General features: G+C 42.8%; 1 protein-coding gene and 1 pseudogene across 2 annotated transcripts; one reads left to right on the forward strand and one right to left on the reverse strand.

Moving 5' to 3' along the window:
- The first annotated feature begins 6506 nt into the window (after window positions 1-6506).
- Window positions 6507-55876, forward strand: SFXN3 (sideroflexin 3). Of its 2 annotated transcripts, none has more exons than XM_040361910.1 (11): window positions 6507-6729; window positions 16433-16599; window positions 17859-18029; window positions 20460-20558; window positions 23905-23980; window positions 24911-24996; window positions 37627-37754; window positions 42311-42360; window positions 45586-45635; window positions 53206-53253; window positions 55486-55876. In XM_040361910.1, the coding sequence occupies exons 2-11, from the start codon at window positions 16436-16438 to the stop codon at window positions 55580-55582; spliced, it is 969 nt and encodes a 322-aa protein (XP_040217844.1). In that variant the 5' UTR covers window positions 6507-6729; window positions 16433-16435; the 3' UTR covers window positions 55583-55876. The 2 variants fall into 2 exon arrangements, with proteins under 2 accessions (XP_040217844.1, XP_040217843.1); XM_040361909.1 differs by lacking the exon at window positions 6507-6729 and adding an exon at window positions 10035-10133.
- On the reverse strand, window positions 22943-23119 carry LOC120912491 (annotated as a pseudogene).
- Window positions 55877-144179: the final 88303 nt, after the last annotated feature.

Raw genomic sequence — 144179 nt, forward strand, 5'->3', positions numbered from 1 at the left:
CCCAGAACGCATGAAAAACATGCACATGCGGCTTCATTAATGACACCCCAAATGTGGCAAGCAAACATGCATTTTGCCATGCACAAAATACACACAAGCATACAGCAGCCCAGTGAAATCAATGGGCTGCCTTAGGTTTGTTATGTGAACAATGTATGTTTAAATTCGCTAGCTGTAAATGGTGTCCAAGACATTGAATACCCTTTTGTCCTGATGCACCTGGAATGTAGGTTGGGCTTTAATGGTTTGCCACCTGCCCGCCATCAAATAACTGGGGGATAGTGCGGCTCTCGTTCTGGGTGGGCGTCATATGACGTTGCCCCAGAATGGCCCCTCAGGCACGCAAAGCGGCGATAGCTGCCGCGCCGTGTTGCTATGACACGGCGCGACCCCAATCCCTGTAAAGAGCCGATCGCGCAGCTCTTTAACCATGTGATCGGCTGTGTCCAATTACAGCTGGTCACATGTAAACACGTAAGTGCCAGTGATCGTCTCTCATCGCCTAACAATAACATGACTATGGTATAACAGATGTGCAATTAAACCGTATTATTACCCCTACTACCCAAAACCAACCTTCTTCCCATTAAATGGAGACCACACCAGTTGTTGGGTAAAATAATAGGCCGTAGCAGCCTTATTTTTATTAAAGATAATAATTTAACAATTTTAACGTAAACAACACACCTGTCCTATAACTAACTGACGTTGGTCTCTGCAGGCGAAAGCCTGTAACTGTAACACTATAAATATATATAAACATATATATACACAAACTCAAACCCTGTATATATATATAAACATATATATACAAGTAACTCCTCAATTGCACTGCGGTCTCTCGTGCCCTTCTGTCAGGCCTCAAGCCGATGCGTGCTCAGAGACCCTCCCGACCGCAGTGCACCATACCGTTCCCTCCAGGTAACCTCCGTTATCTGGGCACCATCCTTTTTCCTGTCACCGACAGGTCTTAACTCCCTTATTTTCCGGCTCCTCCTTCACCCGCAGAGACCAAAACCACGCCACAGCACCCAAGGGTAAAACCTTATCCTTGGGTGCCCCTCCACACCCTAATGGCCCTCTGAATCCCGTCTTGCAAGCCCAAGAACCACATGTCTATCCCAACTGACGTGAGATGCACCCCATCCCCTCGTAAATACCTCCATGTTTCTTCCTCCAGCTCCATGTGGCGCACCACCAGCCCCCCGTTCCGAGCCATGAACCTGCCCACATCCCGGTTGATCTTCCTTCGGGCCCGGTTGATCCTGCTTACTGACCTTGCTAACCTCCAGGCGGTCCGAGCAACAATGTCAGACCAAACTATAACCGTACCCGGAAACTCCGTCCTCAACCTTAGGATATCAAACTTAATATCCCTGGTGACATCGAGCATCGATCTGACCCCCAGGTCGTTACCTCCGACATGTAACAATAGTACATCGGGAGGCCGGTCCAGCCGTGCAAAACGATGCACTTCAGGAACCATTCTGCCCCAAAGCATCCCCGGGACCCCCAGCCAGCGCACACAGGCTTCCTCCCTTGGGAAGCCCAGTTGCCGACCATCCGGCCTAACATCAGCCCGCCTTGCTCCCCATACTACATATGAGTGGCCCAGGATCCACACCAAGGCCAGGGTACCATCTGAAAGAAAGATATACAAGAAAGAACCGGGTAACTACAGCACACCAACACACTGACCCCCAAATTTCAAACATGATACACACCATGCACTTGTCCCCCTCCCTATCAGGGATTAACTATCCAACAGATGAGGGCGGACGTAGCTCCTAAATCTCCTAGATTCCCACCTGCCGATTTGCTTCACCACCTCTACTCCCAAACCGCATCTATGTGCTTCAGTTGCCGCACCAATGCGGAAGGAGTGAGAAGAAAAAAACTTTTCTCATCCACTCCCCCCGCACGGAGCCCGTTTTTAAAAATGGTAACAAATTGGTACCTGGAAAGGGGGGACCCATCACCATGTATCAAAAAGTAACCCTCTGCCCCCGGGCGCATGTCAAGAAACGCCCGAACCGCCCCCACCAGGCACAGCGTAGACCCCGGCAGGGCAAATAGTAGAACCTCTCGTCCCTTTCCCATCTGATCCGTTTTTGACTTGCGCAGCCAAAGCGACACCCTGTCTCGCCCACAACTTACCTCTTGATAACTCAGGCCGCTGGGCCTCTTCTTCGATGGGCTCACCAACTCCCCTATCCTGAAGGCCCCAAAGAACGCCAATATGAACGCCACCTTAAATAACGCTGACTCGTACTCCGAGGAACAAATACCCGGCAACTGCCCCACCAAACCTTGCAGCACCGAGAACGAAACCGGGCGCCTAACATCCCGGGTCATACAAGCTTTCCTATACCCCTTGAGCGCCTGCCTAACCCAAAAATCCTTGGTGAAATCTTGGCAACCCCGCAACTTGAACAGGAACGCCAAACCCGCCATCTTCTGATTTAGTACCGATACTGACACCCCATCCTCCATGCATCTAGCCACCCAATAAAATAACAAACCTCGCACGTCCGGCCCACAAGGATCAATCGCCGCCCCGGTAGCCAAAGACTCCCACTCTTGCCATACCTTACTGTACGCCACCCATGTGGCTTCACTCACTGACTTTCTGAGCCAACCAGAGATCACGCCAACACAATCCTCCACAGCTCCTCTGGACAAGGCACTCCGTGTTGTTCCGATCCCGGCACCAACTCTCGGAACCTGTCCCACTGAAAACGAGATAAGGCGTCAGCAAGGACGTTCTCCACTCCCAGTATATGAACTGCATGAATAAATACATTCCTTTGCAGACATCTCAGCACCAGGTGTTGCAGCAATCGCACCACCGGTGGCGAGGATGCCGACACCCGGTTAATCGCCTGCACCACTCCCAGGTTGTCACAGTGAAATCTCACCTTTTTATCCCTAAACTCTGCCCCCCACAGTTCCACCGCCAGAACTACTGGAAACAATTCCAGCAGGACCAGGTTCCTTGTAAACCCTGCTTCCACCCAGCTGACCGGCCACGGGCCCGCGCTCCACCTGCCCCGGAAAAAAGCTCCGAAGCCTGTGGACCCCGCAGCATCCGTGTATAACTCCAAGTCAAAATTGCTGACAGGGCCCGTCATCCATAAAGCCCTCCCGTTAAACTCCTCCAAAAATGAATGCCATACCCGTAGGTCCTCTCTGTGTATTTTTTGTAAGCTAACGAAATGTGTAGGAGCCACCACCCCCGCTGTGCTAGCCGACAAAAAACCCGCCCCATTGGCAAAATGCGGCACGCAAAGTTCAGCTTCCCCAGCAATGACTGGAGCTCCTTAAGTCGAACTTTGCGCACCCCTACCATGCCCTTTACTTCAGCCTTAAGCGCCACTACCTTATCTTCTGGCAACCTGCATTCCATGACTTCGGAATCCAAAGTGATCCCTAGAAAAGTCATGACCGTGCGCGGCCCCTCTGTCTTCTCAGGGGCCAGCGGAACCCCAAAACTCTCCGCCACGTGTTCCAGGGTGGCCAGGAGCACCGACGCCACCCTGGAAGAAGCCGGCCCTACGCACAGAAAGTCATCCAGATAATGGATAACCGAATTCATTCCCGACACGTCCCGCACCACCCATTCCAAAAAAGAGCTAAACGTTTCAAAGAACGCACAGGAGATAGAACACCCCATGGGAAGGCACCGGTCAACGTAGAACTGTCCTTCCCAGTGGCATCCCAACAGCCTAAAGCTGTCCGGGTGAACCGGCAGCAGCCGAAATGCCGCCTCCACATCCGTCTTTGCCATTAACGCCCCTTGCCCATATCGCCTAACCCAGTGCACCGCCGCATCACACGATGTGTAACTGACCGAACAAGCCTCCGGATCAATGGCATCATTGACCGACCCACCCTTCGGAAACGACAGATGGTGTATTAGCCTGAACTTGTTAGGTTCTTTTTTTTTTTGGGCACCACCCCCAACGGAGAGACCACCAAGTCCGCCAAAGGTGCTACCCCAAAAGGACCTGCCATGCGCCCCAGAGCCACCTCCTTTCTCAGTTTCTCCGAAACCACGTCCGGATGAAGTAACGCAGACCGTAAATTTCGTGGCACCGGGGGAACAACCCCCAGCTCACACGGAATCAAAAACCCCACTGAAAAACCCCTCTCCAACATAGCCGCCGCCCTTCTATCCGGATATCTGCCAAGAAACGGCCGCATCTTTTCCACCTTCACCGGCGTCGTCCCTCTTGTGAGCAAACTCCCCGGTACGGCCCCTGCTCTGCTTAAAACACTTGGACTGCGGGTGGGAGCCACCGCAGCCCAAACACTCGTGTTTGTACCGACCCCCGAACTTGCAAGAGCCCGCATTAAATTGCCAACACACCCCTTTTGCTCTGCCGGCCGGTTGCCCCTGGGAACTGGAACCCCCGGCCCCCCCTGGAAATAACTGCCCTGGAGCCCTGGCCGCTGTCATCAAGCATAACCACAAGTTCATGTCTTTTTGATTCCAACGCAGGTCAGGCCGGACCGCCGACAGAAATACACCGGGCACCCCTACCCCCCCACTGCCACTCTGCCCCCCCACATTCAAATGCACAGCAGGAGAATAAGGTGAATTTGACTTACCCGGCTGCCTAGGGTTAGAACCACTAGCCGACCCGATCACCTCCACCGCAGCTGCCCCCCGCCGGGGGGGTGGTTCCTCATCAGACTCCGAAAGCTCCCCTTCGGACCGGAGCGTAGCAGGCTCATCCGACACTTCCGACAACTCACCAGGGGAAGGATCCCTGGCGGCCGCAGGCCTGGCGTCCGACCGCCCGCCAGACCCGTTGGCCGTTTTCGCCGTCGCCTTCCGTGGGCCAGGGGGTGGGACCCCAGCCCCGTCGACCGCTACCACGCAGTTCACTGCCGCCACCGCCACATCTGGAGACAGGCCGCCGGCTGCGGAGGTGTCTGGCCTGGCGGTCGTGCTCCTAGGTCTCCCCCGCAGAGGCGCCGACCCCCGCGTAACAACGCGAGGGGCGGGGCCCGCAACTTCAGACTCCACTCGCCGCGCGGGTGCCGCGGCCGCCCCAGGACTGGCGGAGCGGCTGCCCGCAGAACCCCGTCCGCGCTGGGGATTCCTCCCGGACCCCCCCCCAGAATTCTTGGCCGAACGCTTCGCGGGGGGGCCCGGAGGGGCCCGAGGATCGGGATTCCCAAAGTGACGCTGGGCTCTTGGGGACGAATCCGGAGAAAAGCGCTCCGGAGGCCTAGACCTGCGAGCTCGTGCCGACGCGCTTCCCCCCTCGTTCGCTGGTGCGGGAGCAACCCCCAGTATGGGCCGCAGTTGATCCTGCAGCCAGTCAGGTCCATGGGCAGCTGCTTCATCCTGCAGCTGGGCCCAAATAGCAGCAAGGTCAGACATACCTGTTGCTCTGAACTTTTCAGCTCGCTGTGCTTGCCCAGGGGCGGGAACAGCCCCTTTTATGACCTCCTCTCTCCTCCCCCTCAACCCCTCACAGCCAATGGTTAATTTTCACTGATAACCCAGTCATGGGGGCCCTACTCTGAGTCACTGCGCTCCTGGATCCGGGCCTGCTGCGTGTGTGGCGAGGAGAGACGATCAGTGGCATCTCCTCGCAGGGAACAGCTGGACATGTAATCAGGGTACTGATCATCAGTGCCCTGATTACAGTAAAGCCCCCCAATGCCACTAATCAGCGCCCATTAGTGATGCCAGTCACTGCTGCCTTTGTGTCCATCAGTAGTGCCCATCAGTGCCACCTATCAGTGCCCACCAGTGCTGCCCATCAGTGCAGCATATTAGTGACTCCTAATCAGTGCCCATGAGTGCCACCTCATCAGTGCAGCCTATCAGTGCCCATCAGTGCCACATCAACAGCGCCCATCAGTGAAGGAGAAAAATTACGTATTTCCTAATTTATTGACAGAAACTGAGATACCTTTCTTTTTTTTTTTCAAAATGTTTGCAATTTTTTATTATTAAAAACCCAGCAGTGATTAAATACCACCAAAAGAAAGCTCTATTTGTGTGACGAAAATTATAAAAAAATGAATTTGGGAACAACGTTGCATGACCGCGCAATTGTCATTCAAAGTGTGGCAGCGCTGAAAGCTGAAAATTGTCATGGGCAGGAAGGGGGTGAAAGTGCCCAGTATTTAGGTGGTTAAATATCGGTCACAGATCCATTGTGTTTCCTGTAGCCCTGGATGCCCAGAGTCCTCAAAGCCTGCAGCAAGGAGCTACAAATGCTGTTTTATTTCTCTGACTACAGTCCTTGTACCGACAGACGTGTACACTTCTTCCAGTTAAACTCATATCGCCGTCCAACAATAATCTGCATTGAAATAAGATATTCTGCATCTTTTCACGTGATCCGCAGAGCTCTGTATGTGCCATCAGGCAGCAGCTGGTCCCAGCCAGCCTCCCTCCCTCCCTTCCTTCCTCCCCCTATATGAGCCAGTTATTCTTAGACAGCCAACCCATGTGCTCACTCCCCACTCCCACTGACTCCAGTGTGGTTCCCACTGACAGCAAACTGGTTCAGCCAGTCACAGGCAATCCTTCTGTTTATCTCTGCTTTATTACTAATGCATTGGCTGTCAGAAAGGCAGGGCGGCTTTGCAAGTTAGGTTGTCCTCCCCTCCATGTACAGTACAAGTCGGTGATGTCATTGAGAGGTCACTGCTGTCACTGGACGCGGTGTAGAATTTGACTTCTGAGCAAGGACGTAGAGAAGCGTAAGTGTTTCCTCTATAATTCTATACAATGGCTGTGTTGTGCCTGGCTCTATGCACCGCGCTCCAGTTTTTTGCACTCATGTGTATTAGACTTGTCGGTTGTGATACATTCCTGCTTGAGTACAGCACTGATGGGGTTAATGCATAAGTAACGCAGGAGAGGGATTAGTAATAGAGGTCTACGATAATGACTGGGGCTTTTAATTGTTCTATATTTGGAAGAACGCCGCTATCCTTTTATTTTGCCTTCAAGCGTTTTAATTCCTTGGGCTGGTTTTAGTAAAAGGGATTACACAGTGCTTAGTCGCCCAAGGCGTGAATATTCAGACAGTTGGGGATCAGCTGACATAACTCTTTTATGTACCACGTGATGGGACATAGTTTGCTGAACAGATCTGAAGATTGCATGGGGAATGTGTAGGCTTATTCCACTTTTTGCCCAAAAATAATAAATGTGCTCTTATTTGCAAAAAAAAATAAAAAATGTGCATTTATAATAATAATAATAATAAAAAAAGTCTGCACCCTGCAGACGTTGGTCCATGCCGATGTACAGACCAATGGTTACAGGGCTAGAGGAAGTGTCGTGATGACTGTAATGTGTTCAAGTGATAACTACAACCATCAGGCTGAGTAATATGAGTGCAACATGGTAAGAAAGGTGGTATTAGCATTTAAAGTGAGTATAAACCTTTATATTTTTAAATTATAATAAAAAAAAGAGGTTTATACTTCCCTGCTCTGTGCAATGGTCTTGCACAGAGCAGCCCGAGCTCTCTGTTCCTCCATCTCTCTGCGTGCCCCCATAGCAAGCCACTTGCTATGGGGGCACTTCTGCAGGTGTTCTTCTGACCTGGGCTATGTGTGTCCATAGACACAAACAGCATGGCCTGGCCATCAGCTCCCGCCTGACAGGATCTCATTAACGCTAGCAGCCGCTGCTGTCAGAATCTCTTATAAATAAAGGGCAGGGGAGTAGACCTACTGCAGACAGGAAAGTGCTGATTGAGAAGATTCTGTTGAGTGTTTTAAGGGGGAGCTGCTATTGAAAGGTCTTTTTACCTTAAGGCATAGTAAGTGCATGTAGATTAGGGGCCAGGCACACAGATTAGGGGGGTGGCTACCCTACACCCCTAATGGACGGGCCACCATTGTCTCAATCCTATCTTGATCCAGCGCTGTGCACATCTGCAACTGCGCTGGTCTCTCCCTCTCTCCTCACAGGCTCAGACAGCAGTAGGAGCTTTTGACTCCCGCTGCTGTCAATCAAATCTTGTGAGGTGGGAGCGGGGAACGGGGCCAAGCCTCACTGTTTCTATGGACACACACAGCCTAGCTTTGAGTGCACCCGCAGGTTTGCCCCCATAGCAAGCTGCTTCCTATGGTGGCACATAGAGAAAAAAAGGAGCCAAGAGAGCCCCAGAAATGGAGGCTCCGAGCCGCGGGAGCTGAGTCCTGCTGTCCGTGTCAATAAACGCATTAGCAGGACACAAGAGCATGTCCGTACAAGTGCCTCGAAGGGCAGCGCTTCTCCAACAGGGCACCCGAGAAGAGGAGCGCCGCTGAGGGACCCCAGAAGAGAGAGAGAGAGATCGGGGGCCACTCTGTGCAAAATCAGCTACATAGAGGAGGTAAGTATGACATGTTTGTTTGTTTGTTTGTTTTTTGTTTTTTTTAATCCACAAACCTTTACATATCCTTAAAGGGGTTGTAAAGGTAATTTTTTCCCCTAAATAGCTTCCTTTACCTTAGTGCAGTCCTCCTTCACTTACCTCATCCTTCCATTTTGCTTTTAAATGTCCTTATTTCTTCTGAGAAATCCTCACTTCCTGTTCTTCTGTCTGTAACTCCACACAGTAATGCAAGGCTTTCTCCCTGGTGTGGAGTGTCGTGCTCGCCCCCTCCCTTGGACTGCAGGAGAGTCTGGACACTCTCTACGTTGCAGATAGAGAAAGGAGCTGTGTGTTAGTGGGCGTCCTGACTCCCCTGTAGTCCAAGGGAGGGGGCGAGCACGACACTCCACACCAGGGAGAACGCCTTGCATTACTGTGTGGAGTAACAGATAGAAGAACAGGAAGTGAGGATTTCTCAGAAGAAATAAGGACATTTAAAAGCAAAATGGAAGGATGAGGTAAGTGAAGGAGGACTGCACTAAGGTAAAGGAAGCTACTTAGGGGGAAAAAAAAATTGTACTTTTACAACCTTTAAGGTAAAAAAAAAAATTGCCACTTTAGGCATATCCGATTAGCCCAGAGGCACCTTTGCAGTATATAGGACTTTTATATGCAATTTAGCAAGCAACAAAATAGCATAGAATGTGGAATTAGCTTTACATGCACCACACAATATTGTTATGCTTTTTGGGGAGTGTTGCAAGCCAACTGAATACAGCGTTCAATAGGGACAAAAGAGTTTGGCTTTGGGGGGGTATGATAATAATTTACTAACTAAAAAGATTGTACAAACTTTTCAGGCACAAGAAGCCAATCTGTTTTATAAGCTTGCACTGCATTTTTTTAAGTGGAATTGAACTAAAAAAAATAAAATAAATGCTGACAGGAAAGTTTTTTTTTTAATCAGAAGAGACCATATTATGCCGCGTACACACCATCACTTTATGTGATGAATTTTTTTTTTTCAAAGACGAAGTTGCCTACACACCATCGTTTTTCTCACAATGTTCTAGCAAAGCGAGGTTACGTTCACCACGTTTTTCCATTGAAGCTCGCTTCATAACTAGCTTCTGGGCATGCGCGGGTGTAAAAACGTCTTTTTAAACGACGTTTTTTGCTACACACGGTCAATTTCTGTGAAGTAAAAAACAACGTTTTGAAAAACGACACATAAAATTGAAGCATGCTTCAATTTTTTTTGGTCATTTTTTAGAAGACATAAAACAACGTTTTCCCCCACACACGGTCAATTAAAGTGACGTTTTTAAAAACGTCATTTTTTTTCATCACATAAAGTGATGGTGTGTACGCGGCATTAGTCTCTTCTGCCATAAATGCTTTTCCGTGCCTGTCAGCTGATGGCTAATGCAGTGCTGTGGCTGCTGCTAGATGGTTTATATTCATGCATTATTTTATATGTGAGTGTTCTTAATTAAGATATAAAAAAAAAAAAAATGTAAATAAAATAAAACACTGGCATCAATACCATCGATTGCATTACATTCGACCCCCCAGGAATGGAAATGCAGATATATTATAAGATTGGTACAACAACAGAGAAAAAGTCAGAGAGTTTGTGGAGCCATTTGCAGGCAGATTATTTCCACATTCTAGTATACTGGCAGTTAGGGTGGGGTCTTGGCACGGGGAACTGACAAAAAAAAACATGTTATTCATACAAATTCTGCTCAATAGGATGTTAACAGCTCCATGCCCATCCACCACTCACAGGTCAGTCTACAAAGGTTCCATGTATGTTATATGTAGTCGTATTTATAGGATAGCTGCTGTTATTATAAGTCTGTGTATTCTACGGGAAGCAATATTATACTTTATACTAAATGTTTCCTTATCCAGGACACTGAAATGCTAGAGAAGACGACTATTTTGCAACGTTCCTCATAATGGAACACGTACAAACAAAGGAATTTTTCCTATTACTAAACCTGACACCACCCTCCTTGGGAGAGTCGGGAAGCTCAGGCTCCATTTTATAGTTGTCATGGAAACAGAACACAAATGGATCACAAAGCAACACAATAGATTTGGTGGCAATTATATGACAAAGATGCTTACCGTCCTTTTCTATGCGGGGACTGGTTGAGATTTTGGAGATCTTGGGGCAGATCCACAAAGAAAGTACGCCGGCGTATCTAGTGATACGCCGGCGTACTTTCAAAATTCTCACGTCGTATCTTTGTTTTGAATCCTCAAAACAAGATACGACGGCATCTGGGTTAGATCCGACAGGCGTACGTCTTCGTACGCTTTCGGATCTTAGATGCAATTCTTCGGCGTCCGCTGGGTGGCGTTCCCGTCGAGTATGCAAATTAGCTATTTCCGACAATCCACGAACGTACGAGCGGCCGTCGTATTCTTTTACGTCATTTCCGTTCAGCTTTTTTCGGCTTATAGTTAAAGCTGCTATCTGGTGGCGTACGCAATGTTAATTATGGCCGTCGTTCCCGCGTCGAATTTGAATATTTTTATTTTGTTTGCGTAAGTCGTCCGTGAATGGGGCTGGACGCCATTTACGTTCACGTCAAAACCAATGACGTCCTTGCGCCGTCATTTGGAGCAATGCACCCTGGGAGTTTTGACGGACAGGGCATGCGCAGTTCGTTCGGCGCGGGGACGCGCTTCATTTAAACGAAACACGCCCCCTACTCGCCGCATTTGAATTCCGCCGCGAGAAATACACTACGCCGCCGTAACTTACGGCGCAAATTCTTTCAGGATTCAAACCAAAGCCAGGTAAGTTACGGCGGCGTAGCACATCTCAGATCTTTGTGAATCTGCCCCCTTATCTTTTTTTTTTTTTATGCCAATCAATTTAAAACTGAACTTTAGTAATCATTTGTATTGCATATTTACATTGATCTTGTTTAGCACACATGCATTCATCATACCTGATGGGCAGCTGGAGAAGCTAACAATTGCTGTAGTAGTCAGTGCTACTACAATAATAGCCCTTTTTGGGGCGTGCTTGGGTTCCACAGGGGGTCACTCAGCACTGAAATCATACAATGCCTTGTATTTTTTTAAATAAATACAAGCCATTCTTTGATTGGACGAGATGGGGAGGAGAGGCGGTGACATCAAAAAGCATGGCAATGGTGCCAAGCAAGCGACCCCCTGTGGTCAGTGTGTAGTGAGTCAGCGCTGGCATAGAACCTGAGCAGGAGCAGCTTGACTCAATGTATTGTACGTATCCATATCTGATATCTGGAGGGCTGCTGCAGATTCTGTAAATTATTTAAAAATGTACTGTAGACGGCACTACATACATTAATAGCTTAGATCTTTGGGGTTCTGTGCGAGCGGCCGGCTTCCCCTCTGCACACTGACCACAGAGGTTTGGCCATTTGGCACTGATGCCATTCATAAAATACCTTGTCATTTTTTCAATAAAAACAAGCCGTTTTCTGATTGGATGAGGGTAGATTGAGACTTTACAGCTCCTCCTCCTCACCTAGTTCCCCTGTTTTCCCCATTGAGTCCCACCCCCACCCTTCTGTTATTAGCTGCGGTTCTCTGGGCTCCCATACACTGCTCCCTGCCACCGAATGCGGTTTTCTACCCCCGTACACATTTTTGACCCCCCATACACAGCTTAACGCTCTTTGTAAACGCTTCATTGTCCCCCACATATCTCTCATTGCCTTCTATACAATAAAATGCTCATCATCCCCATGCACTCCTCAGTACCCCTATACATAGGCGTCCGCTGAATTTTTTTCAGGGGGGCGCTTCGCTAGCGGTCAAATAGCGTAGCTAAAACGATGGTAAAGCCCAGATTTTTAGCGGCGCTTTACCGATAACGCTGCAGTGTGAAATAGCTCTTGAGATAATTCAGCTTCACTCCAAGCCCATATAAATATAGCCTAGAGAATGTACAGACCCCCCTTCAGAACAGATGGACCCCCCCTTCAGCACAGACCTGTCCATTCAGCACAGATGGACCCCCCCATTCTGCACAGACCCCTTCATTCAGCACAGATAGACCGCTCCTTTAGCACAGACCCCACTTTCAGCACAGACCCCCTTCAGCACATATGGACCCCCTTTAAGCACAGACCCCCCCTTCAGCACAGATGAACCCCTCCTTCAGCACATACCCCCCTTCAGTACAGACCCCCCCTTCAGCACAGATGGACCCCCCATTCAGCACAAACCCCCCCTTGAGCACAGACGGACCCCCCTCCCCCATCTCATTCAGTACCTCAGATCGGCCATCAGCGTGGCACAGGCACAGCAGGTGGGGGAGGCGGCTTCACCCTGCTCGCTGTGTCTGTGTGACATCCGGCCCGTCTCGATTTTTCCAGGGGGGGGTCAATTGCCCCCCCTTGCCCTATGTAGCGGACGCCCATGCCCCTATACATTGCTGACTTCCACCCTGTACACTGCTCACTGTCCAAGTAGGTGGAGGCTCCATCAGGAAGTTTGTATAGACCCCAGGATTTCTAAATGGTGGCCCTGACCCCGATAATGATATTGTAGGCTTGTAGGACTGATGAATTGAACATGACTGGCCAGCAACATTTTTACACCCCACTGGTAATAAGTTTCACAGAAGCATGGCACAGCAGACATTATGTGCAGTTCTCTGCATACATGCCATGTTATCTTGGGCAAACTTTAGGAATTTGGGTCACTGCAGGTAGGAAGGAGCCTACTTTGGATGCTACAAAACATGTGCAGGTTTTTCCATGCTTTATTTAACCACTTGCCGACCGCTGCACAAACTTATATGTCGACAGAATGGCACGGCTGGGCAAATGGGTGTATATATACGTCCCCTTTAATTTGCTGCCATGTGGTCGCACGCCACCGGCGGTGCGTTTGCGGCCCTGTCGCAAACTCCGTGCCCGCGGGACCCGAGGACTCTGTCCGCCAGTGTCCCGCGATTGGGTCCCAGAGCTGAAGAACAGGGAGATGTCAGTGTAAACACAACATCTCCCCGTTCTTCCTAGTGACATGTCACTGATCACCGGTTCCATGTCATCGGGAACAGCGATCAGTGACGTGTCACGGCAAGCCACGCCCCCTAACAGTTAGAAGCACTCCCTAGGTCACACTTAACTCCTTCAGCGCCCCCTACAGGTTAACCTCTTCACTGCCAGTGTAATGTTTACAGTAATCAGTGCATTTTTAAAGCACTGATCGCTGTATAAATGACAATGGTCCCAAAATGGTGTCAAAAGTGTTCGCCATAATGTCGCAGTCACAATAAAAAAACTATTTTGTAGACGCTATAACTTTTGCGCAAACCATTTAGTAAACGCATATTGCCATTTTTTTTACAAAAAATATGTAGAAGAATACGTATCAGTCTAAATCGAGGGGAAAAAAATGCTTTTATATATTTTTTGAGGATATTTATTATAGCAAAAAGTTAAAAATATAGATTTTTTTTTAAATTGTCACTGTATTTTTGTTTATAGTGCAAAAAATAAAAACCGCAGAGGTCATCAAATACCACCAAAAGAAAGCTCTATTTGTGGTGAAAAAAGGGACATCAATTTTGTTTGGGATCTACGTCACACAACCACGCATTTGTCAGTTAAAGCGACGCAGTGCCGTATCGCAAAAAGTGGCCTGGTCTTTGGCTAGCCAAATAGTTCGGAGCATAAGTGGTTAAATAACTTCCATTAATAAGATTTCATTTCACACTGGAAACGCCTATAGCAGAGCGTTAAAATAGCGGTAAAACACCGCTATTTTACCGTGTTTTTAATTCATTTCAATGGAGGGGGCGTTTTTGGAGCGTTTTATGAGCGTTTTAATAGTGCTATTTTTACCGCAAAAACGCACCAGTGCGAAAGGGCTCTTAGAGGGGGACTTTTTTTTCTTTTAACAAAATGGCAAGGAGGATTGTGACCATGATCATGAGAAAAATGATCAACTGATATAATGGTTATAAACCATATTCATTTATGACTAATAGATATCTTAGGTTGCAATTATTATTATTATACAGGATTTATATAGCGCCAGCAGTTTGCGCAGCGCTTTGTGCTTCACCTAGACTTTTCAGCAGCAAAAGGGTTACTGAGGCCACAGTTCTGGGAAAACTGAAATTGATTTTATTTGCGGGATAAAAAGTCTTGGAATGGAAAGTCTTTGTAAAATGATCTGGGCATGCTTTCAACAAACTAGTTTTGGCACACTATATAGGTCTGGAAAAAATGAGGAGCTTAGCTATGTGTGTAGGAGTATCAGATCTTTCTCTGTAGAAAAAGCTAAAGGCTGCAGTTTATACAGCGCTTTGGGGAGTGTGAGGCCGCTAGAGCTTTAATGGGGGGCAAGGAGATTTTAATAATGGAACTAATAAACAGGGCAGTCTTTAAATGGGATGCCATAGCTCCCAACTGTCCCTGATTTGGAGCAATGTCCCTCTGTCCCTCATTCCTCTTCATTTTTTCCCTCATTTTGGCCCGATCAATAGAGATGTATATAAGATGCACTTTTTATCTATCAAAAAGTGTTTTCCTCCATCTGATTTCTAAATTGCTGCACTTGTAAATTCCAAAGGCCAATATAAAGGAATAGTAGTAAAAAAAGCACTTGTGTGTTACCCAATCTTATTTTTTTGTACAATTCTCCTTTTAAGGGGGCATGGCAAGATTTGGCCTTTACACAAATCGGAGAAAGAAGCATAATTTTGCTCAGTTTGCTTGACCTGCTTAAAGTGAATCTGTCAGAAATTTTAACCACTTAAGGACTGCCTCCTGCACATATACGTCGGCAGAATGGCACGGCTGGGCACAAGCACTTACAGGTACGTCCTCTTTAAGTGCCCAGCCGTGGGTTGCGGGCGCGACGCCGCGACCCGGTCCGAAGCTCCGTGACCGCGGGACCAGATTGCCGCTGGAGTCCCGCGATCGGTCCCCGGAGCTGAAGAACGGGGAGAGCTGTGTGTAAACACAGCTTCCCCGTTCTTCACTGTGGGGCCATCATCGATCGTGTGTTCCCTTATATAGGGAATCACAATCAATGACATCACACCTACAGCCACACCCCCCTACAGTTAAAAACACAGATGAGGTCATACATAACCCCTTCAGCACCCCCTTGTGGTTAACTCCCAAACTGCAATTGTCATTTTCACAGTAAACAATGCATTTTAAATGCATTTTTTGCTGTGAAAATGACAATGGGCCCAAAAATGTGTCAAAATTGTTCGAAGTGTCCGCCATAATGTCACAGTCACGAAAAAAAAAAAAATCGCTGATTACCGCCATTAGTAGTTAAAAAAAAAAAAATGAATAAAAATGCAATGAAACTATCCCCTATTTTGTAAACGCTATAAATTTTGCGCAAACCAACCGATAAACGCTTATTGCGATTTTTTTTTTTAACCAAAAATAGGTAGAAGAATACGTATCGGCCTAAACTGAGGACATTTTTTTTTTTTTATATTTTTTGGGGATATTTATTATAGCAAAAAGTAAAAAATATTGTTTTTTTTTCTAAATTGTCGCTCTATTTTTGTTTATAGCGCAAAAAATAAAAACAGCAGAGGTGATCAAATACCCCCAAAAGAAAGCTCTATTTGTGGGAAAAAAAGGACGCCAATTGTTTGGGAGCCGTGTAGCCCGACCGCGCAGTGCCGAATCGCAAAAACTGGACGGGTCCTTTAGCTGCCTAAAGGTCCGGGTCTTAAGTGGTTAAACCAGTAAAAGGAAAACGGATGCCAACAGCTGAAAACACCAGTTATATGCATTTACTTTAATAGCCATAAAATTGCTAATGTATGGTTGCACAAGCATAACCATATGTGCAAACCTCAACAGTGCAAGGAGCAGTAACCTATATTAACCAGTCATATTTCCACTTCTGGAGTTAAGACAGTAAATGATAAACTCTGAATTGCTGTGGGTTAGGAAACATACATTTCCTTACTAAGCAAGCTCAGAAGTCAGCACAAACCACAGTCTTGACCTCATAGTTACCTGGTAATTACATTGCCACAACCTGAGAATGAACTCGCTTGACTTGTTTCTTATTAGTCTTTTTCTTTGTTCCAGAAAATGCCTGAAGACCTTCCTTTCAATATCAAAATAAAGGAACCAAGATGGGACCAGAGCACTTTTGAAGGCAGAGCCCGGCATTTCTTTATGGTGACAGATCCTCGCAACGTTCTACTTGGGCCGAAAGTACTAGAGGAAGCAAAGAACATTATAGAAAATTACAGGTTAATTTACTGATTGTTAAACCTTTTTTTATCTTTTAGAATTGGGCATATACTCTTCAAAAAGCAAACTGACCTAAAAACATTGGGTTGCAAAAACACTATACATTTTGCGCTTATTTCAAGTGAGCAAGCCCTGCTGAGGTTCACATTTGGATGTAGCATGGAAGGGATATAGTTACATAGTAGGTGAGGTTGAAAAAAAAGACACAAATCCATCAAGTCCAACCTATGTGTGTGATTATATATGTCAGTATTACCTTGTATATTCCTGTATGTTGTGGTCGTTCAGGTGGTTATCTAATAGTTTCTTGAAACCATCGATGCCCCCCGCCGAGACCACCACCTGTGGAAGGGAATTCCACATCCTTTCCGCTCTAACAGTAAAGAACCCGATACGCAGTTTAAGGTTAAACCTCTTTTCTTATTTTAATGAGTGACCACATGTTTTGTTAAACTCCCTTCCGCGAAAAAGTTTTATCCCTATTGTGGGGTCACCAGTATGGTATTTGTAAATTTAAATCTTATCCCCTCTTAAGCGTCTCTTCTCCAAAGAGGATAGGTTCAGTGCTCACAACCTTTCCTCATAACTAGAATCCTCCAGGCCCTTTATTAGCTTTGTTGCCCTTATTTGCACTCTCCCCATTTCCAGTACATCCTTCCTGAGGATTGGTGCCCAGAACTGGACAGCATACTCCAGGTGCGGCCGGACCAGAGTCTTGTAGAGCAGGAGAATTGTCGTTTTTATCTCTGAAGTTAATCCCCTTTTTAATGCATGACAATATTCTGTTTGCTTTGTTAGCAGCAGCTTTATCATCCTAGATTCCACCAGAGGTTCTCCCCCCCAGTGTATGAATTGCATTTGTATTTTTGCCACCCAAATGCAATATTTTACATTGAACCTAGTTGCCCACACCATTAATTTGTTTGGATCTTTTTGCAAGGTTTCCACATCCTGCGGAGAAGTTATTGCCCTGCTTAGCTTAGTATGCTGTTAACCATATTGCCTGCAATAAGGGAAGTATAGCTGCCCATCATTTCTGAATGTATGGTGAGTTCCAGTGACCCATGGTTATAAAGAGGATCAACGTCTATCTAAGCATGACAATACTGACAGTGACAACAGTGTGCCCCTTGGTATGGGTTGTAAAGGAACACTGGAACACGTAGTTACACTTGTAGTTCAAAATAGGCTGTTTTTTTATTTTCATCTTCGTGGCTGATTGGATTGAATTTGCATGTTATAAATCTTTGATATGCAGAAACAGAATACCAACACCAGGACTAACTGAAGACCAACTATGGAGAGCCAAATACATCTACGACTCTGCTTTCCATCCAGACACAGGCGAGAAGATGGTCTTGATAGGAAGGATGTCTGCACAGGTCCCAATGAACATGACCATAACTGGTTGCATGCTGACATTTTACAGGTATGTCCCCAGACATCCATGAAGTCAGGAAAGGTTAAAAATTAAGTAGCCAAAGGTTTCATTTACAAAAACTAAAAGAGGAAAGTGTTGTGTCATTTGGGAATGTGCTGCACTGGGAAAAAAAAGAATTTGGTCATTATATGCAATGCTTTCTCCATTGAACTCTTCTATTCTGTTCTATTTGTACCCATCCTGGCTAGAAAAACAGAGTCACAATGGTGGAGAGATCACGGATAACCGTTTGGTAAAATCTTTTCTGTAGTATTACAAGTTTAAAAATTCTTGACATAATCCTGTATTGAAAAGATAAAGAACTGACCTCTCCCTCTGAAAATGCTAGTTTCTATGCTTGTGCATTTCATGACTATGGTATTAACTACGGCTACTGCTATTAAACACTGACCCCATCCCTTCCCCTAATAACCACACAAGACTTGAATGGGGTAAATTGGCCAAAACTGACATTTTTATTAACAAAAATATATATGACTCTCAATAATTAACATAAAAACACATTAACCTTTTATTTATAACTTCCACTAGTTTATATCACCCTGGGGCACAAGGTCCAATCGGCATAACTCCTCACTGTACCTGCTAGTCACTTCTAGGCCTCCAACCGCTAAAACCTCAGACTCAGAGACAACTAGCAGGTACCCATATACTAACTGGGAGCCGTACCTCAGACGGGCCCTAACCATGCCTTCTAGGTGCCCATCTGACCTAGCAAGGACCTTGCACCCCGCCACCACTCGCGGCCATCCAAAAAAAACCCCTTACCTGTAAAAAAAATTAAAATAAAAAAATGATCCCTTAAAAAACAGGGCGGGAGGGTGGGAAGCTTCTTACCCCCTGCGCTCCTCGTGGCGACTGGTCCCTCCCCTTCCTTTTCCTATCCATGGGCTGACTTCCTCCTCCCCTCTGACACCCCACGCTGCCCCCTACGTCCTAGAGGCTCTGCCCCGTTAACCCATGTCATGCCGGCCCTCCACCTACAGCGCTGCTCCGTGCCTCTCTGTAAATACTTTCTGAGGTTTCACGCACACAGATTATTTGTAGGCATTTTTATGCCTATTGTAAATCTCGCAACACTTTCCTGCGCCTGGGTAGTTGCACATGCTGCATTCATTCTATCATATAAGTAAATGGTTGTAAATGACAATACCCTTGTTAAAGGCTGATGCTTCTTGGCACCTGTGTTTACACAACCATTGTATTTTCCAAATGTGAAATTTCTGCATTAGGTAAATGCATTGGACGCACATGTGGGAGTAAATGCTGATGCAGAGAAGCATCAGTGTTTACAAGAGTATGACAACATACAGCCATTCACTTGTATAGCAGGCTTTATGTAGCATGCGTGTTTCCATAGGCAAAGTAAAGTGCCAGGGAATTTATACTAGGCAAAATACTGTGCAGAGTATGTGTGCCTTGAGTTATTAATGCCAGCACAAGCATTATGACTTTTCTCTGTACTATATTTGCTGTATGCCTGTTCCAGGTCTTTGACTCAGAAGCATTGAATCCACCACATAGCTAGTCAACTAGCAATTTCAGGAGGCCAACATAGACAGCTGTAGTTATAAAGAGTAACTGCACATTTGTTTTTTAAAAAAAAATTCTCCCCCTTCTGGGTGATCTATGCACATTGCAAGGATTTTAACAAACTTTGTTGCAGATTCCTACCCTTTATTATTCTGAAGAAATCCCTGTGTGTTTTTCTATGTCCATGTCGTAAATGAATCTAAATGGGAGTGGTTTCATAATTATCAACCAGCAGGGCTCTAATGAGGAAAATGGCATGGTCTGTATCCCGTAATGCAGACTTCTGGGAAAACCAGCGAGCTAATCACACAAGCAGGAATCTATGTTTCTGGGGGGGGGGGGGGGGGGGTGTGTTCTGAACACCTCCAGGTAGCCATATTGCATTGTATTTTACAGAGAATTCCAGAGCTGCAGATTTAAAAAGAAAGGTCATTTTTAATAACATTCAATTACAATATGACTTGAATCGCAATTGTATATGCTATATTATTATTATTTTTCGATTTGCTTTTTTTTCCCCAATAAAAGTGGAGTTACCCTTTAAGCAGGGTATACATGTATCAAAATTCAGCGAGGTTCAGCAGGAACCTGCTGAATTTCGATGTGTGTGTTCCCCTTTCTTTTAAACAGGAGTTGGCTTCTGTCAATTGGTCTTGCTGGAAACTTAACTGTATATTCTGACAGGGGGGGGGAGTCCCCCCTGTCAGAATACAATAGCACAGTGGGGAAGTCCCTGCATCCACATTACTTGCATGGGTGCAGAGAACTGTGAGACTTTACAAAAGATACAGCAAGTGTTATCCACCAAGACAGTAGTGTGAAGTAAAATGCTCTACTCATATTTCTGGATAGTTCAAATAAACTAATAAACTATTTTATCCGCAGAACAACCCCAGCAGTCATATTTTGGCAGTGGGTGAATCAGTCCTTTAATGCCGTAGTGAACTACACCAACAGAAGTGGAGACGCACCAATTACAAACAGGTAAACTAATGTGCAAACCTCAGCTTTTTAGTACATGGCTGCACTACATTTAACTGTATTAATACATTGCATAGATACACAGTGATGGCTTAACATGGCTACTGTATGAACTACAGTATGCAACCAAAATCCATTCCAACTAGACATAAAAGAACAAAAAAATAAATTATCTGCTGGAAGCTGGTGTGTATCCTTTAATGCAGGTTCTGATTTAGATCTATGCATGTGCAAAGAGGTGTGTGTGTTTTTTTTGTAGCATTGGGCAGGAGCATTTCCTTTGTGCTTTGACATTTGGAGTGGATAGAGTTAACAGCCATTGACCCAGGTTCGCTAACACATCAAAATGTATGTTACATGTATTTTGAATATTGCTATTGACTTCGTTGAGGCCGTCAATGCACTAAAACACAGAAAGTAATGTGCATTTGTTTTCGTCCGAATTTCGGGTATTTATTGTTTTAACAAACGAAAACAAACGCGCAGAATCCGAAATCTGAAAGATCTGACATAAAAAAATGCTTTATTTTCGCTGCTACAACAGTTCGATATAGATAGGAGATTCCACATGACGCTGACAATAGCAATCTGTGTCTATCGAACCTGTGGTCGAATGTGCCTAACCTTAACTCTATTACACCAAGATTATTCTACATAGAGAGAAAAGATTCCACATTATAGAGACAGTGTTGGGGTAGACCATTCGACATGAACGACGAAGATTCGACAAAGCATTGAAAACATACAAACGTTGAATCTGTCATTGAAGGCTTATGGTGTCTGTCGAAAGTTCTAAGAAGATTCGACAAGCAGCTAAACTGTACAACGCCGCAATCATTCATTTCCAGTCAAATTCTTGGCCCATAAGCTATAGAAGAATTTGAATGTTGGTTGACTAGTAATAATAATTTATAAATATAATTATTACTAGTGTCATACAACATTAAAATTCTTCTATAGCTTGTAGGCGGAACATTCAACCGGAAATGTACGATTGCGGCTCTGTCAAATCTTCTTAGAACATTCGACAGACACCATAAGTCTTTAATGACACATTCGACCTTAATTAATACGGATTTTCGAAAGAAGGCATTTTTTAACGAAACAAAATAAATAAAAACGAATTTCGGTAGTAACTAAATAAATACATTTTGCGGACGAAGACAAAATATTTCAGTGTGCACTGTAGCCCTGAGATGGGAATAGACACTATTTAGCACATCAGATTTTTTTTTTTTTTTTTTTAAAGTTGGGTGTGAACACACCCAAAAACTCCACCCGGTGCAGAAAAAATGTGCACACACATAAAGAGTGTTCACAAAAACGTGCAGACGGGTGCAACGTCAAGTGGTCCTCCTGTGAAGAAGGACCCAAACCCTGATCCCCCGGGGCGTTAGGCTCCAGACGGGGACTGAGGTACTGTGGTCCGAGCAACCGAAGCCGACACGGACCCAACTTCCTCGGAGGGACTGCCGAAACAGAACCCTCCCAGTACTAGGTGGGGCTCCCCCGAAGGGAGACCCCATGAGAGCAGGCAGACTAAGCCAGAAGGCCATGTCCACCCACTCCCAAGACGTTCAGGGCTGGCCCGAGGACCCGCACCCTACTAATCACACAGTGACACAAAACGTGCACAACAAAAGAAGACAAAAACGTGACAAACATAGGCTTAAATTAAATAAAGTGGGGGGGAAAGGGATAGTGAAGAGGAGAGTGAAAGAAGTGGTCATTGTGTTCAACAATGACCAGGCCCTCCGGCCAGGAATAAAAAATAAATAAAAAATTCCTCCGGTCCTAGCCAAAAGGCCCGGCCCAGGGGGTAGGTGCTAAAAAAGCGTGTATCTGGTGCAGTGACCGTGGTATCTTAAATCAATGTGTCCCTCACACACAGTGATCTTCAGATACCCCTGGACTGCCACTCCAGGGGCACATGCACCATAGGCTTTTCCTTTCAAATCTAGCCCCCCGACCAGCCAGTGCAGCCCTCCACCCCTGCCAGCTAGAGAGCCCTTCAAGGTTTTCTTGGGGAGAACTGCCGCTCCAGTTAGCAGCCTCCGCCAATACTAGCCCATCCAGACCCTCCGTCAACCCGGCGGATTTGCATGGCCTTACCCCGCCTACTCTCAGGGCAGTACCAGCTCCTCCTACCGGATCGCTGACAGAGATAGCACTTACACCAGCCAGCCAGAAGGCCAGACTAGAACTCGGCAAAAAGACCAAGACCAAGCGCAGCACCCATCCTCACCAGGAGCACCCTTCCAGATGGCTCAGACTCAACCATTGGCCGCCCCCCAGTAACTGTCGGGCAGCACGGCGTAGTCCCTGCTGAAACCATCCTTCCAGGTACAATGACGTCTTTGGATTGCATCCACCCTCCCCATGTAGGAGGTGCTTCAGCGCTCCGCAGACAACTGATAAGAACAGATACCACACTCGATCCTTGCCAAAAGGCCGAGAAGCGGCAGGGAAGACACCACGATCAGCACGGCCGGAGTGCAATGGCCGAGCCTCGCCCTGGGAGAACCACCTTCATGATCATGGTGTCTCCCCTGCCAGCACATCAGATGGCATGCATTAAAATGCAATAGTGTAAATTGGCTTCTAGGGTTAATAGAATATATACTGTGTATTAGGATGCAAATGTGGCGTGCTTACCTTATGGCTAAAGGAGTTGAGTGGACTGGATAATTGACTTTATTGTGTGAACATTCTCAACACCTTTAGTAATTCAGTCCATGTGTGCATACCACTCAACTTTTTGAGATGGGAACGGGGGCACCCCAATTAGCAAAAGTATGTAGGCATCTCCTGCCACTCCCCCTTAAAGGATAATTATACAAAAAGATAAGTTAAACCCCCAAGTGCTTTTTTTTTACTCCAATTGGTTGAAAGGTTTAGCACTGGAAAAAACTTTTTGAAAGATAAAAAGACGCTTTTATATACAACTATATAAATTGGACCAAAATGAGGGACAAATGAGGAGAAAAGAGGGACTGAGGGACTTTCTTCCAAATCAGGGATAGTCCCTCGTAATCAGGGACAGTTGGGAGCTATGTGTGTTTTCAAGCATTTACCGTACCTTCACTATGTAATATAAGAAGAAATAAGAGTAAAGGAAAAAGTGATCTTGAAAACCCATATACAGTATTCCCTACCCCTGAATCTCTGCTGCTATTAACTGCAGCACTGCCCTTTAAATACATTCTAACAATAGGATATGCTTCCATTGGTAGTGCTGATAGAAACGGATATGTCTCATAAGTCAGATTGTATGCATGCATCATTCACTAAGCATACCGTACACACACCAGTATAGTATATATAATAATTGTCTTATTTTTCCTTGCAGCCAACTAGCGACAGCTTATGTGAGTGCTACTACAGGGGCTGTGGTGACAGCACTGGGCCTGAAGTCACTAACCAAGGTAAACATGTATGTTTTGTATAACACACATTACTGCTTACCCCACAGCTGACCTTTAGCCCTGGTTCACACTGCCTTGACTTGTCATGCCACTTGGGAGTTCAAAGTTGGACGACACGTCACACCCCATTAATGGCAATGGAGCCGTTCTAAGTCACTGCCACTTAAAAAAAGGTCCCTGCACTACTTTGGTGCAACTTTAACACAACTTTGACGTCCGGTAAAGAAGTTGTATGCAAGCCGCAGGTATGTCGGATTCAAAGTCGTGCGACTCTGAGGCCACAGCAGTGTGAACAAGGGCTCAGGTCTCATGCATACAGCCGTATCTGGCTATATAGAGTACATTTCAGCAAACTTCCCCACCAGGAAGTCTACCGGTGTTGCGGAAAGCCCACTATAATGCCTAGTACACACAATCGGTTTTCCCGGCAGTCAAAAGTCCGCCGGGAAAACCGAGAACCTGCTTTTCCCCGTGTACACACGGCCGGTTTTCCCGACAGGAAAACTGCCATGACAGCTTTGGTCGAGAAAACCGGCCGTGTGTATGCTCCACTGCAGTGTTCCCATAAGAAAACTACCGAGCAAAAAAACGCAGAGAATCGCGAAGGGAAAAAAGAGAACAAGGTTTTCATTTTTTTTGCTCGCAGTTTCCCTGTCGGGAAAACTGCTATGGAGCATACACACAGCCGGTTTTCCCGACCAAAAGCAAACATGGCAGTTTTCCCGTCGGGAAAACCGGTCGTGTGTACGAGGCATATGAGCCAATAGCTCGACGCGACTATACCTAGTTTTCACTACTTGTGCATCATTCTTAGTAAAGCAAGCAATGCCGTGACATTTGCTGTAGGCCTTATGAGCTTCTTAATGTTACATCTTCTCAGGTAATATATTTTCAGCATATTAAAAATCCTTTTTCATTGTTTATTTGCAGCATCTGCCATCCCTGGTTGGTCGTTTTGTGCCTTTCGCTGCTGTAGCAGCTGCCAACTGCATCAATATCCCCTTTATGAGACAACGGTAAGGTCATTTCCTTATGTTGTGTATATACATGATTGCTTACCACTGAAGGAAAAAAAGTGTCAATCGTGCACACTAGAAGTCTGTTTAATAAATTCTGATACTTGAGGAGGACTTTGACGTTTTTGAAATTTCACAAACCTGCTTTGACAGCTCACACAAGTAGCTTTTTACTATCAAAGGGTAGTCCCTGTATTGCAGGAATATGATAGGTGGAAGAGGCAGAGGGGTGTGACTGTATGTCAAGGGTGATTTGATAGTGAATATGAGGGGTGATATTGGTAACGGGGCTAGTGAGAAGGTGTAATCTTTGTGGCTGAGGTATGAAATAAATGTTCAATTAATTGTGGGTGTATGCTCTGGGCCCCCTAAGACCCCATACACACTGTTAGATTTTCTGCAGATTTCTGTCTTCAGATTTGCCAAAACCATATAATATGAGGTCAAACCTTAAGGCTCTGTTCACATATGAGCCGCATCCATCGCACAGCAGGGGTCCGATGCGTGCTGGTTCACCATTTCAGGTCCGATTTCAACCCGAATTTTAGGCTGAATTCAGACCTCAAACAGACCAAAAAAGGCATGTGTTTTTGCTGCAAAACGCACCGGACCTGCTGTGGAAATATGTGAACCGGCTCCATAGAAAGCCAGTCACATTCTCCTGCTATGCGAATTGGATGCAGGGAAACCAGCATCCAAATTGCATAGGTGTGAACCCAACCTTAGAGTTTCAATTTGTATGCAATCAGGCAGGCCCTTGCACTATATGGTTTTGGTAAAGCTGAAGACAAAAATCTGCAGAAAATCTAATAATGTGTATGGGGTCTAACCTTAGGGAGGATAAGGAGACTTATAGATCTCTGTTCACAGTTTGAAACAGGTGGGAGGCAGGGCAATGTTTTAATCATGGGGGGCTTCAATTATCCTGATATTGACTGGGCAGACTGAACTGCACATTCAACTAAGGGCTCTTTCACACGTCCGTTCAGTTTTTCAGATCAGTTTTTTTTTCATCAGTTGATCCGTTTTTCCATCAGTTTTTCATCCGTTTTTCCATCCGTTTTTCCATCCGTTTTTTCATCCGTTTTTTTTTTTCTTTTTTTGGGCTTTTTACATAGAAAAACGGATGTTAGCGGAACGGATGATAAAAAACGGATCATCCGTTAATGTCCGTTTTTCGTCCGTTCCGTTTTTTAGACGGAAGAAAAATAGGGTTTTCTTCCGTCCAAAAAAACGGAACTGAACGCAGACGGATGCTAACGGACGTTAGCGGATGCTCATCCGCTAACGGACGCTAGCCCATAGGGAAGCATTGCGGTCCGTTAACGGACGTCCAAAAAACGGACAAACGGAACGGACGTGTGAAAGAGCCCTAAGGGTCATCGTTTCTTGAACATAATTCAGGACAATTTGTCAAATAATGGAAGCCCCAACTAGAAAAAATGCTCTATGGGACCCTTTGATTACAAATACCACACGGCTGATTACAGATGTGGAAGTAACAGATAATTTAGACAATAGCGACTGCAGAGTAATTATATTTGCTATAAATTATAGGAAAGGCTAACACGGGTGAAGAATAAGTACTGTACACTTCATTTCAAAAGAACCAACCTTACTAAGCTGCGCTCCATGTTACATGACACTAAATAGGATTAAATTCTTGCAATTAAGAACACTGAAGAAAAGTGGGAGTGTTTTAGGAACATATTAAACAACTTTTGTCAGTGCATTCCACTGGGAAAAAATATAAAAGAAGAAAAGTTAAACATGGGTGGCTATGAATAAGGTAATAGGGCATATTAATAAGGCCAAAGGGTCACCATCCGCATTCTAAAACTAAATTACCACAACCAGGTGGCTTACAACTGAGAGTTTGGAAAGAATTTAGCCATGTTATAGCCAAACAATTTTTTTAATTTTTAAGGACACCTTACTGACGGAAATGGGGTACTAGTTAATTGGTGTAAAGAAAGTGTGGTACCAATATTCTAAAAATAGATAGCCAAATACCTGGAACCTACAGATAAGTCAGCCCAACATCAATAGTATGTAAACTATTGGAAGGAAAGTTAAGGGACCATATCCAAGAATCTGTTAATGGTTCTTCATAAATCCATGTTGGATAATGATACTATTCTCATTATTGCCAGATCAACCTTTTAACATTCTATGAGGAGATGAGCTGTAATTTGGATAGAGGGAGGCCTGTGGGCATAGAGTATCTAGATTTTGCTTATGCTTTAGATACAGTACCCCACAAATGCATAATTTACAAAATTAAGATCTTTTGGCATTAATAAGATTGTAAGTACCTGGATAAAATACTGGTTACAGAAGTGGGTTCAGAGGGTAGTGATTAATAGTGTATTTTCTGATTACTCTAGGGTTGTAAAGGGGGTACACCAAGCCTCTATTCTGGGACCAGTTCTGTTTAACTTGTTCAATGAGGTTGGAAAATTGGTTTATTCTAAGACCCCTTTCACACTGGGGCGTTTTTCAGGCGCTTTAGCGTTAAAACAAAAAGTGCCTGTAAAGCGCCTGAAAGAAGCTGCATCTGCAATTCCAATGTGAAAGCCAGAGTGCTTTCACACTGAGGCTCTGCGCTGGCAAAGCATCAAGAAAAGTCCTGCAAGCAGCTTCTTTGCAGCGCTTTAGGAGCGTTGAATACACTGCTTCTAAAGCCCCCTTCCCATTGAGAGAGCCTTTTTTAAACGCCAAAGCGCCTGAAAAACGCCCAGTGTGAAATGGGCCTTAGCAGCACTTTACCAGCGTTTTTCGAGCGCTGGCAGTGTGGAAGGGCTCTGAAAGCACTCAGGCTTCCACATTGGGATTGCAGATAAGACTTCTTTCAGGCGCATTACAGGCTTTTTTTAACGCTAAAGTGCTCGGAAAAACGCCCCATTGTGAAAGGGGTCTAAGTGTTTGCTGATGATACAAAGCTAAGCAAACCAATAGCTGCACAACAGGGTATAGCAACTGTTCAAGAAGACCCAAGTAAAATAGAGGAACGGGCAGCTATATGGCAGATGAGTTATTTAAAAAAAACATTATTGAAGAATGTAAAGTAATGCACTTGGGAGCTAAAAATATGAACACAAGTTACTAGCTAGAGGGAGAAGCTCTGGGGGAATCGAGGACAGAAACGGGATCTGGGGGTTATAGTAGCTTTGCGGGCACTTTTAACCCTTTTTCGGCCTTTAGCGGGGGTTAAAAGTGCCCCACTACCGGCCGAAAAAAACGACAGTAAAGCCGCCCCCTTACCGCTGATGCCAGCCTGCTTCAGTGTGAAACTGCTCTTAGATATGTGTCTTACCCAATACAATGGAGTTCATTTACTAAAACTGGAGAGTGCAAAATCTGGTGCAGCTCTGCATAGAAACCAAACTGCTTCCAGTTTTTTTTTTTTGTCAAACCTTAATTGAACAAGCTGAAGTTGAAAGCTGATTGGCTACCATGCGCAGCTGCACCAGATTTTGCACTCTCCAGTTCTATCATCCCCAATGTATTGAAGATGGTAGTGACAAACGCACACACACTCAGGTTGAACTAGTAGTATCTTTATTCAACATAAACAACTATGTAACTACCAGTATGTATAATTTGTTTATGTTGCATATCTTCATCACATGAAACACTAAACCATGATGAAGCAAAAAAAAAAAAAAAGACAATAAAATGCAGTACAGAAGCCACTTTTTATTTCTAGGATTCTGAATATGTGCGAGTCCTGTAAATTCTGCAAAAAACGCATAGGTGTGAACCAGGTCTAAGACGTTTAGTAACATAATGGGGTTAAAAAGGTAAAATTAGCCTTTTACAGTACAAAAAGAGCAAATAATCGCTACTGTAATATTACTTTCACTGTTCCACAAACAACAATAAAACCCCCTTACAGTAGCAATTTACTCTTTTTGTACTATAAAGGGCTAATTTTACCTTTTTAACCCCATTATGTTACTAAACGTCTTAGACCTGGTTCACACCTATGCGTTTTTTGCAGAAACGCACTACAGTTCATTTACCATGGTTTCCTATGGCACACGTTCACGTCTATGCTTTTTTCAGCTCCTGCCTATTTGGAAAGGGTCAAGGAGTGTTTTCAAACGCAAAACTGTGCTTTTTTTTTTTTTGGTTCAATATATTTCAATGGAGAAGCTGCAGAAAAGCATGTAATGCGTTTTTGCAGCAATTTGTGTTTTTAAATCTGCCCAACGACAACTTGGCCCCCCAAAAAAAGCATAAAAATGCGAACGCGCAAATTGCAGCAAAATCGCGTGTGCAAAAGTCAAAACGCACAGCAAAACGCACTGCAGAAACAAATAAAAAGAAAACTGCATAGGTGTGTACTGAGCCTTATGCTGGTCACACGGGTCAATTTTCAGGGGAATATTAATGCGAAAAATCAGTCGCTGAATGAAAGAATGTTTTAAAATGAATGTCATTTCTAAACAAAAAACAATTCCTTTGACCAAGAAGTTTAATATTATTTATTTTTCTAATGATATCTGATATTTACCAGATTCACCCTCTGATAGTATATACAGTAGATCTAATCTGTCAGTTAGGCCCCTTTCACACTGGGGCGTTTTTCGAGCGTTATTCACCTGCAATCCCAATGTGCTGGTAAAGCACCGCTAAGACCCTAACGTTTAAGGGCATTTTTTTTACATCGCTTTCAATTGAGAGGGGCGTTTTTGGATCGTTTTTTTCAGCGCCCAAAAGCTGCTGCTTGCAGGACTTTTCTCAAATCCCCGCCAGTGCAACGCCTCAGTGTGAAAGGGTAAGGCGTCTTTACAGCGCCTTCAATTAATTTCAATGGAGAGGGGCGTTTTTGAAGCATTTTTTTCAGCGCCCAAAAGCTGCTGCTTGCAGGACTCGGTGTGAAAGGGTCCATTGAGATGCATAGAGTGTTTTTATGAGCGTTTTAATAGCGATATTTTTAACGCTAAAACACTGTAAAAACGCTTCAGTGTGAAAGGGGTCTTATTCTCAGAGTGGATTAGAGATTTTGCTCCCTAACCATACAGTTGGTTATTTATATTTACAACTGCATAGAGATATTTAAGATGAAATTGCCTTTTTTTTTTTTTTACTTTACATATTAACTAAAATTATACACCACACTTTTTTAAGGCAATTAACCGATTAATTCAAATCGGCCAAATAATCGATTATGAAAATAATCATTAGGCTTCATTTCCATGGATGTTTTTACAGCCACTTTTCTGAGCTTTTTTTGCAGCTTAAAAACAGCTCTCCATGTTAGTCTATGTCCTCATGCCCACCATGACGATTTTGAGCTGTAGATGGCTGAGCCGTTTTTAAGCTGCAAAAAAAAAAACAGGACCAGTGCATTCTGAAGCTCCAGCCTTAGAGCTGTAAAAACGCCAGGCGTTAAAAAACTAAAAAAAAAAAACGCTCAAAAACGCAAAAAAAAACTAGTTTTTGAGCTCCAGCTCAAAAAAAAAAAAAAAAAAACACATGGACAGGCGTTTTTAAGCTGTAAAAAAAGTGGCTGGAAAAACGTCCATGGAAATGAAGCCTAAGTTGTAGCCCTAGATTTAATGCGGATACGGCACCAGGTGAGTTTAATTACCACCTTAATCAGCCACAGAACCTGTGTAATTTATATGTCTTTGGTTTTAAAGCGATCCAATACACAGACCGCTGGGTCACTTTGCAATCATAAAGTTTTTGAACCTGCAATCCACCATGGTTCTACCATATGAGTAGGGATGAGCCCCAGCGTGTTCGCACACTCCACGTGCAGAGCCCGCCAGGAAGTCTGCACGGCGCTGCGCTAATCACAGGCAGGGAGACATTTCCCGATGCCCGGCTGCAGAGACCGGGAAATGTCTCCCTGGCTGTGGTTAGCGCAGACTTCCTGGCGGGCTCTGCACGTGGACTGTGCGAACACGCCGGAGATCATCCCTACATATGAGCATGTTCAGATTACACATAGGGAACTGTACAAGGACTAACACCAAGACACATTCAAGTACTTACATTGGTTGCTCTGTAATCAGTTCTGTGATGCATTTTATGTAGGTTTCCCTGGGATGTATCTTGTAAGAAAACTGTCATACGTGACACATGGAGGCTGCCATTGCTGAGCCATCCTTCTGTAAATGCTAGTTACTTGGCTGTCTTGCAGTAACCCAGTGGCTTCACAATTTGGGATCAGTTCCCTAAACAGATACACAGATCCTGACTTCTACTGATATGTATGCCTGCTAGTGACTCAGACAACATCCAGGCAATTAGCATTTTCAGAAGGCCCACATCATTGGCAGCCTCTGTACTACAACCATGATAGGATACTTTAAACACATGTTGTTTTTTTTTGTAATCACAAAGCCAGGCCCCAGCCTTATGAAGAGCACCTGACAATCATTATTGGCACACACCTGTATCTCTCTGCAATTACCCACAAGCTGACCTTACTTATAGTGACCTAGTGAAGGAAAGCAGGTATTATCCAAGCAGTGGGCTCTTTGTTCCTGAAGTGTGTACAGGTACTACTATATATTGTCAGATCAGTACCAAGCAAATACCCATTATTGAGTGAAGTGCACAAGCGGCCTGGATTGATACCCCCCAATGAATGTGTATTATTTTTTTAAACTTTGATCTCAGCTTTGCTAGTAAATCTTGATGAGTTGAGTTTGACATTTATTGTTACCACACCACTGCTGTATAATCCATATGTCCTCCACAGTTTATTACTGGAACTCTGCAAATATGTATGGCATAGGACTGTACAGAACTGTGGCCCTTACCTTTGGTGTATGACTGTATGGTTCATTTACCAGAGAACCTTAAAGTAGAACTATAGGCACAACTTTTTTTTTTTTTTTTTTATATAATGTAAGGGAGGATTATAACCCCTGTCAGGTTTTTTTTTCTCCATCTGTGTCCCATTGCAGAGATTTCCCTTCACTTCCTGTCCCATAGCTAAACAGGAAGTGAGAGGAAATCCCTGCAAATTAAGGGAATTGCTTGGGGACCCCCAGGTCACCAGAACTAGTGTCCTCATTGGCAGATTTCCTCCCTATTACTTTTCTGGGGGACAGTTCAGAATTTGGAATTTTCTTTTACTTTCAATGACGTCCTCCCAGAATCCTCCTCTCGCGCACTCCTGGAATCATCCGTGAGCGGCGGGTCTAGAAGAGCCGGCGCATCACGGATTGCGGTAAATTGCCGCTGATAGCGGCCGTTTACCACGTGATCATATGTGGTATGCATATGCTGTGTGTGAGAAATAACCTGCTAATATGACAGAAACAAGAATTATTTTTACAGAATTTTCATTCTTTTTTCTTTTATATCGCAAGATTTCTTAAAACCAGAGGTGATCAAATACCACCAAAAGAAAGCTCTATTTGTGTGAAAAAAAGAACAGAAATTTAATTTGGGTAAAATGTATGACTGAGTAATTGTCATTCAAATTGTGAGAGCACCGAAAGCTGAAAATTGGTCTGGTTAGGAAGGGGGTTTAAGTGCCCAGTGGTTAAAGGGGTGGTTCCCCCTAAAACAAATTTCTAACAATACATTCGTAAGACCCGTTACACTGCGGGTAGGCTGGCTTTTGTTTAGTTTTTTTAGTACATACCTCGATATCGTTCGGCTTCTTTCGGAAAGTCGTGACGTCACGTATGTGCCCGTCGGAGGAACGTCAATCAACTAGGAACGCCCACCGCCAAGGGACGAAACGGCGATATCGAGGTATGTACTAAAAAAACAAAACAAAAGCCAGCCTACCAGCAGTGTAACGGGTCTTACGAATGTATTGTTAGAAATTTGTTTTAGGGGGAACCACCCCTTTAATAAAGGAAACCTGTAGTTATGCAAGCATCTAGTATTGCTGACCTTCTCTTTCAAAAATTTTAGTAGCCTGACCACCATGTTGATCCAAACACTTGAAGTTGCTGACTCTGAACAGATCTCTAGATTAGGAGTTCTGACTCCCCTGATCTGCATATCTTTCAAGTCAGTGACTCAGAGGGTGGTAAAGCCATTGTATCAGCTAGGGTTGTCCAGATACCGATACTAGTATCGGTATCGGGACCGATACCGAGTATTTGCGGGAGTACTCGTACTCGCGCAAATGCTCCCGATACCTAACTAGAATACTTTTTTTGTATTTATCAACATGTTCTATGAAAATTCTTTGAGTTTTTTACTACTGCGTGACAAGCAAATAAAACATTTTTATTCATTTTTACTCATTTTTAGTCTTTTATAATGTCTTGAGTTAGAGTTCTTCATAATTCTAAAGAAAATATCCTTAGTCTGTATTGTGGTTTGAAAACTGTCACATGACATTTAAAAAAAGTATCGGTATTCGGTATCGGCAACTACATGAAAAAAAGTATCGGTACTTGTACTCGGTCCTAAAAAAGTGGTATCGGGACAACCCTAGTATCAGCATGGCAGCCAGGAAAATGGCATTCTCAAAAGTAGGTTAGCATATCTCGCAACTGTCCCTGATTTTGAGCAATGTCCCTCTGTCCCTCATTCCTTCTCATTTGTTCCTCATTTTGGTCTGATGTATATAAAATGCGCTGCTGTCAATCAAATCCAATGACGCGGGGCCGAGTCCTGCACTTGGCGGCTTTGGACGGCAAATGCTGGACTTGGGAGAGCGCTGCCCAGATGGGATTATCTGAGGTGGGGAGGAGCCGAGAGAGCTGCTGGGGGACCCCAGAAAATGCCATTCGGGGCCACTCTGTGTAAAACCAGCTGCACAGTGGAGGTACAGCGAATGGCACCTGGTCCCGTCGCCAGGTAGCCTTTTCATACTTATGTGATTTAACGCTTAACAAAATATTCAATAAAGGTAAGTATGACATGTTTCTTATTTAAAAAATAAAAAATTAAAAATTGAACCTATAGTATCACTTTAAATTTCCTGATAAACCATTTATTACAGGTACGTATAGCACTGTCAATTTACACAGCACTTGTATATGTATATATATATTGTACATTTGCATCAGTCCCTGACATTTTGGAGCTGAAAGTAACATTCTCACATACACACACACTGGGGCCAATTAACCTACCAGAATGTTTTTGGAGTGTGGTAGAAAACCCGCACAGGGAGAACATGCAAACTGGTAGTGCTTAGGGTGACCACATTTCCAAACTACCATTCAGGGATACCCTCCCTTCTAAAAAATCAGCTTGTGCTGCAACGAATCACAGCACAGTGATTAGACACAAGAGGCAGGATTTATGATTTCTCCAATCACAAGCAGGGGGTGGGATTGTGCTCCTCCGGGCATTCCCAGCCAGGACAAGTACTGTCAGTGAGTAAAGCGGTGATGTGGCGGCATTTTTTGGGGGCATCAGATTGGCCCCGGGGTGGCTGTGTCGGTTTCATTCCGGGACACTGTATTGTCCTGGAATGAATGTGCCCGGGACAGACCTGCAAAATGCGGGACTGTCCCGAGCAATCCGGGACATGTGGTCACCCTAGTAGTGCTGTAGTTGGGATTTGAACTGACAACCCTAGTGCTGCTAGGTGGAAGTGCTAACCACTTAGCTACTACTGTGTTTCCCCGAAAATAAGACACCGTCTTATATTTATTTTTCCTCCAGAAATCACACTATGGCTTATTTTCGGGGGACGTCTTATTTTTTTTACCGGCAAGTATAGTACAACAGTATGGAGCCGACCTTACCGTATTTATGGGGCTGCCGACACCTCTCCGTTCACTTAGAGATACCATGGAGCAGATAAGAAGGGCTGCACGACTTCTTTACAGCTCCTGAGCTCCACACCAGTACAGTACACCTATCACGTCTTGTTTTCCCGCCCGCGCCACTACGCATACGACACGCCATTGCTACGTCTTATTTTCGGGGATTCGACACGCCATCACTACGTCTTATTTTCGGGGGATGTCTTATATTTCGATCTTGCGTCGAAATCCCGCTACGGCTTATTTTCGGAGCACGTCTTATTTTCGGGGAAACACGGTATGTAACTTAAATCTGCTTGAAGATTTCAAATGCCCAAAAATGTAAAAACAAATCTTCAAAACCTTTATTGCCACCCTGCAAATGGGCACGAATAGCTGCGGTTGCCTGTCATTGCAATTTATGGGCTTGGCAGCTGCTATGATTTACACATAGATTCTTGCAGCACAGCATTCTTGCAGGCAAGTGGCTGTCATGTTAATGGTGCCTAAGCAATCCATTCAGTGTGTATACAGTCACAGAGGTTCTGGCATTGCAGAGTTGTTTGTAGATTAAAACCCCCCGATTTATTTATTACAGGTACTTATCTAGCGCTGTCAATCTATTCAGTGTTTAACATATACATTGTACATTCACATCAGTCCCTGCCCTCAAGGAGCTTACAATCTAAGGTCCCCAATTCGCATTAATACATGCACATACTAGTGCAAATTTAGCAGCACACTCTTTGGAGTGTGTGAGGAAATCCACACAAACACAAGGAGAACATGCAGGTAGTGCCATGGTTGGGATTGAAACCAACAACCCAAGTGCTACTAGGCAGAAGTGCTAACCACTTAGCCACTGTGCTGCGACTATCCACACTTGAGCGTTTCTAATTGTCCTTATTCTCATTGCTCAGTCACCTTACCCTCTACACCCTTTTCCCAAAAAGGGATGGGTACCTTTTCTGGCAGGTGCCCACACTCGCTCGGATCATCCAGGAGATGCAAGCAGAAGTTTGCCCCCATCCCACTCCCAACCTTCACAGACATGTCACAGATCCCAGGAGGCTGCGGGACCATTCACTGGGTCCAGCACGGCTCACACATGCACAGTGGAAAGCCTGTGAAGCTGCAAAGAGTCAAAGCTTGCTTCCCACAGTTAACATGTCGGCGCTGTGGACCTGAAGGCAGGTAAAGAACCAGCCCAGGTGAGGACAGCGCTGGATCCCTGGACAGCTGAGTGTCTGTTTATTAAAAGTCAGCAGCTACAGTTTTTGTAGCTGCTGGCTTTTAGTTTTTTTGGAACCTGGCTGAAGCTCTGCTTGGGTGTAAATGCAGGCTGAAGAAAGTTGTACAATCTGATTGTGTAGTGAATGCAGTGGCGGTGCGTCCATAGTGGTGCGACTCCCCCTCTCTCCTGCACCCGTCACTCAACAATACATAGATTCATGATTTGCACAATCCTATGTATTGTCGCCGTGGCCGCCCACTATTCAGGTGGCCGGCCCCCTGTTGAGTGCTGCCCATCTGAATAACAGCAGTGGGTGTGTTTTGGAAGTGTATAACGGAGCCAGCGGCTCTGATAGGCTTCCCGATTACAGCCTGTGGGCTCTAATCGGCTTCCATATGGTTAACCAAAGGGCGCACAGGGTGTGCGTTCCCTGGATAACACTGACACGCATCTCAGCCAATCGGGTTCACCGGGTCTGGTTATCGGTCACCTAATTAGCTGAAGCGACATTGAGGGAGCATGGAGGAGGATGGCTGACCCTAGAAACGTAAGTGCTGGGCGGGGGGAACTGGCGGTAATTGAGGGGGGAAAACTGGCTGCGTTTGATGGCACAGTGGCTGCGTTTGGCACAGTGGCGACAATTGATGGGCACAGTGAGGCTGCAATTGATCTTTTTTTTTTTTTGGTTTGTTTTTTGGGCCCCCCAAAAAAATTGGAGCACCAGCCGCCACTGAGTGTATAGTGAGCTTAAGATTTTTGATCATACATGCACATTCAACCTTTCTCTGGTGTCCACAGTCAGCCAACCATTTTAAATAATTATATTGAAAATTGGGAAACCACTTAGAACTCTATTACTGTGCTGAATTCCATATACCAGCAATGGGTAAAGACAGATAATTGGGGACTTTTTATTTAGCACACAAATATTTTTAATTTATCAATACTTCAATTTTATTATCAGGTACTATGCTATATAGTTCAGCTCACAGCAACCCATTTACATCGGTCTGACTTAACAGAAGGTTGGTGGTTATGTGGATTACTGCAATGATTTCTTTCCTTTCTGCTTTAAAATGTGTAGGGGCAGGTTAACACAAGGGTCTTTGTTGAGGGGCTTTTGTTCACATCAGACGTGCTTGTTTCTCTATATGTCAATGCAAAGGCAGGTTGATGCATCTTGGGAGGTCAGGTTATTTGCACATTTTCGATAACCTCAGAAGCATCTTAACCTAAAATCAAATACAAGCAGATTGAACCTGAAAGCAAGCTGCATTGGCCCTTCGACCCAAGTTATAGCTTACCTCCACAGGCCCTAAGTGCCGGTTCACACTGTAGCGGTCAGGCATCGCATGTGAGTCGCACCACACTTCTGTGCAGATCACATGCAATATAAATTCGTCCATACAGATTGTATGGCTGAATTTGCGTTCGGATCCGATTTCTGTTCGAATTTTACAGTTCGCACTGCGATATGCGAACCAATCTGGGGGTGTCATTAACTTTCTATTGCAACCCGCAGCTGTTCGTATAGAGCAGTGTGAACTGCCTGCGAGTTCTATGCAATGCGGGAACTGGCACTGGCGTGAACCAGCACTTACTATGCAAACAGAAATAGTTTGCATTGTCAAAGCCTACCAATCAGATTCCAGGTGTAATGGGGTAGCTGCCTTTTCAATAAAACTGTTCTGCTTTGTTTTTAATTAGAGAACTGAAATGTGGGATCCCAGTTACAGATGAAAATGGAAACAGACTCGGGGAGTCTACAAAAGCCGCCCAGCAAGCCATTGTCCAGGTGGTTGTATCACGAATTGGCATGGCGGCACCGGCCATGGGTAAGTGAAATTCCTCTTCTGTTCCTCTGCTTGTTACCATTTATACGTTGGGTAAGGTTAACCTAGTCTTAACAAATGTTGAAATGCTAAGCTGAATTCCAGCTTCTATTGACTTATTTGACATTTCACAGACTAAATTGAAATTTTACACGCTGTACATGTCTGTTAATGGTATTTTTCATTAATAAAGACTAGCAAATTGCTTTAAAGGTCATGAAATACCAGCACTGATTTCATGCTAAGATGACTTTAATGTATCTTTTTGAAACCTAACTGGATTTTATTTTTCTGTAAAGAACCAATTTAAATGAATTTTCCACTTTTAGACAAATGGAGGACCCCTGCGTCTTATCCATGCTTAGGGCAACACAAATCATAATCCATGCTAAACCATCAAATTTTTCTATGATGTCAGAATGTAATGTTAGATCTTTACTTTATCCATGGCCTTTCCATAGATGGATACCTCTATGAGGGTTATGCCCTGTACACACGACCGTTTTTCATGATGAGAAAAATGCAATTTTTTAAATTGGTCATTAAAAACGATCGTGTGTAGGCTCCAGAGCATTTTTCTCAATGAGAAAAATGGGCATTTAAAAATTTAGAATGTGCTCTATTTTTTCTCTTCGTTTTTAACGTCGTCATTTTTCTCGTTGCGAAAACCGGTCGTGTGTACGCTTTAACGATGGGGAAAAAAAACGCGCATGCTCAGAAGCAAGTTATGAGATGGAAAATTAGCATGATCAGCCCAAAGGTGGCGCCATTCGAATGGAACTTCCCCTTTATAGTGCCGTCGTACGTGTTGTATGTCACCGCGCTTTGCTCGAACATCTTTTATCATGATCGTGTGTATGCAAGGCAGGCTTGAGAGGAATCGCGTAGAGAAAAACTGTTTTTTTTCCATGACATGAAAAATAGTCGTGTGTATGCGGCTTTAGTGATGCCCTATGCCCCTTTTTTTGTAGGCACTGGCCCACGCTGTAAAGCTTTGAAGAGTGACCCAGCACCCCAGCTCTTTTTTTTTTTTTTTTTTCTAGTTTTTTGGTCCTTCTATAAGCACTATTTAATTCAACCAATTTATTCCTTGGTATAGGGCAACATTTTAATTGTATTTTTGTGTGCCTGAGAATTGCAGTTGGGCTGCTTTCACACAGGCTTTGCGATTAGGTCTGCCTTTCTGTTTTTCAATTGGACCTGATCAGAAGCTCAATGTAAGTTTGTTGGCAGGTGAATGTAAATGGAACAGTACTGTTTGTTTGCACCTAAACCTGACAGATTGGAAGTAGCCTGATGTAAACGAACGCAAGTTAAGCCCTGTACACACGATCGATTTGTCTGATGAAAACAGACTGATGGACCGTTTTTATCAGACAAACCGATCGTGTGTGGGCCCCATCGGTTTGTTTTCCATCGGTGAAAAAAAAAATAGAACATGTTTTAAAATTGTCCTATGGATAAAAAAACTATAGAAAAAAACGATCGTCTGTGTGGTCATTGGTCAAAAATCCACGCATGCTCGGAAGCATTGAACTTAATTTTTCTCAGCACGTCGTAGTGGTTTACGTCACCGCGTTGGATACGGGCGGATTTTTGACCGATGGTGTGTAGGCAAGACTAACAGACAAATTTCTCACCGCTCGGTTGCAGTGACTGTGTAGGCAAGACTGATGAAAGTCAGCTTCATCGGATATCCGACGAAAAAATCCATCGGACTAGATTCCATCAGATATCCGATTGTGTGTACAGGGCTTTAGTTTACATCTGGTTGCCCAAGGAGTCTTCATGGGTCCACTAACATCTGCTGCCAAAATGTGGACAGAAAAATTAATGGGCACGGATGTTACGTTTGCCTTTTTCAGCTGGGGATTAAAGCATGACATTTTAATCCTTTTTATTCCAGTTTACACATTTATCTTTAGTTTTTTTCAGTTTTTCACATGTTAATTTTTTTTCTAGCTGTTTATGTTTTTCGCCTGAAAACAGATGTAAAGAGAACGGACGTAAACATACATTTACATCCGTTTATGTCCCCAAAAATGGAAAAGGATGCATCTTCTTTTTTTTTTTTTTTTTTTTTTTTTTTAATCTGCAGACAAAGGGACTAGATGTAGACTTACATTGTGGTTCAGTCTGGATCTGTCCAAAAAAAATGTACAGACGAATCTAGCCTAAACGCCCCTTTGAAAGGGTCCTGACACTTAGGCCCCGTACACACGACCGGATCTATCCGCTGGGATTGATCCGCGGATCAGTTCCAGCAGATAGATCCGGTCGTGTGTACGGCCTAACGGACATTTCCCGGCGGATAAAAATCCAACAGACGGATTCCCAGCGGATAAAAATTTCTTAGCATGCTAAGAAATCTATCCTCTGGAATCCAGTCCAGTGGACTGATCCAGTCGTCTGTACAGACTCATCGGATCAGTCCGTCCGCTCCCATCCCACGCATGCGTCGTAATGATTCGACGCATGCGTGGAAGTATTTACCTTCCAGGGTCGCGCACGACGGCGCGGCCACGTCACCGCGGATGTATTCCGCAGGGATTTTGATCTGATGGTGTGTACAGCCATCAGATCCAAATCCGCCAGAGGATTTATCCACTGGAAATGGTCCGGCGGACCGTTTCCAGCGGATATCCTCTCGTCTGTACGAGGCCTTAGTGGGCTTTGGAAGGATGAGTGGCAAGTCTGTCTTATTATATAGTCACCTGCACCCATTATAAGGGACACTGGTTGCCAAAGATCTTTGTGCAAATAAACAGTCTGAAATCATCATTGATGCTTTATGTATGTGTGAGTTCCCTTCCCAAGCTTTAGTATATCTTCTTGGAATTCATGGAATCTATTCTAAACCTTACTCTGTTGAATAATCTTTTTTGGGGTGTGGTGACACTAGATGTTAAAGTGAGATGACCATCCTCATGCTTGGAAATCTGGCCCCATATCTGGATTCTCGAATGCCCTATGGGCCTCTGTTTAGCATTCTCAGTAATCATTTACAATTTCGGATAGAGCAAGAAGATCAATTCCTCTTTTTTTCCAAAGAATGTGGTCATTTAGGGTTAATCCTATGCCATTTTAAAAGGCCTTTGAATGCACCTCAGCACAAGAAAAATGATACCTGCACTATTTTAAAGCAAGCCACCACAACGCACATGAGTTTTTCCTTGCTGTATATGTGCATTGAGGTGCCAGCACCATACCACAATGCACGTATACCAATGCGTAAAAATGGTTGCAGTAATGCATACAATACGCTATAGTGTGAATGGGACCTTAAGGCTCAGTTCACACATATGCCATGCGAGAACTCTTGCAATTCCAGTGCGGATTCCTGCATTGCATGTCACCCACCGGCGGTTCACACTGCCCTATGCAAACTGCTGTGGGTGTCAATAGAAAGTTCGCATATAGCGGTGCAAACTGTCAAATGGTGCAGAAATTGGTTGGCATAGGTGTGAACAACCATGCGATCCGATTCCAGCGCGGACTAAATAAAGGTCCTGCACCATTTTGGTGCGAATGTTATTGCGATTTCAGCCATACAATTTGTATGGCTGAAATTCGCATCGCACAGACATCGTATGTGATCTGCGCAGCAATACGGTGCGAATCACATATGTGTGAACCGGCACTAAGGGTTCGTTTGGTGCTCAAGAAGGCGTAGCTTTATTGATTTTCACTGAAAGTATGGTCTGTAATGGACTACAGCTGAAACATAAAGACATACAAAATGTACTGTCTTTAATATTGTTAGGAAATCAACATCCATACAGTACATACTCGACATTGAGCTACATGAGTAATTGTTGTCAAAATGTTGTCAATGATAACCAACTTGAAGTGGAATTCCAGGCTCTAACTAATGAAGTCTAAACTGCTCCCACCACCTTTCTAACCACCCTGTAGAAGGAAGATCCTTATAATTATTCTCAGGGCGCTTCAGTCTGGTCACGTGATTGCCCCAGCAGTTGGGTTCAGGGGGAGGAGTAAACGCCGACAATGAATGGAATGCCTGGATGGTGACATCAACCATAGGCTTACGATGGGGCATCCGTTGTGGGCGTTGCCTCCTTTGTCCTGAAGTTGTCGCTGGGAGCCAATCACATGATCAGACCGGAACGCCCTGAGAATAGGTAAGTATAAGCACTTTCCTTCTACAGGGTAGTTTGTATAGGTGTTGGAAGTTGTTCTAAGCTTGGTTGGATCAATCCTGGAATTCCACTTTAAGTTGATGTACTTTAGGGAGCCTCTATAGAACTTTGATCTGAGAAAATAATTATTCAATGTGGACAACATTGCTGAGGAGGGAACTTGCATTAGGGTCTGAACAGTAATGAATAGGAAAGGGCTAAGGACATCTAGGACCATTTTCATATCGTAAAAAATAATTTAATAACTACGATATATTTGTGCTGCTCATGATGTATTAATATTTGTTATAGTGTGTACTAGGCTACACAGAGTATAATGTACAGCAGGTATAAGGCTTAGATATACTATTAGTGTTCCTTGCCTTTTATGCCTAAATCATGTCTCTTTGTCTTTCTTAGCTATCCCACCTGTAATTATGAATTTTCTGGAAAAGAAGGCATTTCTTAAAGTAAGATTCAACACAAAGTTCTGAATGGTTAACTGTTCCATAAAACCGTTGTATTTGTATTTCTTTGTATATTATTACACTTAAGGGGGTTTTAAAGAGGAAGTAAACCCCAACGGGTTTTACTTCCTCTTTTGCTGTGTGCAAACCCTGCACATGAAAAGCATAATGGGCTAGTATGCATCGCATACTAGACCATTATATGACACTTGCCTGCAAACGAAGCCCATGCCATCCGCGTCTATCTTCACCCCTCTTCTTTACAGGGTCGGAGCCGCGTGAGGACACTCCCACGCATGCGCACGTGAGCCGTCAGTCACGGCACGCGCTGGGGAAGAAACGGCACGGAGGTCCATTTCTTCACAGAGCATGCGCCGATGACGACATTGGCGCACTACAAGTGACATATTTCCCTAAACATCGCATGTTTAGGAGATATTTCCTCTATAGGTTAGGCTTACCTGAAGATAAAAGTAAGACAAAAGGGTTTACAAACACTTTAAAACCTCACGTTTTTTTACCTTGATGCATTCTATGCACCGTGGGGGGACCCCAAAAAGGGAGCATTTTGGCCACTCTGTGCAAAACCCTTGCACAGAGGATGTAAGTATGAGTCCGATCTCTCCATAGACAAGCAGCGGCGCTCGACAAGCCCCTCCCCGCTCAGTGAGCAGAGAGGGACCTGTCATCCACCGGCTCAGCGGAGATCAGCTGGTGGACGCCGCTGACGGATCCGTCCTGGTGTGGAAAGGGGCCTAACATGTTTGTTATTTAAAAACAAAGCTTTACAATCACCTTAAAGTGGAGGTTCACCCAAAAAAAAAAAATTTAACATTAGATTGAGGCTAATTACGGGAAGCAGAATGGGGTGTTTTTTTTTAAATCAATGCAGTACTTACCGTTTTAGAGATAGATCTTCTCCGCCACTTCCGGGTATGGGCTGCGGGACTGGGCGTTCCTATTTGATTGACAGCCTTTCCGACCGTCGCATACAGCGTGTCACGAGTTTCCGAAAGTAGCCGAACGTCGGTGTGCAGGCGCCGTATAGAGCCGCACCGACGTTCGGCAACTCGTGATGCGCTGTATGCGACTGTTGGAAGGCTGTCAATCAAATAGGAACGCCCAGTCCCAAAGACCATACCCAGAAGCGGCGGAGAAGATCTATCTCTAAAACGGTAAGTACTGCATTGATTTAAAAAAAAAAAAACACCCGATTCTGCTTCCCGTAATTAGCCTCAATCTAATGTTAAAACATTTTTTTCGGGTGAACCCCCGCTTTAAGGGTCTATTTATAAAACATTCATTGGACACATGTCATACAGGTTTGTTTACATTTTCCATGTATTTTCTGTAATAGATTAATAATTCCTATGATTGTCAGCTCCATCTTGTGGCCAAAATGGGAAATAATCTATTAAAGAAAATACGGGGGAAATCTGTCTGGCCTGCCTGAATGTGTATGTCATTTGTTCAACTAATGTTTTATAAATAAGACCCCCTTAGCTATAAATGTCTCAGATACATACAGTAATGACTGCACAACATTATATAATTATAGATTATATATATATATATATATATAATCTATCTATATATCTCAAACTTACAATTTTAGTCTGCAGCCAATATCATTTTTTGTAACTAAACTGATAGCTCTGTTTTATGTTTAGTTTTCCATTTGCTTTACCAGAAGCATTGCATAGAACCATTGATTGAGTTGTAGGCAGCCTATTACATGGTATAAATTCTTCTATTTAATTAATCTGCTTTTTAAAGTAGATTATCACAAAGATCAGAGTCCTCTTCACCCACCCTGTATCACCTTTAGCTATGGGCATTGCCCCTTTTGTTAGAGTGGAATGCTTTTGACCTTGAATTTTTGCCAGTGGTTTTCTGGCTGCCTGGTCTAATGATGTCACGGATTCTTTATCTTCTCCTCTTTGTGGCGGTAGTGCAATGAATGGCGCTCATGAAGCGACATGTAAACATTGCGCAGTACAGTAATTATCTGTACCCAGCTGCATGCTCAGAAGGCAGGTCTATGGCAATATTGCCTCAGAGGACATGGGTTGAATGATGCTGGCAGTCATTTAACCTGGAAAAGCTGGTAACACCTTGTGGCGAAAAAGTACTGTGGGCTTGAAGGTGAGTATTGCAGCAGAAGTTGTATTTTTTTTGCTAGGCTATTCACTTTATTGTTTTTGTTTGGAGATCAGATTTAAAACATAAATAAACCGTCTTGTCTATAGAAATGCCAGGGATGCAATGTTTCTTATTACAACAGTAGGGGTTATCCTGTGATATTAATGAAACTTCGGGCCAGATTCACAGAGCAAGTACGCCGGCGTATCTACTGATACGCCGGCGTACTTTCAAATTTCCCGCATTGTATCTTTAGTTTAAATCCATAAACGAAGATACGACGGCATTTGGGTAAGATCCGACAGGCGTACGGCTTCGTACGCCTTCGGATCTTAGATGCAATACTTCGGCGCCCGCTGGGTGGAGTTCGCGTCGTTTTCCCGCGTCGGGTATGCAAATTAGCGATTTACGACGATCCACGAACGTACGCGCAGCCGTCTCATTTTCTAACGTCGTCTGTAGTCGGCTTTTTCCGACGTATAGTTAAAGCTGGTATTTTGCGGCGTATAGATAGACTTGCCATGTTAAGTATGGCCGTCGTTCCGTGTCGAAATTTGAATTTTTTTTTTTTTTTTTTTTTGCGCAAGTCGTCCGTGAATAGGGATGGACGTAACTCACGTCTAAGTTAAAAAATTTGGTGCAAAGCACGGCGGGAAATTTCTGGACGACGCATTCGCAGTTCATTCGGCGCGGGGATGCGCTTCATTTAAATGAAACCTGCCCCCTGATCACCGAATTGGATTCCGCCGCCAGAAATACACTACGCCGCCGTAACTTGCGGCGCAAAATCGTTGAGGATTCGAAATTCCGCCAGTTAAGGTATGGCGGCGTAGCGTATCTCTGATACGCTGCGCGGATCCAATTCTCTCTGTATCTGGCCCTTCATTTTTAGTTGCTCTTCTCAATATCTGCCAGAAAGAAGCAGGCAAAAAAAGATCTGCAACAGTTTTCTAAATCCTTATGTTTATTGTCAACCTGGTGGGATTTTGTCTCCAAAATAGGGCTTTTTATTTTTCCTTTTGGAAGGTCTTCTTTGTATATAGGAAAGAACCTTATCTTAATTTTTTGTCTTGTTCCTGTCCCCAGCGTTATCCATTGATGAATGCACCCTTACAAGTTGGACTAGTTGGCTTTTGGTAAGTGTTGTATTGTTTTAAAATGGTTCCTATATAAAACAGGGACAAATCTATGTACAATAGCTAGCTCAACGGGTCATTGTATAGGAGCAATTTTGGAACTGGAGTATCAGAGATAATTATTTAAAGTGGTTGTGACCCTTGCATATGCCCAGTGAAGTGATTAGCCTCAGGTGATACACAGAGATGAAACAAATCCTCCTACATAAGTTGTACCTGTTTATCTGCAGCCTTCTCTACTTTACAGCCGTTCAAATCACAGAATTTATACAGCTTGCTGAGCTTCCAGAAAGCAGCAGTGAGGAGCTGATATTCTACTCTGCAGAGCTCAGTGAAAGCTGATTGGAGGGAGGAGACACACCCCCTTTCACACAGGAACAGAGCTGAGACTGTCAATCACAGTTCCCTCCCCATCACCTTTTTTTTCCTGGTGTCAGGAAAACTTGTCAGAAGGGACTCATGCACATAGCAGAGGAACAAGCCAATATATGTAAATTACAGTTCGTGCTCTGGATAGAGACAAGTACACACCATAGAAAGATATGCTTTTTCCATATTTCATGTCTGAGGTTTACATCCACTTTATGTCAGCTGTTTTGGTTCCTGTTGTAGCGCCATGCTCCCATTGAGTAGGCACTATATATTACATTTTAGTTGCCTGAGCTGTAGTTTAGCTCAGACTAATTATGCTAAATTGTTGGTTCTGTTTCAGTTCAGCTGGGTTGCACAATTTCCCCCTTGATGGTGGGTGTTGCTGTCACCGCAGGTCAAGGTTGGGAAGGCAGCAGGCTGGATGCATTGGATACCTCTTTCCCAGAAGCAGCTCAGGGGGCGTGGTCAACCTGCTGTGCATTCTGGGGAGGGGTACTTAAGGGACAGACACCGTTTGGCAGGGTTCGTCTTCCAATCCCGACCTGATGGCCCTCAGGGATGTGTGAGCTGTTTCGTAGCCTCTGGGCCGGCTGGTCCAAGGCCTCGCAACTGACAGTAGGCCCAGGAGTTTCTGGGGCCTACTGATCCAGGGATGGTCCTTCACTACCTTGCCTACAGGTGGAAGCTGAACCAGTGGGATTCAATTGAAGGACGTATCCTGGCAAATTTACCTCACTGTGCTGCCAGCCTGGCTGAAAGATTATTGGCGCCATGAGTTGTGTACTTTATTGGAAGTGTGCAAAGTTGCACGATCTTGTGGCAAAAGATCGTGGGACGGCCTGACAACACGTATCAAGTATGTGGCAGAGACTTTGACGAGCTTCGCACCAGCTGCTAGGCCAGTGAGAGTAGACCTATCTGGTGGAGCTGAATTAATCCTCTGGATCCAAGTTGTACCCGTGATCCGCAAAGCAAAGGTACCTGAGTCTCACCCCATCCCTCTACCCCTCTGTTGGAGAACTTTGTTCAATAAAAACCTTGAAAGAGACTTTGTGTTTGGTGCAAGACATTTCTGTGACAACTCTTCAAGGAGAACCCCTGAAACGAGCGTATGGAACAGTAAGGTAACGACAGGCCCAAATCTAAACCAGCAGCTCCTTCGGGGGTAGTGCTACACTGTATTCTGTCCCTCAAATCTTTTTAGTCTCCCAAGCAGCAACACATCTTTATTAGTAACAGATTTTGAGAAGCACAGCAATAATTTGAATTAACTGTTGATGGCTACCACCACAAAAAAATATTTTCTCAAGTCGTCTTCCAGGACAGCCTCTGAGACCTTGGGCTCCTCCCTCCGGGACAGGAAACACACACACCCCCATTTCTTTAAAGGCGGTCCTCCAGGCCTCCATCTTCAGTTATTTGTGTTTCCTACCGGACGGGAAGGAGCACGCACGCAAGGAACATGGGAGCTCCAGGTCTCAGGACTGTCCTGTGAAGGAGCACCTGGCTATGACCTCCTCTGCCTGGGCACCCCTCTGACCTGTTAGGGGTAGAGTATGGTGCCGTATCTAATGCTGCCCTAGCTCGGGGAGAGTGGGACCATCGATGGCGCTTTTACCCTAAAAACCCCTGTTTACCTTTAAGGTTCGGCGGACTGGCGGAGGCGGGAGACGCTTACCAGCCAGGATCATTCCTCCGTGCTGCGAGGCGAGAGAGGGCGGAAGCTCCGTGCTTCCGGAAGCCGAGGGGCGGGTTTGCGTTCCAAGGGGCGGAAGTGACTCACCTCCGCCGGAACGACGTCATCGGAGGGCGCCGCGGAGATGCGTTCCGATCTCCTGGTTTAAAGGTACGGCGCGGCAGAAGAGACAGGCCCGGAGCAAGGGTGATCCTCGGCCAGGCCGTGAAAAAATACCCAGCGACATGGAAGAGGCGATTCAGGCCACAGAGCCATGCGCAGCAAGCTCCGGTACCTCCCAGGTAAGGTGGTGAGGGTAGACTACTCTTACACTGGGAGGGTGGCACTCTATTATTATTCACTCTCCTAAGGTGGGGAACCTGTGGTGGAGGGTTTTTAGCGCACACTCATTCCTTACTGCACAGAGGTGTTAGTTAAAGGGATGTTCTAAATAGCTTCCTGTCTGTCTTTCTCAGGTTAAGGTGCCTCCTGTTCAGACTCCCAGGAAGAAGTGTGCCGTGTGTGGGGCTAAAATGAGCGTTAATTGGAAGAAGCCAGTATGCCCAGAATGTGTCAATGACTTAGTTAAGGACGATTCAGCAGCAGAGTGCAGAAAGATCCTGTCTTCTGTTAAGGATGAATTAGCGTCCACCTTTTCATCATTTAGAGGAATGATGGATAGAGTACAAGTACCAGTCCCGCTACCCAGGGCAGCCAGTACCCCTTCTTTATCGGTTCCAGTACAAGAAGAGGAACTAGAAAGAGAAGGCAGATCAAGTGGGTGGTCTCTTTCAGGTCCGACATCTTCCCAAGCAGATTCCGCTTCGGGGTCCGAGGACAGGGAAGATGTCCCTACGGGATCTAGGTATAGACTGACACTAGAAGACGTGGGAGATCTGCTAAAAGCGGTCTACGACACGTTAGAAATTCAGGAGGAGCAAGTCATTCTTTCTAAGCATGACCAGATGTATCTAGGGTCTAATGCACAGAAAGCCAGGGTTTTCCCAGTACATAAATCTCTTGTTGAATTGATTTTGCTGGAGTGGGAACATCCAGAAAGGAGACCATTTTTTTCGGGAAGTCTTAAAAGGAGATTCCCGTTTGAATCCGATGTCTCTCAACCATGGAATAAAATTCCAAAATTGGATGCACCATTGGCCAAGATATCAAAAAATACAGATTTGGCCTTTGATGATCTAGGCGCACTGAAGGATCCCATGGATAAGAGGGGAGATGTGCTGCTCAAGCGGGCATGGGATGCTTCGTCCATTGGTTTAAAACCAGCCCTAGCGGCTACCTGTGTAGCCAGGAATCTTGAATGCTGGCTTACACAGTTACAGTCACATATATCAGCAGGTACCTCTAGACAACAACTTCTAGGCTCATTTCCCTTATTGTTTAAAGCTGTGGGATTTTTAGCAGATGCCTCAGCTGAGTCTGTCAGACTGGCAGCCAGATCGGCCGCCTTAGTCAACGCCGCCAGGCGGGCTGTATGGCTTAAAACTTGGCCGGGGGACTCTGGTTCTAAATTAAAACTTTGTGGGCTGCCTTTCTCAGGCGATCATTTGTTTGGGCCTGGTCTGCAGGAAGCCTTAGAAAGAACCCAGGATAAAAAGAAATCTTTTCCTGAGAAAAAGAAAAAAGGCGACAATAAACAGTTTTTTCGTGGCTTCAGGCAACAGAGGTCAGGGCCAGAGCGTGGTCACCCCAAGAAGCACTGGACAGGGAATAAAGGGCGTGGTAGAGGAAACATCTTATTCAATCCTCCTCAAGCCACCCCAAAACCCCAGTGACGCCTTAGTCCCTGTGGGAGGAAGATTGGGGGAGTTCCTCCCACAGTGGATTCAGTGTACGCCAAGCCTGTTCGTTCTAGATATCATCAGGAACGGGTACAGGCTGGAATTCGATGTAATTCCTCCTCCTATGTTTTTGCTAACCAGGTTATCAAGAGACCGAGAGAAGGCGGAAGCTCTAAGCCTGTTATTGGGAAATCTTCAAGACCAGAAGGTTTTGGTGAGAGTTCCTCGAGAGGAGGAAGGGCAAGGGAATTACTCACACGTGTTTGTAGTAAAAAAAACCTCTGGGAAGTTCAGGTTGATCCTGAATCTCCGTCCCCTGAACAGATTCCTGAGATACAAAAGATTCCGGATGGAATCGATATTTTCAGTAACAAATTTTTTTGTTCCCGGGTTGCTTCCTAGCAACAATAGACCTCAGAGATGCGTATCTCCATATCCCCATACATCGGGAATACCAAAGATTTTTGAGGTTGGCAGTACAGAGAGGCTCGGAAGTGGTCCATTACCAATTCAGGGCACTTCCCTTCGGCCTAGCCTCCTCTCCGAGGATCTTCACAAAAGTACTAGCAGAAGCCCTAGCACCCTTAAGGAACAAGGCGATCACTGTAATACCGTACCTGGACGATCTGCTTTTCGTTTCCTCCTCCGGTCCCCAGTTGGAAAAGGACCTAGAGGAATCCCAGAGGTTACTCCGCTCCCTGTGTTGGCTGGTGAACAGAGAGAAGTCCCAGCTTATTCCGTCCCAGGAAGTCCTGTACTTAGGGTACAGGATTTCCTCGGTGGAAAGGAAAGTATTTCTTCCGGTAGAGAAGATTCAGAAAGTGGGGCAGGCAGTGGCTCAGATACAAACCAATCAGATCACTCCAATCAGGGAAGCTATGAGAGTGTTGGGACTGATGTCGGCCTGCTTTCCAGCAGTGCCGTTGGCCAGGCATCACCAGCGTTTTTTACAGAATGCGATGCTAGGACAGTGGGATGGAAGAAGAGAAGGCCTAGACCTCCCTATGCACATTCCGACCAAGTTAAAAAGAACCCTGTGGTGGTGGCGGAACCACCACAATTTGGAGATCGGATTGTCTTGGAATCCGCCCACGGCCATAGTGATGACTACGGATGCCAGCGCGCTGGGGTGGGGAGCCCACCTAGGGAGCAGCTTGGCTCAAGGCTCCTGGTCTCCAAGAGAGGCTCAACGGTCTTCAAACCAGAAAGAACTTCTTGCAGTCCTAAGGGCAATAGAGTCCTTCCAGCCCTTGATATCAGGGAGGCATCTGCAGGTCAGGACAGACAACGCGGCGACCGTCGCTTATTTAAACAAGCAGGGAGGTACGAGGAGTCCTCCCCTGCAGGCTATCGCAGACAAGATTATGAACTGGGCAGAAGTGAACTTGTCTTTCCTTTCGGCAGTTCACCTAAAAGGCTCTCACAACACTCTGGCGGATTTTCTGAGCCGCCAGCCAGGACGAATGGTCCTTAAATACGGAGGTATTCAGTCAGATAGTGTCCCACTGGGGGGAACCAGAGGTGGACCTTTTTGCATCTCAAAAAAACAGGAAAGTAATGAGATTCTTTTCCATTCATCCTCAGGATCTAGCCATAGGGGTAGACTCCTTTGCCAATCCTTGGAACTTCAGACTAGCGTACGCCTTTCCACCAATAAGGCTGATAGCCAGAGTCCTCCAGAAGTTTCTGACAGAACCCACGGACCTGATCATAATAACACCATTCTGGCCCAAGCGACCATGGTTTGCCAACCTGAGGAGGCTAGCTGTGGATCCTCCTTGGACTCTTCCATGGAAGGAAGACCTAATTTCCCTGGGTCCAGTTCTCAACCCAGAAATAGAGAAATTGAATCTCACAGCTTGGTATCTGAGGAACAGCTGTTGAGATCTCATGGGTTCTCAGAGAAGGTGGTTAAAACACTCCTAGAATGCCGCAAACCGGTTACCCGGGCCATTTATGACAAGGTCTGGAAAAAGTTCTGTTCTTGGCAGGCAGAACGAGGGGTTGTCCAGCCTGGTGTTTCGGTAATATTGGATTTTCTGCAGGCAGGGGTCGAGTTAGGCCTATCTACCAGTACGTTAAAAGTTCAGACAGCGGCCCTGAGTGTGTTCCTTGAATTTCCCCTCCAGAAAAATCAATTCATAAAGAATTTTTTCAAAGCTTTAGTAAGGTCCAAGCCAGTTAGAGTAAGAGCTTGTCCTTCTTGGGATCTATCTCTAGTCCTTAGGGCTCTTACCAGACCCCCCTTTGAACCTTTGGAGAAAGCTTCTCTAAAGAATTTAAGTTTAAAAACTATTTTTTTGATAGCGATCACGTCGGCCAGGAGGGTCAGTGATCTGCAGGCCCTGTCAATCCAGGAGCCTTTTCTGTTAGTTCTAGAGGATAAGATAGTTCTTAAAACAGACCCTTCTTTTTTGCCCAAGGTGTCGTCCAACTTTCATAGGACACAGGACATTATCTTACCCACTTTTCGCTCCACTTCAGAAGCTAATGAAGAGGAGTCGATAAGTTTACTAGACGTCAAAAGATGTCTTTTAGTTTATTTAGAGGCCACTAAGAATTTTAGGCACTCTGAATCCCTTTTCATTAATTTTGCGGGAGTCCGCAAAGGATATAAGGCTTCAAAATCGTCCATGGCAAGGTGGCTCAAGTCAACGATCACAGAAGCTTACCAGTCAGAGGGCAGGCTCCCACCTTTGGTTAAAGCACACTCGACCCGGGCAGTCTCGGCATCATGGGCGGAGAAAGCCGGAGCATCAATGGAAGACATTTGCAAGGCAGCGGCATGGTCATCTTCCTCCACGTTCGCCAGACACTACAGGCTAGACCTGTTATCAGACAGGGATCAGGCGTTTGGACGCAAGGTCCTCCAGGCAGTTGCCCCCCCTAACAAGTAAGTGTTTTCTTGCTTATCATCTCAGAGGCTGTCCTGGAAGACGACTTGAGAAAACCGGAGTTAGGCTTACCGGTAACTCTATTTCTAGGAGTCTTCCAGGACAGCCGGGGTTTTCCCACCCGGGGTCTTTACCTAGGTATCTGAGGTATGAACTAACATTGTGTTAGTGTATTATGTCTTTCAGAGCCTTCCGGTGGTTTTCTTGTATGAACTGAAGATGGAGGCCTGGAGGACCGCCTTTAAAGAAATGGGGGTGTGTGTGTTTCCTGTCCCGGAGGGAGGAGCCCAAGGTCTCAGAGGCTGTCCTGGAAGACTCCTAGAAATAGAGTTACCGGTAAGCCTAACTCCGGTTTTCCAATAAGCAACAGAGGCTCCATTGGCAAACATAATTGCTTCCAATATCATGACTGCTCATTTTTGCCCTTGGTGTGTTCCCATCCTTGATCAAACTTCAAATAGGGCCGAGGATCGGGGATGAGTCTGAATTATTTATGACCATCCTTACATCTGTAGACATTACTTATTGACCTGTACAATTTATTTTAGTGCCATGTTTATGTAATTCAGTAGATGTGAAAACACCTTTTAAACTATCACCACTGTAGGATTCCTTGATTTAGAGAAGCTTCTTCTGCAGTCTTCCATGAGTTGGATAAAGTAGCATGTTTGATTATGTGCCTAGTTAATTCTATGCCCAATTATCTTTTTGATGGTGTAAAGACCATAGCCTGTCACATGACCTGCCTTTCCATCTCTGTTATCTGATTGGTAAAGTCTTGTATATCTGATTTGTCATCTACTCAGAATATAATTTTTCTTTTGTTTTAGCTTGGTCTTCGCAACGCCGCTATGCTGTGCCCTGTTTCCTCAGAAAAGGTGTGAAAAACGTATTTTTTCTTTTAATAAAACAGGATATCTCTTTTCAAAAATAGCATTTTGCTCTGTTGTAACTTCCACTGTTCAGTACATGTTTGATAATATTCTGTGTAGACCTTGACATATGGCACAAGGCTATTCCTAAATCATTAGCAGGGAACAGTATGCAAGCAACCATAATTGTCCTACCTGCCTGGTTGAGGTCTCAGTATTGATCATGGTGCTCATTTTTACTTTAGTCTCTTTGTTGAACAGTTGCACTGGAATCATTGGTATCATCAATACTGTAGGTTTATTGTCTAATCATTGATCAGTACCAGTGTTGGGCAAGATGGAAACAGAACTCTTTATGATTCATTTTAATCTTTGGAAGCATCTAAATTGTGGCCTGTGGCAGAAGCCTTCCCTTGACCCCACCTTGTTTAATGAATTTTGGTTCTCAAATTACAGGCCCCAACCATGGGCCAAATGCTGATAAATTCTAATGTTTCATTCCGCTGATAATTTATAAATGTATATAAATACATTAATCTGATTTTGAGACATTTCAAATATTTTAAACATACCCTTACTCTGTGCTGTTATTACAATGCAAACAACATTACTGTTATAACCAGATCAGCTGCAGTATAAATCCCCCAAATAATATTCAAATAATCAATGAAATTAAAATTAGGATGCCAATACCCTCTAGGCCGGGCTGTGTACTAATATAAAGTGTAACAGCAAATTTTAAAATTTGAATCTATATATGATAAATCAGTTCCTTGCATATACAGTATAACAATAAGCTTGATATGCTCCAAAGTGCTCAAATTAATTAAAGATTAATCTTTTTTGAATGAACTTTTTGAGGATTGCCTTTTTTTCTAAATTATTTAAGTACCGTAAGTGCTGTGTCTTCGTTCCACAAAATTGAATCAGTTATCTGTGACCAACTCCCAACCGAAAGCAACTCACCAAAATGATTTGCCTTTCTAACATTGAATCAGCAACCAAAGCTTATATGCTTCTTTAAGTGATCATCTGACACTTCCAGTCGAATTTTAGCCCCCTTCGATATACCAGAACTAAGAAAACGATCAGCCCAAAAGTTTAATTCCATACTAAATAAATGAATTTTAGTTCCAAAATTGCTGGTGTAAGAACACATACCATTAAAGGGGTTGTAAAGCTTCGTGTTTTTTCACCTTAATGCATCCTATGCATTGAGGTGAAAAAACACCTTGCACTCTCCGCCCGAGCCCCCATTTTACTTACCTGACCCCCAAATCTCTATGGGCATGATACTTTCCCCCAGCTTGAGGCGTCTCATCAATGGATGATTGATAGCAGCGCAGCCATTGGCTCCCGCTGCTGTCAATCAAATCAATGATGCGTCAGGGCAGGGGCCGAGTGATATCCTCAGCGGCTATTGTCGCCGACTGTATCACACGGGAGCGCGCCTGCCATGCTAACCCCCTTGGGAGAGCACTTGCCAGAGGGGGGTTAGCTCTTGCGGGGAGGAGCCAAGACAGCCGCCGAGGGACCCTAGAAGACGAAGATTGGGTCCACTCTGTACAAAACGAAATGCACAGTGGAGGCAAGTATGAGATGTTATTTACAACCCCCTTTAAACTTGGACTCACTTCACTATTTCCAATGCAGACAGAAGCTGGCTCATCCGCCACTCTGTATAACTGCCCAGCCGGACCTCCCCTCAGTCTCTCTGACAGCTTACACATGCCCACCATTAGGCCATGTCCCTAAGACACAGCACTCAGAGCACTTGTTTGAAGACTGATATTTATCTAATGAGCTTTTTGTGGATTGACTTTTTTGGAATGATTTATTTATTCTTATTAATTAATTTGAGCACTTTGGAAGGTTTTTTGTTATACATGCATGGAACTGATTTATAATTTTATAGATTTTTTTTTTTTCTATGCAATTGATTTAATATTTATATTTTAGTTTTTCAATAGCTGTTGCATTTTATATCAGTACACAGCGCTGCACGGTAAAGATTGGCATCTTAATTTTCATTGTTTTTGTGAACGTTGATTTTATTTATTGGCTACTTTTAACTTGTGTTGAAGCAGTCTTAGGCTTATTTTATTGCATGTTGACCCAACCATGTCTCTCAGAGGCTGTGGCTGCTAACCTGCGCACAATTCAGTATAATATGAGTGAACTGGCATTATTATCCTAGGTGGTGTTACCCATTAACCTATTTGTTATTTTGTTTATTAGCTCCATGAAAGTGTCCAATCTAGAACCAGAGGTCCGTGACCGTATCCTGCAGAAGAACCCGAACACTCAGATTGTATACTTTAATAAAGGACTCTAGATAAGGACAATCCAATGAACCATTGTCAGTCAGTCAATACATGAACAAGACATCTTTGCCATTCACTTTACAAGCTGCTAACACAATTGTATTGTACTACATGGGCAGTTATCTCAGGTATAATCAGACGTGGTGTATGGATATGTGACTTAGTTATTGTTTGGTGTTTTCCTGGTGAGTTTAATACATTCCAGTTTTTAGTGGCTTCTTCCAAGGCATATAAGAAGATGCACCAGCCTTTGAAGTTGAGAATTAAAAGCAGATGGCACAGATTTCTATATATAGGACAAAACAGATCCGTTGTACAGCTATTGTTCTTCTTTTATTTTGCCTTTATTTGGAAGGAAATCCTGTAACCAAAATGCAAATTTGAAGATCTGCAGGGAAAAAGCTAAATCCAAACTGAAGTTTTTAAACTGACACTAAATATGCTTTAAAAGTTGCTTTGACGCACAAATGCAATATTATCTTTAGATTGTGGCTGTCTAAAATGATGGTTATATGGGTAATAAGGTGTTACAGGGTCACAATTACAGTTACCCCTACAGGAATTACCAAAACATTCATTTATAAAACATTAAGCCCTGGTTCACATTGATGCGATTTGACATTTCAAATCGCGTGGCAATTGCTGGCAAAAGCAGTGTCCGAATCGCTGCGTCGCCGCACTGATTCCCAAAAGTAGCTATTGTACTACTTTTGGTGATTTCGGGGCGCGATTTCCATTGACATCTGTGTAGAAACCTGCATCGATGTCTCTAAAAAGTCGGGACTGACATGCGGGAATGAAATTGTACGAGTTCAGCTGCACCTAGGGTGACAGACAAACATCAGTCCAACACATTTTTCTACAGCCCTAAAAGTGAGTATGTAAAAATGCAGGGTGGTGTGTTCCCTGGGTTCAGCAAGCTAGACATGCGCAAACTGCAGCATCAGCAAAGGGTTGCACAGCACATACCAATTAAAAGAAGACTGTGTTGCTGCACAGAATTACTGCGGAAAGCCTAATGAATTTAGCTGCAATGATTTGCCTAACCAGTGGCCCAGTACCTCCTGCTCTGGGATGGTTTGGCAAGCCCAGATCGTGGGTTGCCAACCCGCCATTCCAGAGTATCAGTGTTGCGACTGAAGCCAGCGGTAGAGGATGCGGCTGCTGAACCTGTATAGCGCCGCCACCAATACCTGAATGGTAGACTGTTATTAAAGGTACGTTTATTACTGAAATCAGAGTGTATATATGCGCATATCTGTTCTGCAGTGGTTACTGGGCTGGTTTGAAACTGATCTGCAGGTTCAGCGCAGTGCACCTGCGGGTTACCGTCACTGAGCCATAGACTTCTGTTATTACCTGCGGGTTTGGTGCGCTTTCATCAAATGCACCACACCTGTAGGATATAATAGAAGTCTGTGGCAAAATGCAGCTAACCCGCAGGAAAACCACAGGTGTACTGCACTGCATCCTCGGTGTGGGTAAACCCCAGCACATCCATGTGAAAGCAGATTTTGCCTCCTCTCACAGGATCGATCAATCCCAATTGGACTCTCTATCCATCTCTATGGGGTGACAGATGTAAACAGACTTGTGTCTGTTTACACAGGCCCACCTTTAATCCGATACGTTAAAATAAACAGAAGGGGATCTGTCCCTTTCCATCTGGGCGGAGTGGAGGGCCCATAGGCTATGACCCTGTCCGCTCTGCACATGCAGATCAGACATGAACCTGTCATCCGCCCGCTCTGCTCATTGTGGCCCACGACCGGTTACCAAGTCGCTAAAGTGGCCTTCGCGCTTTAAAAGGTTGGGCACCACTGGTCTAAAACTAGCCTTGAATGCCGTTCAGCCCAAAGCTATTAACCTCCACCAAGCTGGAAGTTCTGTACCAGGAGGATGACTGGGCACCTCGCAGACAAGATTTCTCCACAAAGCAGCATGTTTCATTACAGGTAAGTGAAGTGACACCAGTTATAGGGGAACATTAATTTTTGATGACTTCAGTTTCAAATAATCTTGATGAATTTCCTTTTACAGCCCCCATCTCAAGTATTATTAAACTAGACAAATCAATATCACCTCTCTTGCATTCTTTATAGGATTTTAAATATTTCGGGAAATCAGAAATACCGTAATAGTGAGATCCCAGGCTGCAAGCCATTCTTTTACAAGTGACGAGGGAGGTTAACCACTCCATAGTGGCCTCCTTCAGTTCATGAAATGATAGACCTTCAAGGCCCTTTAGCCAATATATAGGTTGACAGATTGCCAGTCCCAGCCTGAATTGGACCCTAAATGTCAAAGACATTATTGAATATACTGTATGACTGTTTAATAAAACATCATTTTGGGGCTGCTCTATTATTATAAACTGAAACTGCAGTTTAAAGATTCTACAGAGATTTGCTTGAGCTGCCATTTCAGGTGAGGAAAATTAGACATTTTATTCATAAACCTTTTGGGAGTTATGCTTAGTAAAAATCATTATCCAGTGTGAGATGGAGCCAGCTGTGATGAGTAATACACCAATTCACTATAAAAATCCTCACTTATTACTGCCTTGCAGGAGACTGTACCATTGACTTTTCTACTTGCATAGTCAAAATGGTAAAGCTTCCTACAGACTTCAGATGGTGGATTGCCATGCGTGCCTGATTCCAATGCTTAATGGCCTGCCACGCATCAAACATTCACTGGTATGGTGGAGAGAGGGCAATATCTGCCATCCAGACTGTATAGACACAAGACCACAATTGGCCAGATGGAGCAAACATCCTATGTCCATAGGCGCCCAAGATCCAGGAGTTTGGAAGAAGTGTCAGACTTCCATAATGCACAGGGATCAGTAGAGCTAGTATTTAATTTCTGATCAATATGTGTTTTGTCACTTTAAAGAAATCTGTTGTCTAATAAAGTAATGGAATGGAATGTTTTAGGTAGGTAGCAATTTAATAGGATTTTAGTAAAAACACAAAAACTTGTAACAGCCCCTAAATATACTATGCTGGGTCCACGCTCTTGCACAACCTTCCTGATGGCTGTGGCCTCATGCCCTGTTTGCAGTAAAAATGTACTGACGGGCTGTCCACGTCTGTGTTCTAATGCTCCATAGACTTGAATGTGATGTACCAGGATTGCAGCCACAACATTCACCAAGTCTTGTGCCACGTACACACGACCGTTTTTTAATGACGAAAAAAAAATCTATTTTTTAAATTGGTCATTAAAAAGATCATGGCCCAGATTCTCGTATATGGGCGTAACGTATCTGATTTACGTTACGCCGCTGCAAGTTTTACAGGCAAGTGCTTTATTCACAAAGAACTTGCCTGTAAAGTTGCGGCGGCGTATCATAAATCACCCGGCGCAAGCCCGCCTAATTCAAATTAGCCGGGTAGGGGGCGTGGAGCATTTAAATTAAGCGCGTTCCCTCCCCGGAAAATATCCCAGGGTGCATTGCTCCAAATTACGTCATTGGTTTCGACGTGAACAAAAATGGCATCCAGCCCCATTCACGGACGACTTACGCAAACGACGTAAATTTTTAAATTTCGACGCGGGAACGACGGCCATACTTAACATTGGTTGCCCCTCATATAGCAGGGGCAACTTTACGCTGCGCAAATCTTACGTAAACGTCGTAACTTCACTGCGTCGACCGCGCGTACGTTCGGGAATTCGCGTATTTTGCTAATTTGCATACTCGACGGGGAAAACTACGGAGGCGACACCTAGCGGCAAAAAAAATGCATTTAAGATCCGACAGCGTAAGAGCCTTACGCCTGTCGGATCTAATGGATATCTATGCGTAACTGATGCTAAGAATCAGTCGCATAGATATGATGGCCCAGATTAAGACTTACGGCGGCGTACATTGCGTTGCGCCGTCGTAAGCCCTTTGAGAATCTGGGCCCATGTGTAGGCTCCAGAGCATTTTTCACAATGTGAAAAATGGTCTTTAAAAATCTAGAACATGTTCTATTTTTTCTTGACGTTTTTCACATCATGAAAAATGGTCATGTGTAGGCTTTAACAACGGGGAAAAAAACGCGCATGATCAGAAGCAAGTTATGAGAAGGGAAATTTGCATAATCAAGCCCAAAAGGTGGCGCTATTCGAATAGGACTTCCCCTTTATAGTGCCGTTGTACGTCACCGCGCTTTGCTTGAGAATTTTTTTTTCACGATCGTGTGTATGCAAGGCAGGCTTGACAAGAATCGCGTCAATAAAAACGTTGTTTTTTTCCATGACATTAAAAATGGTCGTGTGTACACGGCATAATGGACATTGGCACACTGGTTTAGGCAATCCTGCACTAAATGTGTTGCCAGCCAGGCTATAGACAGTGCAGAGGCCACAATCGTTGAAGGAGGTAGGTAAGGGGCTGTTTTTTTTTTTTTTTCCTTTGGTGAATTTATCCTTTGAGGTTTTCGTGTACTGTGCAAATAGATGGCAGTAAGTCCATTTAAGCAATGCAACTTTTGCAGTTGGCTTTGTCCTAAACTGCATATTTTCTGACGTGGTCTTTGTATGAACATTAATAGCCATTTATTATACTTTACACTTATATTTTTATTACATTATACATTTTAAGATAGCTTTTGCTGTTTGAATATACCACAGCGTGCTCATAGTTTAAGCTACAGCACACTGTGCAACTATTATAGGGCTCATATACAGGCAGCAAACGGCCTTTTTTTAAATGAACAATACAATAATTTTTTTTCGTTCTAGCACCAATGTTTGATTGCTATGAAAATGCATAGTATACATTATTAGTGTCATTGGTTAATTTATGGCATATGTCTTAGAAGTATGATCGCTTTTAGAATGGTGATAGGAAAAGTAAGAGGCCCAAGAATGGTCATCCCATAGGACCTCCATCCTATATAGTTATTTCTTAAGCTCAGCAGTTAATCAAGAATGTGTTAGTTTTATATAACATATTTGAGGAGGAAAGCCCAAAACTCTTATTAATGATGTATTGGTGATTACTTTGTGTGTGAAAGTAAGATACAATGATGTATTTTGTGCCGTTCTGATATGTTACCAATAAACAAATCTCTTAAAACAAGAAGTTTTCCTTTTCTATATGGCTTGAATCTTTCTAGGAGAGGCGAGGCCATGTGGGGTTCAGGGAGTACCAAATTATTGAGACTTTGTCAGTTTGCCTACTTAGGTCAACCCCAACCCATTTATGCTAGTATTTACTGCTCTCCCCACCCCTTCATTGCTCCCTTATGAGCCTTAAGAAAATATCTAGTGCTTCTGGGTGTAGGATAGAATGTGACCTCTTCCCATGTTCTTGTGTCCGAGTCTGTTTCCGGCCTAGAACACTTTCATGTAAGAGAAGGGGTGACAGCATCAACCCTGTGTGAGTGCCGATACCAACCAACATGGTGCTTACATGGGGTTTGGTTCATGGCTCTGAAAGAGTAACAGAGCAGTGGGGAGAAGTAGGGTATGAGAGGGCCAGGAGTGATCCAGCAAAAGATATAGGAGGTGATTTATTAAAACTGGTGCACTCGGAATCTGGTCCAGCTATGCCTGGTAGCCAATTGGCTTCTAACTTCAGCTTGTTCAATCAAGCTTTGACAATAAAATCTTTAGTTAACGGAAGGGCCTGTGGCAAAGGTGTCTTTCTGAAGTTCACCAAGGAGGGTCTGTGGCAGACTTTATCCTACAAATGTTCGAGTGATACTCCGGCTGCCAGGTCAGTGAGAGAGGCCTGTCCGGGTACGCTAAGCCCACTCATATAGGAGTGGCGCAGAAAAGTGTTACGCTTGGGAGCATGACTGTTTCCCTATCATTACTGAATCTGCTGTTCTCCTTTTCTTCTTCAACTTTACTTTCCTCACCACAAGTTTTATTGTTTTTGCCCAGCTGGGTAATAAAGAGCACAGCAAAGAGCACCTGTTGCGGACATTCCTTTACTTCTACCACATGCAATACGCATCATTCACCCCTAGGAATTTGGGGGAGCCATGAAGTAAATGTGTCACCCAAAAGAACCAGCAGCTCCTCCGGGGGTAGTGCTACATTAGGTTTTGTGTTCACTTTCTTCCATTTCTGATCTATAGTGTTGTTAAAACGACTTTATTTTATAGATATTTTATATTTAAGGTCATATTTTGGGGTTGGGGGGGATCAATATTTGAACATACTTACAATCTCCTTGCAGCCACAACATCCACCTACTGTACACCCCCCAATTACAGACACTGTTCTCCCGAATAGGACAGGAAAGATGATGAAAAGAAAGACCAGACATCTCTCATCATCTGGAGGGGAGGAGAGACCGGCAAAGAAGTCACCAATGGAGAATGTCCGCTCCTGCAAACTCTTCTACGGCTCCCAGAGACCTCCCCCCAGGATATAGAGGCTTTCTACAGCTTTACTGGTATCATGTCATCACTTTTCTTTAATGATAGGAAACCTGCAATGATACATAGGCTGCCACTGCTGGAAATATTACAAATATTTTATTTTTTTATTTTTCCTTTGTTATTTTAGTTTTAAAAGATTAGCCTTTCATATCATTTTAAAGTGGTTCTAAAGCCAAAATGTGTTTTACCTTAATGTATTCTCTGCAAAGAAACACACCACTATCTGTTCTACCCCCTCCCCCATCTCTAAACACTTACCTGCTTTTTGTCACCACTCCAGCTCTGTTCTGTCTGCAGCATCGCTCCTTGCAATTCCTGACCTCACAGGAGACACTGAGGACAGTGGCCATAGGCTCCTTCTGCTGTCAGTCAAACACCTGTGAGGAGGGAGCGGGGGCATGGCTTACCGGAACTGTGTGTGTCTATAGATTCATACAGCCTGGCTCAAAAGCTCACCTGCATGGGTGCCCCCATAGCACACTACTAGCTAAGGGGACACACAGAAAAACTGCGTCAGTGTGGGACCGCCAAAAATGAGGTATAGGACCACTCTGTGCAATATTTTTGCAAAAGCAGGTAAATGTAACATCTTTTTTTATTTTAATTATAATAAATAGCCTATAATAGCTCCTTAATGTTATACTGATGACCTGTAGGGGGCTTTTAACCACTTCAGCCCCGGAAGAATTTAACCTGACCAGAGCACGTCTTTGCGATTCAGCACTGCGTCGCTTTAACTGACAATTGCGCGGTTGTGCGACGTTGTACCCAAACAAAATTGACGTCCTTTTTTTCCCACAAATAGAGCTTTCTTTTGGTGGTATTTGATCACCTCTGCTGTTTTAATTTTTTGCGCTATAAACAAAAAAGTGCGAAATTTTTTAAAAAAAAAGCAATGTTTTTTACTTTTTGCTATAATAAATATCCCCCAAAAATATATAAACAAACGTATTTCTTAATCAGCTTAGGCCGATATGTATTCTTCTACATATTTTTGTTAAAAAAAAAATCGCAATAAGCGTCTACAAAATAGGGGGTAGTTTTATAGCATTTTTATCATTATTTTTTTATTGCTAGTAATGACGGCGATTTTTGATTTCTATCAAGACTGCAACATTATGGCGGATACATCGGACACTTTTGACACTATTTTGGGACCATTGTCACTTATTGTCCCTTGTGCTGGCCCAATGTGTCGCAGTGTGTACATATTGATGAAAGCAGTTCCTGTGTTACATGTTTAGTGAAATCAGCGTGATCTTCTATCACAAATAATATTCTATCATATTAGGGGGTTTGAAGTTCACTAGCGGCTCTGGATGTGGCTGGGGAGCTGGAAAGCTCTGGTTAGGCCCCCTCCACTCACTTTTTTTTTTTTTTAATCGGAAGTTGCTGAGACCCCTCAAGGTGTAGATACATTCACAAAGAAGGTGGGACATAGAGGTGTCACCAAGCAAGTGTCAAAATGTAAACATTATAATTGCATGAGAGAACCGCATATTTCAGGTCGCAGGAAATAAATAAGTAGAGTAAGATCCCGTGGCTTGCCAGTCCTTTCACTTTCTTATCTTTACCCCAACACTGTGCTTGACATATCATTACTAAATACCTCCTTGAAACCAACATTTAAAAAACAGCCAAGTTTTTTTTTTTCTTTGCAAAGACAGAATTGTCTTTTCTTTTACCAGCTATTGTGTGACATTACCATGTAGGGTTATTCCACCCTTGCATGAAATGGTCAATAACTACACCATGCAGAAAAACAGGATGCAAGTACTTCTCTGATCCCAGTTTGAATAAGATTTTTTTGCGATGATGCTAACTGTGGCCACAAGAGGGCGATATGAAACAAAGAGAGGAACCTGGGTTATTACATACTGTAAACATGATAATCTCTGCAAACAAAAGTGAAAATGCTGCCCATAGCAAAAAAAAAAAAAGATAAATATATATATATATATATATATATATATATATATATATATATATACACACACACACATATATATTTTTATATATATATATATTTATTAGGAGTGTGTCTATGGGAATGTTTGACCATTCTTCCAGAAGCAAATTTGTAAGGTCAGGCACTGATGTTGGTGAGAAGACCTGGCTCAAGTCTCCGCTTTAATTCATCCCAAATGTGTTCTAATCGGGTTGAGGTCAGGACTCTGTGCAGGCCAGTCAAATTCCTCCACCCCAAACTCTCTCATTCATGTCTTTAGGGACCTTGTTTTGTGCACTGATCCAAATCATTTGGTGGAGGGTGGATTATGGTGTGGGGTTGTTTTTCAGAGGTTGGGCTTGGCCCCTTCATTTCAATGAAGGGAACTCTTAAGGCGTCAGCATACCAAGACATTTTGGACAATTTATTGCTACCAACTTTATGGGAACAGTTTGGGGATGGCCCTTCCTGTTCCAACATTACTGCTCACCAGTGCACAAAGCAAGGTCCATAAAGACATGGATGAGCGAGTTTGGGGTGGAGGAACTTGACTGGCCTGCACAGAGCCCTGACCTCATCTTTGGGATGAATCAGAGCGGAGACTGCGAGCCAGGTTTTTTTTTTGGTCACATCAGTGCCTGACCTTATAAATGCGCTTCTGTAAGAATGGTCAAACATTCCTATAGACACACTTAGTGGCGGCTGGTGCTCAAATTTTTCTTTGGGGGGGGGGCGCAAACAAAAAAAAAAAAACATCAATTGCTGCCACTGTGCCTATTAAATGCAGCCACTGTGAACATCAAATGCCACCAGTTTGCCCCCTCAAATGCAGCCAGTTTCCCCCCAAATGATGCCAGTTTGTCCCCCCCTGCCCAGGACTTACCTTTTTCAGATCAGCGCCGTCCTCCTCCACGCTCCCTCCCCTCCTTCTGAGTCCTCGATGTCGATTTAGCCAATCAGGTGACTGGTAACCAGACCCAGTGCACCTGATTGGCTGATAGTTGGGTCAGTGTTAGGGAAGCGATTCCCTAACACAGCATGGTTTAAACAGGGAACGCACAGCAGTGCGCTGTCCACTGTTCAACCATTTGGAAGCCGATTAGAGCCCACAGGTTCTAATCAGGCACTTCCAAAACACACCCACCTCTGTAATTCAGATGGCCGGTGCTCAACAGGGGGCCGGACACCTGAATAGTGAGCGGCAGCGGTGACAATAGATATATTCATACAATGCATGATTATATCTATTGTTGAGTGACAGGTGCAGGAGAGAGGAGGAGGTGCTCATGTGCATTTCGTGATACGTATCTCTTTCTGGCGCTCGGCCCATCATTTGCATGGGGTCACGCCTCATTTGCATGGGTCACGCCCACTTCCACCTACGCCAGCCTGCGCCCTCAAAACCTACGCCAAGCTGACGCAGCGTTGGGAGCAATAGCTTGCTGAATGCAATGCTTGCCTCTTCGCGATACGTTGGCTCGGCGTATGGCGTTTGCGCTACAGCGGCATAATGTGCGCCCACACTCTGTGAATCTGGGCCACAGTCTGTGAGAAATTGGTTTGAGCAGCCACAGTTCTGTATCTATGTCTAGTACACTTTACAATATCATTCAATCATCCTGATGAAGGGGGCATTTTAGGACCCCTGAAACGCGTTGGTTCTATGACAAACTCTTTTTTCTTTGTGGAATAAATCTATATATATATACATTTTTGGTATGGTGCTTGAGGATGCTACCTGTCCATAATTCAGATTTCCTTTCAAAATACCTTTATAATTCACGTAAAAGGACAACAACTCCCAAGCAGAACAAATTTTCAGGCATTTTTATTTGAGCATTTTTTTGCATATACACAATCGTTTTAGAAGCAAATTTCGAGCATTTTACATGGGTTTTCGAGGTTCAGGCATATATGTTTTACCCAATAAAAAGCACTACAGGGAGGGGACCAGTTCTTACAGGCTGAAAGTGACTGAAATAAGCCTGAAAAAATGCTCAAAAGCTTCTGATTTTTGCATTGGCAGGTGTTCCCTTTGTAGGTTATGGGGTCAAATCTGCCTCAAAAAAAGTTCACGTAGCCTTTGGAGCATCAGGGATTGAGATTCCTGAGTGCTTACATGTGAATGGCCACTGTTTAATTACGGTACATAGGATTTATTTGTTGAGGCTGAGATACAAGATACTCAGGTGTGAATGGGGCCCAACATCCAGTGCTTCCATTGTATTTACAGCAAGCTTTTTATTACTGTCCACTGTCTTTTTCTGTTCAATGATTTCAGCCTGGGAAAACAGTTTGTAGGGTGACAAAGAAGCAGCACGTAGAGTTACTCCAAGCCAACTATGTGGCAAAGAATTTTCTGACCTATCAGATTCCCTGCAGGAATGCTAATGCTGGTCCCATGATTCTTTCCTGATTGTTTGTCAACCATTAACAGTAATGGCGGCCACACGCGACTCGATTTTATTATTTGACCGATGTGTAATTTGCTCTAAATGATCAGATCTGTAAACTAATAGCCATAACTTCCTTTTCAATCAATTTATTTATTTTCAAACTGATGTGAGATTTAATCAAAACGATTGGGTTGTTGACTTTAGATTGATTACCATATATACTCGAGTATAAGCTGACCCGGGTATAAGCTGGAGGTACCTAATTTTACCACAAAAAAATGGGAAAACATATTGATTCGAGTATAGTCCTAGGGTTAGAATGCGGCAGCTACTGTAAGCGGAAAAGAGGGTCAACAATGACCATTGCAGCCTCACTGTGCCCATTGCAACCTCACTGTGCTCAGGTCCAAGTACATGAAATTCTTGACAGGCTGCTGTAACATTGGCAAAGCAATAAATGAGCTAGTGATTAAAATATCTGATTGTCTCCTGAACAATATCCACCGCAGAGTTTAAAGGAATTTTGCCATCAAGCTAAACACCTGTCTGAAAAGCCTTTGATGGAAGCTGCCGTTATCTGCCCCACAAGCTGCATTCTATTTCCAGAGCAACGAAGGAACTGTCAGAGGACCGAGAGGGAGAGAGCCCTGCCGGCTAGTTTTCAGCCTGTGAGTCAGACAACGACAGCGTCAACACTTCTCAGACAGTTATTTAGCTGCATAACAACTTCATTCAAATGCAGTTACCTTTTAAGGGGTGAGGGGAGGCAAAGTCCGCTAACTGCGTGGAAGTGTTTCCCATTCCAGCTGGCTGGTCTCTTAGTTGAAATCTAATTCAATTGTTTAAAAGTCACGGTCTCCTCCTAGTCCCGTTCCGTGATAGGCGTTTCCCAGCAGACACTGTGTTCAGTGTTCCACCAATCACAAAAGTCCTTTCATTCTCGGACAAGTGGATGTCCGTGACTGGCGGAACACTGAACACAGTGACCCTGGATTCAGATACGAGGGCGTATCTCCTGATACGCCGTCGTATCTCTGAGTGCGGGCTGTCGTATCTATGCACCTGATTCAGAGAATCAGTTACGCATAGATTTCCCTAAGATCCGACTGGCGTAAGTGTCTTACACCGCCGTATCTTAGGCTGCATATTTACGCTGGCCACTAGGTGGCGCTTCCCTATAGTTACGCAAGGAATATGCTAATGAGGTATTTACACCGATTCAGAAACGTACGTCTCGCCGGCGCATTTATTTACGTAGTTTACGTTAGGCTTTTTTCGGCGTATAGTTACCCCTGCTATATGAGGCGTAGCTAATGTTTGTATGGCCGTCTTTCCAGCGCCGAGTTTTGAAAATGTTACGTCGTTTGCGTAAGTCATTCACGAATAGGGCTGTACGTCATTTACGTTCACGTCAAATCCAATACGTCCTTGCGGCGTACTTTGGAGCAATGCACACTGGGATATTTTACAGACGGCGCATGCGCCGTTCAAAAAAAAACGTCAAAAATGCGGGGTAAAGTGAAATTTTAATAAAACACGCCCACAACATCCCCATTTGAATTAGGAGGGCTTACGCCGCCATACATACATTACGCCGCCGTAACTAAGGGCGCAAGTTCTTTCTGCATACGGAACTTGCGCCCAAAGTTACATCGGCGTAACGTATCGGAGATACGTTACGCCAGCAGATAGATAGACAAATCTATCTGAATCCGGCCCAGTGTCTGCTGGGAAACTGAGTCCGAAGATGAGAGAACATCCGTGATAGGCGGAACACTGAACACAGTGTCTTCTGGGAAATGCCTATCACGGAAGGGACCAGAAGGAGACCGCGACTTTTAAACAATGGACGCCCGCAGCCTGTCAAGAATCGCAGGTACACTGACTCTAGTATAAGCCGAGGGGGGTATTTTCAGCCTTAAAGGGCTGAAAAACTCGGCTTATACTCGAGTATTTACGGAATATATTTTGGAGAGATTGATCGAAAAAAGAAAGTGACCAATTATCGAAGTGTGTATGGACAGTTGGACAGAGTAGCGCACAATTCTACCCTATACATCTGTACTGTATGACAGTCCCCTCCAATTTAGACAAAGTGCAGCGGTGACACGGCAGTCTGGATGTTTGGGTTGCTAAACTTCCTACTGATGAGTGTGATTGTGACTGGCAGCTTATGAGAACATGCAGAACGTATGAAAGAACAAAAGCACACTCTCCACCAGATGGCACGTTTCCAAGGCACTTGAGCTCTGTCACAATGAACTCTGAAGATGAAACCGCCGTCAGCTCCTTTCCAGCTTACCCTGACGTGACTCTGGCAATAATCGCTCCTATTTATTTCTCTATTGAACTCTTGAAGAAAACACCAGTGTAGCCTTTTGTACGCTTATTACTCCAGGGAGGCCTGATCAGAGTGTCACAGAACTACACAATCATCTCGTTATTTTAAGAGAAAAGACCTACGATTCTAATACATTAGGCCGCCTATGTGGCTATCGAGTGACCTTGCTGTGCAACAGTCAATTATTGTGCGCGTCAGTGTCACCTCCTGTGATGGGCGTGAGATGAAATGTCACCCGAGTGTCGTGCATTTATTTAAATGCCACGAGGGCTGCATCTGGAGAAAATGAAATTACATATTAAAGGTCATGAGAAATAATAATTTCTTGGGGTTGTGTAGATTATCACTTAACTCCTTATTTGCCCTAAAGGGTGGCTGTCTTTCGTAATGTCTTCAGATGTTAATATTGGCCATCTCAAAACTACTGTGGCAGCTTTTATTAAAAATGTCTTGAGCCTGAAGTGCATGCAGTAGAATAAGACAAGTCTCACTCTTTCATAGGCTTTCTTTTCTTATTGTATCACTGTTGTGAAAGAAAATGTTCTGAAATATGGCTGAGGGATTTGTTATGAACATGCTGGTTGTCAAGGCCGTTGCTGTGGACAGCACCTATAAGCATATTCTATGTTATTGACCCAGCCGGCCCAACATAAAATCGTACATTTCCTCAAATTTTTTTTTTGTAAAATGCATTTAAACTTAGCAAACATAGGCTGCCAAAGAAGAATTTTACAGTGTTTCTTCACTGGACTTATATATGTTTTATCCCCCCCCCCCCAAAAAAAAATGTCCCACTCTTCACAATCACGCCTTATTCATGTCATCAGTTTTCAGCAGCACCTATATTTGTGAGCAATTATTTTCAAGGATGAAGCACGCAAAGGGCAAAATTAGAACCAAATATCTGATGAGCAGCTTCAGAATTCATTGAGAATTGTTACTTCATCCATCAAACCAGATAGTGATATGTTAGTTTATCAAAAACAGCATCAAATATCGCATTCGTTTTATGTTGCCCTCTTTTCCGTTTTATAGAAAAAATATTGCAAAACGTTACATTTTCATTACGTACATTATTTATATAAGTGATTGTTAACGTGAGATCTTCCCGACTTTTTCTGCTCATCAGCTATCCTTATTGTTAGTGTATTTTATGTCTGGTCCAAGACAATTCCTCTTCTTCCAAAGTGGCTCAGGATGGTCAAAAGGCCTGCTGTCGATGGCGAGATCAAGATTTAAGCCTCGTACACACGGGCCAGAATCTCGTCAAGAAAAAAAAGTTGTTTTTCCTGACGAGATTATTGGCAAGAATCTATTGCCGCCCGAGTGTACAGACTCTCCTTTCAAAAGAACCGCGGTTCTCTTGAAAGGCAAGAACGTGGTAACTTCATTGCCTCAGACAAGCATGCGCTCGTTACATTAGATGCTGTCGCCGCCATCTTGCTGCCGCGCATGCGTCAAAGTAATTTCGAGCATACGCGGGTTTCCACGGCGACCAGGTAATTATACACACTCTCGGGTTTCTCGGCAGGAAAACTGCCGAGAATCTCATGACGAGAAAATAGAGAACATGTTCTCTATTTTTCTTGCCTAGATTCTGGGCAGTTTTCTTGTCGAGAAACCAGAAAAGTTTCGTACACACGCTCGGTATACTCGGCAAGAAAGCTCTGCCAGCAGTTTTCTTGCTGGTTCTTGCCGAGTATACTGAGCATGTGTACGAGGTTTAAGATCCATTGTGATTACAGATACTCCTCCTTTAACGACTTACCTGTTTAACCACCACTCAGACTTCTGATTAGCTTTCCCCACCCTAACGACGCACTGTACATCATTGTTTTGTACAGTTACAGTACAGCATTTTCATTTGTGTTCTGTACTTATGCAAATAAAAACAACGTTATTGAGCTGGAGTTTTGTGTATAGACCTTTTTTTTACAGTACAGTAGTTAAGGATGCTTAAAATATCGATTACTAGTGGCTTCTTGTTTAACGACCAATTTGTTTAACGACCTGGTAGTTGGAACAGAACCTGGTTATTAAGTGAGAAGAGCCTGTACACTGCATTCTAAAGTTTAATGGTTGCTTGTTACACCTAGTAAATACATGGCCAAATCATAATCCTGGGGAAGTTGACTCCAGAACTTGAAGTATGTGGCTGAAAATGGGGAGGGTGGGTTACATCTGCCAAAAGGGGATAGGGGGAGGTGGGTAAACTATTAAAAACAACATCTAAAACTTTATGTATATGTCAGTCCAAGACTAACCTGTCCACAGTGTGAGAACGCTGCTGATTTCTGCAGAATTAACAAAATTATGCAGGATCAGCAAATAACAAAATTATATAAAAAGGGACGCAGAAAAACAAAAACTGCTGTGTAAGTGCTAATAAAAGACTCCATACAGTAATGTATGCCATTTTTATTTTACCCATAGTTTCACTTTAAAGTAACAATATACATGGGATGATATAGCTAGATCACAGACAGTTTGAGGTCCATAGAATATTGCCAATTTTGGCGGTCATTGTTTTCCCCTTGGATAGTTGGCCATATAGATGTTTGCAGAGCCTCACCTAGACTTGTACACAAACTTTCAAAGTACATAAATAATTATATATACAGAAAATACAGTTAGAGTGGTAAAATCTAAAGGGGCTAAGCAGAGTACAATTAGTCAGAATATATCTTGTGTCAGTGCAAGAAACCATAAAGGGCCCCTCCTGGCCCCCTTCCCACTGATCGCTTGACCATGTTAAGGTCTTTTCTCACCTCGTCTTTCAGGACAGCACCTGGAGAGAGCGCAGCTCCACCCACTTCCCAGGAAACACTGCAGTCAATGCTATAACTTCCGCCCCCTTCCACCATGGCCTCAGTTGTAGTGTTTCCTCCGGCCATGGTGGAAGCGCTGCAGGGAACCAGGGGTGTGCTGTTCTCTCCCCAGGCGGGGAAGGTGTTTTTTTGAGCATACCAGTGTTTGATGTATTAGGAGGTGATCCTCCAGGAGGCGGACTCGACTTCTCCCCTGACGCGCGGGTGAAGGTCGGGTACTTCTCCTCTTCGGTCCGGCGAGGACAGAGGCTGCTGGAGGTCCCGCTCCCTGAGTCCGGGCATCGTAGCTTGCGGGGGGGCGGTCAGGTGCCGTTCTTCCGGCATACGAGGTTCCGGAGCGGAGGGCGTAGTGACGTCCTTTCCGGGTGGAGGCAGGACTTCCGGCGGCGCGTGGCGGCTTTCGGTTCCGGCCGCCTGGAACGCAGGAGGAGGAGTGGCCTCGGCGGTGCTATTTCCGGGTCTCGCAGCGGCGAGAAAGAGCCGGGAAATTTAAAGAGCTGTCGCACGCCCACAGCATTCTGGGACCATGGAGCCAGAAGACGCAGCGGAGGTGGCGGGAGCAGGAGCCACAAGCACCAGCCCGGCCCAGGTAGGAGACCCAGCGGTGGTCAATGTACCAGGGTATTGTTATGTCCCTCTTTTCTGCCCCTTCGGGGGAGGGGAGCCTGCCTCACTCACCCTAGTTACTTCTGTGGGTGTGTGTAGTTTTCTGGTACAGCGGTGATGGGTTCTGGTTTTATTTTGTTCACTAGCTGTGTGCACTTGGTGATTTGCTGGTCTGGCATATAAAGGTTAAACATAGCGTTGTTGTCCTTTGTGTCGTTTCAGAAAGTTAAAGAAAAACTTAAAGTGGTAGAACCTCCTCCTTCCAAGAAGCGGTGTGCTACTTGTAAAGCTTCCCTTAAGGGGAACTGGACCAAACCTTTATGCAAAACTTGTATTGCGGAGATTGTCAGGGGGGAGGCCTCTACTAGTTCGGCCTCTGAGCAGCCCACCGTCAAGGGTACGGGGGAGTTGCTCTCTTCGTTTAGGGAGGAGTTGCACCAGACTTTCCAGTCTTTTCGCTCCTTCCTGGACAAGGGTCCGACTAAGGGATCTAAGGCCAGGGCCAGTACCCCCTCCACATCTAGAAGGTTAGACAGTGAGTCCGAGGAGGAGGAACCTGAAAATGTTGTTTCAGGATCAGAGGCGGAGGAAGAAGAAGAAAGGGATACTTCTTCCTCGCGCTATAAACTGTCCTTAGAGGAGGTTGATGACCTATTAAGGACTATTCATTCTACCCTAAACATTAAGGAAGATGCGACTCAGCTGTCCTTGCATGACAGGATGTACCAGGGCTTGGATACATAAAGTATTGTCCGAAACAATTAAAAGAGAATGGAAGGATCCGGAAAAGGCACCCTTCTTTTCTAAATCTCTGAAAAGGAGATTTCCCTTCGATGAAGATCCAACGCAGGCATGGAATAAAAGGCCTAAGCTGGATGCAGCATTCTCAAAAGTTTCTCGCAATACGGACCTAGCTTTTGAGGATACAGGTACCCTTAAAGATCCCCTGGATAAAAGAGCAGATACCCTGCTCAAAAAAGCCTGGGATACCACCTTGATTAATCTCAAGCCAGCTATGGCATCCACTGTGGTGGCTAGAAACCTTGAACATTGGCTGGATCAGCTTAAAGGTCACATTGAGGCTGGTACCTCTCGTAGAGAGCTTTTGGAGTCCTTCCCAGTCCTTATGAAAGCGGTAGGCTATATAGCGGATGCATCTGCTGAATCCGTGAAGCTCTCCGCCAGATCCTCGGCGTTGATAAATTCAACCAGAAGGGCCTTATGGGTTAAGACCTGGCAGGGGGACACAGCCTCTAAGCTGAAACTGTGTGGATTACCTTTTGAAGGAGACTTGGTGTTTGGCACAGGGCTAGACGCCGTTCTGGATAGGACGGCGGATAGAAAGAAGGCTCTTCCTTTAAAAAAGGTAGATTCGGGGCCCAAGAAAAATTTTCGTCCTTTTTTCCAAGCCAAGGGTCCTAAGGATGCGCAAAGAGGCCAGGGTGGTAGACCCTGGCGGTCCCAGAGGGGCCGCGGGAAGCCTGGGGTGTTATTTCGCTCCCCCAGCCAGCCTGCTAAGCCCCAGTGACGGTCTCCCAGCTGTGGGAGGTCGGCTCCAAGCCTTCCTTCCACAGTGGGCAGAGGCGACGTCCAGTCCGTATGTCCTCAAACTGATTGCAGAGGGCTACGCACTGGAGTTCTCGGGAAGACCACCGTCGCGGTTTTATGTGACCCAATTGCCCAGGGAGCAAGAGAAATCTCGGGCAATGCTGTCATTAGTGGAAGATTTTCTCCAACAGAGGGTGATTATGCCAGTGCCCCAGAGAGAACAGGGGGAGGGCTGTTATTCCCATATATTTCTAGTAAGGAAGCCGTCGGGCAAATTCAGGTTAATTTTAAACCTAAAAGTCCTGAATCTAGCTATCCGGTACAAGAGATTCCGCATGGATTCTATATACTCGGTGAGAAAGCTTCTTCCTCTGGGGTGCTTTCTAGCATCGATAGATTTAAGGGATGCATATTTGCACGTCCCGATCAGGACTTCCTCTCAGCGCTATCTGCGCCTAGCCATCAGAACAGAGAGCGGAGTGAGACATTTCCAATTCAGAGCCCTCCCATTCGGCCTTTCCTCCTCTCCCAGAGTCTTTTCAAAGGTGGTGGCAGAGGCCTTGGCACCCCTAAGGCTCAGGGGGATTTCTATAATTCCATACTTGGACGACCTCCTGGTGTTCGCCAAGTCGGAGGAGCAGCTTCTCCTGGACCTGAGGAGGACCCAGGCTCATTTGGAAGGGCTCGGGTGGATTCTGAACAGAGAGAAGTCAAATCTAGTGCCCTCCCAGAGGATAGTCTTTCTAGGATACACTATAGACTCTGTTCAGGGGAAGATTTTTCTACCAGAAGAAAAGATAGAGAAAGTTCAGGCTGCAGTGAAGACAATTCAGACGAATGTGCCGATTTCTGTTCGCTCAGCCATGTCCACAATGGGCTTACTCACGGCTGCCATTCCGGCGGTGCAGTGGGCTCGTCTCCATTCAAGGGACCTACAACAGGCGATCCTTCAGAATTGGACCCATGGGGAATCCCTAGAGAAAAGATTCAGAGTTCCGTCTTCAGTGAAAAGGAAACTTTGGTGGTGGAGAGGCCAGGCAAATCTGCGCCTAGGCCTGTCTTGGTCCTTCCCCACTACAAAGGTCCTAACTATGGACGCGAGTTCGTGGGGATGGGGTGCTCACCTGAACGGGCAGATGGCACAGGGATCCTGGACGAGGGAAGAGTCCAGAAGGTCCTCCAATTGGAGGGAACTCAGGGCCATTTGGTTAGGGCTAAGGGCCTTCCAGGAGCTGATTCTGGACCAACATGTCCAGATTTTGTCAGACAACGCCACAGCGGTGGCGTATGTTTCCAGACAGGGGGGCACGAGAAGCAAGGTACTCCTCAATCTGGCCTTACAGACTCTGTCCTGGGCAGAGGTGAACTTGGCTTCCCTATCGGCAGTACACCTAAAAGGCAGCCTAAACCTTCTGGCAGACTTTTTAAGTCGGACGAGGGTTCTGGAATCGGAATGGTGTTTATGCCCGGAGGTCTTCCAAGAGCTAGTAAACAGGTGGGGAACCCCTCAGATAGACCTGTTCGCGTCCCAGTCCAATGCCAAGGTTCCGGCTTATTTTTCTCTAAACAGAATGGACCAGGCAGAGGGTCTAGATGCGTTAGTCCAACGCTGGCCCTTCCGCCTGTGCTATGCCTTCCCCCCAGTTCCGATCATTCCTTTAGTGTTACGGAAGCTTCAGGAGGAGAAGACTACTCTGATCCTGATAGCCCCGTACTGGCCCAAGAGGCCTTGGTTTTCGAGTCTGTTGGAACTGGCAGTAGAAGATCCCTGGGTACTGCCAGTCAGAAAAGATTTACTGTTTCAGGGCCCTCTACTTCATCCAGACGTGAGTCGGTTAAGACTCACGGCCTGGTTACTGAAGAGCTAATTCTTAGCAGGAAGGGTTTGTCCAAACGCTTGGTAGATACGCTACTTAGTAGCAGGAAAGAGGTCACGAGGGCCATCTATTTCAAGACTTGGAAGGTTTTCAATTCTTGGTGTGAAGGTAAAAATTATTCTCCTTTGAATACTTGTTCCGTCTTGGAGTTTTTACAAGACGGTATGGATAAGGGTCTGGCAGCCAGCACCTTGAAGGCGCAGGTGGCGGCTTTGTCAGTGTTTCTAGAGAGACGTTTATCTCTAGAGCCCTATGTTATCAGATTTTTTAAGGCCTTAGCCAGGGCTAGGCCTTCCCCGTTTAAATTTTTCCCCAAGTGGGATTTATCAGTGGTCCTGGGGGGTTTGACTAAAAAGCCCTTCGAACCACTGGTAGACGCCTCTATAAAATTTCTGACTTTGAAATTGGTGCTTTTGGTAGCGGTCACCTCAGCGAGGAGGGTTAGCGAGCTTCAGGCGCTTTCCATTTTGGAGCCTTTTTTGTCAATCTTCCCTGATAGGGTAGTATTAAGAACTGATCCGAGTTTTCTTCCGAAGGTAGTGTCAGTATTTCATAGGACGCAGGAAATAGTGTTACCTACCTTTTGTCCAACTCCTTCTTGTCCGAAGGAGAGAGAATTCCATTCCTTAGATGTCAGGAGATGCATTAGACGCTATCTAGAGGTCTCTAGTGAGTTCAGAAAGGCGAACTCGCTTTTTGTTCTGTTTTCGGGATCCCGCAAGGGGCATGGGGCTTCCAAGAGTACTCTGGCTAGATGGTTACGGATGGCTATCCATGAGGCATACAAAGCTAAAGGTTTGGATCCTCCTCCGGGAGTAATGGCCCATTCTACTAGGGCGGTGGCAACTTCCTGGGCAGAACGGGCTGGAGCTTCGCCAGAACACATCTGTAAAGCGGCAACGTGGACGAGCTTTTCCACCTTCGCTCGTCATTATAGGATGGATTTGCTCTCTGTGTCAGAGCAGTCTTTTGGCAGGAAGGTCCTGCAAGCGGTGGTCCCACCCTAGAGTAAGTACTCAGTTATCATCTCCAGGTGCTGTCCTGAAAGACGAGGTGAGAAAACCTTAGTTAGACTTACCGGTAACGGTATTTCTATGAGTCTTTCAGGACAGCACCGATAACCCGCCCTTTTATTATTAAAGATAATATATATATATGCTAATGCGTGTAGTTTCTATGTTCTGCTTATCTAATTTCAGCGTGGCCGGAGGTACTCGTGAACAACTGAGGCCATGGTGGAAAGGGGCGGAAGTTATAGCATTGACTGCAGTGTTTCCTGGGAAGTGGGTGGAGCTGCGCTCTCTCCAGGTGCTGTCCTGAAAGACTCATAGAAATACCGTTACCGGTAAGTCTAACTAAGGTTTTTTTTGTATTTGCAAAGTTAAAGGGGTTGTGAAGTCAGAAGGTTTTTTTATCTTAATGCATTCTATGTATTAAGATAAAAAGCCTTCTGTGTGCAGCAGCCCCCCTCATATTTACTTGAGCCCCATCTCCTTCCAGTGTTGTCAACGAATGTCTCGGCAGAATCCAACAAGGCCCAGGCCTAGGGCAGCACTTTGCAGGGGGGCAGCATGGAAAGAGTCCCCGCCGGCTTGTGCTACAGTGTTAGTGTAGAGCCAGTCTTATGGGGCGGACTGGGCTAAGAGGCAAATTAGTCCCATAAAGCAGCTGCACTGCTTCCGGTATGCTGGCCGCTGGCATTCTCCAACTGTGGGGCAGCTGTTTTGACTGTCCTATCATCTTGGACCACAAAACTTTTCATTTTGAAAAGAGTAAGGGAGGGTTATAGCCCCTGTCAGTTTATTTTTTACCATCCCTGTCCCATTGCAGAGGTTTCCCTTCACTTCCTTCCCCATAGCCAAACAGGAAGTGAGAGGAAATCTATGCAAATTAAGGGAATTCATTGCCCCCACTCAAAAATTTCAGGGTGGGTCTTAAACAGAAAGGGGTGTGGCCTTGACAGGAAGGGGTGTGTCATATTTAAATTAGGGGGTGCACGAGTTTAGTCAGGCCTAGGGCAGCACAAAACCTAAATACACTACTGGGAAACGCTTAAGAAGCACTTGTAATATAATTGGCAAAAAAGTGTGTGAACTTTACATATGAACTGATCTGGATTATATGAACTGTTTTTGAGCAAGATAACAACAATTTTGAGTTTTTGGGGACACTTTAATTTTTGATAGAAAAGCATACGTTTGCAATAATAATAATTAGGATGTGGGCATAACATATGACATGATTGGTTAAACACACTATATATGGTTAGTATTTGGTATTGAGAGAATTTGTTTTTATTTATTTCACTTTGTAGAGCTGCACTTTTTTTCTTTTTAAAGTTGTAATACTATTATCCATATGCATGATTGGTTAAACACACTATATATGAATAGTATTTGGTATTGAGAGAATTTGTTTTAATTTATTTCACTTTGTAGAGCTTCACTTTTTTTCTTTTTAAAGTTTTAATACTATTATCCATATGCAGATTACAATGTTCAGAAGCTGGGCTGGTAATTATGAAAACTCCTTGACCATAAGCAAGGAGAACCTATTAAACATTTTTACATATGACTACATAGCTGAATCATAGACACATGAAACAGACTTGTCCTGTCTGTGATGTGTTTAATAAATCAATACACTATATACAATGGGCCGATTAAGTAATTGTTGCCAAAATTTTTTGTCAAAGGTAAGTAACTTAAGAAGATGAACTTTGGGGAGTCTGTGTCCTCTATAGGACCTTAAGAAGATGAACTTTTGGGAGTCTGTGTCCTCTATAGGACATTTGAACTGAGAAAAGAACATACATCATTGTTCATCTTAATATGGACTACAGTGCGGAGGGGTGAACCTGTGTTAAGGTCTTAACAGTAACAAATAGGTAAGGAGTAGGACTAGGGACATTTTTATACTGCACACTTTCATTTAATAACTATAAAATATATTTTTACTGTACCCCTTGTCTATGATTAAAAAGTTAAGTAAAAAAAACAAAAAAACACTTTATACTGAAAGAAAAAGAAAACCTTTTATATAACGGCTTAAAATGTGTTAGCTGAAGTAAGACTTGTTGGTCACTTATGTAAAGTCCATCTAAATCTACTAGTTTTTTTTAACACTACCCTACCCTGGTCACAATGCTGCTATAGAGGGTGGCTACATTGCTCCTCCATAGATGCAGTCTAGCAGTAAGTGTAGCCACACTAAGGCTGGATTCACACCTATTTTTAGTGCTTTTTGCATTTTTCAGATTTGCACTACAGAATGTGTTCCATAGGAAACCATGGTAAATAGACTGTAGTGCAAATCTTCAAAATACAAAAAGCACTAGAATGCAAAGGTGTGAATTAGGCCTTAAACTGGAAGTGTGTTATTGGCTGGATCAGGGGAAAATATAAGATTTAAAAGAGTTAAAAAATCAATTTAGCCACCCATAATTTCAAAAATGAATATATGAAAACTTATATAGCGCAACACATGCGAACTTAATCGCCTCTGGGCGCTTAAACACTTGCAATATATAAAAAAATTTGTTTAAGACTTTGGTATACTTTTAGACAAAACTGTCATGATTAATGGTAAAATAAAAATTGCTAGTATACATACAGATAAAATAAAACTGTTTGAGAATTCCTGGATACAGCGAGTTCAATCTCTTAAGATCTCGATAGTGAGCCAAGAGAAGGGATGGGGGGGTTCAGGCTGGTTGGAGTTTAGTTTTCAGTTTTCATTTTCTTCCTCTCTATTTCCCTACACCTTGCAATACTCCCCCCCCCCCCCACCAGGTCCTTCAATATATTTTCTTTTTCAATTCCTTCTCCTTTTCTCAACAGTGTTCAGTCTCATATTAGCCCCCAACCCTTTGCTGAGGCCATGCAATATATTGGGCAACGCAATAGGCTAAAATATAGGTCACTAAAGGTCCTCCACACCAAACTAATAAAACCATGTCTTCATGAAGTTGGCTTTGCGCACAAGCGCACAGTCACATTGAAACAGAGAAAGGTCGTCTCAAAATTGTTGCCATAAAAAGTGCTCAATTGTCGCTGTTGTTTCACAGTACCCTTCAACGGAAACACCTGGATGAAATAATTTGAATAGGTGTCCACATGCTTTTAGGCATTCACCAAAACATACTAAAAATACTTTATTATTATTAATATTACTATTGTTATTCCATTTGATCACATTTTTTAAATAAATCACTGAAACAGAAAATGAATTATCAATTTATATTAATTTGAGTAAATGTTTTTTTTTAATGATTAAATAATAAATAAAATACAAAAACAGAAGTGTGTAGAATTATTATAAAAAAAATAAAATAAAAATTGCAATTGATTTAAACACCAAAAGTGGCAACAGTATGTGGCTAGCATTACCGGAAGTAATAATGCAAGGGTATTCAGATCTGAAAAAAAGGTTGTGCTGCACTTTTAATGTATATGACAAGCAGTTAATCAATGTATTTTGTTCTATATGGCTAATCAATGTTTAATCTGAAAACTGGCTAATGTGCTATTATTGCTTCAAGGCTAATTATCAATGTTCATACAAGGCATAAATGTCAGTGAACCCCACCTGACAAAAAAAACTGGACTACAGATCCCCTCCCCTCAATAAATCACAATATTTTTAATCACATGCTAAACATGGACAGCCCAACAAATCATTTATCAAGTCACTGACAGTCTCATCAGATCTGCTGCTCAAGCAGCCAATAAGTTATTACATTAGTGTGCGATGATAGAGTGCATCAATTTAAGCAAACTTCACACAGGGATGACATTGGTTTATGACACATCCTTCAGCCAACAGATTATGAGATGATCAAAAATGCATTTGTTATGACTTTAAAATTAAATTAGTTACACGATAAAAAGACATAGTTGATCACTTGCTCAAAGCAACACTTTAATTATACTTGTATATTTACCGTATTTTACTTTTCTGAATGTGAAAAATGTAGCATTAACTTTTCACATGCTGGAGTCCTCATGCTACAAATAGGAATTGTCCTGAAATATGAAGGTAATCTAGGAGTATTTTGCTTTTTTCTGCATGTAGTTCTTCCTAGGTTAATTCTACTCATTTATGAATTTAATAAATGACCTCCAACTAGTCTAAATGGTGTATGATTGTAAGTGGTGTATCCCAAGGTTCATTGCTGGGATGGTTACTTTTTTTTAATTCTTTATTTAAACTGAGCATGAAAGGTGCAGCATAGACATAATTCGAAGATTCGGATCTAACAACTCATGTGTACCCCAAAGTTCAGTGTTGGGACCCTTACTTTATATAATTTATAAAGTCTGGGATTAAAAGTACCATTTCAGTCTTTGTAGATGACACCAAACTATGCAGTGGAATAACGTCCTTACAGGATGTCTCCAACTTCCAAGTCGACCTCAATGCAATGTTTGATTGGGTGACTATTTGGCAAATTAGGTTTAATGTTGATAAATGTAAAGTTATGTACTTGGGGGCTAAAAACATGCATTTATCATACATACTCGGGGGAGTACAACAAGGGTAATCAATGGTGGATAAGAGTATTGGTGTTCTGGTAAATCATAAGCTTAATAATAGCATGCAATGCCAAGCTGCGGTTTCCAAGGTGAGCAAAATGCTTTCTTGTATTAACCTCCCTAGCGGTAATCCTGAGTGGCTCGGGGGGAATTTAAGCAGTAACCCCCGAGCCACACTCAGGATTGCATCGCAGGATCCAGGCAAAGTTAATTACCTTGTCCCCAGGATCCTGCGATGTCTCCGCAAGCTGTGTACTCCGCTCGTTCTATCTCAGTGTTGGGATCCATTCCCTGCGAGCGGCGCGATGCTCGGGGATGGAGCCCGGCGCCAAATTCAAACAGTGAAAAACACATAACACATACAGTACACTGTAATCTTACAGATTACATTACTGTATCAAATCATTTCACATCCATTTTGTCTCTAGTGGTTTGTCCGGTGCCCTGTATGCAGTTTTTAATTATATATATATACAGTTTTTTCTGCCTGGAAACTTGAGATTGTCCATGGCAACCAAAAAGTGTCCCTTTACGTCAAAAGCAGTTTTAGACCAGCTAGAAAACAGAGATAATAAATTAGAATCACTTGCAGAATTGAGTGATAGTGATTTGTGGGGAAATTCATCATCAAACACTGAAAGTAATGACAGCGACAATTCTGCAACTGAGCAAATTTCTGTGTTTTAGATTTGATTACATTATTGAATAAATGTAATTATTATTATATTATTATTTGTTATTATTTATAGTTTATTATTTTATAATTTTTAAATTTATCATACCCGGTACCTACTAGACTCTTGTTTGGACAGATTTAAGTGTGTTATTCATAAGAATTACAGGCCTACAATATAAAACCCCTAAATTTCCATGCAAAACAATGTACCGCTTTGAGCATCAAAAATCTGACATAATTATACCACCAGGGAGGTTAAAAGAGGTATGGACTGCAGAGAGATAGAGAGGGAAAGATATAATTGTTTTCCTGTATAAATCATTAGTAAGACCTCCTTATCTAGAATATGCAGTTCAGTCTGGGGCACTAGTTTCCACAAAAAGGATATCAGGGAACTGGAGAAAGTGCAGAGAAGGGCAACCAAACTGATAAGAGGCATGGAGGAGCTCAGCTATAGGGAAAGATTTGCTGAACTAAGTTTATTATCTCTTGAGAAGAGGAGATTAAAGGGGCATATGATCAACATGTATAAGTACATTGCGCTGGTTCACTCTCAGCGCAGAGACTGGGCTCTCACCAATAATTTGGACCCAGGACGTGTAAGGAAGGCCTTGCTCCGACTCTACCATATATTGATGTATTACCAACTTATTCAAAAACATGTTCTCAGTAAATCATAAAACACATATAATGTATATGAAATATCATAAACACAAAGTGCATCACATATTGCAGTCCATTGTATAAGCATGTAATAAAACTGAACTATACAACAGTGATGTGCCCAATATCAATCACTAGTTTCCAAAATAAGGTGCCTCTTTCGTGCATAAATAAACCCGAATCGTGTGCTTTCTCCTAGTAACATCTCTATGCTCCCAGAACTCTCACCTTAAAGGGCTATCAAATAAGCCTTGTGGTTGTAATCTTTGGGATGATGTAACATCAATCCTGGCTTTGTTCTAGGTATTCCAAAAGTATCCATGTAGTCCTTAGTAAAGGTCACTTTAAGACTCCATCTCCCACGTTTACTCCATATATTAGGGTAAAAGAAAGTAATCCCCCATGGTGTAGTATTTAAAAGCAGTAATTTATAAAAGAGAATTGTATCTCTTACATTAAAAAATCTCTGTAATGTGTTAATACATCAATTTGCCAGTCTCTTGCATCACTTCTGATGCAGAGTGCCCTACGCGTTACGTCACGGAACTTGACTTCATCAGTGTCAGTATGTTTTAGGTAGGATACAAAGCAAAATGCACACTATTGATTCTGGGCACTACTTCAGCTACATACACATATATGGTATCACTGCGTTTGTCAAGAGCAGGAAAATCAATTTTTGGTTGTTCTTTGGTGGTAAGTTATGGTAATAGCAAGAAATATACAGCTAAAAAAAAACAAAAAAAAACTTTTTTTACTATTTTGGGCCAGTTTTCCTTTGATAATAATCCAAAAAAAAAGATATCCTTTACCATTTACCGCCAAATGAAAGCCCAAATGAAATAATCTTTATAGTGATATGTACGGTTTTTACAAACGCATATCAAAATTGCAAAATTGCATTGAAGCATTTACATTTGTTTTACAAGCAGTCACTAAGGGATCAACTGAATTTTATATCTCTGCAGAGAGGTGATTAGGAGGCATACCTTTTGCATTTACATAACTGGTCCATAATAAACTTTGGGAAAAATTTACATTTAGGGTCATCATGCAAGAAAAGGGTACACTCATTTTGTCCACAGGAAAAGAGGCTTAACTTCCACATGTGACCTCCACTACATTACGCGTTGTAAACATGTAGAATATACTTCCACAGAAGCTGGTTATGAATTGCTTCAAAAACAACTGTATTTGTTTCTGAATGCACCATATATAACATACTATTATTATTTATAAGAAGTAACACGTTAATACAGGGAATATCCGATTACCGTTGAGGATCAAGATGGAATGTTCCCTATTAAAGCAATTTTTTTTTATTCTTTTTTTTTTTTCCTTGCTCTGTGTCAGCAGCAGGTTTAGGGTTCTTGGGATGTAGGATTGATTAAAAGGCTTTTTTTCTATTAATTTATTTGGTTGAACTTTACCTTTTTTTGCAACCTGGCTAATTATGTTACTATTTTTTTATATGTCTGTATACATTTCCCCACTGAGATGATAGATTTTATTTATTTTTTTCATTAGGGAACCACACCTTCTATTCCTGTTTCCTTCCCTAATAATACATGTCTCTTAACTGTAATGTAATGGGTTTGAGCGCATTCTCACAGGATTTTGAACTCACCGCCCTCCTGGGAGGCACGGCGGCGTCACTGCTTTGCAAAATGCAGTCTGGTTATTCTGCTCACATCGCAATAACAGATTTTTAGAGGAAGATGGTCCGTTAAAAAATATTAGTAACTGTAATATTGGTCGACAGTAGATTCTGTTATGTGTAACAAAATATCCTTTGTATGTATAACTTTTCTTTGTAATGATCCTAAGAGAAACTGGAACCAAACAAGGAATTTCTATAGTTTTCTATATATTTCTATAGTTATTCTTGTTATCTCAAGTCATACTTGAGTTAAAATATAACAAGTAAATGTGCTATTTGTCAATGTGATGGCTACACAGCATATAAACATTTTGTTTTTACAAATCCTTACTACATTAAGAATAGGTCTTTATCACCATGATGAGTATTTAATGCGCAGTAATATCTCAGTCATTTAGTAGAAGAAGAAGACAAGTTGAAACTAAAGCCAAGTTATTGTCCTTGTATGAGCGCAGCATACTTATCACACAAATGGGAGCCCTCAGGTTATGGGCTTGGCAACTAATGGACCAATTTAAGGGATTATAAAGTAGTGGGCAGGTCTGTCTCGGGACTCCACAAGAAAAACTGACACTTTCTAAAAGGATCTAGGATGTATCTTCTACGTGTCTATGACACAGGGATTGTTCACATAATGCAAGCCATGTTTACATTGCAGTAACGCCAAAAATCAACTAAATAAAAACATTACGATGTGGAACACTGACGGCTCTGTTGCACAAATAAAAGTAATATTTATTTCAAGTCAAAATTCTACGTTGCTTTATGGAAAAAGATGGCTTTAGAACATCAACTGATATTGCATAAAAGTTTTAGTCAGCAGATCTGAAGTTTAATGAAAAAAAGCTTTGGCTGTGGGAAGAAAGTTTCCTACTTGTACAATAATTGCTTTAGCATAAAAATGTTGAGAACAGGCTGAACTTTTCCTTTCAGGAAATGTAAATACAATGTAAAATATAATATAACATAACTGGAAAATAAATTTTATAGGTAAAGTTGATCCAGGGAAAATCCGATTGCCTCTTATGGGATCAGGAAGGATTTTTTTCCCCCTGCTGTAGCAAATTGGATCATGCTTTGCAGTTTTTTTTGCCTTCCTCTGGATCAACTGTGGGTATAGGCTTGTGTATATAGGATTGTATGTTTTTTTTTTAAGGATATATTTTCCCCCCCTTTTATTGGTTGAAAAAGACGGACTTGTGCCTTTTTTTCAACTGGACTAACAAAATATAACTATGTAACTATATCAGGTTCTGAAAAGAGATCTCTGTCACACAGGAAATAATCCAAAAAGATTTCCATATACATACCTGTAACTGTAATGCATCCAGGGGTCCCAATACTGCCTATATAATTATTAATTCTAATAATAACACTAATAGTAACAGCAACAGCATTAACAACAATATAATGTTATAATAAAACTAATAATAAAAATAGTTAATTTGAACCCAATAAAATAACAGGCATTTTATCTTCCATAATTATCTTCAATTTCCATGTTTTGCTTCTGTGATTGAAGCATATTTAATATTTTTTTATTTGTAAGAGTAGTGGTTAGCACTAACAATAATAATTTGTGGTTGGAACGTTATATATAAAAATGTGGAACACATGTAGAGAGAAAATAAAGATCAATTCTATAAATTGTTAAAACAGTAGTGTCTATTATACCAGCAATTCAGTTTCCTCAGTAGGAGCATACCACTGACTGTTACAAATAACACCTTCATGTTATCTGTGTTTTTTTTTTTACTTCTATGGAAAAAAAATCTTTAAAAATCAGCCCTATGTTCTATTAATCATTCTAGTCTTCTTTTTATTTTACAATTACTCACTCAGTTTTTTTCTATGGCATTTTTTTTCTTTCAAAATCAGCTCTATGTTCTATTAGTCATTCTAGTCTTCTGTTTATTTTACAATTACTTACTCGGGTTTTTTCATCTTTCTATTGGGCCAAAATAGGCACACATACTGCAAACCATTTATGGCTATTGTTGATGGTTGAGTCATGTACTAAGAAATGTAGGAATAAACAGTATTTATGTTGACCATAGCAACTAGATTCTCAGGGGGTGATTTACTAAACTTCCCTGAAGACCAATTTATGACACGCATTCAATAATGTGTAGTACGAACTCTTGTGTATTTAATTAAACTTCTGAAACAAATGTACCTCTGCTTGATGTCACTTCAGTTAAAGTGTGTAATGTTTTTTCAAATTTTTTCTAAAGCACAGTTAGCACCCCTTTCAGGTGTTTATTGCTAGAGCAAGTGTTTATGAGGCACTAGATTAAACTTATCAGTGGGTCAATCGGATTCACACAGGCCACAGTTGCTCCAGTGAGTCTAATCTCAACAAAACAGGGTACCCAATTAAAAGGTTGAAGATTCACAATTTCTATAGAGAGCAACACACCAAAGATCTAGGAGTTCAAAATCTTTTAATAGTGGCATTGGTAATAACAAAATACATAAAACAGCCAATGCATTTTGGGGCCTCAGAAATCTCCCCCATCTTCAGGGCTATAAAATAATTACAGAAATGGTTGCGAACATATGAATTTCCACGATGGTTCTTATATGATATGAATTAAACTAAAGTAGGAATTCACATATTTATACCCTTTTCTGTACAGAAAACAGACAGAAGGGCACAAACACCCAGTGCATTACTAGAGATTCAATGTATAAAATGTGGAAGATGAAAAAATGGGTACTTGCAAAGGTAAAAAGTACAAAAGTATTGAAACCATGAGACACAGCAAAGTGTAGAAATGGCATAGCCCAACAAACTACTCCACTAGGTTGGCTAGCTGATACATTTCAGGGTTGTACCCCCCTCTTCACAATGGGTCAGCTCGCCAGCCTAGCGAAGTCGTTTGTTGGGCTATGCGATTTAATCACATTAAATCTCTGTTAATGCACTAGGCCATTGTGCCCTCCTGTGTGTTTTCTTTACAGTAGTATGCTGGATTCCCTTGGTCTGAAGAGGGCTGCATTGGCTGAACATTCCTGATATATTCCATACTGGTGCCTTGTATGGACTATTACATATTCTGACTGTGGTGGATCTCTGAGTGCTGGAGGTGATTGTGTGTTTTGTACTTATACCCTTTTTTTTGTACCTGTTTTATAGCCCTGAAAACAGGGAAGATCTCTGAGCTTCTGAAAAGTGTGGGCTAATTTATGTTATTTATGTGTTATGAATCAGTACCAATATTAAAAGATTTTTGACTCCTAGACCATTGGTTTTGCACTCAATAAATCTTTCATAGGTTTTTTTCTTATCTGAGTTCCTGTTGAGAAGGTTCAACTTTCCTAGTATGCTCTTTTGCCACCAGGACTGAAATTGAGGGACAATCTTAAATTTTTTTTTGAATCAAAAGTTAGTTTTTATTAATACGTCATAATCATACAATACAGGTAGGATGAATACAAACATTGTGAGTAAATTTTTCACGAGGGTACAGAGAAAAATGAATATAATTATACTCGTTGCATAGTATGATGATCCCTGGTTTAAAACCACCCCTCTCTCTCTTCTATGGGATTGAACTATACATATGCTTAACTATGCTAGGCCTGTATCCTTGGGACTAGTTTCTTAGTAGCATCCCCTGTAATCATTCTGTTAGGAGTACATAATAACCATGACAAGAAAAATATATAAGAATAACTATAAGAATGATAGATAACTCTGCAATAAACATATATAAACATGTGAGCTTTTCTCTTTTTCCTTCCTTTTCTCTCCCTCCCCCTCTTTCCCTGCCTCTCCGTACCCCGTCACACCATCAACTTCCCATAAGTCCACCTGTATCCCACTATCAGATTCTCTACCCATTTCCGTTTGGCGGCAAATTAACCCTGTAGTAATCTCTCCATAATCAGTTCGCTAGGTCCCAGCCCTGGCACATCCAACCAGGGACGCCACATTGAATAGAATTTTTTAAGGGCATTTCTATGTTGGTATGTGATCTTTTCTCTTATCAGGGAACTGTTTACCATTTTAACCCATTGTCCCTCCGATGGTACCCTGGGGGTAATCCAATGTCGGGCTATGGCCCTTCTTGCCGCATAAAGCAACCGTAATACCGCAGTGTGTCCGTTAGGGGATAGTGTTGGTTCTTCAAGGGCTCCCAGTAAGCAGATCACTGGGTCATGTGGCAACGTAAAGTCATAGGCCTGAGATATAGTGTGGATAACATACCGCCAGTACCTGAAAAGTTTGGGGCACTTCCATAACATGTGTAACAAGTCTCCTTCTTGTGTATTGCACTTGGGGCATATGGGAGAGTCCCGCACGCCCCATTTGTGTAGGCGAGTAGGTGTTCTATATACTCTGTGTAGCAAAAATAAGTGTGATAATCTATGTTGTGCAGACACCGAGACCAACGGAGCTGAGGTCAGGCACAACTCCCAGGTATCCCCATCAATGGGGCCTAAGTCAGTGACCCACCCCCTTTTACATGGCAGCGTGGACGCGTCATGGGTAGTATTCAGCAACCTGGAGTAAACTTGGGATATCATGCCTTTCTTGTCCTTATTAAATAGCACATCATTATGTAGGGGGTGTTGTATTAGTGACATGGGAGAAAGTCTGACCTCCCTTTGAATAGCATGTCTCACTTGGAGGTACCTATAGAACTGTGTTCTGTCCAATCCAAACTCTTCCCGTAAATTAATAAAGGATTTGAGGGTCTGGCCCGCAAACAATTGTGCAATATACCGGATTCCTAAATCGGCCCAGGACCCGAATCCCTCTAGTTTGAAAATTTCCCTGAAGTAGGAGTTTTTCCAGATTGGGGTATACATGCACACCCCCCTGATACCCAGACTAGATCGAATGTATTTCCACAGGGTGTTAAGTAACACTACCGTGGGTAGAGTTTGGTCTAAGTGTGTAAATCCTGCCTCTAAGTGGGAGACCGCAGGGAGCACTGACTCTGAGGGAATCAGTGGGGCTCGTACAGGGTCTCCTGAGTCCATCTCTCCCCAATGTCCCAAGTGTTGAATTTGAGAGGCTATGAAGTAGTGGCGGGCATGAGGGACAGCCAGGCCGCCCTGGTCTTTGGCTAACTGTAGTGTTGCAAGTTTTATGCGTGCTACCTTTCCCCCCCAGATCAGATCTCTAAACTGCGCGTCAATCTGGGCGAACCATTTATGTGGGATCCAAACTGGAGCATTGTGGAAAACATACAGGAGCTGAGGGGCCCACACCATTTTTACCAGGTTTGCTCTACCCGCTACTGACAGCGGGAGTTTCTTCCAGGCTGTGCATTTTTGCCTAAATTTAAGGAGTAGGGGAGCTAGGTTAAGGGAAAGGTATTGGGCAGGTTCTGGTGTGATCTGTATGCCTAAATATTTGAATTCGTTTACCACTAAAATGTCCCTAGCACAGTCAGGTAGTCGGTCAGTCAGGGGGTCTAGAGGCATAAGCACTGATTTGTTCCAATTGATACTGAACCCTGATAGTTCTCCAAAGTCCGCGATCAATGTCATCACATTCTTCAGAGATTCCTGGGTATCTCCCAAATATATTAGAGTGTCGTCTGCAAATAACGAGATGATATCTCGTCTATTCCCTCTAATAAATCCTGTAATGTTAGGCGAAGATCTCATATGTATAGCCAAGGGTTCAAGAGCTAGGGCAAACAGCAGGGGTGACAGAGGGCACCCCTGCCGTGTGCCCCTGAAGAGACGGAACGAGTCAGACACCTCACCATTGATCCTCATTCTTGCTGTTGGTGAACTATATAGCAGTTTCACCCATTTTAAAAAAGATGGACCTACCCCAAATCTACTTAGTGCCTCCCAGAGATAGGGCCATTCGACACTATCAAATGCCTTTGAGGCGTCAAGGGAGAATATAGCTCTATTGCCTGGATTGTCGACCGGGATTTGTATGTTTAGGAATAATCTTCGTAGATTATGTGCTGTGGATCTGGCTGGAATAAAGCCAGATTGGTCCCTATGAACTATGAGATGAATGCATTTAGATAGCCTAGTGGCCAGGACTCTGGCCAAAAGTTTGATATCGAATGTTAGCAAGGAGATGGGCCTATATGAATCCGGGGAAAGAGGGTCCTTCCCCGGCTTCAGCAGGACCACTATCAAGGCTTCATTCATAGAGGGAGGCAGCACTCCCGTTTCGAATGCTGAGTTGTAAGTTTTCAATAGGACAGGTATAATCTGGTCAGAGTATCTGCTATATATCTCCGAGGGAAGTCCGTCGGCTCCCGGCGCCCGCCCATTATGCGCCTGCGTCAGTGCCTCTAGAAGTTCCTCGCTAGTGATGGGAGCATTAAGCAAGACTACCTCGGGCCTAGGGAGCTGTGGTATTTGGCACTTGTCCAGGAACAGGTTCAATTGTTCTGGAGTGGGGTTGACCTTTGATGAGTAAACACTTTGGAAAAACTCTCTGAAACAATTTGTGATAGAACGAGTGGATTGACACAGCATTCCTCCTGTATCAACAATAGCTGCGATGTGGGAGGCAGGCTGCTGTGATCTGGCCAACATCGCCAATAAGTGACCTGTGTTCTCACCTTCCTCAAAATGCTTTTGTTGCAGAAAGAATCTCTTGTTTTCGGCCAATTGAAACGAGAGATCCTTAAGCAGGGTCTGGGACGCTAACCATTTTCTTTTAAGGTCATCATTAAAGGGGTCTGCAATATAGTCTACTTCTGCATTCCCTGCATCTGTCAGAACCCTCTTCTCCCATTCTTTGGTGTCAGTTTTGATGTGGTTAATAGTTCTAATAAGTTGACCTCGTAAAAAGGCTTTAGCCGCATCCCACACTATGTGGATATCTGCTGTGTTCAAGTTTACCTGGAAGAAATCCGTAAGGAGTGGTGCTATTGGGTCTGGCTCTGGGAAGAGCGATAACCAAAACGGGTTAAGTTTCCAGAGACTTCTGTCTCTTGTCTCACCTAGCCCTAAGTCTATCGTGAACGGAGAGTGATCGGAGGTGTGTCTCGGGTGGTAGTCTGAGTCCCTCACCTTAGGTAGCAGAAGGCCATTGCCAAATCCCATGTCAATTCTGGATAACCCACCCACTGAGGCTGACTTGCATGAATATGTTTTGGACTCAGGGTTGCGCATCCTCCAGATGTCAGTCAGGCCTAGTTCTCCCATTAGTCGTGCAAAAGGGGTGGGGCCCCTCCTGCCCGACTCCTCCATATCCGTGGTGTGTCTAAGTCTGTCCAGACCATAATCCATCAGGTTATTAAAGTCTCCTAGGACCATAACTGGGATACCAGGGTGACTGGATATAAAATTAGCTAGTGTTTTCAGTGTAGTAGAGGAGAACGGGGGGGGGATATACATTCCTGCCAACACACATTTAACTCCATAGAAAGAACCGTATAAGAAGACATATCTACCCTCCGGGTCTATTTTGGTATCTATACACGTGAATTGGGATCCTTTACGGATCAGGACACTCACTCCCCTCGAGTAAACCGTGTGGGTTGAATGGTATTGATGGCAAAATTGCCTACACGCCAGTTTTGGGGTAGAACCCGAGGGGAAGTGAGTCTCTTGTAAGCATATAACCTCCGCACCTATTCTCTTAACAGTGCGTAGCACTTCTATACGCTTAACAGAACTATTAAGACCCCGCACATTCCAAGACAGGTATCTAACGACATTCGACATGGCTTGCACGTTTTGGTAACATCAGGAGAATATGTTCAAGAACAGCATGCGAATAATGCAGTGGAACAAAATTATGAAACATATTGACATCCAGTAGCACATTAAAGACTGAAATTGCATTATAGTAGTAGGGCAGGCAGTCAGTGGGTAGGGAGCATCCTGGGTTATGGTCAAGGTGGTAACTGGTCAGAGATGACGGGGACAAGGACAAAAGAAGAAAAAAAATCATGGAGAAAAAAACAAGGCAAATATATGGTTTCAGTGTGCACGGTGCGGAGAGGCCTCCACTTAGCTGAGACATATGAGGTGTAGACAGGCTGATCTACAGCGCTCAGATATTAGGCTGGCAAGGGCCAATAACAACCCTCTCGGGGGCAACAGTGGAAGCAACCAAACAGTCCTGGTGCTTCTCAACAGCTAAACATTGGGCCTTAGCAAACCCAGCGAACAGTCATCGCCTATCTATAGGCATCCTAGAACAAAGGCAAGTGTGCATGTAAGCTGCACCGGATCTATAGTTTGAGCCATCTCAGTCCGTTGGCCGTCTCCCTCTGGCTTCCTTGATTGCCTGCTCCTCCCGATCCAGCCACTGCGCTGCATTTGCGGGGGAGTCAAAAAACTGAACTGAGCCAAAGACTTCCACTCTTAAGCGGGCTGGATACAGCATGGCATATTTTAAATCAAGAGCCCTCAGGCGACGTTTTACATCAATAAACTTGCTTCTTTTCTTTTGTAATTCGGCAGAAAAGTCCGGAAATAAAGAGACCCTAGTGTTATCAAATTTCAGGGCCGTCGGTTTAATTCTGGCATTGTATAGCGTGGCGTCTCTATCTCTGTAGTGCAGGAATTTAAATAAAAAAGGTCTTGGAGGTGCGCCAGGCTGTGGGGGTCTGGAAGGAACCCTGTGAGCACGTTCCACAGTGAACATAGGGGAAAATGCCTCTCGCCCGAACGCCTCGATCAGCCACTTCTCAATAAACTCCACAGGGTTTTTCCCTTCTACCTTTTCCGGAAGGCCTATGGCCCTCACATTATTCCTCCTCATTCTGTTCTCTAATTCCTCCAAACGGGCAGAATGTTGATCTACCAGATGATTGTTATAAGCAAGGTCTCTCTGCATGGGCCCCATGTCATCTTCTATGGTGCTCACCCGTTCCTCCAATGCGGAGGTTCTCTCCCTGATTTTTTGGGCATCTTGCCTGAGGAATGAAATTTCAGACTTCATCCCCTTCACCTCCGTGGTTAATGCCGCTAGGGACACATTGCATGATGTTACTGCAGTGAATATGTCTCTTAATGTGGGTTCCCCTTCAACTACAGGGCTTTCCCGGCCCTGCGGCCTAGTTGGAGCCTGGTTTGGAGTACTCACTGTGTCCCACGTGAGTCCGGCCTGAACCGCTTCTTCCAGGGGGACAGTGTCGTCCGTTTCCGACCCGCCGCCTGCCGAATCATCCGGAGAGCTGGAGGATGCCACGGGTTCCGTTAGCAGTGGCTGGGAGAACAACTTCTCGGCCGCCTCGCGGTGCTTCTCTTTCGCGCTGCGGCCTGCATGCGCGCCATGTTGTGCCATCGCTTCCGCCGGCTTATTCACTGTTTGGCGCCTGCCGTGTGACATCGTGGGACGATTTCGCCGGGAGAGGTAAGTATGTGTTCCTCGGGTGTTGAGGATTCCTCCGGTGTGCTCAGGGATAAGTAAGGTTGCCTTTTTCAGGATAGAAGCAAGGATTTTCGGCGGAGCTCGCCTAGGTTGCGTCCGGCTACATCCGCTGCCTGGCCACGCCCCAGCGACAATCTTAAATTTTAGGTTCCATAAAATCAATTTAACCAGTTCTAGGGACAACTTCCCACATCCACGTCCTGGGTATGTAGAAAAACATAGAGTGTGAAAGGTTGTCACCAGCCTTCCAATGGTTCCTTGTTTTGGGACGAATTATGCCCTGTACACACAATTGGAATTTCCAATGGAAAAGTCAGATGGACTTTTTCCATCGGAAATTCTGACCGTGTGTATGCCCCATCGGATTTTTTCCATCGGATATTCCGAGGAATTCCATTGGAGTTTAGATAGAGAACATGTTCTCTTTTACTCCAATGGAATTCCATTGGAATTCTGATGTGAGTTTGGCCGGGCAAAAATCTGATCGTGTTTACGGGGCATTAATAGAATTTCCCTTACTTAGCTGTTATTTCCTCTTACTTCCTGTTTCCGACACATGGACAAGGGAAAATCTCTGTTAAAAGAAAACAAGCTGAAGAAAATTGTCAGGTGTTTCAACCCTTACCAATTCTAACCAAAAGAAAAAAAAAACAGCTTTAGATATGTTTTAAATTACCCCAAATGTGTCTTTTTTCCAGACAAGATTAGAAAATCGACTGATTACTATGATCCATCATTTTTCAGTCCCCGGTATTTGTAATTGTCAGATGTAAGCAGCTATCATCTGGAATTGTATCCACTGCAATCTGTTATGTGTGCAAACATTTTTAATTTAGGATATTGTTCTGAATGGAATATAATTAAACTAGACCATTAATTAATTCCAATAGAGCATATAACCCTTCTTCTCCCATAACCAAAGTGATATGAAAAAAACACAACACACTTTCTATATAGTCTGCTGTTTCCATCAAGGAATCCCTTGGTGTTCTATTAAAAGGTATAACCTGCAATAATTCTACATTTCCAAATCAATACAAGCACTTGAACTTTGCCCTGCAATGTTCATAAATCAGGCATTTAGTCATAAGTGGCCTGTATTAATGGAGCATCCGCAGAAGACGCTGACCGGCTTCATGACTGGCATTTAAAGGAAGAGACATTGGAAATTCAGCTCTTTCCTCTGCCTGTGCACATTGGGATCAATTTGGAATTGTTTGTGTAAAGGAGCTGTGCCTTACAGGAAGTTAGAGGACAACTCATCTCTTCCTCCATAATTACTAGAATGATCTAATGTCCTTTTTAAACAGTCCACCCTACTTTTTCCCATAATGTACACCATAGGCCATGTTCTCTCTGACTTGCTAGAAATGTTCAGAGCTGTCATTAAAGTGGCACTTTTATGTGGAACCTAGTCTAAAAATATATGTTTGTAGTTTTTCCTGTACATGTAGCCCTGTTTTTAGATTGTTTTATGTAAACATCAAGTTACATAGTAACATACATAATTGGTAGGGTTTAAAAAAGTCTCAAGTCCATCCAGTCCATCCTGTGTGTTCATCTGGACAAAATTGTGCTGTGCTTGATCATTGCTCTGATCTCTTTCCATTACGACTATGTGATCCCTTTCTGGCTCCTGTTAGCAAGTAGCTGTAACAGGGAGGATTCTACAGCTTGAAACCTACCTCCTCGTTATCATCCTGTCCTGGGCAATATGACAGTGCCAAAAAATTTAGCAAAGAGGGACAGGTCACAATACAGGGAGACTTTTGTAATCTTATTCAGGGCACCAGCGTTTTTCTACTATGCATCTATGGCTTCAACGAACAAATAATAAAAATGGCAAGGATCTATTTAAATTTCATAATTTATTTTTTCCTAATTATTTGTAATAATAATGTTTCATTAACAGTCATGTTTAAGCATACTCAGTGACAATTATATACCAACCATGCACCAACAGAAAAGAGAAAGAAGCGTGATTCATTAAAATAAATAAGTCAACAAGAGTTATTTTTTGAAGAGTAAAGAAAATGGTCGTAGAACAAAAAAGTAAAAAAGAAATATATATATATAAAAATTATTTTATATATATATATATATATATATATATATATATATATATATATACACACACACATACACACACACACACACACACGCAATGAGTTTTTCTTTTGTTCGTATTTCATACTTATTTCCAAAAAAGTATGGCAGTTCGGCTCTGCTGGGTGAGATCACGTAGCTATACGTCATCTCTCCCAGCAGCCAATAGGGGCGCGCGCTCGTCCCTGATCCTGGCGCGCGTGCCCGGCGGCCACGATCACCGCCGGGCACCCGCGATCGCTTGTTAAAGAGCGAGAACCGGGAGCTGTGTGTGTAAACACACAGCTCCGGGTCCTGTCAGGGAAGAAATGCCTGACCGTCTGTCTGTTCATGCAATGTATGAACAGCGATCAGTCATTTCCCCCAGTCAGTCCACCCCCCTCCCTTCAGTTAGAACACACCCAGGGAGCATACTTAACCCCTTCCTCGCCCCCTAGTGTTAACCCCTTCCCTGCCAGTGGCATTTTTATAGTAATCAATGCATTTGTATAGCACTGATCGCTATAAAAATGCCAATGGTCCAAAAATGTGTCAAAAGTGTCTGAAGTGTCCGCCATAATGTCGCAGTACCGAAAAAAATAGCTGAATGCCGCCAATACTAGTAAAAAAAAAATATTAATAAAAATGCCATAAAACTATCCCCTATTTTGTAAACGCTATAACTTTTGCGCAAGCCAATCAATAAACGCTTATTGCAATTTTTTTACGAATAATATGTAGACGAATACGTATCGGTCTAAACTGAGGGAAAAAAACGTTTTTTATATATTTTTGGGGATATTTATTATAGCAAAAAGTAAAAAAATATAATTTTTTTTCAAAATTGTCGCTTGTTTATAGTGCAAAAACTAAAAACTGCAGAGGTGATCAAATACCACCAAAAGAAAGCTCTATTTGTGGAAAAAAAAGGACGCCAATTTTGTTTGGGAGCCACGTCGCACGACCGCGCAATTGTCAGTTAAAGCGACGCAGTGCCGAATCACAAAAAGTGGCCTGGTCTTTGACCAGCAATACGGTCCGGGGGTTAAGTGGTTAAAATAAATTGGTTTCTAAACAATGACAATGGAAATGTGCAATGTTGAGTAATTCAAAAACTCATTTTGCTTGGCTTAAACCCAGAAGTAGAGATTTTTTATGCTACCAAAAACGCGTGTCCAAATACAAAAGGCATACCCAAAGGAAAATGGCCTCTCTCTTTTATTATTTGGAATAAACAAGAAAAACAGCTTCTCTCTCTTATGCTTTTTAATTATTTGTATGCAGTGCCTGGAGCTCTACTTTAACATATACCATTCAACATATAGAAGACTTTTATAGTTGGCTGAATTAGCAAAGCACTCATTCATTTTTATTGTCAAAAGTTGGAAAGATGGGGTACTGGCAATCCCCTGTTACTGAATGTCACTCAGTCACAAGAACTGGCAACTCCAAAACGAGCAGTACATGGATTAAACCTGATCCAGAAGGCGCCAGTGCTACTGTTCTTATGCCACGTAGCTTTAGTAAATTTTAAGGGAAAGACGTGGAGGTGGATTAGAACCTCAAGCCTAAAGGGGTTGTAAAATCTTTCATCTAGCTTGTACTGTTTTACAGCGTTTTAGATTGCAGGCCATTGCTCAGAAGCAAAGGAAGTAACTCCAGCAATGCTAAGTATTAACTAAAAAATGTCACCTTATGAGTTATCCTGTATTTTTATTAGCTATGTCTAGAAATTAATATTCCTAAAAAAGTTAAAGCGTTTGAAATACTTTGTTTATTTTCTGTATGAAAAAAATTATGCTGTATCTGCAAGTTAAAGCCAACACCTTTTTTTTTTTTTAAAAGATAAGCGTAGTGAGGGGTTAAAACCCCTGTCAGGATTTTATTGCTATCTGTGCCCCTGTTTAGGAGATTCACCCCCTCTGTTTATCCCACAAAGGTAAAAAGTGATGTGAAATCCAACATTATACAGTTGCCACCTGAATGGGAAGTGACATGAAGCCTACAAATGGGGGTACTGGTGACAACTATCAAAGAGGGGATGTCCCTTTAATTTGAAGAGATTTCCTTTTGCTTAGTTTGTATCTCTGAAAACTCTTTCCAAATAGGACAAAGCATAAAAATACATTTGAATATACTTTAAATTGAATGCATGAAATAAATATCTCCTCTGTCTAAGGGGTACAAATATCAATGGGTGACAATTTCACATACGGTATTTTGGCCTGGAATTTCTATTTGTATTGCTTTGTGCAATTTTTGGAGAGATTTAAAACAATAACTTCAAAATCCCTAATGGATATTTTGCCAAGCTCTGAATCCAGGTGTTTCTCACTTCACTGTCATAAACCAAAAAACAAAAATTCCCAGCTCACACGCCAGCTAGCCTGCAATAAACCAAATTGACCCGGTCTAAACAGTTCACATTAAAACCCAGGGGTTTTGTTTTCACACATTTGCAGATAGATGCATAAGCCGCAGTGATCACGTCATGGTACCCTAGTGTACTGCAGTTCTAACTCTCATGCCGCGTACACACAATCATTTTTCGTCATGAAAAAACTTTGTTTTTCAAAAATGTCATTTAAAATGTGTGTGGGCTTCACATCATTTTTCAGGTTCTGAAAAACGACAAAAAAAATTTCGAACATGCTGCATTTTTTAACGTCGTTTTAAACTATGTCGTTTTTCGGGTTGTAAAAAATGATCATGTGTGGGCTAAAACGACATAAAAAACCCGCGCATGCTCAGAAGCAAGTTATGAGGCTGGAGCGCTCGTTCTGGTAAAACTACTGTTCATAATGGAGTAAGCACATTCATCACACTGTAACAGACAAAATAGCGCGAATCGTCTTTTACTAACATGGAATCAGCTAAAGCAGCCCAAAGGCGAATGGAACTTCCCCTTTATAGTGCCGTCGTACGTGTTGTACGTCACCGCGCTTTGTTCACCATTTTTCAAAAACGATGGTGTGTGGGCAACATCGTTTTTAATGATGAAGTTGGAAAAACTTTGTTTTTTGGACATGCTGAAAAATGTATTTTTTTTTTTTTAATGCCGAAACGACCGTGTGTACGCGGCATCAGACTTTTGAAAGGTGTGTGTCTCTATATTTTACTTCCACTGTTTGCATTTTGAGAATGGAGCTTTCTCAGTGCCACGTCACTCAGATTTATAACTAACAAGAAATATATTAACAATTTTTCCTGCAATTATGTTCTGGTGAATTGAGGGACTCATCCAGCAGGGCTCCATTCATAAAAACAGAAGCTTGCTGGATTTTTTAAATCATATTATTAATGTCTTCCTTCATTAGATTTTGCCCCAAAAAAATTTTGCTGGCTTAGATTGCACTGTTTAATCATTTATTTCTAAAACTGAATTGGAGTGCTATTGGGCAAAGTCCAGGACAGGGAGTTTATTCTTTTTTTTTTTTTTTACTTAAGCTTGATAAATATGCCCCATCGTCTAAAATAAAAACTATTGATACTGAACTGAAGCAGTCTTTTAGATTTTTTTTTTTTAGCAATATTTAGCTCTCATTTCCCAACGAAAACCTAAACTGCCTGCTAGAAGGGAATATAGGTAGTTCATGCACTATGATGAATTGGATCCTTTATGATATTTGTTCTTTTTTCTTGGACTTTCTTGTAGTAACCATTGTGATTACTAGAAAATAAAAATGCCTTGGTCAAAATTATAAAAAAAAAATATATAACTCTAGACATCTTCGAAGATAAGGAAAATATTAACACAGAGAGTTTAAAAGAGAGTACATGCAAATGGAACAAAGTTACATAATAAATACTTTTTTTTAAATGTATTTACTTCTCTGCTTTACATTTTTTTACATCATTATTATTTAAATTATTTGTAATATCTACCGTACTACAGTTTATTAATACTAAATCTTTCTGAATATGTATCTACCAATTGCTGCATTGTTTCACTTTTCTCTAAAATATTTTTATCTTGCTTCACATATTAAAGAATTACTTTAAATTGGACATGTATTCACAAAACCCCAAAAACTACAGACTCCCAGACAGCAACAAAAAAAAAAAGAAAGAAAATAAATCGCCAACGCTATCAACAAATAAGGCCTCGTACACACGACCGAGAAACTCGACGGGCGAAACACATCGTTTTGCTCGTCGAGTTCCTTGTGAAGCCGTCGAGAAACTCGACAAGCCAATTTTCTCCATTCCCGTCAAGGAAATAGAGAACATGATCTCTTTTTGGCTCGTCGAGTTTCTCGACAGTTTCCTCTACGAAAATGTACACACGACTGGTTTCCTCAGCAAAAAAATATCTCCCAGCAAGTTTCTTGCTGGTTTTTGCCGAGAAACTCGGTCGTGTGTACGAGACCTGAGGCTGCATTCACACCTGAGCGTTTTGTCGCCTGAAGCGCGACGCTCAAAGACGATAGAGGGGAAAAATAACATTATTCTCTATGGAGATGGTTCACATCTCCAACGCAAAACGCCGAAAGAACACCGAACACCTGAATTTCAAACAAGTCCCGGACCCTTTTTTGATGCGCGAATCGGGCGTTTTACATTGATGCCAATGACCTGTACAAAACCGCGGGGAAAAACGCTGCGTTTTGTCGCGGCAAATCGGGGGGAAAAACGCTGCAATTTGTCGCTGCAAATCGTGGTAAAAAACACCGCAAATCGTCTACGCCTAGGTGTGAATGCAGCCTAACTCACAGGTCATCCTTCATGCATACAGAGCTTTTTATTAGGGTCAGGTAAACAGTGCTAAATCAAGTTTATTGGCATGGTATATGACTATAGCTTTACTAAAGGAATACTAAGGAGATTAAAAATAATAAGGAATACAGCATAAAAGAAAGAATAATTGTTTGAAAGTGTACATGACAACCTCCAGACTGTTCTCCCCGTTTGCTTTCAATAGTTATACCCCATTTGGTTGCTAAATAACAATTAAAACACTTTATGGGATTTTCATTGGAGGGCTTTTGATGGTATTTAATCACCACCGGGTTTTTATTTTTTGCTACAAAAACAAAAAAAGACCACAAATTGCGAAAACAAAAAAAATGTCATAGTTTGTCATAAAATTTTGCAAACAGGTAGGCGATGATGAGGCTGCACTGATGGGTACTGATAGGAGGCACTAATGGGCACTGATAGGTGGCACCGATGAGGCGGCACTGGTGGGTACAGATCGGGACTGATGTCCCTGTAACAGAAGTCGGTTATCGGCTGTCTTCTTTTTTCCTCACGCTGATCGCGAGAAGAAAAAAAATCCGATAACTGTCTTCTGTTTACTTCCGTGATCAGCTGTCATTGGCTGACAGCTGATCACGTGGTAAAGGGCCACTGTGATTGGCCCTTTACCACGTGGTGCGGGGGTGCTAGTGAAACTCGGAAATACTCGGAAACACATTTGGAAATACTTGGAAATACTCCATTCCCGAGTGTTTCCAAGTTACATAGTTAGTCAGGTTGAAAAAAGACACAAGTCCATCCAGTTCAACCACAAAAAAATAAACAAACAAAATAAAAAACATAGTACAATCCTATACATATCCACACTTAATCCAGAGGAAGGCAAAAAAAACAGCAGAGCATGATCCAATTTGCTACAGCAGGGGAAAAAATTCTTTCATGATCCCCCGAGAGCCAATCGGATTTACCCTGGATCAACTTTACCTACAAATCTTAGTACTCAGTTATATTATGTACATTTAGGAAAGTATCCAGGCCTTCTTAAAGCAATCTACTGAGCTGGCCAGAACCACCTCTGGAGGGAGTCTGTTCCACATTTTCACAGCTCTTACTGTGAAGAAACCTTTCCGTATTTGGAGGTGAAATCACTTTTCCTCTAGACGTAAAGAGTGCCCCCTTGTCCTCAGTGTTGACCGTAAAGTGAATAACTCAACACCAAGTTCACTATATGGACCCCTTATATATTTGTACATGTGGATAATATACCCCCTAATTCTCCTCTTCTCCAGAGTGAATCAATTCAGTTCCTCTAATCTTTCCTCATAGCTGAGCTCCTCCATTCCTCTTATCAGTTTGGTTGCTCTTCTCTGCACTTTCTCCAGTTCCCCGATATCCTTTTTGAGAACTGGAGCACAAAACTGAACTGCATATTCCAGATGAGGTCTTACTAATGATTTGTACAGGGGCACAATTATATATCTCTCTCTGGAGTCCATACCTCTCTTAATACAAGAAAGGACTTTGCTCACTTTGGAAACCTCAGCTTGGCATTGCATGCCATTATTGAGCTTATGATCAACTAAAACCCCCAGATCCTTCTCCACTACAGATCCCCCCAGTTGTACTCCCCCTAGTATGTATGATGCATGCATATTCTTAGCCCCCAAGTGCATAACTTTACATTTATAAACATTAAACCTCATCTGCCACTCAGTCGCCCAATTAGACAGAGCATTGAGGTCGGCTTGTAAATTGGCGACATCCTGCAAGGATGTTATTCCACTGCATAGCTTGGTGTCATCTGCAAAGACAGAATCGTTACTTTTGATCTCAGACCCAATATCATTTATAAAGATATTAAAAGGTAAGGGTCCCAACACTGAACCTTGGGGTACACCACTTATAACATTGGACCATTCAGAGTAAGAATCATTAACCACGACTCTCTGAATTCTGTCTTTCAGCCAGTTTTCTATCCATTTACAAACTGATATATCCAATCCTGTAGACCTTACCTTACACATGAGCCGTGTGTGGGGAACTGTATCGAACGCTTTTGCAAAATCCAAATATATCACGTCCACAGCCACCCCTCTGTCCAGGGTTTTACTTACCTCTTCATAAAAGGAAATCAGGTTTGTCTGACAGCTTCTGTCTTTCATGAATCCATGCTGTCTGTTGCATAAATAGTTTTTTTTTCCAGCAAGAACTTATCCATGTGGTCTTTTATTAATCTCTCCAGTAACTTCCTAACTATAGAAGTTAAACTAACAGGTCTGTAGTTACTTGGTAAATACTTTTTGCCCTTTTTAAGTGCAGCCGAGCTGTCTCCGAGTCTTTCCGACACCCCCACCTCTGGCCACATGCGGTATTGTATGCCATAGAAGTCAATGTGGAACAAATTATTTTTGTTTCCTATGACTTCTTTGGGGAAACTTGCTTTGATATGCGAGTACTTTGGATTACAAGCATTCTGCTGGAACAGACTATGCTCGTATTCCAAATATCCACTGTAGTTTTTTTGCCTTTAGTAAATCAACCCATATGCAAGGAGTCTGAAAGCACTAAAAGAGCTAAAAGTAGACATGGATTTCACGTTCAACGCTTCGCAACACCCCCATTTCACACATTTGCAGAACCCCATCTATTTTAAGGCAGATTTGTGAATATATTGTATTCTTAACTAATCTTGTTCAATTCTGACATAATGAAACACATAATAAAAACATAATTCATTTTTTATTGCCTTCCTGCTCCAAACATCCAGATTCGCTATTAAAAATTCGTCTTCATTTTTCTGGCACGCAGCCCTCTGCTATTTCATATTTAATTTATGGAAGCAGAACGCCAACTGACAAATCGTCTCGTATGTTTCCTACATTATTTATCTGACGCCGATTGATGGCTCCTTATTGATTTTTCAATATACTTAAATGCAGGAGGTGGGGCTGGAAAGCGGCATTATTCAAAATCATCTTTAATTGTTTTAAATCACACATCTTGATTGCAGTCGCAGTTAGTTTTATTGCTCCTAAACTGCCAGTAATGTGGAGTAAAGCTTCTGATGTTAGATTTAAAAATACCTCCCTGTTCTATAATGCAAAGCTGTGGGTTGCAGATGTCTGAGGGCCCCTCAACTGTAATATTATCAGCTAATATATCCGCGCAAATGTAACCGCTAATGGTAATCGGTTCACATAATAATAAAAGCCTATTTAGAGCGACAAATTCATATACAATGCAAAGAGCACTTAAAAATGTGTCAACACAAAAAAAAGGAAAAAAGGCACAAGGAGATACACAATTTAAATGGATTAAGCTTACAGACACTAGTTAAATATCCTACTTGTCCTAAAGAGTGCTATGCCCTAAAAATACACGGACATGATATGAGAACTTCATCTGACAGAAAGCTATAATGGTATGCTAAGCTTGGCTTGCTGAAGAAAAAAAAATGCTCTTTTAAATGCGATTTTTTTTTTTTAATGGCTGAGTGGTGTACGTTCATTGAGCCTGTAGAGTCCTTTAGCTGCAGGCATGCCATTCACACATGTCTCTCATACAAGATTACTTATGAAGCAATGTCTTGCCACTCCTGTTTTTCATATTTAGAGCTAGACAGTAAATACAGACATTATTATACTCACATGAGGTTAGGGAATGTAAAGATCTCTCTCCTATTGGGTTATATAGAAAAACTAGAGGAAAGGAAAAGCAGAAGTGTTGCTTATTCACGTCCTAAATTAAGATTTCTCTTTTTTTTTGTTGGTTGTACCAGAAAAATGACAGCTGGCATTTTTTCTTAGTATTTTTTATTTCTTTTCATAGTTAGACTGGATGTTTTCTTTCTTTTTTTTGCAAGCAATATTGTGGTGGATACTTCTGTTAATAAATCCAGTCTAGTTCAAAACAAGACATTTTTTATTTTATTTGTAATGCATTTTATTCACACAAGGTGTGGTGGGGCTGTCTTGGGTGTCTATACTAGGGCAGTCCCACCACACCCCCTGGAAAAACACACCTAGTGCATTACTAGAGATAATTTAATAATAAGAAACTTTTGTATAAAAGTGAGTACTCACAAAATGCTACTGACAAAAGGCCATAAACACAGTGCATGGACATGCATAGAACACAGGGTACAGCTCACGCATTTGGGGGGCGCACCCCCTTCCTCAGAGCTAGGCCTAGCTCTGAGGAAGGGGGTGCGCCCCCGAAACGTGTGAGCTGTACCCTGTGTTCTATGCATGTCCATACACTGTGTTTATGGCCTTTTGTCAGTTGCATTATACAAAGTTATTGTTAGGAAACTTTTGTATAAAGTATAGTAGTATAAGTATAACTTTTGTATAATGCAACTGACAAAAGGCCATAAACATAGTGCATGGACATGCATAGAACACAGGGTACAGCTCACACGTTTTGGGGGCACACCCCCTTCCTCAGAGCTAGGCCTAGCTCTGAGGAAGAGGGTGTGCCCCCGAAACGTGTGAGCTGTACCCTGTGTTCTGTGCATGTCCATGCACTGTGTTTATGGCCTTTTGTCAGTTGCATTATGTAAAAGTTATACTTATACCATTATACTTTATACAAAAGTTTCCTATTATCAACCACTTGCCGACTGCCGCACACACATATACGTCGGCAGAATGGCACAGGCAGGCAAATGAGCATACAGGTACGTCCCTTTGAAATTGCTGCCGCACGAGTCTGCCTGCGGGTCCTGCAAACTCGATGTTTGCCGGCGGCCCGCGATCGCGAGACCGTGATGCAGAACGGGGAGATGTAAACAAGGCATTTCCCTGTTCTGCCTAGTGACATGACAGGGATTTCAAAATTGTCGCTCTTTTTTGTTTATAGCGCAAAAAAATAAAAACCGCAGAGGTGATCAAAGACCACCAAAAGAAAGCTCTATTTGTGGGGAAAAAAAGGACGTCAATTTTGTTTGGGCGCAAGGTTGCACGACCGCGCAATTGTCAGTTAAGGCGACTCAGTGCCATATTGCAAAAAGTGCTCTGGTCAGGAAGGGGGTAAATTCTTCCTGGGCTGAAGTGGTTAAATCATCTCTGGTAATGCACTAGGTTGTACGCTCCTTCCATTTCTGTTTTTCTTGTAGTTCCTTTCGGATTGCCCCATCGGAGGAAGGCAGCATCCACCTAGTTCTGGGATACAGTACGTTTACCTTTCACAATATCATTTTATCTGACATCTGTTACTCCTCACCTTGGAAGACCTATTAGCTCTGGAAGTGTCTGTGTTTTTTGTGTGTTTTTGTACCTCCACCACACCCCCAGCACAAGACAAGGGAAAATGCCTTGTTTTAAGGTGCGGCTGGTTCACACCACTGCGTTGCGGAGTTGTGCAGGTAGGTGGTGTGCACTGAGAGATAGTGCTGCATGCAGTACTTTTTCCAGTGCAGCATGGGTCACCGCACGCCGGCTAATATATATATACATTATACCATTCTACATGTCTGTTTTCACTTGCAGGTTAATAGTTGTTGTGTCCCTGTTCATAGGAATTAGTTGATATAGATTCAAGTGGATTTATGTTGGAGTTTAAAATAAAAATTTATATTAAAACCATAACCAAGAGTATAATTAAAATTAAATCTATAACATAGAGGGTTAAGCCATTTTCAATACAAGTAAATTTTGCGCAAAAAAGCCAGTGTAGTAAATATCAAAGCAGCATAAACAGCATATAAAGCATGGTGCAAATGTCAGAAGACAAAATAGTTCAAGCTGTTGGTATAGTGATATAGATTGTGAAGGTCTGGGATGTGGTAAGTATTGATGGGAGTATGCTCTCAGGGCTGCCGTCAGTGGGGAACAGAAACCATGTTCCAAATCTGGAAGGACAAGCAAGGGAGTTACACATTATATAACAGTTTATATGACATCTAAAAGTATAAAAATATATGAGATACCAAAAAATACAGGTACATATGGGTGAAGTGGATGGTTAGAAGGGGGAGGGGGGGAGGAGGCGGGGGGAAAGAAAAGGGGGGGGGTGGGGAGAAAGAAGGAGGAGGCGGGCTAGAGGTAACAGAGGAAGGAGAGGGGGGGTGGTTGGGGAAGTGTGGGGTGGGGAGGGGAAAGATATACTTACACCCGCCAACCCCCAGACTATAAAAGGACTTTATTATAGGGGAACCTGAAAGAAGCAAATATCACAAATTAGCAATGGTTTTGGTAATACTAAGATCTACTGTGAGTGTTAAAGGTTTTGGAGTGAATGTATGACGGGTGGTGAAAGAATAATCTAAAAAAGGGAGAAGGGGGGGGGGGTATTATAATTATTATAGTTATAGGATGGTAGCAATTACAATGCTCTCATTGATGCCGCCAGGCGAGAGTGCATCTAGGCTGTAGATCCAGTATGTTTCTTGTGCACACAATTTTTTGTATCTTTCAGCTGCTGGGAGTGATTTGTCCATTTGTTCAATTACCCATACTTGGAGTCCTGAAGTTAATTGTTGATGTGACATTGTGAAGTGTCTGGGTATGCTATGAGGGTCTGTGCCACCCTCTATGTTCCTCCTGTGTTCTCCAAACCTCTGTCTTAGAGGTCGTATAGTTTGTCCTATGTACAGGAGGCCGCACGGGCACCTCAGACCATATACAACGAAATCGGAAAAACAGTTATAGAATTCTTTTAGAGGATATGTTTTGACTTTAGTATGGAATGTTTTTTTTCCATGTTGGACGAAACGACATGTCTTGCAGCGAGGTTTTCGACATTGGTACATGCCGACTAGAGATATGAGAATTGGTATGGAGGGTGGAGGGATGATAGATTTCAGTTTACTGGGAGCAATTTCATTTTTGAGGTTAGGGGCTCTCCGATAAGTGATTTTTGGGCGGACTGGAAGGGTGGATTTGAGGTGAGGGTCCTGGAGTAGAATATCCCAGTGTTTGACTAATATACTTTCCATTTTTTTGTATTTATGATGGAATGTAGTCAAACCTAGCTGGGTGATCATCCGCGGTTCTTTTGGGTTTTGGTGGTTTTCCGTTGAGATAGTAGTTGAAAGCTTCATCATTTAAAGTCTCCGGATTTTGTTTCTCAGTGAACTTGTTTTTGAGATTCTGGCTAAGTTCTATGTAATCCGAATCTTTTGTGCAATTTTGTCTTAAACTACAGAATTGACCCTTAGGAATGTTATTTTTCCATCTAGGAAGATGGCAACTTTTGAAGTGTAGGTACGAGTTTCCTGCTGTGGGTTTCGTGTAATTTTTGGCCCAAATGGTGTGCTTATCATGTCCCAATTCAAGGTCAAGAAAGGCCATAGAGACAGGGTTGGATACGGATGTGAAGGATAGGCCATATTGGCTATTGTTACAGTGTTCAATGAAAGGTCGAATGAGGTCTGGGGAGCCGTCCCAGATGATGATAATGTCATCGATGTAGCGTCCGAAAAAAGCAATGTTGGCAGCATACGGGTCATTTTGTTTTAAAAATAAAAATTGTGTTAAAGTATTGCACCCAAAGGCGCTCTTCCCTTGCTTGTGGAAAAGGAAGTGCAGCGCTCAAATACAATAAAATGCAAAAAATGTGACAATAAAGTCAAAATCGCATAAACAATGTGAAAAATATATATTGCACATGAAGTGGAGGCCGATACATCAAGCAATAAATAAATAAATAATAAAGTCCAGAATGTGCGACGTGATAGGTGGATACCAAAAAGTTCAAAATGGAAAATAAATAAGGAAAAATTGTTGGCTTCCAGTGACAGAATGAGTGGATTGGAATTAGATTTCCAAATGCAGAAAGATATCCCACCACCAGTGTAGATGCAGGCTTACCAGAAAGTGTGGACTTTGCGAAAATGTAATTTCCAGAGTCAATCAGGCTTGGTATATGCTTGGAACGTTGGTGTGGAATCTCTTCAAGGAGGGGGTCTGCAAATAGCTATGATGCAAAATTCAGTAACCCGGAGACAGGCTGAAAGATCTCTCACTCATGAAGTACAGGAGATGGTCATCCATATTAAAGGTTACGTATAAATATAGAAAAGAGAAGAGGGGACGCCATAGTGTAACACCGTAAAAAATCAATATAAAATGTATTTAAAGGTTGCACTTACATATTGGATGAGAATACAGCGCATATCAATAAAATGATGACAACGATGGAGTCATCCCTGACGTTTGACAACGTGTGTTTACACGAAACGCGTCAGAGATGACTCCATCGTTGCCATCATTATATTGATATTTGCTGTATTCTCATCCAATATGTAAGTGCAACCTTTAAATAAATGTTATATTGATTTTTTACGGTGTTACACTATGGCGTCCCCTCTTCTCTTTTCTATATTTATACGTAACCTTTAATACGGATGACCATCTCCTGTACTTCATGAGTGAGAGATCTTCCAGCCTGTCTCCGGGTTACTGAATTTTGCATCATAGCCATTTGCAAAAATTTTTGTCACTCTTCTTTACTTTCTTTCATTTTCCAAGCAACCCTACTGCTTCTATAATAGAAAAAAAATCTAATGTAAACAGAAATCAATAGCTTAGGCTCAAATTTAGACATACAAGTGTATGACTTATTTTAGTCGCTCATTTCCTAGTGGATGGCTCAGTCTGAAGTTTCAAACAGAGAAACCACATTTTACAGTAGGCAAAGTTTGCTATTCTGTCTCTTTAGATAACCCACGGTGCTATGGGAATCCTTTATCATGGATTAAATGTTTATTTCCAAAACAAACATTATTTATGTATATTAAAAAAACAGATATACTGTAAAAAACGACAGCTTAAATACCTAAAACAACAACTTTAAAATAGTTGTTCCAAAACTATTAGAGGGGGAGATTTACTAAAACAGGAGGACTCAGAATTTAATGCAGCTGTGCATAGTAGCCAATCGGCTTGTTCAGTTAAGCTTCGATAATAAAACCTGAAAGCTATTTGGTTTATAAGCAGAGCTTTACCAGAGTTTCCAGTTTTAGTACAAAACCCCCACAGTGTCCCAGAACAAATGTACAAGTTCCCACACATGTTTTACAGTACATCTTAAAAAAACAAGGTAGACATCTACATTACTAAATGCTAAAAAATGATTACTAAATAAATACATACCTTTCTTACAACTGACAAATGGCTAATATGTATATTAGCATTTTTACAGTACCCAAAGTCTTCACAACTATAAGGGGAACTCATAAAAAGTTCCTACAACACTCTCTAGAATTCCATGACAAATGTCCTACAACAGATTCATGTACCTGTTGGAAACAGGTATATTAATTTTGGGCAAGCACAATGTGTGGAGGAGCACTGAGGCCAAAGTGTCCATATGGACACTCCATCCACGGGACAGCTTACCTCCTTCCCCACTACTGAAGCTGTCACACAGACAGAGCAGTGGCTGAGAAGTTTTGTAGATGGGTGGTTGGAGCCTGATGAGGATTCAGAGACACTAGTACCTCATCAGGTCAGCTCTTCTTGTGACTGACAGAAAGCAGTGCGTTGATCTGAGAGAAGCTATTGGCTATAGAATCTGCCTACCTACTGCTTTCAATCACAAGGAGAGCGGACCTGATGGGGAACTAGTCCATCAGCTTCAGGCATTAGGTTTTGACTACTATCAGCATCACTGGTTGCTAGGAGTTTGTCGGCTGTGAAGTGAACATAATCCTTGACAGCCAGTGACAGGTGGAATGGGGAGGGGTTAATGGCAGCAAACATTCTGCTCTGCTACACAGCGTACAGAGACAGGCACTCTGCCTGCCTCTGTACACCAAATTACAACTGGACTTAAAGTGTTTGTAATCCTTACTCATTTGAAAAACATTTTATAATAGGAAAATCAAAATCATTACAAGCTTGTTTTTTTAAACCACTTTCCCCCGGGCTCAGTAGAGAAGGTCATGTGATCGCTGTAAACTCTACAGCAAAGCACGGACCTGCTGGGGGGGTGTGCAGTGCTGCAGACATTACATCATATAAGTTGCGTTGCTGCTGAGCTTCTACATTTCCATAGCAATGGAACACCATCCAGTCTGGTGACATAATGTTACTTCCCTCTTCACAGCCATGTGCAGTGGCGGTAGGGACGCGGCTTGTGTACTGACTAAGGAAGTTAGGCCTCGTACACACGACTGTTCTCCTCGACAGAATCCATCAAGAAACTTGGTGGCAGAGCTTTTTTGCCGAGGAAAACGGTTGTGTGTATGTTTTTCGTAGAGAAAAGTGTTGTGGAACTCGACGAGAAAAAAAGAGAACAAGTTCTCTTTTTCCTCGTCGGAAATTTCAATGTTCTCGTCGTGTTTCTCGTCGGGCTGGTTTACGACGAGAAACACGTTCGTGTATATGCTTAGAAACCCGCGCATGCTCAGAATAAAGTATGAGATGGGAGCGTGCCTTCGGTAAAAGTAGGGTTTGTAATGGAGATAGCACATTCGTCACGCTGTAACAGACTGAATAGCACGAATCGTCTCTCATCAAACTTTTACTTAACACGCAGTAACATGAGATTAGCAAAAGCAGCCCCAAGGGTTGTGCCAGTCGAATCAAACTTCCCCTTTATATTGCCGTTGTACGTGTTGTACGTCACCGCGTTTGAGAACAACGAGATTTTGTCTTGACAGTGTGTACGCAAAGAAAGCTTGACAAGAATCTCGACAAGCCTAACAAGGAACTCGTCGAGGAAAACAATGTTTAATTTACGACGAGTTACTCGGTCGTGTGTACGAGGCCTTACAGGCACAGCACACCTATATCTTTAGCGGAATGACACAAGATGTAAACTGACCACGCTAGCATGGATGGCAGCCATGCTTACCATGGGCAGTTTACTTGGAGGAGCAGCAAAGGCAGGATCAACCAGGTAAAACGAGACACTGAATACTGAAATGACAAACCCTATTTAAACAAGTTAAAGAGCCAGTACAATTTTTTATTCTAGGTTTACAAACACTTTAATTAATGTTGTATGTTGTATTAAATATTTGTAATAATTCATAAAACATCTACAGCGATTAAATATCAAGAGAAAAAACTACAAAATAATAATGAGACTGTATTGGAGTCCAGTAGCGTTAAATAAAATAAACAATGAAAATACAGAAATGTGTTGGAGATGTAAGGTCGATAAGGGGACTATGGACCATATATGGATGCCATTTGTTGAGACATTTTTGGAATAAAATAAATGAGATATATCAAGAAGTGACGGGAGTAGAGAGGAACTTAAGTACAGATATCTCATTGCTATCGCTGATTCCAGACTCAATAAAGAGTATTAAAATTGATTTTATCATATGGTAATTTCATCATATGGTAATTGTATCATATGGAAATGGCAGCGAGAACAATAATAGCCCGCAAATGGAGAGATAACAAAGGTCCTAATATCACAAAATGGATATGTGAAATGAATAAAATACAATATATGGAAAGACAAACAAGAGAAGAAGGATATATAATCAAATGCCAGAAGTATGGCAAAAATGGGATGAATTTCAGTCCTCGATAAAAATGAAAGAATACTTATAAATGGAAAACAAAGGGAAATATAAAAGGGAGAAATTGTAGTAAAACTAAATATTTTTTTTTGGGGATGAATGAGTACGGAAGAAAGTAAGAACAAATGAGTGGGAATATGAATGTTTAAACATATTTTTATGATAAAGAAGCTTATAAATATTAAACAAGATTCTATATCTTGGATAACGATGGAACAAATGTATATTGTAATAAATCTTGTATAATTGTAACATTTTGTATAAAGAAAAAGATCAATAAAGAGAGACCGAAAACAAACACTTTAATTATTTTGTCTTTTTTGCCTTTTGTTGCAACCATACCGCCACCTTTACATTACCTGAACTATAGCTAAGGTATACTATTTTGGGGGGTTTGTAGCTTTCTTGCACAGTCAATAAGTATATTTTTGCACTAATCAAACAGATATAATTAAACACTGTTAACTGTATATAGAAGAGAGGAGTTTGTGGGACTTTAAATGAGGGAGAGCCATGTCAAAAGGAAAAATACCATAAGTTACAGTACATGATTATTTTTTTTACAATCTTAAATACATGTCAAATATTTTGTATCAAATAGGTAGGTAGTCACAAGGCTTACTCTAGATATGCTGCTACATAGCATGCAATACAGAAATAAAAAACACAGACATGGCAGATATACATAATAAAATAGATAAATTAGAGAATATATGAAATGTGAACAGGTGATTGTTGGCATCTAGGGGCACTCTACGCGTTTCCTGGCATTGCAGCCATCCATTAGGAGTGTTTTAAGGTGGTCTACTGAAAATAAAAATAAAGAATAAATGATAATGCCTTTTAAATGGAAAAGGACATGGACTATGTCCCAACAGGATGGAAACAGTTGGGAAACTTACTATACCACCGCAAGACCTGGTCCGGTATCTGCCAAGGAAAAAAGGGGGGTCCGGGCACAATGTCTCCCCCGGGGTTGAGATGGGGAACCCAACTGTTAACTGTATATTTAACAGACCCAAAAGGAATAAATAAAGGAGATTTGTTGTTAGGGTTTACATACACTTGATGCAGTGCATTAGAAGAGATATGTGTAGTATCACACTTCCCGGTCATCAAGGTGCTGGACTTTTGACTCCATGTCAAAAGGAGATCCAGGAAACCATGACATTACTAACACCTGTAAAGTGCAAATGTCCCACAATATAACAATCGTAAGATTTTGAAGGCTTCTTTTAACATATAAACTGGAATGCAGTTTCCTTAGGTGTACACAATCAGGGAGAACATCGTCTTTAGAGACCATGGGCCACATAGTAATCCTTACCTCTGTTACTCTTTTTGCTACGTTACTGTTGTATTCAAAGCTCATGCAGGGTTAAGGCAAGCATGTAAACACACAGAAAGGGAAAAATGTGTCTACACCCATTAAAAGGAGGGCATTGTACAATGGACACATTAATTCTCTGCACGTTTACTGTACCAATATGATTTTTTTACATTGTGAATAATTGCAGACACCCTTCATCAGGGATTTAGATAAAGCCCAGAGCAAGGAGGATTAGAGGGAAGGTATTCAATGGTTACAAAGTTTTTACATGTTCAAGATACAACACACCTGCTCACCTAGAATCACATTCTGCTCTGGTATTTTTTTATACTGTATGGTATGTTATCGGTATTTAGTGTGTTATATCTGAATAAAAAAGAATACTCATTCAAGAAAAGTTGATCACGAGAATCTGGTTAGGAGGCGATTCAGCTGCCAGTGATAAACAAAAATAGAGCGACAATTGCAATATTTTTTACTTTTTGCTATAATAAATATCCCCAAAAAACATATAAAAAAACATTTATTTTTCTCAGTTTAGGCCGATACGTATTCTTCTACCTATTTTTGGTAAAGAAAATCTCAATAGGCATTTTTTGATTTGTTTGCGCAAAATTTATAGTGTTTACAAAATAGGGGATAGTTTTATGGCATTTTTAATAATATTTTTTTTTTTACTAGTAATAGCGGCGATCAGCGTTTTTTTTGTGACTGCAACGTTATGGCGGACACATCGGACACTTTTGACACATTTTTGGGACCATTGTCATTTTCACAGCGAAAAGTGCTATAAAAAATGCACTGATTACTGTGAAAATGACAGGCAGTGAAGGGGTCAACCACTAGGGGGCGCTAAGGGGTTAAGTGTGCCCTAAGGGAGTGATTCTTACTGTAGGGGGGCGTGGCTGTAGGTGTGACGTCACTGATCGTCGTTCCCTATAACAGGGAACAGACGATCAGTGTCACTGCCACACAGAAGAACGGGGAAGGTGTGTTTACACACACCTCTCCCCGTTCTTCAGCTCCTGTGACCGATCGCGGGACACCGGCGGCGATCGGGTCAGCGGGCACTGATAGGTGGGCACTGGGCATAGATGGGCACTAAGAGGTGGTACTGATGGACACTGGGTGGCACTGATGGCATTGCTGGGCATCATTTTAGCCAGTGCCCATGTTGCCAGTCAGTGCCCATTTGTGGCATCGATTGTGTTATTTTTTTTTTTTCTTGGTGTCTTTTTTTCTTTTCTTCGTTTTTTGCTCTATTGAGCTCTGGGGGGCACTCCCTGGTGGTCCAGTGTTGGCATCCGAGGGGGGGCTGCGCTGATAAACAATCAGTGCAAACCCCCCCCTGTCAGGAGAGCCGCTGATCGGCTCTCCTCTACTCGCGTCTGTCAGACGCGAGTGAGGAAGAGCAGATCAACGTCTCTTCCTGTTTACATCGTGATCAGCTGTGGTTGGACACGGCTGATCACGTCGTAAAGAGCCTCCGCCTGAGGCTCTTTACCGAGATCGGAGATGCAGGGTGTCAGACTGACACCCCGCATCACCGATTGCTGCGCTGCGCGCCCCCACGGGCGCGCGCCGGCATGAAATCCTGCAGGACGTCCAGTCAGGATTTCACAACCACTTTCCGGACGTCAATTGCCTATTGACCGGGCGGGAAGTGGTTAAGTGGTTAAATGTAGGCGCCTCTCTTCTCTTTTATACTAAGCTGTGACATGACGCTACTTGTATATCAAGACATCGCTTGTATATCAAGTCAAAATGTATTTAAAAATTTAGCTTGTCTTGCAAAACGCTCTGAAAAATAAATTACTCTCAAACCAAGGTTGTACTGTATGTGCCTGCCTTTATATTCCTTATACTTTACAATGTGTATTTTTTTTTATGATGACAGGTACTCTTTAAACAACTGCACCTCTCATTTCCTGTTGCCTTTCACTTCCACGTCCTTTCCTTCCAGCTGTCTACATATACTGCATGTCTTACTGTATGTAATAACTGAATGGAACCTTGAACCATTGCCCTGAATGAATCATCCATCTGTTATGCAGTTAGATTAAACACGTACAATTCCACAATCTGTACAATACCCCGCGGTCATATCAATTCAAGGTTTGTGATAACGGATAACAATGAGACGTCTTCTGAGATGGGGAAGAATTCCTTGCGCACAAAACGTGAATATTAATCGTTCCCTCTCCATATGTTTCTGCTTGTGTGACGAGGAGTTCAACTGGTAGATATCTGTTGGTTTGCAAGATGGGTCATTATTACAAGACACCCAGCAATGTCGGTGACAAGATGTATCACTCGGATCCAGTTCATTATCTTCTCCTGAGCACTTGTATTATCTTTGCAGCATGGAATGAGCAGGGAGAGAAGAGCCTCAATGAGATCTAATCAGGATTAAAGCAAATTGGTAAATTTACAAACTGCTTAATTTGATTCCTTCGTCCTTAGATTAGTGTCCTTATTAGCTATTCATCATTTTAATTAATCTGAAGTGTTAATATTCTTTTTTTTCTTTGCTCATCAGTGTTGAAGCAGATGAAAAAGCACCCCGTTCCTTATTAGAGATTAATGAAATGTTAAATCAAGATAATTCCCAGTGTATAAGCACTTCATAAAAAACAAGCTTCATCTTTGCCTAACATTGTAATAAAAGATACAGATGAATTTATAGGTTCGGGATCGCTCATTATTTCACTCATTTGTTAGTGTAATTGTTACTTCTCCCATCTCGACGTCTGTAATGTGCAACTCTGAGATCATAACTTTACTATTTTCTCCCCAGGTTGAAAAATGGATACTTTAAAAACTGTCTATCAAAGGTGATCAGAGCAAGCACAAAACCGCTAGAAGCTGTTTGACAGTAAAAAAAAAAAAAAACATAATGTAACTAACAGCTGAACTTGCGCTCTTGTCTAGGAGACTTTACTTCTTGTGGACAAAGGATGATCTGCTTTTAAGTGTAGAAAGGTCCCAGGCCTCCTTCAGTCTAAGGCCCCGTACTCACGACCAAACATGTCTGCTGAAACTGGTCGGCAGACCAATTTCAGCAGACATGTTCCCTCGTGTGTACAGCCGCGCGGACAGGATTCCAGCAAACAATTGTCTGACAGACCATTTCTGAGCAGACAACTGTTTCCCGGACTTGCTTTAAAACAGTCCGCTGGAAACCTGTCCGCCCGGACATGTACGGTCGTCTGTACAGACCTACCGTACATGTCCTGCCGCCCGCCATCCCTCGCATGCGTCGAATGACTTCGACGCATGCGTGGAAGCATTTTCAAGGCAGGCCGCCCACGCCGGCGCGTCATTGTCGCGGCGACACCGCGTCATCGACGCGTCGACACCGCGGACACGCCCCGCGTATTGTTTACGCGCGGTCTTCTGTTCGATGGTGTGTATAGCCATCGAACAGAAGTCCCCGGGCAGTCCCCGGCCAGACATGTCCGATGGAAACGGTCTGCAGACCGTTTTCATCGGACATGTCCTGCCGTGAGTACTCGGCCTCATGAGAACCTCCAGGGCCAGAGATCGCTGACATCCTTCCGTTAGGGATGAGCTTCGTATTCGAGTCGTATGTTCGATAGTTCGTCGAAATACGAACAAAACGGGTCGTTCGAGCCAAATTCGAGTTACGTTTTTACAGACCATAACTCACTACGGCATCGCTGGCTGATGATTGGCCAAGCATGCACTATGACCCGCATGCTTGGCAAATCACAGCTTGCAAAAACGGAGACCAATAATTGGCCAAAGCCAGGATGGCTTTGGCCAATGTCCAATTGAATGACATGTCCAATGAAAATGGTCCACGGACCGTTTTCATCGGACATGTCTGCTGGCAGAATTTGGTCTGATGTGTATACACACCATCAGACCAAATTCCCCGCGGACAGAAAACGCGGTGACGTGGCGGCGACGATGACGCGTCGACGTGCGCGAACCCGGAAGTTCAATGCTTCCACGCATGCGTGGAATCACTTCGACGCATGCACGGGATTCCGGGCCAGCGGACATGTCCGATGAGTCGTACTGACCATCGGACATGTCCGACGGACAGCTTTCCAGCGGACATGTTTCTTAGCATGCTAAGAAACTTTTGTCCGCTGGAAACCTGTCCGCTAGGCCGGAAAATTGTCCGGTCGGCCCTACACACGGTCGGACATGTCCGCGGAAACTGGTCCGACATGTTCGGTCGTGTGTACAAGGCCTTACAGGCCATTCAGCCTGTCTGCAATCTGCATGGTAGAATGTAAACAGCAGCATGGCTGTCAACCATAGCCGGCAAGGAATGAGTCATTAGGGATCACTCTAGATGTGCATTTATCTTTCCACCATTGACTGTCAGAAATCACATAAGATAAGGAGTGGGTGAGCTTAAGTCAGCCATAGATGAATCGCTCAATTCCCCCATCAACACTGTGTTCTCCCAGCAGGGGGACAGCTGTCAACGCAGGGAGAACACAATAATTATTGCTATCAGCTATAACAGCCGCTAGCAATATTCACATGTAAAATCCAACAGGCTAGTTGTTCCCAAGTTGATCGACCAACTCTGCCCATAAATGGTTTGAATCTGTGCTGATCCCTGCTGAACTGGTTGAGATTCAAACTGTCTATGGCCAGCTTTAGCAAAGCTTATGTCGGCCCTTCCCCAGCAGTTTGTGAACTGTTTCTTCAGTCATGATTTCAGCCTAGAATATAAAATCAACGTTATTTTTCTGGCACTGAATGTGATGCCAAAGTCTCAGTTTTTTACTTTAAAAATAACAAACATGTCATACATACCTGCTCTAAGCAGTGATTTTGCATAGAGCAGCCCAGATACTCCTCTTCTCGAGCCCCTGGCTGGTGTTACTGGCCCCTCCCTCCTGCTGAGTTCCCCTATAGCAAGCTGCTTGCTATTAGGGCACCTGAGCCAAGCCACAGCTTTGTGCGTACGTTCAGACACAGAGCCACGGTTCATCCCTGCCCCCTCTCTCTCCTCATTGGCTAACTGAATTTGATTGACCGCAGTGAGAGCCAATGGCACAGCTGCTGTGTCTCAGCCAATCAGGAGGGAGAGTCCAGGACGGCTGAGGCACCTGAGCCCATCTCGATCCAGCGATGTGCACAAGTAAGTATTAGGCTTCATTTCCATGGACGTTTTTACAGCCACTTTTCTGAGCGTTTTTTTGCAGCTTAAAAACGTCTCTCCATGTTAGTCTATGGCCTCATGACGTTTTTGAGCTATAGATGGCTGAGACGTTTTTAAGCTGCAAAAAAAAAACAGGACCAGTGTGTTCTGAAGCTCCAGCGTTAGAGCTGTAAAAACACCAGACGTTAAAAACGCTCAAAAACGTGCAAAAACGCTCAAAAACGCGCAAAAACGCTCAAAAACGCTACCGCTGCGTTTTTGAGCTCCAGCTCTAAAAAAAATAAAAAATAAATAATATAAAAAAAAAAACATGGACAGGCGTTTTTAAGCTGTAAAAAAGGCTAAAAAAAGTGGCTGTAAAAACGTCCATGGAAATTAAGCCTTAGGGGGGCTGAGGGAGGCTGTTGCACACTGAAGGTTTTTTATCTTAATGCATAAAATGCATTAAGATATAAAACCTTTGTGCCTTTACAATCACTTGAAGACATTGAGGTTGATATACCAAAGGAATAGAGGTTGTTCACTTAGCAAAGTGACTCGTTTTCTTTCTTTCTTTCACAACCATGTTGAATGCGAAAATCTAGCTTGTATTTACCTCACACATGATTGGCCATTCAAAGTAAAACCATGTTCACCTAAATATTCCCTTTGCAAATCAGTTTATTTTAGTAAATCACCCCCTCTGGATCAAACAGTTACGTGGAACAGATATCTTCCTTGTGATCAGTGGCGGTTCGCCCCCTCTGGCTCTTACCGCCACTGAGTCTAATAACATAGATTCATGCATTGCACGAATCTATGTTATTGTCACAGCTGCGCTGTTCTATTCAGATGGCCGGACATGAGGCGTCGACCATCTGAATAACGGCAGCCGGGCACCCGCGATTGCCTGTCACACAACAGGGACATGGATCTGTGTGTGTAAACACACAGATCCACGTCCTGTCAGGTGAGAGGAGACCGATCCGTGTGTTCCCAGTAAAGAGAAACACTGATTGGTCTCTTCCCCTTGTGAGTCCCCACCCCCTACAGTTAGAATCACTCCCTAGGATACACATTTAACCCCTTGATCGTCCCCTCGTGTTAACCGCTTCCCTGCCAGTCACATTTACACAGTAATCAGTGCATTTTAAAAATGCCATACATTTATCCCCTATTTTGTAGGCGCTATAACTTTTACGCAAACCAATCAATATACGCTTATTGCAAAAAAAAATTACCAAAAATATGTACAAGAATACATATCGGCCTAAACTGAGGAAAAAAACTTTTTTTATATATTTTTTGGGGATATTTATTATAGCAAAAAACAAAAATATTGTGTTTTTTTCATAATTGTCGCTCTTTTTTTGTTTATAGCGCAAAAAATTCAAACCGCAGAGTGATCAAATACCACCAAAAGAAAGTTCTGTTTGTGGGGAAAAAAGGAAGCCATGTCGCATGACCACGCAATTGTCATTTAAAATGTTACAGCGCTGAAAGCTGAAAATTGGCCTGGGCAGGAAGGGGGTGAAAATGCCCTGTATTGAAGTGGTAAAAATAAATAAAAAGTAACAAACATATATACATTTTAGACGTTATCGTTTTAACAAACGAAAACAAAAGATCCGACATAAACAAATGTTTTATTTTCATTTTCGTTGGTCGAATGTGCCTAACCTTAAAGGAGTTGTAAAGGAAAAACATTTTTTTTGCTGATATGACTGTTTACAGGGTATAGAGACATAATAGTTAACTGATTCCTTTTAAAAATGATTAAAAACAGATAAAAATTAATCATATAATGTACCTGCAGTTTCTAGTTTTGTTTTTGCATGTTGTTTCCTGCTTCTGTGATGTACAGAGCCACAGAGCCAATACAGGGCAGTGATGGTTTGTAAAACAAAACTGATTGGTGTTGAGGGGTTTTAGACACACAGTAATCACACATCCTTGATTAGTGACCACAGAGAGAAAGCTCCCAGTACTGTGGTTATCAGGAAACAGACAACCAGGAAGTGTGGAGATCAGAGAAGAATTACAGCAACTTGAGAGCAAAACGAACAATGAGGACATGAAAACAGCACTGCATTAAGGTAAAGGAAGCTATTAAGATAAAAAAAATTCCTTTACAAACACTTTAACTCTTTTAGTCCAAGATTATTCTACATAGAGAGAAAAGATTTGACATTATAGAGAGAAAAGATTTGACATTATAGAAAGAAAAGAGAGAAAAGATCGCTGCTGGAATTGGGTGGGGGAAGTAACATAAAAATAATGATGATGATGAATGTTATTGGCTGATTGTAACCAAAGAGGAGGAGCGGTAAAATAGCTAGAACTAACTTGACAATTCAACATGAACTACGAAGATTCAACAAAGCATCGAAAAACATACAAACGTTGAATCTGTCATTGAAGGCTTATGGTGTCTGTTGATAGTTCTAAGAAGATTCGACGGAGCAGCTTAAAGGAACACTAAAGGTTCGTTTTTTATTAGATCAATTGATTTCTGTAAGCTAGAGCATTTAAATATCACTTACCTCGTTTTTCCTTTTGACCTCCAAAATACAGTAATCCAGGTTTGAAAATGCCATTTCCTGTCTCTCCTCTTCTTGCTTTCCACCAGCATCTGAGCCGTTTTGCATGGTGGAAAGCAGAGTATGCTCACCCCCTCCCTATGACTACAGCCCTGCGTGAAGATCCTCTCTTATCCCTCACAGGCATGGAGGCTAAGCAAAATGGGAACTGTAGTTCCCATTAGGCCATGATGTAGCAAGAATGAATGCGCACCGCAAACCAGGAAGTCAGTGAGAATAATGATTCAGGAGTGACGGAGGTGAATAAAACAGCTCGATTTCAACAGGTATCAAACTAGTTATAATGCAAAACATTACTTTTTACTTTATCAGCTACTGTCAGACTTTAATTTAAGAGGAAAATATTTTTGTCTTTACAACCCCTTTAACTGTACGACAACGCAATCATACATTTCTGGTCAAATGCTCAGCCCATAGGCTATAGAAAAATTCTAATGTTGGTTGACTAGTAATAATAATTAATAAATATAATTATTACTAGTCATACAACATTAGAATTCTACTATAGCTTGTAGGCGGAACATTCGACCGGAAAAGTATGATTGCAGCGTCGTACAGTTTCGCTGCTCCGTCGAATCTTCTTTGTCATTGAAGGCTTATGGTGTCTGTCGAATGTTCAGTCTCAACCTTAATTAGTTCGGATTTTCGGAAGAATGCAATTTCCAACAAAAAAATAAATAAATAAAAACGAATTTCAGGAGTAACTAAATAAATGTATTTTTCGGACGAAAACGAAATTCCGAAACAAAATATTTTTTTTGTGCACATGTCTATTGTTTACCTTAATACAGAGAAAGCATTAAGGTAAAATACCTTTCACCTTTACAACCACTTTAGGATGGGGTGGGGGTAAGGTTTACAAGGATGTGATCTTTGAACACTCAATATTTGGCTTCCCAGGTTGACTAGACAAGAGAAGTATTAAAATAAGTAAAGTATATCCAAGCGTCTACATTTTATGTGTTGCCCCCTTTTACTCAAGTGACAGATCCTTTATAGTAAATACCAGACCAAACCAAAAATAACTGCACTTTTCAGAATCTGCCTTACATTTATGTAAATCACACTCAGAGATATCAGAAAGGAGCTGGGCAAAAAGTAAAGTACAGAGAAGAACAAGTACCAGAAAAATACATAAGAGGGACCACACCAACAGGTAATAATAGCATTTGTGTTAGCACTATTCTCTATCTATTGGGTATAAGCTCCAGCTTCCAGCAGCTTGATGATGTGTACAAAAAAAAATGTGCTCAGAGAAACTGTTCCATGACTGGGATGGTGAAAACACCTCAACATACAGTGAAAAGCCTGCTGTTCTTTTTATGTAGAAAACAATTACTTATTGTATAGAGATTGTACTCAGGGAGCCTGTATTGAGGCCAAAAGATTGCATTTACTAATAGAAATATATTATATGTATAGCAGGTGCCATGCATATCCTGCGACTTGGCCAAGCTGGCCGAGGTTCTTTTGTGAGGTGGAAAAGTACCTGTCAGCGTCCAAGAGGGGTTTTTCCCCTCTCCCTTTTTTCTCTTTACTGACAGACACACAGAGCTGCTCACTCTGCAACCTCCCCTGTGTCTCTATTGGCAGGACGAGGAAAGCCAATGACAGGAGCAATTACAGGAGCAAATCAGAGGGACATGTAGTCGCCATCTAAAACAGCCCCATAGCTTTCTATGGAGACAGAACTACAATAGCTAGCCTGCTCTGGGGGAAATGGAGCTAGAGACTCCATCTTGCTGATCTGAGGAGATTGCTCAGACTCCATGAGGCAGAGGAAGAGATTAGACCTAGGGGAGAGCAGCTGCCTCCCAGGTCAGTCCACTGCGTGATTTCAGGCATCCACAGCCAGTCAGGATACGGAGCCTGAGAGAGGGGGATCCCGGGTGCATATCCAGATGCACCTAAACCGACGGTGTGAGGCGTTGCATTGTGAGGCGACTAGTCGGATCACTAGAAGAGCCTGCCTGTTCCAGGACATTTGTTTGGGCCTTGGCCACAGGATTGGATGAGAGGGCTTTCGCTCATTTGCAGCAAACAAAGACACTGCACACAGACAGAGTTAAATGGACACTGTATACAAACTTCATTGCTGTTAGTCATCTTGCTGACACTGGTGAAGACACCAGGCCATTCAGATACAGGGACACTGTGTGTTTTCCAATTTAATTACTTGAATATATATTGATACTGTTTGTTACTCTTTTCCACAGAAATTTTGCAGTAAAGACAATTTCTGTGTTTTATCATAATGTGTGTGCTTCTTATTGGTCCTTACAATTACACTTTTGCCAGGTGTGCCAGAGGGGGCCGAGACTGTTATTGGGGTTGGAGTACGCAACAAACATACTTAAGCGGCTTCTTCGGGGGTAGCGCTACATATATTTGCTTCTACTAGACGGTATGGTGTGGGCTCATATATATAAAGATATATACTGTAATATATATATATATATATATATATATATATATATATATATATATATATATATATATATATATATATATATTAGTATGTTACATAGCTTGAAAAAGGGTATGCCCATCCAGTTCAACCATAATCCCCTTGCATTTTTAGAACTTTAAACCCACAGCTGATCCAAAGAATCCACATGTACCTCTGGTTGTGCCCCTAACTGTATGAGTTCCCTTTAGGAAGATGCAGCTCAAATGAACCAATAAATACTGAATCCTCCACTTCAAGCAAATCATGACCTCTCTCTCTCATCCCCCACCTCCTGTCCCTCTCTAACCCATCCTGCAATTTTTTTTTTATTACCTGGTGATGGAAGTTGTCCCCCATTCAGGTCCCTTGCTGCCACAATTTTCCAGTGCAGGAGACCGCTAATCCAGAGCTTCAGATGGTCACTCGCTTGCCATCCTGTACAGTTCCCTTGATGTCACTCCTCTTCTGGATCCTGAGAAGACCCCACCATTGGACTGCCAATAGGAAATGACCCCGATCTATACACACCTTTTCATCCAACGATCCCTGCTCCTTGCTGGTGCTGGCATCTTCTTCTGTGTGCTGGTTTTCCGCCCTCTTCATTGGCTGGTGGTGCAGGATTACATCACTCCTGTACATGCGGAGGAGTTCATCATTCTGACTCATAGGGATAGGGCTGGCCACCGTAAGCTTAGCTGCTCATGCACAGCTCAGTTTAAATGTTGGGGGACACTGTGAACAGGCAGGTAAGTGTATTCTATTGCAGAAGAGACATGGCATGTCTCTTCTGAAATTGAAAAGTTTACCTACTCTAATGCCACGTACAGACGGTCATTTTTTGTGATGAAATAAAATGACATTTTTAAAAATGTCATTTAAAATGATCGTGTGTGGGCAAAATGTCATTTTATGTCTTCTGAAAAATGACAAAAAAAAAATTCGAACATGCTCAAATTTTTTATGTAATTTTTTTAAATGTAATTTTTTGTGTCATAAAAAATGATCGTGTGTGGGCAAAAATGACGTTTTAAACCCGCACATGCCCAGAAGCAAGTTTTGAGACGGGAGGTAAAACTACCATTCATAATGGAGTAAGCACATTCATCACGCTGTAACAGACAAAAAAGCACGAAACGTCTTTTACTAACAAGTAACCAGCTAAAAGCAGCATCAAGGCGAATAGAACATCCCCTTTAGAGTGCCGTCACTTTGTTCATCATTTTTCAAAACGATGGTGTGTATGCTACATCGTTTTTGAAAATGAAGTTTCAAAAATGTCGTTTTTTTTTCATCACTTCAAACTTCATTTTTTTTCCATCGCAAAAAATGACCGTCTGTATGCGGCATAAGGCTACATTCACACCTGAGCGTAGCGTTTTGCGGTGTTTTTTACCGCGATTTGCTGCGACAAAACGCAGCGGTTTTTACCGCGATTTTTTACAGGTCTAGGGTCACCAATGTAAAACGCCCAAATGCCCAAATTCGAGCAACAAAAAAGGGTCCAGAACTTGTTTGGGCTTCAGGCGTTCGGCGTCAGGCGTTTTGTAGTGGAGATGTGAACCATTTCCATAGAGAATAATGTATTTTTTCCCCTCTAGCGTTTTGGGGCGTCGCGCTTCAGGCGACAAAACGCTCAGGTGTGAATGCAGTCTAAGTGAACAACAGCAGAACTTTAGCTCTGCTTTATGCTGTTTGAACAATATCTGGCTAAATATATATTTTTGTGGCCTACGTTGTTCTTAAAATTTTATTTAAATATTGTGAACTAAAGAGAATGCATGCTTAGGCTACAATTCTAATTAGTCCATAGATATTTATGCCTTTTGAGTCCTCCAGAGTTGCCAGATTGCCAGTTCAGGCCTACAGAAACACAGCTGCAGTCTGTAAAACACACGCTGAAAAAACAACAATCCAAGTGAAATGAAAGGATATAAAGGAAGATAAATTAGGCATTTATATTGCTATTGCCTTCAGGAGGTAATATCTATTTAAACTCAGTGAAGGCAATGAAGATCAGGTCATTAATAGCTATTGTTTTGTAGCTGGGTACGATAATAGTTTAAGTGGTTAATGAAATTTTTATGCATCAGCTGTAGATGGTTGGGCGAAGAAAGAGTAATACGGGGGAGGGTGAGAAATTAGAGTTTAGAAGACAATGAACACAGCCACATTAACCTTTACAAATAAATGTGTCTTGTTCTATGAAAATATTAGCTGAAATGTCTGGTGGCAGAAACGGGTCCCTGTCAATCTCAATTGATCACCGATTATTAATTTTTCGTTAACATCTATTTATGACACACATTAAGGGCAAGATGAATGGCAAGGAGTTGGGGCAGTATTACATTCATCTGTCACCTGCCTGGCAAGCTTATCAGATTTTTCTGCATTTCCTATCTCGTGAAGGAATGAGCTTAAACAATAATATATTCTCTCCACTAATTTAGATAACGAGCAGCCATTGAAAAACCTTCAGCAGATCTGTGTACATTGCAGTTTTAATTAGTGAATTCTTTTAATCAAGTTAAATGTTCCAAGAATAAAAGTACAAAGAGCTTAGTTTAAAAACAAATTACAATGTGTTTGCAGTTTAAAGGGGTAATACTAAATACTTTGTTTTGTAATATTAATGTGTGTGTGTGTGTTTACAACTGTACTAGAAATCTTGCCAGAGCCATCATCGTCAGGGAACCTTGTGGATTTATCCTATAGGTCTCTATTGCTGTTGGCCATACACCTTCCACTTCTTTGGTGGTGGTAGTAGGAGACTCTGTCAAGAAGCTAAATGATAACTTCAGTAAAATGTCTAAGTACATAGTTTATGTATATTAATATAAATATAACATATTAAAGTATATATGTGTAGCACCTGGTTACTTTGAAGTACCGGTGTTATTTAAATTTAGATGTAGATCAGAGTGTAGTTAAACACTCATCCAAATTGTTATGTTCAAAACAGGGTCTCTGTCTCAGCTTGGCTGTGCTGCGGGCTCATTCTGTTGTGCTGGGGTGTTCTTCCCACCACAGCCGGAACATTTGAGCAGTGACGGGGACCCAGTGATCGACTGCGTTCCCACTTTTGAGAATCCCAAGCGGTATAGTTGTTCGGTGGGGAATTCGTCTGAGGAGCGCCAATAAAAGGCAGGCGATCCAAAAGGATTTCGACAAACCACCGGGGATCAAGGTAGCCGGACACTGAAGGATTGATCACCTGTCAGTCGGTACCTGGGCGACATTAAGAAGGAGATTCAGGTGTAATTCATCTAAAGAGGATTGCCTCCGTAACTACAATCAGAGAGGGCCTGTGGCAGAGGTGTTTTCCTGACGTTCATTTAAGGAGGGTCTGTGGCAGAGACTTTTCCTCAAGTTTAAGTTCATTCAGGAGGGTCTGTGGCAGAGACTTTATCCTACAGAGGTTTGAGTGATACTCCGGCTGCCAGGTCAGTGAGAGAGGCCTGTCCGGGTACACTAAACCCACTCAGCCAGGAGTGGTGTGAAAAGTGTTATACATGGGAGCAGGACTGTTCCAAATACTACGCCTGAATCTGCTGTTCTCCTTCTTCTTGCAAACTCTATCCCTTTCATCACCAGTTCATTGTTTTTACCCGGCTGGGTAATAAAGAGCACAGAAAAGACACTTGTTGCGGACATTCTTTTACTATTGCTATATGCACCATTCACCCCTAGGAATTCAGAAGAGCCATGAGGTAAATGTGCCACCCAAAACAACCAGCAGCTCCTCTGGGGGTAGTGCTACATATGTAGTAAAAACAAGACAATAGTCACCAGGACAAATAAAGAGAGTGAATCTACAAATAGTCTACACAGACACACTATGCCCGAGCAGCCAGTTGGTGCTTCTGCCTACAGCAAAACCCAGCTATTAACAAGGCCAGACCTGGAAGTAGCAGCTTACTCACCAAAAGCTACACTAGTTTTAAAGGGGTCCTGAAGACCTTTTTTGTTTGTGTATATGGGAAATTGGCTAGGAATAAAATTGTAAGGATATGGATATGCCTGGTATAGTTACCAATTCTGGCCATAAGATGGCGGTAGGGGATCTGTTGTATTAAAAACCAGTGCAGGTGTGGTGGGAGTCAATAGAGGTCCCCATGTGTACATGCCAGAGTTAATGCCAGCCCTGTCCCTGTCAGCAGTGGGTCACCTTGCATTGTGTATCAATAGTTTTGGTGGGGAACAAAAAAGAAGGCATACCTACTAAATAACCCTGGGATGGACTTTTTAGGCACAGTAAACAATGAAGAAGTAACAACATTTTTTATTGAAAAAAGTATAGTATGAAAAGAGCATTAAAAATATGTTTAAAAATCATATAAAATGATACACAATATACAGTGAGCCCTTGTGTGTCAACACGTTTCACCGTTAGGCTTCATCAGGACACAGTCAGGGTTCAAGAGTAGCAAGAAACAGATTGGGTCTCACTCTCTGAAATAAAACACATGTGTTTTACAATTGTAATAATAGTAATAACAGACATCCTAAAAAGCACTGATCTGTCCACAAAAAAGGCCACGGGCACATATGGATGTAAAAAGACAAAGAACAAAAGCAAAAGATACCTTGCAGAGGAGTAAACCTCATTAATTGGTGTCCAACAGCAGGCATTTAGAGATTACTCTTAGTTTCATCCAAGAAAGACTAGCTCCAATGGTCTCTATACAGATGATTAAAATGATTTTGATGGGGAGTCACCAGAGGTTCATCACGTTCATCTGAGGACCAGGATACAGCAAGGATATAGATGGGGGCGTGTTTTATGTAAATACGTCGTGACCCGATGTAAACAACGTTTTTTTTAACTGCGCATGCGCCTCTCCTGGGGGTATCCCAGTGCGCATGCTCGAAATTTAACCGGACAAGCCAATGCTTACGACGGTGACGTCATTCTATGCAAATTCCTATTCGCGAACGACTTACGCAAACGACGTAAAAAATTCAAAATTGAACGCGGGAACGATGGCCATACTTAACATTGAGTACGCCACCATATAGCACCTTTAACTATACGCCGGAAAAAGCCGAACGAAAACGACGTAAAAAAATGCGCGGGCCCGACGTACGTTCGTGGATCGCCGTAACTAGCTAATTTGCATACTCGACGCGGATTTCGACGGGAACGCCACCTAGCGGCCGCCGAAAAATTGCAGCTTAAATCCGACGCCGTACTAAGACGTACGGCTGTCGGATCGATCCCAGATTCCGTCGTATCTTGTTTTGTTGAACCACACTGCATTCTTGTCCAGTTAACCTTGAATGGGCTCAAATCGCACTGCATTGAACCAAATTAGTGCATTCAGCAATTTTGAAACCACACGGCAACCGGATCGCATGGTACTCTTGTAATATGTATAAAAAAGAGAAAATGCGCCAACCTAAGTGCAGTAAGTAGGTATTTAATTAAAGCAATTTGCACAGTAAAAGAGGCTACTCACAAAACCAGTATAAATACAGGCATGTTATGGAGGAGACGGCTGGTCCGATGTCACAACTCGTAGTCAGCAATGCAATAGGCTGGTCTCTTATCCTGGTCCCCCGGGTGATGTAAATGAAGGTCCTAGATGTTCGGTAGCCTTAGGGGAACCCCACAGAGAACGGGAGCCGTAGATGCTGCACCAGAAGCGGCGTGCGTTCCAGCGTGGATCCATCTGATCTGATGAACCAGCGGAGGCTGAGAAACGCGTCATCCCATTGGCTGTCCGAAGCCCCTACGTCACTTCCGGTTATACGGCGATACGCTGCGTTCCACGCTGGAACGCACGCCGCTTCTGGTGCAGCATCTACGGCTCCCGTTCTCTGTGGGGGTTCCCCTAAGGCTACCGAACATCTAGGACCTTCATTTACATCACCCGGGGGACCAGGATAAGAGACCAGCCTATTGCATTGCTGACTACGAGTTGTGACATCGGACCAGCCGTCTCCTCCATAACATGCCTGTATTTATACTGGTTTTGTGAGTAGCCTCTTTTACTGTGCAAATTGCTTTAATTAAATACCTACTTACTGCACTTAGGTTGGCGCATTTTCTCTTTTTTATACATATCTTTCAGAGTCTGCTTCTAACTCCGGATTTTGCTGCCACTATTGTGCTATTGGACTTAAAATTGGATTATTGATCCATTTGACTTATTTTATTCATTTATTTTCCAATTTTTATTGACATGGACCATATGATGTATGTACTTTTTTATTGTTGACTGTGCTCTCCTGGTTTTTGCGCCATCGATCTATACATATTACTCTTGTAATATGCAATCCAGTGCGGACAAATGCACCGCATTGCAACTTGTGTTTGCAATGTTGTTAAGATTGCATTATTAACTCTGCAGATCCAAAAGGCAGTGTGATTTGTATGTGGTGTGGGAAAATGCACATGGATCACTGGGTTTCCCTCACTACAGGATTAAAGGTAATGTAATTACAGGATATATCTTGTTCTTGGGGTGCTAGTAGACCCCGAAATTAGTGACAAGGTCCTCTTTATGGAGACCTAACATAGGGCGGCACCGGTGGGCACAGGTGGCACATGAGGCACTCGTGGGCACTGATGTGGTGCAGATAAGCACTGGTGGGCACAGGTGGCACTGATGGGCACTGGTGTTGGTTTGGTGGCACTGAGGTGGCACAGATGTGGCACTTTGGGGAACAGATGTGACACTGTTGGGCACTGCTCAATAGAAAAAAACTCACTGTTTGGGTCACAAATCACTCTCCTCTACTCTCACACTGGATCGGTGTGAGGAGAGGAGAGTGATGAAGTTGCAATGACCCTGCTGTCTGTTTGTTTACATTTGTAATCACTCCGTCATTGGACGGAGCGATGACGTGGTAAACGGCCGCTGTCATTGGCCGTTTACCGAGATCCGTGTTGCTACGGGTCCTGTGGACCCGGCGCGCACGGATGTGCCCGTGTGCGCGCGCCAGGGCGCGCGCGGGAACGATTCTCTGGGAGGACGCTAATTAACAGCCTCCCAGAGTTAAGCAACCGCCATGTAGACGTACTTTTGCTATAGGGTGGTTGAAAAGTGGTTAAGTAGATGCAATGTTAATTGGCAGACTCCAAGACTTCTACAGGCAGACAGCATTGCAGGGAAAAGCATCCAGCTAGAGACCACGGGCCAGATTCACGTAGAATAGTGCAAAACTGCGGCGTAACGTATGACATTTACGTTACGCTGCCGCAAGTTTTACAGGCAAGTGCTTTATTCTCAAAGAACTTGCCTGTAAAGTTGCGGCGGCGTAGCATAAATCCCCCGGCGCAAGCCCGCGTAATTCAAATGAGCCGGGTAGGGGGCGTAGAACATTTAAATTAGGCGCGTTCCTGCGCCGAACGTACTTGCGCATGCGCCGTCCCTAAAATTTCCTGACGTTCATTGCGCTAAATGACGTCGCAAGGACGTCATCGGTTTCGACGTGAACGTAAATGGTGTCCAACCCCATTCACGGACGAGTTACGCAAACGACGTAACATTTTCAAATTGCGACGCGGGAACGACGGCCATACTTAACATTGGATACGCCACCTAGGGGGCATGTTTATCTTTACGCTGCGTATCTCTTATGGAAACGGTGTAAATTTACTGCGACGGGCAAGCGTATGTTCGTGAATCGGCGTAACGACTCATTTGCATATTCTACGCCGACCTCAATGGAAGTGCCACCTAGCGGCCAGCGTAAATATTGCACCCTAAGATACGACGACGCAGGCCGTCGTATCTTAGGCATGTTTAAGTGTATCTCAGTTTGAGAATACATTTAAACATACAACGGGCTTAGATTCGGAGTTACGTCGGCGTACCTACTGATACGCTGGCGTAACTCTTTGTGAATCTGGCCCCACGTCTGCATGAGTAGGACCGCTGTCTCCTATGGCAACAATCTTGAAACAGTTTCTAACAAAGTTTTTAATGAACTCCTTGGGGGAGATTCAGAAAGAGATACGACGGCGTATCACCTGATATGCCGTCGTATCTCTGAGATCCGACGGTCGGATCTCTGCGACTGATTCATAAGAATCAGTTACGCATATATCTCCCTTAGATCCGACAGGTGTAAGTGACTTACACCGTCGGATCTTAGGCTGCAATCTCCCGCCGGCCGATAGGTGACGCTTCGGTTTTTTACGCGACGAATATGCAAATTCCGATTTCCGCCGATTCAGAAACGAACGCCCGCCCGTCGCTTTTTTTTACGTCGTTTGCGTTCGGCTTTTTCCGGCATATACTTACCCCTGCTATATGCGGCGTATCCAATGTTAGGTATGGGCGTCGTTCCCGCGCCGAGTTTTGAATTTTTATGTTGTTTGCGTAAGTCAGTCGCGAATACTGATGGACGTAATTTACATTCACGCCGAAAACAATGACGTTCTAGCGACGTCATTTGGAGCATGCGCACTGTGAAAAATCGCGGCCGGCGCAGTACGATCGGCGCGGGGACGCGCCTGATTTAAATAATACACTCCCCCTAGCCGCGGAATTTGAATTCCGCCGGGGGAGTTACGATCCGCCGGCGCAAGTTTCGAGGTAAGTGCTTTCTGAATACAGCACTTGCCTCAAAAAATGTCGCTGGCGGATCGTAAATAAGATAGATTACGCGGATCTAAAGATCCGCTGATCTATCTGAATCTAGCCCCTTGACTTCTTCTACAATCTCCTATTGTTGATCTTCACTCAACTGAGCTCCCAGTCTATCACTTAGTCTTGCTGATCCACTGCCACTGGATCGCCTGAGCTTTTCCAATCTTCTTACAGCATCTTCCTCAAGCGTCACCCCCATGTCCCTGCTGGGCCCCTAGCTTGGCACTCACAGATACTCTTCAAGTGGTAGGATGTTTTGGAATCCTTCAGTAAATTTTTTTATTATTTAAATAATTTATTTACCAATGTACAAAAAGAGGTGTATATTGTTAAATAATTTGCTTACTGATATACCCAGGTGTCCCTCTGAGTCCCCCCTGTCCCCCCCATTAAATCAGGGTCCCCATCAGTGTGCCCCCTTACATGAACTATCTGTATCAAACTGCCACCTTACATCAATTGCCCCCATTAGAGTGTCTTCTTACATAATGTAAACTGTCCACATACATCAGAGGTAACCTTTTACATCAAATGTCCTCACCAAATGCCCTCTTACATCAATTGCCCCCATTCGAGTGCCATCTTACATCAAATGTCTCCATCAGTGCCCCCTTACATCAACTGCCCTACCACTTGTCCCCTTACATGAAATGTCCTCATAAGAGGAACTTCTTACATCAATTATCCCCATCAGACTGACTCATGGATCAGTGCGTGGGGAGTTGGAATTGTAGGACTGTTGCTGTTGGCACAATTAAACCCATCATCTAAATGTTAATTTAGCTTAAAATTTAAGCTCAATTTGTTTTGTAGAAAATGCCAACAATGATTAACAGTCGCCTTGCTTTAGGGTACAGTAAATGAACATATATTTCAATACAAGTCTCAGCAGGTATCAAGGTTTGTGCTGCACGTATACACAAATCACAGTTACAGATCATCATTATATTTTATCATCTTCGTTATCCACTCTAAATGTGGACCTTACAGAGGTCTATCAGGCTGTCTTTATTGACTGATTATTTACAATTATCTCAGAGAATGCAGAGTCTTGTAAATGTGCATGTAGACTTCAAAAAGGAATCATGTACTGGACAAAAGACTAAAGACCCATGCACACGATCAGAAAACCGTATGAAAAAAAAAAAAACATTTTCGTAGTGATCGTACGATAATCTGATTGATAGTACACAGCTTTCATGAGCCGATCAGTGAAATTATCCGAAGGGACAAACACAACCATTTTCAGTGTTGTTGGGGGGAATCCCTCCCACTGTGCCATTGTGTTTTCCCAGCTATAATAGCCGCTAGAAATAATTACATATGAACTCCAACAGGCTGGTTGTACCCAAGTTGCTCAATTGATTAACTTGGTTACAATCAGCCGGCCCACACATGATTCGAACCGTCTATGGCTTGCTTTTCAGCAAAGTTTTTAAAAAATGTAGTTGATGAAATAAGTGTACATTTTCACATGTAGCCCTATAAGAATAGAACTTATTGAGGCCTAGACCAAATTTAGCAGCCTTAAAGCAAGGGTTCCGCCAAATTTTGTATTTTTTGCTGCAGGTAGAGGCGTGTCTGCCGCAGTACTATATTCCCGGAAGTGGGTAAAAATACCTGTCTTAGACAGGTATCTGCACCCCCCTCCCCCCTGAAAGGTGCCAAATGTGACACCGGAGGGGGGGAGGGTTCCGAAAAATGGAAGCTCCATTTTTGGGTGGAGCTCCACTTTAATAAGTGTTAGCCAAGGTGTAGATATGAACAAAATAAAAAGTGACATACTGTATAGGATACTGCTGCATAAATGCCACCAATCCTTGTAAACCTTAAACTGAATCCCAGTTATCAGGCTACGTGTGTTTTGCCAAACAATCAGGAATCACCACAAAATGGTCTTAGATGAATGGGTAGTTTTAAATGGACTTTAAGTAAATGACAATCAAATTAAAGCCCAAAAAAAATAAAAAAACACTTTTTGGATGCCATCATGGCAGCACTCTACCACATGTATGCTGGCATGGATTGATGCCAGGAAATGGAAATTTTGGTACGTATTTGATATAATTGCTCATTTTCATGGTGCCAATATGGTGCTAGTATGCTTCCATGGATTGGTGCCAAGAAAGGAAAATTATGGTAAGTAATAGACACAATTTTCAGTTTAAAGAAACAGGATTATATAAATGTAAGTACCCTCAGCAGTGTTATACTGTATAGATTGTTCCAGTCCCTGGGCCCTGACACTAGGAGCCAATTATATGCTCTGTTGCAACAGGCCGACAGGTGTTGAGCACAGCTATTGGTCATGTATTTTTGCCAAAACTGGGATTCCAATGCAGTGGAGAATCTGACTTTGCTATCTGGTAGGGCTTCCACAGGACTACCTTAACAGGTCAAACTGCTCACATAAGTGTATTTCAGTTATGTATTTATCTGCTTGCCTGGAGCTAAGCTTTAGAAATACATTCAAAGATTTTTAACTGAATCAATAGCTAAGCTAAAGGGGTTGAGTTCCTCTTTTCACTTCCAAAAACAACAAACAGGGAACAAAAAGCTTTTACAAAACCAAAAAGATAATACATGCTTGCTTAGTAATATCACTACAAAGTATTCGTAATAAGTCAACTCTATTTGGCATCTGGACTTGTTAATTAAAAAGTGTAAACGTATCATGATTTATGATAGGCAGGTAAATTACTTGGTGGGGTATCTACCTTAGAGGTTAAGCAAAGCAACATGCACTTTGAAAGTAAATCTGTCACATTTCTGACAAATAACAGTTCCAAAATGCCTAACGATAGATATAAATCTTCTTAAAATATACACTCAAATTACAGTGTGGATTACGTGTCTGCTTGCTTAGCTTGAAAAATAAAATGCAAATTTCCTTAAGGCCCCAAAATAATACATCAATAATAAATAATCTATACTATCAGTCCTTGTATTCTATTTTGAGTTTGCATTGTTTGGATAGGAAAGTTCTATTTTACAAATTCAAAGCTTCCTGTTGTCCGTCATTTGGAGGTACTATGCCTCTCTGTTCTCTTTACCTCTCTGTTCTTCTTTCTTCCTCAAAAAATCCTCATCCTTTTCAATATAAAGTTAAGATTAGGAACACGGGACATGACCTCAAACTAGCACTAGAAAAGTTTAAAAAGCTTAGAAATAATTATTTTAGTAGTTAATGCTTGGAATTTTAATCCAGCAAAGATAGTGAGTCAGGCAACAATAGGTGGAGTTGATCATGCTTGGGACAAACATAGAGCAACGTAAACTATAAAGAGTAATAGATAAAATATATTTTATATATATATATATATATATATATATATATATATATATATATATATATATATATATATATATATATATATATCTATATCTGACTCAATGGACCACTTGGTCTTTTTTCTGCTGCCACTCAGCCACATCAGGCAATGATCTATATATAACTCATGGTGTAGACATCTGCACAATAAAGGTGCTAGCTAATAACTGCCAAAGATGTTTATATTGCTGTAAATCTTTTAACTATTATTTCGATTTTTGCATTGGGTAAAGTAGAACTATAGGCAAAACGTTTTTCTTTTGAAAAAAGTAAGGGAGGGTTATACCCCTGTAAGCTAAAGGAAATCCCTGAAAATTAACCTCTTCCTGACCAGTCTATTGTAAACTGACGGCTGGGTGGGAGCACTGTTGTTCAGGGATGTCCTCCCAGGTTCGCAGCTCGGCACCTCATGAGCCGTGCTGCAGTGCGATCTGTCACCCACTTCGTCCAATCACAGCAGATCACATGAAAGTTGTACACAATGAAAGGCTTTGTTACATGCCTGTCATTGTGTACTATTGTGAAAAGCTCTGTGATTGGTCACAGTCATCACATGGTACAGACAGGGCCAATCATAGCCCATCTTTACTATGTGATTAGACAGGGCCAATCACAGCCATAGGTGTGCGCAGCCTATTGCATTAGGGTGTGCACCCCAAAGCTCCAACACATATGCATTTGAAATATTTACTGGCCTCTTCCCCACTGTCCATCCTGAAACAATGGAATGAAGAGGGGAGCAAGGGAGCACATGGGGACATGAGGATTGCGGTTTACCTGTTGACAGGTTGCCAATCCCAGGATTAGGGTGTGCCCAGGCACACCCCTTGCGCACGCCTATGATCACAGCTAATCACAATAGTTAACACTGAATGAGTAGTTTTCACTGAGAAAAAAAATGGTTGCTTATAACTGTAAAATGCACAGTTATAAGCAATCACAGAGAGTTTTCCAATAGCGTAGTAGGTTTATTGACAAATAAGAGTAACAGCAACAAATCAAAAAAGGAAAATCTGACATGTTTCGTACAATAGGACATTATCAAGGGGTCAGATCGAAAACAGAACAAAAATGTGAGGGAAACAGCTGTTACGGGATACAAAGCGAAATGGCACTCAGTCATCGAGAGCTCCCTCCAGTGGTTTAACTACAAATATCTGTATTTAATTTGGTAAACAAAATATGGAAGAGCAGCCATGTAAAAATGTGAGTCATATAAAAATTAATATAATAACTATGTGCTTCCAGAAAATATGCTATCCCTTCCCTTTATATTTAACCTATCAGCACAAACACCTCCACCAATCCAAACCATAACTCGTATCAGATAAGTGCCTTTATCTGAATTCTGCTTAACTACACAGCCTCGAGAGTTCGGTCTATTAGATAAACTGGTCGATAATGGCACCTCAAAGTACACTTGAAATGACATCAGTCAGGCATTTCTGCTGAGCTACAGAGAAATTCACGTATGCTACTTTCACTAAAAAGCTCTGTTAGTGTCGACAGTTCCTCTAGGGTGACTGATAGCTTTCTGCCACAGTACCATGCAAGATATGACAGCAGCCTGTCATTACATGAGGTATTTGCAGAAAGTGTTGTTTAAGAGACTCCTGAGTATTTTTATATCTACTCTCGGCCTCTGTCTTCAGAAGATCTGCCTTTCATTATCAGCAATGCTCTTGATTTTAATCATCTGTTTTTCTTAGAAAGATTTTTTTTTGTCTTTGGAAATTGTAAAATTTATTTATTTTTACAAAAAAAAGACAATTGGCTCCATTCACAGAGCGGTATCTTAACGCATCCAAGTATGCGGTAAAATACTGCACAGCATTTTCCAAATTTTTTTTTCTGCCATTAACTAAAGCCCTGTACACCAGATTGGTTTGACCGATGACAACAGACCGATGGACCGTTTTCATCGGACAAACCGATCGTGTGTGGGCCCCATCGGTTTGTTCTCATTGGTGAAAACAAATAGAGCATGTTTAAAATGTTTCCTATGTATTAAACTTCATTTTTCTCAGCACGTCATAGTGTTTTACGTCACCGCGTTTTGGCACGGTTGGATTTTTGACTGATGGTGTGTAGGCAAGACTGATGAAAGTCAGCTTGATCGGATATCCGACGTAAAAATTCATTGGATTAGATTCCATCAGATATCCGATCGTGTGTACGAGGCTTAAGAAACGCTACTAAAATACTGCACGAGTTATTTTAATGAAGTGAACACATGCCATAAATTAAAGTGTAAAGCCTGGTACACATGATTGGATTTTCCGCAGACAAATCGTAGGACTTTTGTTCGAAGGGCGTTGTCTTGCATAAAAACAGCACACAATTGTTGGCCAACAAACATAAAACGTTTTTTTTAGTTCTTTAGCGCCACCTTTTGGGCAACATCTGTTAATGTTGTATTATGGTTAGCATGGCTTTTGAGCATGTGTGTTTGTACTTTGGATTTTTTCCAAAGGACTTCTGTACACACAATCAGATAATCCGTAACACACATTAGTTGTCGGAAAATTTTAAAGCATGCTATCCAACATTTGTTGGCGGAAAATCCAACAATTGTCCGATGGAGCATACAAACAGTCAGATTTTCTGACAACAGCCCGCCATCACACAATTCCCACCGGAAAATCAGATCGTGTGTACGGACCTTTAATCCACCCTAAAACTAAAATCCCTGCATCTACAGACATGCACATTCTAAGACTGACCTATCTAGCACTTCTAAAAAAAAATCTGTATACATACCTTTTCTGAAGCCGATCCGACCCGATCTCCAGCAGTGGAAGCTCTGCAGAGGACATGGCCGACAATAGCTGTGAAATGAATAGGGAGTGACGTCACCCATAGAGTTACTATGGGGCTTCCATTGTCGGACATGTCCTCTACACCCGCCTTCACAGCAAAGCCGCAGATGACAGCTCAGCGTGGGATCGTATCGGATCACCTGCAGAAAAGGTATGTATACTGATTCCTTCTTTAAAGGGCGATAGGTTAGTGTTAGATCGTTGATGTCTGTAGATGCAGGGATTTTAGTTTTAGGGTGGACTTCTACTTTAACACCTGCCGGTAGCCGACGTATTTATTAACATTAATAAATAGGCGTTGTTAAGGAGCAGAATGTTTAACAAGGGGGCCCACAGATCCTGGACCCCCCATGTGAATGAGTATGGAGAACATAGTATCCCTACTCATTCACCCCCCCAAAAAATGTGTAGTATAAAAAAACACATTAACCAGTTTTTGACAAGTCTTTTTTTTTAAATGTCCCCTGGTTTACTACGCCCGCTGCCACCGACGACCTGATAAAAGAAAAAAAAGGTCCACTTGCGCCAAAGGCTCCCACTATCTTCCAGCTCCGCTGCCTGACAGTTCTAAAACAACTAAGAGGTGGGGCCACTCAGTGATGTCACCTTTGGCACGAGTGGAACTTTTTTTTCTTTTTTGGGTCGGCGGTGGCAGCGGGAGTCGTAATAAACTACGGATCTACACCGGGACATTTTTTTATAAATGTTTTCTCAGTAAAGAACTTGTCAAAAACTGTCTAATGTATTTTTTTTACACTACACATTTTTTTGTGAATGAGTAGGGTTACTATATACCCTTGTTAAAGAGGGCTTCTAGCTTCCAATAAACCCCTGTCTGCAGACCCTCACAACCACCGGTCAAGGGTTGTGGGGAAGGTGCTTTGGGGGGCAGAGCCCCTTTCTGCCCCAAAGCACCCCCCTATGTTGAGGGCATGTAGCCTGATATGGTTCAGTGTGGGGGGGGGGGCCTCGCTCATCCCCTCCGTTTCCTGACCTGTCAGGCTGCATGTTCAGATGAGGGTCTAGTATAGATTTAACCATTTTTTAAAAAGATTTTGGCATAAGGTTTCTCTTCAAAATCCATACCAAACCCAAAGGGCCAGGTATGGATTGGGGGGGACTCCACGCTATGGTGTTCCGCTTACATCTGATAACTTATCGGTTGTTAAGGACGCAGCGGGCATCCGCTCCTTAACAAGCAGGTTTTTTACTGGTTGTTAAAGCGGTGGTTCCCCCTAAAACAAATTTCTAACAATACATTCGTAAGACCCGTTACACTGCGGGTAGGCTGGCTTTTGTTTTGTTTTTTTAGTACATACCTCGATATCGCCGTTTCGTCCCTTGGCGGTGGGCGTTCCTAGTTGATTGACGTTCCTCCGACGGGCGCATACTGCGCGTCACGACTTTCCGACAGAAGCCGAACGTCATTGCGCAGGCGCCGTATAGAGTCGGCTCTATACGGCGCCTGCGCAGCGACGTTCGGCTTCTTTCGGAAAGTCGTGACGTCACGTATGTGCCAGTCGGAGGAACGTCAATCAACTAGGAACGCCCACCGCCAAGGGACGAAACTGCGGTATCGAGGTATGTACTAAAAAAACAAAACAAAAGCCAGCCTACCCGCAGTGTAACGGGTCTTACGAATGTATTGTTAGAAATTTGTTTTAGGGGGAACCACCCCTTTAAGGATGCCGGCGGCTAGCAGTTTCTTAAATATCGCATGACGGGACCACTACTTGTTTACCGCATGCATTTTTTTTTGTGAATTGACTTTCACTTCTGTTTATGCGGTAAATACCGCATAAAGCAGTAGTGAATTGACATTTTCAGGGTCGCATGCGGTTTTTGGGAAAACACCTAAATACTGCATGTGATCTGGTTCTAAAAATGGGGCCCAATGGCTTAACTTAGCTATACAGGTATGTGATGAGAAAAGTAATCATTAAATCACCGTATCCTCTGCAAGAAAAATATTATAAGGTTTTGAATCATGTTGAGAAATGTTCTACTTTTTGTTTTATTAGAGGGTAACTCTTAAAGGTGTTTCCACTGAAATTGAAAGGGAGCTAATGGATAATGGAAATCTTTACTTCAAGAGCACAGAAAAAAAATCTGCTTCCCAACCAAACAAGAGGAATCGTGTAATCCATTTCTTATATCCAAAAAGTTGTCTAAGTTTGTATTTGAAAATATATATGACAGAAGCAAGGTGCCTCAATAAAATATATTGGTCTACTCTAACCAATGAGGGAACCAAAAATAAGATATAGAGTATTTAAGTCTTATCTGGAAAGAGAGCAAGTGGAACTCGCAGTTTCTCCAACATTCCCTAATCCCTATGGTCCAACCTATATAAAAAAACACAGACATAGCAAGCTCCACTGAAATCTCCACATAAGTATGTACCCAGTGTAGCAAATAGAAAAATGTCAGGCCCTTCATTTATATAAAACTTACATGTACTATTAGGAGTGTACAAGTAGGAAAATTATATTATATCATACATACCAGAAATGATAACCTGTTTACTGTTTGTGACTAATACTCTGTTTCAAAATTAGAAATTAGAGATTAAATATGTCTTCTTTGTTAAACTGGGTCCCAAACAGGACATCAAAGAACATACCTAGATGCTGGTAAACAGCTATTTCTATGGATTTGACATGCCTAATTTGGTCTTTTGCTTTTATTATCTCTAAATTAGATTAGAATTTAATAATATTTGTTTACAACCAGAAATGTGACCCTTTATATGATAATGTTCTGTAATATTGTGATTCTTCCTGGAACCTTATGGCCAAATTAGTGGATTTTTTAACACACAGGATGATTTACAAATAGGCAAACAGGCTTTTTTTGTGCTAAGGAATCTGCACTTTGCAGGGTTGCTTTCTCCAGATTTAAGTTAAAGGGATACTATGGGTTTGTTTTTTATTTATTTTTAAAACAAACATGTCATACTTACCTTACTTGCACAGGAGTAGCCCGGAACATCCTCTTCTGGGGTCCCACGGCGGCTCTCGCAGTTCCTCCTGCTAGCACTAACCCCCTCTGGGAAGCTCTCCCCCCCGGAGGTTACCTTGTGGGTGTGCTCCCATGTGATACACTCGGCAGCCATAGCCGCCAGGGTCATGACTTGACCCCCCCGGCACGCCGTGTCATTGATTTGATTTATAGCAGCGGGAGCCAATAGCTGCACTGCTATCATTCATCCAATAAAGAGCTGACTAGAGCTTGGTGAAAGCAACGCGGGATTGCGCCCAAGGAGATTCGGGTCTCAGGTAAGTAAAACAGGGTTTGAGGGGGGCGGTGACTGCAAGGTGTTTTTTCACCTTAATGCATAGCTTTACAACCCATTTAATTTGGTGAAATTTCACTTTGCAATGTATACCCAATTGCGTGCAAAGAAAATAAAAAATATAGGATTTTTGTTTACACGTCAGTGGATGATGGCAGTCATCTCATTCATTATGCTCTGGGGCAAATTCTCTTGCAACATGTAAGCTCTGTTGCAAAGAAAATAGTTTGTGTGGCTTTAGTAAATTAACCCCACTGCATCCACACTACACCAAACCATGAAAGTGTGAAATAGCCCTAATTGCACACACAATGATCATTGTTCTCTGTTACTTATCTCACCCCTTAGCAAACATTAATGAAAGCAGAACGCGAGAACTCCCCGTAAGGAAGCAAACCACACATGCTAGTGTAGCGCCCCCTTACTTTCAGTATGGGCACTACGCTAAAGTTAGTGGGGAATGGGAGAGTTATTTTGCTCCCATTCACAATTTGCTAAATTGGGACTTCTGTCATTCCAGAAAAATCCACTGGGTCAGTCTGTGCTCCAGGGATGCGGTACCATCCCTGGCCAGCAGTTGGCACCAGAGGGGTTCTGGCAGAGTAAGTTTTCCCCAGCAGCCAATTAGAGGAGTTTTTCCTTGCGGGGCATGCTGGGGCAAGGTATATCTGTGACAGGTGTCATGTGCTAAGCAAGCTTTTCGCGGGGTCCCGGTTCTAGGTGCGGCATCCACCTTCAGGGTGCGCGCATCCATGGATCCCGCCAGCGCGGCCCACCAGGCCAGAATTGCAGGCTACACAAAACCTCATCCGGAGGTAAAAGGGGACTCCAGTGACTTACTGGGTCCCCGGTTCATAGAGAGGATCCCAGGCTGGGTGCCGTTCGATTGGGGGGTGGGCTTGAGGAGAACCCAGAGGCAGGTTGTCCAACAGGGCTTGAACAAACCAATCGGGGATCTGGTGACCAGAATGCTGACAGGCACGCGTTGCTGTCATCTGGTGACCTATGCTAAAACCTACTGGGAGGATTCGCTCCATTCATCCATTTAGCTCACCTAAAGTAATTGGTCCGTGGCAGAGGCCCTAGAGCCAGGTCTGTGAGAGAGATCAGTTCCTCCCAGCAAATCCAAAGTGACACCTCGGCTGCCAGGCTTCTGAGAGGGGTCTGTCCGGGAGCACTTCACCCATTCAGAAAGAGTAGCGACGAATGATAATTCGATACTACTGAGAGCAGGACTTCTCGGTTCATATCCAGGCCTGATATCGCAAAGTTCTTCCTTTCTCCTCATCAACCTTTTCTTCCTATTTGAAGTTGATATTGGCTGAGTTGGCCAGGAAATAAAGCATTGGAAAACCCTTTATTCACTGTCTGGACCTTCGCTCACTGCTTTGTTCTCCAACTGCACCCATACGCCACATTAAGGTAACTCAATATGCCGATCCCAACAACAAATCAGCGGCTCCTTCAGGGGTAGCGCTACACTAGTTATTTTAAATAAATAGCAATTCAAGAAAATGTCCTCTTGCAATTCACTTTTCACAGTTCCGTCATTCAGAAGGAAAGTCTTTCAGACATGTCACAGCTACAAGTTCATCCTCTGTACAGGACAAAACTGTGATCGGGTTACAAGCAGTATAGGAAATTCGACAAAGACAAATGGCTGTAGGTGCTGAAAGAGAATAGGAAAAGATGTGTAATGTTGGAAGAGGGAATGACAAATAGTTATAGATCGCTTTGAGTCACGGACTCAAAACTTAACCGAGTCACATCTGCAAAAATGCTACAGAGATAGAAAACCTTCCTGTGGACAAATTTAAAATACAACTGGCCATGGGCAGATTTTTTTGTCACTAAAAAGGATATCTGGATAGGTTATAATTTCTATCTACACATCATATAGCAATCAACCTACACTATATGGTCAGAAGTATGGGGATACTTCTCCATATTATTGAGTGAAGGGTACTGTTAATGCTAAAGCATACAAAGACATTTTAGACAATTGTGCACTTCCAATTTGGCAACAACAAGGAAAAGATGTGCCTCTAAGTGTAGAAGTTTTAAAACACTTTTGTAATGACATACAAACGGTAATTCACATGGGTAAAGACAAAAAAAGGCACATGTGTGAGTATAGCATCCAGGGCCATGATAAGCGAACGAGTAGCAGTTTCTCCAATTCTCCACCTCTTCTGGGATCATCACTGTGCGGCCGAAACTTCCATCAGAAGTTTCCAGCGAGGATCCTGCGCTTTGCAGCGGCTTGAGCGAGGGCATCTGACAGGTCACAGTCCTTATCATACATAAAGATGTGCCTGCCACGCTCCTTCCTGAGATTAGTGGAGAATTGGAGAAACCGTTACTCGGTCACCTATCATGCCCCTGGATGCTGTACTCACAGATGTGACTGTTTTTGTCTTCACCCATGTGAATTGCCATTTGTCTGTCATATTAAAGTGTTTTTAAACTTCCCCACTTTGAGGTGCCTCTTTTCCTTGTTGTTTTCAGCTTTGCTGGAATTTTGGCTTCTATTCCTCATTGGTGGCAGCCCTGAGTGTACAGACTTTATTATTATTTATCTTATTTTATTTGGACTAATTATGGACTTCTTTGGTGTAGCACTACCCTCGAAGGAGCTGCTGGTTTAGATTTGGGCCTGCACGTTACCTCACCATTCGTTGTCTAGGGGATGAGAGTCTATAGAAACCTCAATGTCCACACAAGTTGCAAATCCTTTTTGTTAGGCTTCATTTCACACAAACTTGCACAGGTAGAGGGATGGAGGGTCAGGGGAAGATTCAGGCACTCAATGCAGATCACTGGGGAGCTTTTAAGCTTCAAAAGTCACACTCACCACTTTCCTTCGAGTGCGTATTGCTCACCCAGATAGGCCCCTCTCACTGGCCTAGCAGCCGGGGTGATACACGGACAAAAATAAATAATAACAGTCTCTGCCACAGACTTTAGTGTGATGAAGTTGAACTGTTCAATAATCCTCTGCCACAGGAT

This window comes from Rana temporaria, chromosome 8 (assembly GCF_905171775.1).
Source record: "Rana temporaria chromosome 8, aRanTem1.1, whole genome shotgun sequence".
Classification (NCBI taxonomy): domain Eukaryota; kingdom Metazoa; phylum Chordata; class Amphibia; order Anura; family Ranidae; genus Rana; species Rana temporaria.

Excerpts from the sequence above, each read along its gene's own strand:
- SFXN3 (XM_040361909.1), top strand. The coding sequence starts at position 10,113 with ATGCCCATCCACCACTCACAG. Across the intron at positions 10,134-16,432 it reads TGCCCATCCACCACTCACAG|AAAATGCCTGAAGACCTTCC; the intron begins GTCAGTCTACAA and ends TCTTTGTTCCAG. Across the intron at positions 20,559-23,904 it reads GACGCACCAATTACAAACAG|CCAACTAGCGACAGCTTATG; the intron begins GTAAACTAATGT and ends TTTTCCTTGCAG.